The sequence below is a fragment of the Ammospiza caudacuta genome, chromosome 3 (genome assembly GCF_027887145.1).
Source record: "Ammospiza caudacuta isolate bAmmCau1 chromosome 3, bAmmCau1.pri, whole genome shotgun sequence".
In the NCBI taxonomy this organism is placed as follows: Eukaryota; Metazoa; Chordata; class Aves; order Passeriformes; family Passerellidae; genus Ammospiza; species Ammospiza caudacuta.
In genome coordinates this window covers 93,874,435-94,018,613 of record NC_080595.1, presented here as the reverse complement: position 1 = coordinate 94,018,613, position 144,179 = coordinate 93,874,435, and the positions used below count along the sequence as shown (strand labels likewise).

The 144,179-nt window shown below is 40.2% G+C and overlaps 2 protein-coding genes across 7 annotated transcripts; one reads left to right on the top strand and one right to left on the bottom strand.

The window, feature by feature from the left end:
* Positions 1-58,287: 58,287 nt before the first annotated feature.
* NT5E (5'-nucleotidase ecto) lies at positions 58,288-84,087 on the top strand. The gene is made up of 9 exons (XM_058801929.1): positions 58,288-58,611; positions 63,152-63,374; positions 68,814-69,002; positions 73,450-73,647; positions 75,070-75,221; positions 78,423-78,535; positions 79,333-79,478; positions 80,986-81,186; positions 82,757-84,087. Exons 1-9 carry the CDS (start codon positions 58,288-58,290, stop codon positions 82,912-82,914), a joined length of 1,704 nt encoding a protein of 567 aa, XP_058657912.1. The 3' UTR covers positions 82,915-84,087.
* A 1,232-nt stretch (positions 84,088-85,319) lies between these two features.
* On the bottom strand, positions 85,320-130,557 carry SNX14 (sorting nexin 14). 6 transcript variants are annotated; one of them, XM_058802647.1, is made up of 29 exons: positions 130,477-130,557; positions 130,275-130,395; positions 129,374-129,450; positions 129,183-129,261; positions 122,504-122,547; positions 117,788-117,875; positions 114,120-114,204; positions 111,732-111,888; positions 111,381-111,456; positions 110,494-110,538; positions 110,329-110,409; positions 110,070-110,184; positions 109,520-109,675; positions 109,109-109,233; positions 107,993-108,051; positions 104,446-104,472; positions 100,704-100,836; positions 99,840-100,041; positions 98,805-98,888; positions 98,568-98,668; positions 98,170-98,281; positions 96,389-96,429; positions 96,098-96,217; positions 91,776-91,899; positions 91,067-91,231; positions 89,908-90,003; positions 89,116-89,207; positions 88,905-88,961; positions 85,320-85,541 (listed from the first exon to the last, which is right to left on the bottom strand). In XM_058802647.1, the coding sequence occupies exons 2-29, from the start codon at positions 130,377-130,379 to the stop codon at positions 85,503-85,505; spliced, it is 2,685 nt and encodes an 894-aa protein (XP_058658630.1). In that variant the 5' UTR covers positions 130,380-130,395; positions 130,477-130,557; the 3' UTR covers positions 85,320-85,502. The 6 variants fall into 6 exon arrangements, with proteins under 6 accessions (XP_058658630.1, XP_058658633.1, XP_058658635.1 ...); XM_058802650.1 differs by having other exon boundaries at positions 85,320-85,544; positions 129,374-129,447; positions 130,477-130,496; XM_058802652.1 differs by having other exon boundaries at positions 129,374-129,447; positions 130,477-130,496.
* Between the last annotated feature and the right edge of the window lie 13,622 nt (positions 130,558-144,179).

The following is a 144,179-nucleotide window of genomic DNA, read 5'->3' as shown; positions in this document are numbered from 1 at the left end:
AATTATAACATCTGTATTGTCTCACCCTTCACATGAGACTGAAAATAGAATAAAAGATTTTTAAATGCCTTTCAGTTGCCCCATCTCTGGGTCAAAAAAGAGCTTAATCTGACATCAATCCACTACTCAACAATGCAGGAAAAGAGATTAAATCAAGAGCTGTCTCATTTGAGAAAATTTAATTCCAGTAGTAAACAAGTGCCTCTACAGCTGGGAACCAGGGTCTACAGCCAAAGGAGGGAACAAGTCAAAGGAGCTTTGCTGTCATGCTAGTACAGCCTAGAGTACACACTCACAGCTTCACCTGTGGGGGACAGACACCAAAATGCAAAATGCTTGTAAGAGTATCTAATACAGAAAGGAAAACCCATTTTCCAAAAAACAATTTGAACATAGGTGGAGAATTGTCGCTTCAGTATGCTTATTAAGATTACAGCTACCAACATTATACATTCAAATCATCTCTAAAAAGCAGAGACTGCTTTTTCAAATTGAAGTATTTTGTGTAATTCACAGTGCTCTTATTTTTAAGTTGTTTTTTTCTTACTTTCCAGGCCATCCCAGAAGGAATTAATCTAGAAGCTAAAAGCAGAAAAAGTGAGAGGAAAAGGAGGAAGAAAGATGTGACAGAGAAAACGAAAATTGACCATGGAAAATGTATTTCAAAATACCAGAAAAAGCTAAAAACAAAAGTGGAGAAGTCTCATCAGGATCCAATGAGGGGCTTTCAGGTTACTATCTCATCTCCTGGTGAAACTACTCATGGAATTCTACCAAAAACTTTGGCAGAGCAATTAGTAAATAAAGGAGCAAACGGGTGGAAATCCACAACTGAGAAAGAGAATCCATCCTGCCAAGCTGGCACCACAGCCATGACCTGCTGGCTCCAGCTCTCTGCAAGGTTTAATGCCCACATCCTTAAAAGCAGTTAGTGCATTTAATAGGGGTCAGTGGAAATGAAGCACCTACATAATGGTTAGTCACCTAAATATCTTTGCAGATCCAGGTCTTATTTCAGCAAAGGGCACAATAGGGCACTATTTGTCATGGAAATTGAGATTCACATTACCAGTCACAGAAATTTCTGAAGGTCCCAAGCTGAGCAGCTTTCTTTGGAAATGACCATGTGTACAGCAGCAGCTACTTTTCTGAGCAAATGTGCACATTTACACTTGGTTCCCAGGGAAACAGTTACAAGAGCACTGAAATATGGAAAGAGTTTTGCTGTATCAGGTGTTTTCATAATAGAAAGTTTGTAAACATAGACCTCCAAAAAGAAAAAACAAAAGGAAAAATAAAGGAAGTGTGACTCAAGGGAAAAAAGCATCCAGGGCAGAACAGAAAGTAAGCTGACAGGCCTGTGAACCCAAAACAGCCCCCAAAGAAGATGTGTCTGCCAGCAGAGCCAGCCGCGGCGTCAGCCAAAGAACTCAGCCACAAAGCCAGACACGGCTGCTGGAAAAACACATTCCAGGTCCTACGCACCGCTGCCAAGTCCACCCCATGATTATGGCCACGGATTTTGGAGAACCCAGAGGAAGAAGGTGAAAAGGAATAGGATCAACACTGCCTGCAGGGAGAAGAGGCAATTCCAAGGCAACACAAAAATTACTGGTTTGTCCAATTTTACTTTGTTCTTGCCCTACTTTAATGGAGAGTCTAGCTATGGTCTTTCAAAGTTTAAAGGAGACTTTGTCATTTTTGGCAACAAATCCAGCTTTCATAGCAAACATGATAATGGCCTTGCATTACATGGACTTATGGCCCAATGGATTCCAAAGTGTTTTACAAACTTCAGCTGATACATGGCCAATGTATACAGGGACCTCTTCATCCCCCACTGAAATGTGCTCAGCCTCTAAGACATCCTGTCACAAATGCTTAGCAAAGCACAGAGCTCTCCATAGTATTTAAGGCCAGGATATGGTGAATGCTTTGCGCTACTGAATCTGAATGGGAAGGAGGAATATAATTATGTGAGCAGATATTCAGTTGCCGTCACACTCCTTCTGCTCTACACCTGCTTTTAAACACTTACTACAGCGCCTTTCAGTTTGATGACCTTTCTTTTCCAAAGTCTCTTTGGGTAATGTCCTCAGTTACACATTGGATTCTCCTTGTATTTTGACTGTGCATATTCTGGGCTCATGCCAGTGGTTACCCCTCCACACATGTGTCCCAGTACAGTTCCCAGCCAGAGTCAACTTCTTCTGGGACAGAGATATATAAAGGCCAATAAAATTCTGGGTGAAGTCTTGTAGATGTCTTCCCCTTTGCTTATTTACTCCACAGTGGTAATTTGCCATATGTGATGCTTTATTTCATTTCATAAGCACTGATGTATTTTAACTCTCTCCTCCAAAAAAAGAAAAACAAACAAACAAAAATAAGCGAACAAAAAATCAACCCAAACCACCATTTCACAAGCAGGACAAAGTTTGTCAGGCCCAATGTCTACCTGTCAACATGAACATTAATCTTAGCCACAATTTGATTTCTTCCCCTAATTCTATAACAAAATTATCATTTTTACTCTAAGATCTCTATTAAGCACGTAAATCTTGTGGCTTTCCAAAGCCAAGAGAAGGTCAAATTATTTAATCCTGTTAAAAAAGCTTTGTATAGCCAAGCAGATTTGTACAACATCTAGAAAGTTTGATGGATTTTGAAATGTGACAAAATATGTAATGCAGATTTTCAGACACAACAACAGAATCACAAATACTCTAAACAAAATAAAATCCAGCACACTTTTAAACTTCACCTCCAAGACAGGGATATAAACACATGTTTCTCTTCAAGGGTTGTTAGGGAAAAAATATTTCTAATTCTATTTGTTTTCAACTTTCTTTTTCTTCTCTCATTAAGTATTTTCTCTGGTAACAGGAATTTTTACACCTGTCACTCACACTGCATCTGAATTTGGCCCATCCAGTGCCACCATGGACTCATGTCAGGATAATCATTGTAAGAATGTCAAACTCTGATTTTTTATTTTTTTTTTAGCTTTTGAAAACAGATGGTATTTTCCAAAGGTAAGATATTTCTGGTCATGTGTGAGAAAGAAATATTAACTGTCATTGACTGAAAATTTCATCCTAATACTGAGCAGATGGTCCCACCCCTTTCAGTTCAACTGAGTGTGTCACACAGTCCTACATTGTGCATCCAAGAACAGACTCGGGCCTTCTTCATATGGTATATGTACTATCACTTCACAAGGATCAGGTAGGAAATCTGTACCAGTCTAGAAGAGGTGATAAAAATATGACAAAATTGACTACATTTGCCCCAGGAAATGTCTACAAATCAGGTGCATGCTAGCCTTGGGAAACTGCTTTCAGAAGCTCATACACATCAGAAGAACCGAAATAAAACTATTATACCTCAAAACTATGCCATTACACATCTAATAAAATCAAGCACATGTAAAAGTCAAGCCTGTGAATCTCAAGCTGGGTTGTATCTCAATGTTCTTATTTTCTTATTTAAAAGCTTCTTATGCCCAAAAAGTGAGGATAATGTGCTAGACCTGGATCCCATGGCCTGACTTTACAGGTCTTTAACTCCCACCCAGTTACTCCTGTGCTGGGCTCAGCAGGTTGAGCTTGGCTGACTCCTGCAGCACACCCATCAGGCACCAGGGCTCTGGTTTGATTTGCAGATATCCAGAGATGGAGACACCAACATTCCCCACAGTGGTATTTTCCAAAGGTTAGTCTTTTCCCTGTTAAAACTTGTGTCTTATTTCCAATATGATTTTGTCTGGCTTCAGTTTCAGGTTATTGGTTTTCATTATTCTTTGGGCAAATAAACCTGTTCATAATCATACATGTAGATATACAGCTCCTATCCTGCTTTCTCTGCAGCTCCCAGAGATCTGAACAGATGGCAAAGGCAGATTAGCTCATGTGTTAAAAAGGGGAAAGCCCAGCTAGGGAAAATACTGCACTTAAGAAAGTCATTTTGTTGTTTGTTTGTTTTTTTTTTTTTTTAAGAAGACAACAGCACCCACAAAGACATGCAGCATTTTGAGACCACAGTCTTTTGTTGAACTTCTCACCACCAGCTCCTTGCTGGAGAGCTGTCTCCACAGAAGCCCTCCCCACAGCAGCTAGTGGTGAAAATACTTTTCCTGCTCCAGTTTTTCTTGATGGGGGATCCAAATTTATTCCTCAGTTTGCCACATTTCAAAGGGAATTGTACAATGCCAATCTCTTCCAGTGCTTCTTTGTTGGACTGCTACTCTTAGCTGAGGTGGCTGCAGAAAATCACACCAGCATTTTAATGAGGAATTCAGAGAAGTTAAAAGACCTTTCCATTGGTGTTTAAATCTCACACAAACACCAGGCTGCAGCTGTAGCCTTTGCTGCTTATGGATAAATGTATTATTTTAGAACATGGCCAAGACCTCCTTCTAGGAGGTCCTGCAGGAGTGGAGCCAACAAGTGATTATGAAAGGCAGCCTAAAGAACATTTGACACTGTTTTCTGCCTACGCTTAACAAGCACCTCGTAGTTCGGGCTGCAGTTTGCACGATTTTGGCTTTTAGAAAATATGAAACACCTTAGTAGATGGATTTTACGTCTAGGAGATTCCATCTGAGGCACTGAACCCACCCAGTTTTATTACTTTCAAAAGGTTGGGAAAAGCTTCAAAGTCGCATCTGACAACTTCATGAACTTATTCTAAAAAAATATCTGGAACTTTGGAATCCATGCACTTTTTTAAAAAATAAACACATACAATAAAAAGATCTACACTTCAAATAAATCTCACTAGACTTATTTTCTTAAGCTAAAATCAATTAATTTGTTCACTATTATCTATTTCATTTCCTTTGAATAAATAAGCCTTTGTTTACTACCTTTTGAAATACTACCCAGTATGTCACTCAGCCCTAGTCTGCCTTGTGATCCAGTGGCTGGGATGGGAGAACCAGCTGGCCACTGAGAACATTTGAGTGAAATAAAAGCAAAGAGCAGAAGCTTCAGAGCGGGCAGAGCTACAAAGGTGAAGAGAAGGGCATCATCCACTCCAGGAGAGAAGCCGGGAGCACTGTTAGGAGCAAACTTCTGAGGACTGCATATGGATTGCCTCCCTCTCCAAGTCTTTTCTAATTATTTTAATAAGACACACACGCCTTCGCCCACAAAGGCACTTAGATAAATGATGACAATCTTATGTAGCACACGGCCATTGGTGTCAATTCCTCAGCATTGAACAGCCACTGGTGCTCTCTACATTCTGCACAGGGCTATCAGGCAAGAAGACTGGATTGAGAATGAGGACCATACTGGAAAACCAACAGAAAATGCTGCAGAGAAGTAGCCTAGACATTTGGGATTTTAATTTCAGGTAAAATAGTGTAGAGCTTTGAAAAACTTGATTAGTGCTCAGTTCTGGTCTCCCCCAAGTAGCACTCACTTACTTGGACCCAAAGACACCTATCAAGTTATATGAAATTCACATTTATTTCTACAGAGCAGCCCAGCCACAAAAGGAAGATTGGAAATTGCCTCTTACAATGTTAATTTGGTCAATATCCTTCTTCTTCAGAGTTCTTCTGAGAGAAGAATTGACCTTGGTTTCCTACTCTTTATCAGAGTTATTTGTCCTGGGATATTTGTCCTGACCACACTAGTTTGCACTGGAGGTGTCCATTAGAGGAGCACCACCAAATCTGAGGATGGAGGTGGTGTACCCTGGTAAGAAAGGCAGCGAGGTTGCTAATTTTGACCATTGCAACTGTATGTACTCTGCTGATGTGCTGTCTTATGAACTGCTTTTAAATATATTGCAGTTGTATGCAAAGGTGTTTTCTGCAGCATTGCCTGCTTATCACAACCTTAGCCCAGAGGGACTAAATCGAAGGAATAGGAAGGAAACTAAAGTCTTTTGCAACATCTGACCTTGGCATGCCAGAAAAGCAGGTGTTCATCTACAGGATGAGATCAATAGAAGTATTGGGGGCAAGGGACAAAAGAGAAAGAGCAAGCAGAGGAAGGCAGTACAAAGTAATAAGTAAAGGGTAAAAGTGAACAAATGACAAAAGGATCATGGCAAATTTCCACACAAGCTTGAAGTCACAAATGAGAAAAGAAGAAATTAGAACCTCCAAATTAGAAAAAAAAGGAATCTGAAGCTCCCTTTGAGATCATTAAGGAAGACAGAGTTTGGACAAGCAATCTAATATACAAGAGGCAAGGCTAGACTTGGGCAGGCCTTCAGAATTTAATTAGGAATGGAGCAGGCTGACTCTACCCAAGAAGGAGCTCAGAGGCTAAAAAAGAGAATGGAGGACAACATATACCAAGGAATTGTGTAGGGTTACTAGCCCTCCATTCAGAGATTTGAGCCTGGCAGCTCAGACATCCAGTGACTGAAACACTTCACAGAGATGCACAAGAGAGCAAGACCACTGGAAGGACCATTACTAAGCAGAACTCCAGATTGAGAAAAGTCAGCAAGCCACACAATGATGTGAGGAAAGAGCTCAACCACACCCATGCAATAAAGAAAGCAGTAACATCACATTTTGTTGGGCCAGTCAGCTTTCCAGCATTCCAACACTTCTCATCCTCTGGAATCTGGTATCAGAAAATATGACTAATTCAAGAATTCAGGTAGAGAACAATTGCAGTTGGCACTGCTGCATTTCTAAAAATATGCTCTATTAAACCAAAAGTGCACAAAGTCTCCACAAAGTCACTATGCTACTCTTACCTTCAAAATGAATTGTTATTAATTGTTACCTGCAGGAACCAGATAGTGTTTCCCACCATCATACTCCAAAGTCTGCAGTTTTCTGGGACTAGCTTAGTTATTCCAGTTAGCCTTGGAACAGGTTAACTCTGGACTGTTTAAAATCCTAATTCATGAATTCAAATACAAGATTCAGCAATTTGCCATCGAGTTGCTTGAGCTTTCAACCCTTCTACTCTGCTACCCCTGGATGTGAAACTAAACATATAACAGCTGAAAATAAACTAAAATGATTGGTAGACTGTGGGAGTAAAATGATAAGTAACTGAGTATGTCTTGCAAGAAAAGGTGAATGATATATGAAGCAAGTTAGGACAAGTATGCTTGAAGATTCTCAGCTGAGGTGCTAAGACAGTTATTCATTTATTACACAGTTCACAACTGTGAATGGCTTACCTTGTTTTCTCTTCTTTATTTATTTTTTCCATTTGATGTGGAATATCAGGACAGGTACTCTTTTCAAGTTTGGAGAGGAGGATGAAAGTGTTGTTTCTTTAAAGTATTCTGTCCTTTTTGTTCATGTACATAATGCCTAAAGCAGGACTGTAATGGAAATTATGGTTAAAGTATTTTCTAGAGGAAAAGGTCAGCCTAAGCAAGAAAGAAGGATGATCTCATATTTCTGACAGCTCAGATACAAGCAAATCTTAGCACCAATAAGTTATGTCATCTGTTAAATTCACATAAGCAGAATGCTTATGTAGATTTTGCACTGTTATGACAAGGCTGTAGAGAACAGGGGTAAATATTCCATATGAAATAGCTATCTATACAGGGTTACTTATATCTATTATTATCTTTAAATAAATCAACTGAGAGTTAAGGCCAGCATGGTTTTCTGTTCTGTCTTCAGAGACCCAAGCTGTGCCACATTAAAAAACATAGAAAGCATAAATTTATGTTTGGCCAGAATAACAGAAAGCCATACCTTAGTATCTTACTCACTGAGATACTGTCCATTCTGACCTTGGCTGTAGCTCCATATTTTACACACTATTACTGTCATAGTAACAGACAGAGCCAACAATAATTTGCTTATACAATTTACAATACATTGTCTCCCAGCCACACTGAGGTCTCTTTAACCATCAGCAGATGTGTTGCTTGTATTAGCTGTATTTGAACAAAGCAGAATCTATTCAGCCCTAAAGTCCCTATGGCTGGTTGGCTGTGTTTTGAGCTTAGTGCATAGCTAATTTGGTGTTCATACCACTGTAAGTAATCACAGCACGGCTGAGGAGGTCTAGAAGTTTTCGCCCACAACCTGCTGACTTCATTTCATGTGTTTCTCCCCTTGCTGGCATCTGAGTTTTAGGATGCCATGATCAGAAAGGTTAATTGACAATTAATCCTGTAGATGTTCTGTGACATTCAGTTCTTAAAGTTCTTTCTATGTGAATAATGTCCAAAATTTCTTTCACCATAACCTTAAAATATAAATGTCACTCATTAAATTCTCAGTATTCATGCTTTGTAATTGAGCCACAAAATCTTGTACAAAAAAATCTATATATTCACCTTAATAATCCTGAAAAATAAAGTAGTGCAAAGAAGAAAAATACCACCACTGTTGTTTCACATAAAAGACAGAAGGGCTGTGGTTTTTTAATGTGTAGGTATGGACTACTTCTGTAAGCAAAGGCACTAAAGAAAGAAAAAAGCAGGCTCCCCCAAAGAAAAGGCAGGTCTTTTGTTCCAAATTTGGATTCCTGATACAGCAATACAAATGTATCTAGCACAGTGCAATAAAGAATGCAGCTATAATTAAATTTTTTCTGGGTATAAAGTCATTCTGACTGGTGAAAACAGGTTGATACTAATACTTGGTTAGCATCAGCAAATAACTTAAACTAGTTGTCCCTGAACTCAAATTCATTTGGGCAGAAAAGCTGTGTGGCTTCAAGGCTGTTTTTAACGGTAGAAGTAGACAAAGAATTGCCTTCCCAGAAGGTTCCCCAGACAACTTTTGCTTCCTATTAAAAGAATAAAAAGGAAAGAGAAACAGTTCAGAAAACTGCAGTATGTTTTACCTTTCTTTGCTAATTTTTGCTCTTTTACTTTTCAGAATTAGAAGACAAGGAACAAGGCAAGTCTGAAATAGATGGAGTTGACTCGAGCAGTCTGTGTATCCCTCTGCTTCCTTACCCCTCCTTCTATCAGTATTTCCTCACACATTTTACCCAGCATACAGCCTTTTCTTTTTAATATCTTTATCCCATCCCATTTATTTCCCTTCCTGGTATCCATAATACCCATCTTCGACATCTAGCTATTAAACCTACCATTATAGCACAATGGTAGGTATAAACTCCATGTAAAACATGGAGTTTGTAAAGCTTGTTGATTATTTTGATGGTGTGGCTCCACAGCCCAAAGATTTTGCTTTTAAGCCTGACATATCCAGTCTGCAAGGGATTCATACAGCTGTAGAGATGTTCTTATGCCTGCTAGAAAATGAGGTTCAGAATTTCCCCTTCTTCTTGCTGCCTCCACAGGAGATGGTATTTCTCTAAGCTGATCCCCAGCTGCTTTATTGGACCCTTGAGTCCATTGCCAGATAATACATAACCCCAAACAGCCTTAAGTTTGCTGGAAGTTCCTGAAGGGTCTGGATGCAGGAATACTGCAACTCAGAAAAAGGCAGCTTTATACTTCCTCCCCTGGGCGTCCTTTTTGCTCTTTGGACATAATAGAGCATCCGGACTTCATATTTCACTTCTTTCTCTCTGCTTCCCTTTCTGGAATGCCAGTGTACATCAGGCCTCGTGTCTAAAAATCTAGGTGAATTTGCTGTAAAGTTAGATGTTGGTCTAATTGCTGCAGCCTGGATGTTTAATCCTTCTGCTGCTTCTCTCTGAAAAATCACAATGCCTGAACTGTCAAGCACTGGCAATGTTTCTCTAGGATCTTTTGTTCTTATATAATAATATTCATCTTAGTGGAGATGATTATGAAATGAAGGACCTTATTACTTTTCCTAAGATGGTTTTGCTTAGTTCCAATACGTCTCCAAATTTTCTGAACTTCAGGGTAGTAATTGTCATCAAAATAGATAATTCTGTTCTTATACAGCTCTTCATTGTTCTTCCCAGCTGTCTGAAAAAAATTATAGCTGAGTTTGATAATTCTGGAAACAAAAAACAACGTATCTTGAGGGCTTTTGTGCTTCTGCCCTTTAAGATCTTTACATAAGACTATCAAAATGCAAGGATTGTATAAGTGACAGAGACAGCATTCCCACATTTTAGTTATTTTCTGTGTTTTTAGGAATGTCATAAATCCTGTCATTGCTTCTCCTTTGAGCTGTTTCCTAAATCACCACATTTTGCTCTTCGGAGCCTGTTCTGTTTTACCAGGAAAAATGAGATGTGTGTTCCCTGCACAAGGTTAATCAATAAAATCTTTACAGTCTCTTCTCATCTGGCCAGCCTCACTTTAATTTCAGTAACAGCGCTGTCAACTCACTCAGAGAGGCAGTTTAAGCTTTCTGAAGCCTTTGTACTTCTTTTCCCCATTCTTTTACTCTTTATTGCCAACTCTTTTGAATGTATTATCCAAGTTTCTGATAGCCAATTGTTTTCACAAAACCCAAGCTCTTCAAGTCATGTTACCTCGTGAAAATCTCAATTTTTGAGAGTATCTGTTAACCCTCAAAGGTGTGAAAGATTACTTGGAAAACATGTTGTAATGTATGGGAAATACTGAAAAAACAGGGTACAAATATCTTCAAATACTGTCTCTAAAAGTTCTTATTTTCTTCTTAATCTTGTGATTTTTGCGGCCTGGTTTGTGATTTTCAAATGCCTGAGACTGGCAGTGATATTTTATCTCAAAAGCAGAGCAAATTTTATTTTTGGCCAGCTGAGTACCTCAGGACAGTTCTGGACAAGAGTCACTCTATGTCTCACCACTTAAGCCATTTTCCCCAGCAGTTGCTTAATACCATACTTCACCTTCCTTTCCAATGGAAAAGACTCTTACCAATGTTCCAAGTCCTTTTACATCAATTTTTTCACCATCTAAGTGTTGGAATGGATACAGTGAGGCAGGCAACATTTATTTTAAAGACATATTTTCCAATACCAGTCACATTTACACAAGCATCTCTGCAGCTTATATACACAGAGACATGTCAGAAGACTGGGTGATCAGACACAAGAGCAGAAATGAATGCTCAAGGACTGTCAGGTTTGGTTTTGCCAGACTGTTTGGTGCTTGTGCCAAATACCACACCACAGCCTGAGATTTGATGGAACTGAATGTTTTGGAGAATATTGTGAACAGCTGTCAACATTACCCTTAAAATTAAAAAAAGTATGAAATATTGTATTTTATTTTATGACTCTGAGAAAAGTAAGCTATTTATTCAGGATAAGCTTTATGACTGAAATAGATTTTTTTAATTGGCAATTTCACTGTACCTTATTTTTTCAGATCCATCTGTCTGAAAAAATAAAGGGAACAGGACCTGAAATGGTGCACAAAACTTAAGCAAGGTACCAGGGCTGTTCCACATTTGTAATATTAATGCACTAAAAATATCTACTATGTACTAAATGTACTAAAAATACCTGCTCTTTTTCCAATTCTCTCATTGTAATATTTGAGAACCTGAGATTATATATTCATAGCATTCTAGTTTTTAATTAAGGAAATTAAATTATGGGCATTAAAAACAAGGAAACAAGAATAGTGAAAAACAGTTTAACATAATTCAAAGTGAATCTTCCTTCTATCATGGCCTAAAGATTACTGCATTGGCAACAAACTCAAGGTTTTCTAAATAAAAATTACCCTAGACAGACCTGACAGGAAAGCTGGGAGCTGAGTTGTTAAACACTGGAAGTAGTACAAACATGAAAGCACAAAAAGGCCTCTTGGGCAAGTCTGTAAAATATATTTGAAAATGCAACCTGAGGAGATCTGGGAATCACTGAAGAAATTTAAAAGCTAACTTAGGCTGGTTTATACTGTAAATTTGGGTGGGTCTACAGTTATGGATAATATGAAGAAGGGTTCAAATATACATGGCAGCTTCCACTGCAAAGAGCCACAAATGGCTACCAAAGGGCCATCAAGTGCAGGTAGTAAGTGCCACAATTGAAACAAGCAGCATGTGGCAGCAGCCTGCAAACTCATGCAGCTCCTCAACTAGGAGCAAAACAAATTTTACATTCTGCAGCCTCACGCACCTAAATTTTTATTAAAATTAATTGTTATTCCAATAGTAATAAATTCCATCTTTAAAAAGAGGTTTTTTCCAAAACATTCCTTTTAGAGATATTTTAAATTTAAAAAAAAAAAAAACCTCTCAAAGTGAAGATTCTTCTTTAAATAAATAACAAATTTTAAGGAGATTAGAACTACAACATGTTTTAAAACCTACCAGTTTGGTGTGTAAATTAAAAAACACGTAATACAAAAATAGATCTTTTTCTGTTCCCAATTGTCTAGAAGTAATGTCAAAAATCTTTCTAAACAGCAGGATTAAAATACTGCACATTACTTATTATGCTGCTAGCAGCTTTACTATCCTCTGCAAGCTTAGCTTTTTCAAATGATTAGAGGTACATATTACAAAATCATGGTTTGTTTACATTTCTATCTAATACCTTTAATTTGCTCTCTGAATGGAAGTGCTTTAGGTTCCAACTCAAATAACAGTAGGTTTTGAAGCTGTAGCCGCAAGGGCTTTAATCATGTGCTATATGGAACAAGTTCTAAATATTAAGGAGAATATGAGCTCCACCAGCTAAATAAAAGGCTGGGTTCCAGCAATACTTCTCTGCAAACACAAACTGAATCTCACTCTCTGTGTGACCTTGAGCAAGCTACTTGATCTTTTTGTGCCTTGACAAGACAATTATTAAAACTTGGACTTCTCTGACTAACAGATGTTTCTGTACATCAGCATAGAGAATACTAGAGTAAACACATTACTGAAAACATTCATGACAATAAAACGATGTGGAACCAAATTTCTTTCATTCCCTGTGATTTGCATCCTCATAATTCTTACTGCACTCACTGACAAAGCCACTTAAACCATGAGATCACTTGTTTTCCAACGAATTAAGTCCCAATACTTGCCAATCACTCTGCTTCAGAGGTCAAGGAAGATAAAGTCCTTCTCTTCCTTGCATAGATCCTTAAGACCATTAGAATTACATCTATTTGCAAGAAGGGCTCACAAAGCTAACAAGTTCCAAATGTTTCATTTTCTTAAATGCATGTTTGTTTCAAATCACATGTTTTTAATCTGCACGAACTGCCCATTTCTTGCTTATCTCTAGTATATGCTGTCCAAGAGATAGCATAACTAATACAAGTTAGAAAATACTTTTTCTTGCTATCACACAAACTGTTGAGCTAGACAAAAAACCACCATCTTCTCATGATCAAATTATGGAGTCTGTAGTACCACTTAGTAAAATACTAGTTGCAGAGAGTATCATTAGTAGAGCTGATTACTTAAAATAGGCCTAGCCATAATTAACACTAAATGCATCACAGTAAAAGGTTTCAATGTTTTGGAGTCACAACCACATTTATCTAATCAGTGTACGTTCATTACACGCTATCCCAAGGTGATCATTCAAAGGTTGTCCTTATTCAAAGGACTTAATCATCCTTAATCATCCTAAATTCTAGATGTATTTAAGAGAGGAAGGGAAATGCTTCTGAGGGTGGGACATCCCACCCGCGACCAGTTGATTAAAGTCACCTGTATCAGTGTAGAGACAGTCTAGACAAAATTCCTAGTTGAGTTATCAGGTTGAACACCTAAATTCAGGTGAGAAAAATGCCAGCCAAATGTGGGACTGTCTTTTTAATGATGGCAGGCAAAGAATGTAAAATTAACCAATGTCAATAAGTCTGTTAGATAGCAAGATACTTCTAGGTCTCTAATTCTTTTATGTGTAATGCTTGGTCATTCTTGTTTGGGAAGAAGACCTTTGAAGCATCTTAAAACTATTTGGTTTTTGGATTTTTTAAATTTATATTCAGATTAATATATATATATTTATGTAAACAGAGAAATAATATGCCTCAACATGTGTTCAATGGTTCTACTGTAAAAAGAGCAGTGTTGAAAGAGATAATGCATAAAACAGGGAAGGGAAAACATTAAAATTCAGACACAGAAGAAGCACCATTCCATAATTAATATGACCTCTGATAGGTTGAGATTATTGCTCTTCAGGCTAATGTAAAATAAAAACCCATTAGATGTTGCAGACTCAAGATGGTTCCATGAAACTTGCTCTTCCAGTGGATATCATTATAGATTTTGGGCATTATTTTATTTTCATAGCATTGATAAGATTTTATCACAGGGCAATTCAAATACAAGTGTTTAAACAGTGATTTGGAGAGTTTTGAGGGGATCTTTTTTTGCTTTGCTTAACATAAAAACATCCAATAGAAATTATTACTTCTACTTAGGGTTATTATATGTGAATCTATATTCTCCCAAGGATACAACCTTGTTAAACAACCTTTCTAAGGTTGTTTAACTGTTAGGGTTTGAAAAATGAATTCATGTATATATTATATACCTAGACATATATATATACATAATGTCTAGGTATATAATAATATAGGGATTAACCCCTCTCTGGTATCTCAGACTGATTCCAGAAGGTCATCCAATAACAGCAATGATTGCATATGTTATGTGTCATATACGCATCTTGTGATATCACAGCAAGAACCTATTTCATACCAAAAGGAATAATTTTGGCAAGGAAACTAAAGAGATTCTTAGGACATGTCAGCTGATGCTTACATGCTCTAGTGTTATCCATTCTTCCAACAAATTCATGGGGACTAGAACTAACTGCAGAGCTGGGAAGGAAAGATAAAAGGGTAATTTAAAAGAATTTGTGAGCAGCATTGATGGAATTATGCTTCTAATTTGAGTCTGGTATGAACTCTTATGAGGTTTCCTCCAGACAAGTGGAAATTTCTTTGCCACTTGTATCAAAATAGCTCCAGTAATTTGCACTTAACTCTAGCTGAAATGTAATGAGTTTTCTCTCCATTCTTATCTAATTCTTAGAGACATTGGAAATCTAACCATGCTAAGCGCTTGAAAGATGTCTTCACAAGACAGTTTCCAGCACATAACATTGTCCAGGCTCTCACCCATTTTCATGCAGTGAATGAAATACTGACATATAAAGATATTAATCCAAGAAGCATTTTTTCACTTCTAGGTTAAAAGAGCCTCACAACAAAACTCTGCTGTATGTCAATATCACACAGGCAGTTGTCATTACAACTGGCTCTGTCCAGCTTTCTTTACTGTGATCAGAGCTTGATATGAAACCTGAAGCCTTTTACCATACTTTTCGAGAAAAGAAAAAAGGCAAAACAGCCAAAAAACTGATTTATGTTTCCCAAAGCTGTAAATGCAAAGTGATTAGCAGGTTTCTAATGAGCTACATGAGTAATTAATCAGTTTCTTCTGGGAAAAAACAAATTTGTAAACATCAGTTACACTGTTGACCATGGGAAGAGTTAGGTTTTGAGGGATTTTTCTAAGACTGTAAGAGTAGAAAACCATATGGACTCTTCCTATGGATTGGCTTCACCTTCCTGTACATGGAAGTAAAACATACAGTTCTTTCCCGCGCAGAGAAGTCCCAACTTCAATGTAACATTATTTTCCTTTGAGAGCCCCACTGCAAGGCAACTTCATCAAGTCTCCTCCACTGTCACCTCCTGGCCCTGGCAAAGAGGGCACCCCAGGTCTGCAGGAGGAGGATAAATGACAGCAAGGCTCACAGCAAATTCGGGGTGATGTGCATCCCCTCTTTCACTCCCCTTTTTGAGTAGAACCTGGCACACCAGGAAGCTCCCACAATTTCCCTGGGGCACTCCCCCACCCCATCCCTTAGCAATCTCTTTTCCAACCTTTATGCCATGTCATTTCATCTTTCATCAGTCCTCTTCCTGGTTTAATTCCTCTGTTTCCTTCTTCTTGGCCCCTCCCAATTGGTGAAGACTTGGTTAGGACTGAACATTTGTCTTAAAAGGAAAACGACAAAATAACCACAATCTAGTGGTTACAGATGCCCTCCTACCTTTCAGTCTGAATGTATCCATATCATTTTGCAACCCTGTGCCTTTCTTCCAGAGTTAGGTAAGACTGAGTAGATCCCAACTTTTTTGTTTATTCTTATTGCCCTAACACACAAAATACATCTATGAACTATTTACATCCCTTATCAATCTTCATCAATCAGGTTAAATAAAAAATTTTTTTTTTTCTGCCTTCCTGAAGCAGGCTGCCTCCTCCACCCTTCACCGCACCTGTTTCAATTTGAATATTTTTTGTGTTTTTAAACACAAGAAGATAAAATTGTATGAGAATTCAGCTAAGGTCATATTGGCACCACACAAAAAAATTCCTCTTTTGTTTAATGCTTCTGCTAGCAGTATTCCACTTGAGATTTATATTTACTTTTTTCCCAGCTGTGCCACATCCTTGGCTCAGTCAGAAACTTTTGTCTTTCCCTGCTTTCAACTGCAGCTTCCTGCTTCACATAAAATTTAAGAGAAGCTATGGCAATGAATTGAAATGTGTTTAATAATGTCTTGCTTCACTTAATTTAGTCACAATGAAGATTAAATGTTATTTATAGTGCTATTTTACTTGTTTAGATTAGAAGAATTTCTTATTCTTGAAATTCTAATAACTCAAAAATTATACCAACAATTATAAACCAAAGGCAGGGTGAAGAGCAGGCATCTGTGCTGGTCTGGGACTGCAGTTCCAGAAGCTTCAGCTTTGCTACTGTCAGCTTCAAAGCCTGACTACAGTTTCAAAGATGTCATCGTCTTGCTGTAAAAATTAAGGCTATTTTAAGAGGTTCCTCCGCTGTTTATAGGGATTCAGCTCTCAGCACAGTCAACTCAAGAGGTGGGGGCACATATTTGAGGACATCTCTGGGCTTCTCAGACGTGCATTGGACTTTTCCCAGTGCATGTTCAGTATCCTGTAGAGCCTGAGACTTATCATGGAAATTAGCAATGAGTTGAGCAGCAAAAGCCACAATCATGCTAAACTAACTCTGGTTGAAACATGAGGTTCTTTGCTTTTTCATATTCCTTGAAAAGGTCATGGCAAAATGACAGATTTACAGATCACATAATCTTTCTCCAGCTGTTCCTGAAGCCGTGTCTCCTCCCATGCTGGATGTGGCCAGTCAAGCCAGCACTGTTGCTGTGAAGCATTAGTAGATCAACAAGCCCAGGAATCAAGGCCTTTCACAGATCATGATGCCAGATAGATTATCCTTTGTAACTGATAAAATTTCTCAATCTAAATATCTTGCAGCTGAAGTAGCTTTATCAGTGCTGTTAAAGTTTTCCAGAAAATGCATAATTTCCTGTATTATTTTACTGGCAAAGTATTATTTACTTTGCTGATTGCTGGAGTGTGTGCACATTAGGAAGCTGGCCTTCCAGGCCATGCTCTCAATTTTGTTTTTATTTTCTTTCAATGATTTGTCACTGGATAAAACAAAACAGCCCTGGGAGCATGACCTGAAATCCCAATTTTGTCCTTGGCCCAAGCAGAGTAGAGAACTAGTCAGGCTCCCTTCTACCTCCTGCTCTCCACCTCCTACTTCTCAGCTGAGTGTCTTTAGCACTACCCCATCATGCAAGAGGCAGATGGCAGCATGTCAGATGAGGAAAGTTGCTTCCCTGACCAGATACAGCACCAGAATGCCTAGAATTTGAATATTAGGATAGTTTTAAGTGGGAAATAAACTCCTCTCTTGAATGAGTGAGAAATAGATTCAAGACTAGACATGAGTGACTAAATAGAATTCTTCAGGCTGTCTGGGTTAGTGTCCAATAAATCTGCTTTCCTATGGGGCTGCCACATAAAAAAGTAGGTGGATTGGATGACCACTTGACCTGTTCCAGAATATTTCTGCCTTTTATCACTCCACTGCAAGGGTTAATATGATACGGGCTGTAATGAACTGGCCAGCTCCTGACATGAACAGAATCTGATTGATTATATGCATAGTACACTAATTCTCTGCAGATGATAATGGCCATTCATGTATCATGCATTCAGCAATCACCAACATCTTTAATACAGATGTAAACCTTTGTATTGATGCCAGTTATGCTACAATGAAGAGAGAAAGAATGTCAGAGAACATTCATTTTATTTCAAAGGGTCACTCCCAGCAGTGCAGCATGCCATTTTGTGCTGCCGTTGTTTCTCAGAAACATAATTCCCAGGAATGTACTGTTCCTAGTTTCAGAAGTAAGGACACAATTAAACAGAGAAATACTGCAAACAGATAAAATCCATTGCAGCACAGCTCTCATCCTTTATGCAACAGCATGACAATGCAATGGCGTTTGTGACAAGACGTCAAAGGGGAGAGGGTGACCACTGTTCCCTGCTGGACCATTTAGGATGAGCTGGACACTAAATAAATTCCAGTATGTTTTTCTTACCTTCAGTTCACAAGAGCATTTGCAAGTACCATGTCACGGCATTTTCAGAATAACCTCAGATCCTCCTGGAATCAATGAGAGACACAGGCAGATATCACAAAACAAATCTGCAGAATAACTCAAGGAGAAACTTGTGAAGGGAATGGAAATGAGGTGCAAGTGGAAAAGAGGATAATATGCAAAAGAAACAAGAAACATTTAAGAGCAAGAGAAAGGAAAGAATGGTGAGATATCTACATTTCCTAGTTTTCAGTATGGCAATATCACATAAAAACTTGCATGACAGACTAGACAGGCAAGGAACAGAGAGCAGGAAAACATGGGATGGGTCATAACAGAAACCTGAAATTACCAGGACAACTAACTTGAGCTGAAAAGAAAGGTGAGATAAATAATAATTTCAAAGGATATGTTTCTTTGCAATTTAAGCTGAGATCAGTCCTCCTAGGTGCAACTACTACATCACACTGCTAAATCCTAGCCTTGTGTTGAACACAGGTGGGGCTGGAGATGGTACCCCCAGACCCTGCCCTTGGGTTGCTGTCACCCTGTTTTGTTTTACTCTCAGCTCTTTTCTCTCCTGTGCAAGCACAAGCACTGAGGCAGCAATGCACCAAAAAGCTCACCTGGATGAGAAGTAAGAAGGAAAACACAGCCATTCCTCACCTGCATCAGTTTTCTGATCAAATTCAGTAGGAGCTGCTGCAAATGGTTCTGTCAGCACAACACAGGAGTCAGCAGACAGAGACTGGCATGAAGAACGAGTGTTCATGGAATGGGGCACGGACACATGCAATGAATTACACCCTTGACATTTGCTGCTTCTGCTTCATATCTGAAAGAGGGCTTGTATGCCTGAAATCTTGTCTGTGTTATTTTATCAGTTAGTCTAGTAAAAACAATAACAGAGAAGGGTCAGAATTAAGATTTAGAGCAAAATCAGCTCTAGTTTGTAACTACAATAGTTGCTCCCTTGAATAATTGGATTCACAAAGTTAGCTCTGCTTTGCCTGCATGGTTCAGTACACTGTAAGCCAAATTTTGCAGCAGTTGGAATTATATCACAGTAATGGGATTGGTCAGACAACAAATTATAAAATAGAGTAGCTTAAAGGTCAAAGTCCCAAAGAGTTAAGTATTCTTTGAGGAATATTTCCATTCCCTAATGTAGATGGGTGTAACTCTCAGGCTTGAAGTCATTGATAGGAGTGGCTGATTGCATCAGGTGCATGAATATGGCTCCTGAGAGGCCAAAATATCCCTCAACACCAAATTAGATAAATGGGAGATTTGTTTTCTCTTTCACTCTCCAAGTGGTACTTCTTGCTTACTTCTTCCTCTCTACCCTCCAGCAAATGTGTTAGTCACTTTTCATGCCAAAATGTCCAAAGGGTTACTTCTCCCTTCAAGACAAGCTTAACCTATCTGATGTGCCATACCAAAAACATGACAGATATTCAGCAAATCTACATTTGCCCACACTGCATTTAGGCAATATTTTGACAGAGGTCATTTAACACTGGGACAAATGAGATGGTGTTAGGTGTCTGTACTATATGAAGGAGGGGAAAATATTTACCACAATTATTTTTGTATGTATGTAATTCTGAGAGACCTCTGTATTCTGGTACTTAATAATCGTATGTCCGGAAGAAAAAAGTCACCAATTCAGTTTATTCAGCAGTTCTTGCTGTACTAAGACACTAAGGAAAAAAGAGAAGCAAAAAAATGTTCCATGTGCTGGAAAAGAACTGTCTAGGACACCAGAGAGACAAAGGAATGCAAGTCCACTTAATGTATAATCAATTCACCTCAGTTTATAATGGGAATTAATCTCACTTCCTCCCATGCAATGAAAAGAATGCAAACAGAGAAGTGTACCTGATGAAAGTATATAAGAAATGTCAAATATTCCACAGATTCAAGCCAGGAGCTCAATTTAATTGGCAAAGTAAAATCAAGAGAGAAAATAGATCTAAGAACTTACTGTACTTCTCTTTTTGTATAGTTAATTCCTGTGTATGTTAATGTCCTGCAAAAATTATTTGGCCTCAACACATCACAAAAAAATCCAAATTAACTATTTCATCCTGAAGGTGTAATTTTAGGATACTACGGTTCAGCATTTCCACCTCTCAGCAAAATCATTTAACATCAATTAATTTGTCTGAAATTTTCTGGGGGAGATTACTGAAACTAGGATCTGTCACTTTCTTTGTTTGTTTCATTTGTTCGTATCAACAATGGGGATTTCAGACCTCTGTGTTTCCTCCCCAGGAAAGTGTCCCATTTCTGGCATGGATTCAGTCACCTGTAGGTCTGCCCAGACTCTCAGCCCTTCCACTCAAGAAGAGACATAGAGAAACTTCCTACAGCACAAATTCACCCAGAAATAGCTGAACATGGCCACCAGGAACACAAATAGCTCCAATATATAACAGTGTTGGTGAATTTGTCTTTTTCTCCTCCAGAATGAGTCACACAGAAACTGATGGCAATACTGTCCCTGAAGATGATGATCAAATCATAGGATCATAGAATAATTTGGGTAAGAAGGGATGATAAAAATTCATCTAGTCCCTGCTTTGTGCAGGAACACCTTCCTCTAGACAGTTTGCTGAAATCCTCATCCAACCTGGCCTTGCACACTGTCAGGGATGGGGCATCCACAGCTTCTCTGTGCAATCTGTTCCAGTGCCTCACCGCTCTCATAGTTAAAGAATATCTAATCTAAACCTACCCTCTTTCAGCTTAAAGTCCCGTGTCACTACAAGCCCTTGTAGAAAGTCCCTCTCCAGCTTTCTCATCAGTCCTTTTATGTACTGGAAGGTGCTAGAAGGTCTCCCCTGAGCTTCTCTTCTCCATGCTCAACAACCTCAATTCTCTCAGCCTGTTTTTCACAGGAGAGATGCTCGAGCCCTCTGATCATCTTTGTGGTCCTCCCCTGGACTTGCTCCAGCAGGTCCACATCCTTCTGATGCTGGGGTCCCAGAGATGGATGCAGCCCTCTGGGTGGGGTCTCACAAGAGCAGAGCAGAGGGGCAGAATCACCTCCCTCAATCTGCTGGTCACACTCCCTTTGACTCAGCCCAGGAAATTGGCTGGCTGGCTGGGCTGTGAGGGCACATTGTGGATCATGTTGAGCATCTTATCACTAAGATAATCTATCACCCCCAAAGCCTTCTCCTCAGGGCTGCTCTCAATCCATTCTCCACCCAGTCTGTGTTTGTGCTTGGGATTGCCCTGACCCGGGGCCAGGACCTTGCACTTGGCTCTGTTGAACGTCATGATGTTCACTCAGACCTACCTCTCAAGCCTGTCCAGGTCCCTCTGGATAACATCCCTTCCCTCCAGTGTGCTGACTGCTCCTTGCAGCTTGGTGTCATCAGCAAACCTGCTGAGGGTGCGCTCAGTACCACTGTCCCTGTCACTAACAAAGATGTTAAACAGCCTCCATCCCAACACCAGTGCTTGAGAGATGTCCCACTCTTTGAGCATGACCAGCTAGCCAATTCTTTATCCACTGAGTGGTTCATCCATAACATCATGTTTCTGCAGTTTAGAAACACAGATCTTGTAGGATGAACAACTAAAATAGGGAAAGATTTGTGTATCCTTAGTTCTCTACTTGTCTTGATTTTGAGCAACTAGTTGAGATGCAGAAACCCAGAACAACTTCAAAATAAGATGTAAACACCTTCAGGGCTTAGGATTCCAGCCAGCAGCAGATTTCCTTGCAGGACACAGCTATTTTTTAGTGTCAATCCTGCTGTCCCCAAAACATTGAGTAGCCAAGGTCTCTAACATTATAGTGTTTGTTACAGAAGTTCTCCTGCTCTGTCATATCTCAGAAGGGGTATTGGAGAGGTCTCTTGCCTACTTCAGAATTTGTTGAGCCTCTCTTGTATATCATTTTCAGAGCTACGTGCCAAAACTGCAAGTCCAAATAGAGCCTATGAGCACCACTATTATATCCTACTATAACAGTCATCCTCATCACCACAACTTTCTTGGCTAAACAGAAGGAAGAAGTACCCACAAAGAAATGGGACACACAAGAAAATCTAGGACTAATCTCTGAAACTGCAGGATGTTCTTCTTCTTGATGTCCCCAAATTACATCTCCCCTGAAGCCCTTCAAAATTAATTTCTGGCAACTACTGGGAAACACCACAGGATGAACTACCTGACCAGCTCAACACCTACCTAACACCTGAACTTTCTTCAGATCCACAAACCAGGCAACATGGTAATCTCTCCTGAGACACTCAATCCAGCAAGTGCTTGAAGGAATATGCAAAAGGCAGTGGAGGCTGCCATAGTTTTCCAAAAGAGTTCAATTTAACCAACACTGGATTTGCTCACTCTGTTGCTGCCAGCTATGGAGACCTACCCTTCCCTTTCACCAGCTCTTGCATTAATTTGACCCCTTGGAAAGTGAATTTAGCTCACTAAACTGGCAGAAATCTAACCCAACAAAACAAAACAAATCAAGAAAAAGTGAATACTTTTCACCACTTTAGTGAGCTAATGGATCAGACACATCCCAGGGATGACAGAAGGGAGACAAATGGAGTGTGTGTCCAGGAACAGGCCTGGCCCTTTCACCAGCAGCAAATTCGTGGGCTGAATCAGCTGCCTCATGAAGCCTCACCCACAGGAGAGGATAAAGCCTGTTGGAGAGGCCAGATACTCTGAGGAGGACTGGGAGAGATAGAATGAGACCTTTCTAGTCCAGCTGCAGTGCTGGAGGGCCCAAGCTGCTAGAAAATCAGGGCCGGGTAAGTCTTCTCAGAGGAGAGTTGTGACACCCTCTGGCTTGAAGTTTGATCACCCACCAGCTCCAAATGGAAGGAGAGGCAGGAAGGAATGGAAGGAGAGGCAAGGGAGGCTGTCAAAGCCTGTCAGCCCCTGGAGCAGGGGTACTGCTGGACTGGTTGTGCCTTTGAAAGGGTAGTGCCACATTTGGCTGTGAGCACAAAAAATGATGTGTCCTCCAATAAGAAAATTAAGGACCAGTCACAACAAAGTTTACCACAGTGACTGAGGACATAAAGGCCTGAGCTGAAATAAAAGCCGATCTAACACAGCAAAACTGGACCACATGCAACATTTTCTGGTTAGTATATACAATTGAGAAACATCAGAGAGCAAGAAGTCTGGGTTGACAAAGCAAGTAAATAATTTGTCAAAGAGAAGAACCTGCCCCGTGTTATATCCATGTATGGATATAATTGACCACATTTCATCTTAGGAGAAAAGAAAAGTTGTGGCCAACTTCAAAGGGAACTGAACAAAAGTATTCTAATGATTAATGAATTAGCATCGTTGAAGTAAATGAGCTATTCTGAATGCCTGCCCAGAGGCAGTCATGGGAAAGTTTCCAGAACTATTGTCATTTTTCCTGGAACTCATTGACTTTAAGGACTCCACAGCTGCAAGAATTGTGTGAGCATTTCAAGACTGTCATTTTCACCACCGATTTTCTGAAAAATTCTTCCTGAACTGATTTTTATTGGTTTCAGCTGGGGAATCCATTGCACCCAGCCAGGAAATGCCACATGCCTCCTAAGCTACTGCTCTATTCTTCTTGCACTGATGCTATCAGAGACTCAAATTCACTGCAGGGAGAATGCTGGGGGCCAAATTTGCCCTCTGATGTATGCACACAGCTCCCATAGAGCTAATGCAGAATTTTTTCGCCTTTGATGCCTCTTATAAAGAAGCCTGGAAGTATTGCATTAGAACAGGGAGTTCACACTATTGGTGGTCCCCATTGTCATTAACACAGTTAGTGGCGTTCCAGTGAAAAACACAGAACAACTCTTTTGTTTGTTTGTTTTATAAGCAGATCTTCCAGGGTGGGATCTGGCTTGCTCAAATCCTGCCAAAGATGAAACTTCAGCCTCTAAACTCCACGTAAACCAAAAGTGATCCATTCTGCCTTCTTTGGAGAACTCTCTTACCTTTTAGGCACTCAAATAAATCAGGCACTCTCCTCCTCTACCTGAAAACTCCACGGGCAACTAATTCACAGCTCCATGATCAGCAAGGCCAACTGAGCACACTCCCAAAAGGAGTTAGGGAGGGTATCTCACTCCTGCTCCCACTCTTACTCCCAGCCACACCAAACCATCCCTTCTGTTGTGCTAACTGTGATGCTCATGGTACCCTTGCTGTAGCAGTCTAACTCACTGCACAGCAGAAAATCACCCACTTCTTTGCAGGGCTTGTTTTCTGCTACCACAGTGAGTTGGATCAGCCCCCAGAGGGTCTCAGTCCCACAGACAGCCCTATGTGGTTGCACATGCAGACAGGAAGTGTGAAAGATACCACTCTGACAGCATTTTTGGCTCATGAAACTGGCTGCTCAATTGTCAGTTCATGTTCAGAAGGTCCATTTCTGGGGAGAGAGGAGCTCTAAGTCATCTGCTGCAACTTGCAAGCAGGAAACTACCCCAGATGTAGCCCTACCCTCAGCAAAATCTGCATAACCAAGTAAGACTACAGCTACTGTGAATCACTGACTCTTGAAAAAACCTACATCAGGCAAATTCGTTCAGTTGACTTGGCTTTTTTTTGATACAGTTTGGACTTTTTCTATGAAGTTGAATAAAGACAGACAAATTAGAGCAAATCGTTAAAGTGAATTAAATACATATAAACATAATTTCACATTGAAGGAAACATAAGTGAAGACATGTAACTTGGAGCAGAACTGAACTCCACGCCCACCAGCTGCAGCCAGTTCACCTCCTCCTTCCCACATGAGCACACACCCCGGGTGTGCTGCTCTGTGGAACTGCTCTGGTCCTCTGTCCAGGCTCCCAGCTTCAGCAGAGCTTTGATCACAGCTCCTTCCTGAATGCATTCTTGTGTGCTGGAGCAGCCATGTGAGGGGCCTGGATGGGACTGAGTGCTGAGAGCCGCAACAGAAACTCATTTAGTTTGATGTGACAAAACTGCTCCTCAGACAAATGCTCCGTGGTGGTCCCATGGTAGGAACATGTGTAGAAGGCCTTGCTGAAGTAATAATACTGAAGTAATTTCATGCCTCCACCCACTTCCAGGCCTTGAAAATTTGTCATCCTCAACTGGTATAAATGGATGCAGCTTCTCTGAATGGTAAAGCCATGGTAATTTACTGAGGATTCAGATTTCCTGAGGGTCTGGTCTTCATGGTCTTACAGTAAACTACCATAATGAGCTTTATTCTGCGTCCTATTTATAAATAAAATCTTGTTCTTCGTGAGCTCAATCTTTCTCAAGTCACAAAAATGCTCAATTTTTTCTAGCTTCTGATTAGAGAATAGACTTACAGAAACATGTATTTATAAGTATCTAAATACTTAAACTCCTATTTCACAAAATTAAGGACCAAGTTTTGTAGGAGATATCCTACAGAAAGAATTCTTTCCCAGATCTACAATGACACTTCAGATGAATCTGATATCCTAAGATTATAAAGAAGAAATATTAACACCTAAAGCAAGTAAATCAATGTATGAACTTTTACAATACTTTCTGAAGCAGTTATTTGTATACCTGTATTCAGGTTCTTATGAGCTCATTTGTTAAGCAACTCCATTGCTTGCACAACTGCCATCAGTAACATACAGACACCTCATTTTGGCAGTCTAATTAATTACTGTCAGCATTTATCCAGCAATTTTTCAAGCACACAGAAGGTCTAGATTCCCAGGACCACCATTGGTACAAAAGAAAGAGGATACAACAAATTCCTCTGCCATGAAAAGAAAGCAGCCATTAATCCATCAGGAGTCTTGAGCAGGACTCAAAAACTAGTTGAGACTAGATTTTGGTGCAACAGAAAAAGTTCCAGAAAGCTAGATGTGACACAGGCTGAAACTGCAAGCTCAGCTTTGGTTCTCCACAAGGAGGGGCCAATGTAATCTCATATCTTGCTTGCAAACCTGGTGTTCGAACAACCATCTGAAATTCCAAAATCAATGCAGAATGTTAAAACTGTTAAGCTGTTTAAATCTGATGGGATGCATTCAGTGGGGCCAGTTCTCTAGTAAGTGGATATGAACTGAAATTCATTGAAACTATAGTCTCTTCCAGTCCAAGCCATTCTGTGATTCTCTGAAACACTGTTTAACAGCTATTTTATTTAATGAAGTACAATCACAACCAGGTTTTACATTTTCCTAAGGCCAACGGAAAAAGTTAGAGCATTAGATAATTTCATTGCCTGCTTAGAACACAACATTTCACACTGGAGCAGGATGGAAATCACACAGATCACTGTCAGGCATGCAGATATGTTCTTATAAGATCTCTGAGACTCAAACTAATTTTAGAATAAAGAAAAACTCTCCTTCAAACTACCCTGCAGTACAAAAGTTCCAGTGACAAGCTTTTACTCTCTTTTTTTATATTCCACATACCCTTTCAAGAACTTCTGTACTCCACTGTCAAGTTCTGTTAGCATCAGCACACTGTGAAACAGACTGGAAACTAACCACAAGAAAACCTGTCTTGCTAAAATAAACCTGATTTTTATTTTCATGTGAGATGACTAACTAGCATTTAAAACCTTAGTTTTACTTTAGTTTAGTGAAGAGTTTTGCCAGAACTGCAAAATTTTGGATAGAAACTTGGTTTTCAGTTTTGTTTTTCAAATTTCTGTTTATACTTTCAAAGTCAAATGGATTTAGGCTTGTGTTCTGACCTCTGCTGCAGGTTTTTCCTTGGTGACCCACCATTCCACTATCTTTCCTCAGAACCTAAGCTTCCTATTAACTAAGAACAATATATTTGCACACTGACTTGCTAACATAATGAGCAGCGTTTTAAACCAGAACTGCTGGACACTTGAAGTTCTCAGCGAATGGTTAAATGAGGGCAGCCACAGGAGGGGCTTAAAATAATTAAAGGTAAATTAGCACTACAGTTATAGAGGCTAAAGGACAATGGTGAGCAAGGAACCATCTCTTTTCCATGAAGCAAATAAGGGGAAAAGATAATTGAGCCCAAGGTCTTATTGCAATATTTCATTAGCAGTGGATGATCTATAGAACTGGCATATTTAGAGAAGGTTACAGTTTTTTCAGTGGAAAGGAAAAATCTGACATACTAATCATGCATACACTTTCTTTGAAGTCCAGACAGAGAGAGACTTGCTGCTTTAAGGTCTTTAGACAATATTAAAAGAGCTAGAAGACTATTGGGACTGTCTTGGATTAGAACACAGCATAATATCACATTGGGAAATTCACACGACAAGGCTTGTGGCAGTTGCAACAAAAATTACCTCAAGTGTATAATTTGGTGTTTTGAATTTCTCAAACTTTAGCTGAAAAAAAAAATATATTACAAGGCCTGTTCAAGTTGGCCAAATATTCAAACACTTTTATAGTCAGTGAACAGAGATAAAATTTGACATAAACTATTAATCCTAGTCAGATATTCTAAATGGAGTCAAACCATCTTGGGAGTGGTCCTATCTACTGCCTGAAGAAACAGCCTGGACATCTGGTCCAGAAATCTGATATCTAGATGTGTAGGATACATGAGCTGACTCCCTCCCAGCAATTTCTTGAAATGTATCTGTCCTGGAGCAAAAAGGACAGTACTTGCCTGGACTCCACTCTAAGGAGTAGGGAGGGATGGGGTGGAAAACGGAAGTGGGTTTGTGACTGTGGATTTTTAGAAGACAAAGTGGCAAAGAGCAAAACAGACAATGAAATTTAGAATGGAATTTAGGAAAACAGCTATCAAGAAATGCCATATTAACAGGTTAGAAAAAGAGTCCAGTTCAGGGCATTGTCAAAAAGCAGTAATTCTTCCAATTCTTCCAATGTCTCATTGTCAGATGGTGGCACATCACAAAAGATGCCAGCCTCTTGTGGGGAGTCTGAAGAAGAAGTCTAGAAATACAAGGAAAATTAGGAATTGCTGAAGGAACTCAGAATATTTAAGTCTAGGAAAAAAACCCAGACTGATTTACAAAATTGTGATAATATTCTAGAGTAGTGCAACATGAAGGAGATTAACCGGTTAGTGTGAACATGTCTGATTTTGAATTGGTCAAAAATGCTCTGAACTTACAGTAAAAGAGGTTTAGGCTGACATTAGAGATTTCTTTCTCTAGCAAGACTAGTGAGTTTGTGCAGTGGAAATTCAACAGTCCCAATCTATAAACAAAACTCCATTAGATTTTATGAACAACTTTCATCAGGGCCTGCAATAAATGTAGATAATTGCCTTGGAGTAAGTGGTGGAGTAGATGAGCTCAGCCATTTCCTAAAGCAGAGTCCAGTAAAGCTAATTTTAGCCTAGAGATGCTAATTCCTCTTGGCTCTCTCCACAGTTAGCCAAGAGCAGCTACTAAAGATGTAGATAGAGAACAGAACTCTCCTCACTGGCCTAACATGAATAGCTCCAATATTTCCCAAAAGCTAAGTACATCCATCCTGGTGCCCCTCCCTCCACTGCTGCCACAAATAGTTTTGGTGCTCCTTTCAATTCACTCACAGTCTTCTCTTCCTGATCTTTTCAAATACCAGACCTCAGCCTGTGAAACCCAAAAAGATTCCCATTCCTTCTCACTGTTATCCTTGTTCCTTATTTCTCTGTTTTGAAGAAGCATAATTTATCAAGAATTCTTACAAAACTGATCAGAGTGACAGGGCTGTGTATGAGAAATGCCTCAGTCTGAGTTACAGTCTGGTCTGTTTTTCAGGAAGTGCAATTAAAATATCACAAGTGTCCTTTATCTCAAATTTTTTTAAATCAACACTAACTAATTGGCAGATATTGGTGCTCTCTGACATATTCCCTCAGGTTTGAAAAGTAGTCACAAGTCAGCAATCATTCTTAAATACTTGCACGAGAAAAAAAGTGGCCTCTTTGCCTTCCAAGAAAACGTCATAGAGCCTTAGAAATTAACTATAGTTTAGTAGGGTGTTATGAACAAAAATTCAGTTGATTTTTTCTGTGAGAAAAAAAGTTACCACTACTGCTGGGCTGCTGCCTGTGTTATGGTAATTGCGGGTTGTTGTCGTTAATGGTTGTTTTTGTATTAGTAAAAGCCCTGGCTAGGGCGAGGTAATGGCCCTTCTCTGAGACAGTGAAGGGTGGGGACCTTCCCAAACAGCGAGGAGAAGAGACCTAGAGGGGAGGGGTTATGCAAAGTGACTCCAAGACCAGCATTCTTTGCGGGACCCCCGACTCCAAACCTATGGAGAAAACCCCAAAAACAACAAGCCAAATAAGAGTTGAGAGACTGGAGTGATGTCTGGACGTGAGGAGCTGAGTGCTGAGCCTGCAGAGATGCGAAACACCTTCGGAGCCTCTCGCCCTGACCAGGGAGTAGTCCCCGGAGATGAGGGCCTGCTAAGACAGCCACCAAAAGCAAGAAGATCTGATGGGGATCACCATGCCCTAAAGGCTCCCACGAGGACTGGCTCCCCCAGCTCTGCTCCTAGTGGACAGAGCTGTGCATATCCTCCTGCTCTGAGACACCCTGGGAGACAGGATGGGCACTGCAGCCCTGCCGAGCTGCCCAATCCTGAGCTGATCACTTTTAATAAAAGCATTAAAAAGGAGAAGAAGTCTCCTGGCCCTGTTTATTTCAGCTGGGACATCGTCCGGGATAGCCACGCCACAAGAGGACTCAAGACTGGCCATCTTGGACCTTCAGGACAGCTGGCTACCAGGACCAGAAGGATCGGCTCAGGAGCAGCGACGCAGAGGAGCACCGGAGCACTGGACTGGTGAGAAATCCGGTGGCGGGAGTGGGAGACGTGCGCATGTGTGTGTGAGTGAGACGAGGCCGGCAGCCCGACCCTCGACCTGAGAGTGGACCCCTTAGTACCCCGTTTCCGGACGTCTCCCAAGGGGGAATAAAGGGCCCCCCCCAGCCGGGCGTGCAGAGGGAATATTTGTATGAGTGGCACGCACCCAAAGTAAGTCCTGACAGAGGGAAGTCAGGCAGATTTGTAAGTCTTGAGAAGGATTCGAGTAAGATTTGTCAGTCTCGAGAAGGATTCGGGTAGCTCACAAGCCCTGCAGGCAAAGTAAGTCCTGACAAAGGAGTCAGGCACAAACCCCAGTGAAGGAGGCTGTGGTTTGCTTTTAAGTCCTGATACGGTGAAGCCTAAAAATTGGCGGGTTAGGCAAACTAAAAATCAGGCAGTTGTTTTTCCTGACTGAGGGAGTCAGGCACGATCCGGATTCTTAGGCCAAGGCTTTGTGTGTTCAAGTCCCAATAGATGTAAGACCTGACGTTGGGAAAGTTGGGCAATCAAGAGATCGGGCAGTTGTTTCAGTATAAAGTCCTGAGCATCAGGCAGAAATTTGAAGTTCAGTGGAGGAGGCTGAAGCTCCTCAAACACGTTTTTTTTGAAATTTCCGGTCAGTAGAGGCACCTTTGGGGCCTTTTTTATTGAGACCTGAAAAATGGGAGGTTGTAATAGTAAAAAGACCGGCAAGAAACTGAGGTATATACATCCCAATAGTCCCTTAGGAGAACTGTTAGTAAAATGGGATTCTATAGAGGCCACGGAGGGATTAGATAAAGTGAAAATTATCCATTATTGTATGGAAGTGTGGCCAGAATTAGAGTTGCAAGGAGGATGGCCTTGGTGTGGGACAAAGGATAAGTGGATGTGCCAACTATTAAATAATTATCTGACAGCTCGAAGAGATACTGATCCTGAGCAATTATTGTATGTGGCTTGCTGGGTAAAGAGCGCTGTTGAGGATGAAGGGGTGCGAATTTGTAAGGTACAGAGGAAGAAAGAGGGGAATGAAGGAGGGGATGATAGAACTAGTAAAAGATGGGACCCCCTGGATTATTTGCCTCCTTCTGCCCCTCCACCTTATAATCCTCTTCTTCAAGCGCCTCAAATGGCAGGTCCGGTTCCTCCCCCGGCTGCCATCTCATTACCACCTGGTCAAACTCATCCTTCTACCTCTTCAGCTTCCACTATGATAAACCCAGTATCTCCTCCAGTTCCTTCTGCATCACCACAAGTGCCTACTCCACCTGCTGCATTCTCCACCCCTTCTCCAGTTCCGCTTAATATCCGCTCAGGCTCTTCTCCCCCTCCTATTGCTGTCCATTTACCTTCTCCTAGTTGGGGCAGAAATGCCTCCTCGCCCGATAAACAGCTATCAGCAAATACACCTGCTGATGGGCAGAAAGTTCAGGGTAACCCAGATATCACTCAAAGTAGTTTGGCATCTGAAGATGGGCCATACTGTAGCACCAGATCCAAAACCTCCAAGGCAGAGAAACTCTTCCCCCTCAGAGAGGTTCCTATGCGAGGACTAGCGGGAGGTATTGGCTTTGTGAATGCTCCCCTAACTGCTTCTGAGGTGAGAGGATTCAAGAAAGAGTTGGGGCATTTAGTTGAGGACCCAGTAGGCAACAGACCAAGAGAGGTTTAACCAGAGAAGCGGGTAGAAGGGACTCTAAAGAGCTTGGAAGCTTCTCCTCAGTAAAATTCCCCAAGAGGCAAGGCCGGGTGGGCAGGCTATGCAAGAGGACCCATACCGGACTCTTGGGAAGGGTAGTACTGATGGCTCTGATTGCTGGTGGTGCTCGGGGGACCCCAGCTGAGCCGTGCAGTGAATGCTACCAACCCCTCTATGAGGAGGAAGTGAGCTCCTTGTCAAGAGTCCACATCAGTTCTAACCCTGATTGTGTTAACCTCTTCCAATTGGTCCTTTATCAGAAAAATAAGAGAGTGTATTGGATAGCATACAATACTGCCACTTTTAGGCAGCCACTCCTAGGAGAGTGCCCTATAGGGGAAGCCTGGTTGTGCTTTGAATGTGATGCTGCTGAAACAAGTTCAGCAGATCTAGTAAAAAGCAAAGAAATGGTGAAAATGGTAAGAAAGATTGTTTGTTACAAGTATTTATATGAGTGTACTGGAAAAGAGATAAACCCCTTTTGGAACACATTTAAGGGGAGCTCTAAACCCCTAGGTTTGATCTCGTCTAGCAGCTGCATTGCTAGAGTGATAAAACCAATTTTCTTATTACCCAAAGAAACTGGATCGAGTTTGGGAGTTTCTATATATAATGATTTGGGAGAAAGTAAACAGAACCGGGAAAGTGAAATAGAAATGGAGAAAATCCAAAATTGTAAAAGCCAAGTTCGGATCCCAATATCTATGTTAAACAAAGTAATCCGGCTCCAGGCAGTATTAAAAATAAAGAATTCAATTATTAGGAACATTTCAAACGAAATAAAAAGATTAGCATGTGTAAATAATGAAGATCAAACGCCTACACTTGATGCCAGTGGGTGGGAGAACCTGAAGATTTTCAAAAAGGATGTATGGGAAAAGGTAGTTTTTCTCGCTGTGTGTGTACTTGGAGGATTGCTCTTTTTACTATGCTTATTTGTCTGTTTTAGTAAAATAGTACTGGCCACGCAGACCAACCTGAAGAAACCAAGAAAAGTAACAAGGTTAAGTAACCATGATTACCAAAGTGCACAAGAGATTTAGAGTAGATTCAAAACAAAAAAATTGTAAATTGATGCGAGCTTAAAATTTAAGCTCAATCAAAGAAAAAGAGGGGGGACTGTTATGAACAAAAATTCAGTTGATTTTTTCTGTGAGAAAAAAAGTTACCACTACTGCTGGGCTGCTGCCTGTGTTATGGTAATTGCGGGTTGTTGTCGTTAATGGTTGTTTTTGTATTAGTAAAAGCCCTGGCTAGGGCGAGGTAATGGCCCTTCTCTGAGACAGTGAAGGGTGGGGACCTTCCCAAACAGCGAGGAGAAGAGACCTAGAGGGGAGGGGTTATGCAAAGTGACTCCAAGACCAGCATTCTTTGCAGGACCCCTGACTCCAAACCCATGGAGAAAACCCCAAAAACAACAAGCCAAATAAGAGTTGAGAGACTGGAGTGATGTCTGGACGTGAGGAGCTGAGTGCTGAGCCTGCAGAGATGCGAAACACCTTCGGAGCCTCTCGCCCTGACCAGGGAGTAGTCCCCGGAGATGAGGGCCTGCTAAGACAGCCACCAAAAGCAAGAAGATCTGATGGGGATCACCATGCCCTAAAGGCTCCCACGAGGACTGGCTCCTGCAGAAGTCTCCTGGCCCTGTTTATTTCATAGGGCATATTGCCCACTTGTGAAAACAAAAACATAATCCCTGACAGACAGAGATCAACAGCTACAACAGGCTCACAGTCACTCTCAGGTTTCTGCCAGGGATAGGGTTCAACTTCCACTGTGCAGGTTATGTGCAGGTTCAGGGCCCACAGAACAAGCCCTTGAGCCTCCCACTTTCCTCAGGATAAGCTGGCTGCAGAGTGCCCCACCCAGTGCTGTCCTGCGCAAGTGCTTCAGTCTGCATTGCATGGGCAGGACTGACCAGGGACACTGATCACTCAGGGTGAGACCACAGCCAATTCAATCTCAGAGGCACACACACAACCACTGTGCTGTGCTTACTCTAAGAGCAAGGCAAAAAAAACCCCTTTGTGGCCAAAAGCATTTTATTAATTGCTTTTGCTTGCCAAGAAACACTTGGGGACACCTAGTTCAAACCCTCAGTTCAGAAATAAAGATTCTATCTAAAGCCTCAGGAGATAAAGCATAGTACAGGGTAATCTAGACACATGCAGGTTTCAAAATTATTAGAAGAGTAAACACAAATCTCAAGTACTGCTCAGCCCTTAACACTATGGTCTGCAAACTCCAGTATTATTCAGCTGCAGATCCTATCACTTGCTTCTGTCCTATAAGCTACCATATTGGGAGTCCCTGGGTGAGCCACAGCAGATGATGTGACAGGACAAGGCCAGAGCCCAGTATGGCACAGGCAGCATAGCCTCAGCGCTGAACCCACCTCACTCACCCTTACATTCCCACTAGCCAGCTGCAGGATAAGAAGGGCTGTGGATAACTGCTGGGGGCTGTAACAACAGAACCACAGAATCATTAGACCTCCAAGATCATCAAGTCCAACCTTTGGCTGAACACCCCCTTGTCAACTAAACCACAGCACTAAATGCCACGTTCTTGAGCACTTCCAGGGATGGTGAAGCGCTTCCAGGTGAGGGCTGTTTCTCCACCACTTCCCTGGGCAGCCGATGCATTGGGTGTGACAGCACTTTCCACGAAGAAACTCATCCTGATGTCAAATCTAATGGTTTGGAAGGAAGCAAAGTTATGTTTACACTGTCAAAAAGGTCCATAGGTCATGGTTTCTTCCTTAGGAGATACTAAGCAGTATGAAGCCAAAGCAGACCACTGGGCTGAAGTGTTGTTGGCAGGAGAGACTTGAGGCTTGGCAGAGGAACCCAGCTATTCAAGAACTGTGGAGGGAGTAGAGTGAATGAGCAGCTACAAACTCATTCACACAAGAACATTGAATCTGAATTAGATACCATGAAAAGGTAAAACCACATTATCTGTTGAAAATCAGACAATCCTACTAGGTCATAAGGGGAAAAAAACTTGAAAATGGCAGAGAGAGCACATGCATTGCTCTCTGTGAAAACCAGAATGAGAGACACAAGAGACAGTTTGCTTAAAGTAACCAGACAATGGCCAGAGAGAAAGAACTGGCTAAGAGAGAAAAGCAGAGCATCACTTGGTGAAAAGGTACAGTCAGTGGCCATTTCTGTAAGCAAGTACCAGAACTAAGGCTCAAATAAGGAAGAGGTCAAGATGCAAGAGATTAAAAGGTCCCTTTAGCTGCACCCCCAGCTGGAAAAGGGAGAGTGTTCAGGAAAAAAGAGCAATCAGTAAATAGGTACAAAACTTACTAAGAAAAGTAAACAAACCAGGAAATATCATTCAACAGACACACTTGGTTTATTTTTCAGCTCATTGAATTGAACTCACTTAACCAAGTTTATGAACAAGTTTATGATAAATATTAAGACCCATGCTGCCTAAGAAAAGCAACAATGTATTAACATAAGCCATGCCAACTGAATACTGAATGCACCATAGGAATGCTATTGAATAAGAATGAATAAGAAATATTGAATGCCTGGAGATTATTATCTTGATGATGCCTCTATTATTCATGTCATAAACAGAGCTCAGCACTCCTACAGAGTAGCCCTGCATAGCTTCCAGCAAACCCCTGTTTCTTTTCTATTCCAAATGGTGAAGTTTTGTCCCAAGATTTTAAAAAGGTAAAGGACAGAAGACAGGTCTTGGTGAGGTACATGATCAGTCATTCACTCTTCTGACAAATATTCACCGTAATTATGATTTTAAAACAAAATTTCTTTGAAGCACTTTCAGGCGTTGCTTTACAGTTTTCCACACATAAATTTTGGATACAAATAGCAGCAGATTCAAACACTCTGCTGGCATTTCCAGTAGTCCACAGTCATCAAACTGGCAGCTGTACGGCACCAGCAACACCACCTATAATTTAAGATGCATACGTAAATAGTCAAGGGTGTAAAAATAGGCTGTCAGCTTTCCTGAATATGAATGCTAAAGAGCAAAGTGTTGCAGTCCCTTTTCTCAGGTGATTCAGATTTATAATGAACAAACTTCTTACGAATCCTCAGCAAGTATGCAGACAACTGAATGTTAGCCAAAGATCCAGCACAAAGGTAGGTTGAAACACAGGAAGAGAAGTGTAATAGTAGCAATGTATAATTTATTCCAGTATCCCAGTTACACTTGTATCTGCTTTCATCTCCACCCAGATATTTTCCTGCACCCTATAAAGAAATGTCAAGCACATTCCTAATCTGGTGTTGAGTGTAATCCGACATTTGGAAAAGTTTGGTAACTAGAAGGTGAGGTCACATACACCCCTGAGAGAATCTGGATACTTCAAAGGATGAAGTTACCAAGCAAGCAGAAATTATTTTTGCAACTTGTACCACAATACTAAGATTACATCTTTCTCCATTATTACTGGATGGAAAATAATCCTTATTCAAACACTATTCTTCAAAGACAGACAGAGGTTCTAGGCAGATAGCGGGGCCCTTTCACTTTAAAAAAAACCCATGAAAAATTATTTTTTAAATTCTGATTACATTTCTAAAAGAGGAGGAGGAAAGATGCTCCATTAAATACCCCAAATAATGAGCAACATAGGAGGGTGAGAATGGCTGTGTATGATGGCAGAGTAGCCCAGCTTTCAGTGGGATCATAAAAATTCCAGTAGATCTCTTGGTTCCCCCTGTCCCTGGCTGTGCCAGAGCAGCAATAGTGCTGTGGCCCTCCCTTCTGACCCACCAGGCTCCAGCTGTCCTTTCCCTGTATGCAGATTCCTGTAGCCCACTGACAGGGGGGCTTCTCATGACTCAGTTTTCAGTCTGCCCAGCACATTTCACATGCACCTCATGCTCTTCCTCACCAGTGCCTCACAGCACCATGGGCATTCCTCAGGCCCTTTCCCATCAGAAGCCAGCTCCACACAGACTCCCTCAGCCTTGCTTACCTCTCCCTGTCTACCAGCCTTTGTGGAAGATCCATATCCCACTTGATGAGAGTAAATCATTAAGTCATCACCATTTCTAGCCTGTCTTTTACTAGAGATCAGATCAACTCCCCCTGCTGTTCCACAGCTTCATTCTGCTTCATTCTGTCTTCCCTGCTCACAATTTCTTTTGTACAGCAGACAGCTTCAAACCTCATTTTTGCCATCTGGAAGACAAGTCAGCATGCTTTGAAGAGTTCCCCTCCACCATATTTAATCCAAATCCTTTAGCCTTGTGGGGATGAGTTGGTTTTGTCAGTAATTTGAGTAGTAAGAGCACAAACAAAATTGCTAACTGAGCCAAGCTGTTTCTGATCTTTCCTCAGTAAAATTCCTGTCCTAAATCACAGCTCCCTGTGTTTTAAGAAATAATTGCTCTCCCAACTCCATCTGCCTTACAATCAGAATGGAGTCAGGGTATTTTACCTGACTCCAAATAACAAGATAGATGGAGGAACCAGAAATTTAGCTAACAAGAGGGATTGAGAAGATCAGCAGTGCCAGCTTGCTATAGAAGTTCTAATAAATGAGAACAGTCCAATTAATAATGGCCTTTTTAATTTTTCTTTCAGTTCTATTTAGTAGATGAGAAATTCTTTTCAAGAAAGATATTTCTAGTTTGGTTTGGTATTGGACCCCCTAGCTAATATTTTTCTTTAAATTCTGTGGCCTATTTGCCTTCATTCCTGAAGACTTCTTTTTCTTTTTTTTCAAAGCCCATGAAAGCTCTTATTAAGCGTTCATCAGAACACACACATCAGTGCTTGTGTGTTGCCTTCTAGCAGAATGCTTTTAATTGAAAGGAAAACCCGGCCTCCTGCTAGGTTTGGGTGGGCTGCAATTAGTTCCATACTAGTTAGTTTTTCCAAAAAGTCATATAACTCTTCGACACAGGCATTCCCACTCTGGACCAGCTGCAAACAATATGCTGAGTCAGAAAAAAAGAAAAAAATAAAAGGCGGGGGGAAGAAAAAAAAGGCAGCAGAAGGAATTTTTCATTGAATTAAGAATTCATTCTGTCCTCAAATCTTATAAAATACGTGTTGTATTCCATCTGCCTTGGAAGATACCCACTCTGATCATGACATTTCCTGGCACTTGCATGGGACCTGTGTGCCTGCAGTGATACTGCAAATTCCCTCACTGCATGGAGGCTTTGGACTCCATCAGCCAGGGACAACACCTTGCAAAGCAATGGTGTGGACCTGTGTGGGAAGCAAGATACAAATGTCCCCTTTTGCCTGAACCATGCTGCTCAGTGAAAAAAAAAAAAAAAAAAAAAAAAAAAGACAAATTCAGATGCAAATGAAAGTTGGAAGAAACCTTTTTCAGGGTAGTTCTGGTTTATTTGAAGCCAACAAAGCATAAAATGGTCTTAGCAGTTTGTTATTTTTTGATGTAATGTGAGGATCCAGAATCTCTTGACAAGTGGAGTAGGAGCTCGAGTTTCAATTCGTTGATGGGTGGTTTTCTGGATTCGTCCAAGAAATGTATTCAAACAGCATGTGCAGCAGAAACTGTTGTAGTCATGAATGTCCAATAGCAAACATCTGAAAGTGGACATCAGTTAAATAAATAATCATTTTCATTTCCAAAGACAACTGTTAGAATTGGGATATGTTTTATCTTCTCACATGCACCAAGGAGCGTGCTAGGATTTTTCTATGTTCTAACAGAAAACCATGAGTTGCAGGCACATTCAGAGCCTTTACTAGACCTAAGAAACACTTACGTTGAGACCCATTAATTTTGTGGGGTTTCATATCCATGGCTTGGATCAGCACAGTTGGTCCTCCAACATAACTACTGCATAAAAATTCAAAATAGTCAGCCCATATTTAGCTTATTCTTTCACAAGCTTCTCTTGGTAGTAGTAAAAGACACCAGGTAAATTTTGCATTGTTAACTACAAGTAAAAGGAGTGTGTCACATTTTATTTCACATGGGAAGTGAAAAAAGGAATCTTTATTTGAACTTTTTCCTTTAAAGTTACAGTGATTTAGTATGAAAAACATGATTTAGTATGAAAAAAAACTTTTGGAGGTATTTGCTCTGGGAAATTGAAAGTTTCCAGTGGAAATGAAGTAACGCCATAAAAAATCCACAATAACAAAACAGTATTTTTGGTAAGAAAATCTTCTGCACAAAATACTGTGGCCAAGAGTAATTACAATTTATTCAAAAGCCTGAGAGAGTTACAATGGATTTTTGGAACCTTTTAAATATCCCACCTAGTGCAGTAATAATGTTGCACAGTGAGAGCGTGAAAAGATTATAGTGAAAGGTTCGTATCCCAGCAGCACCTGAATATAAACAACATGTTTGTTTAACTGACAACAGCTTTTTCCATACATGATTTTCAATTTGCAGAAAACTATAAATAGATAGCACTTTCACTGAAAGCATTAAATTAACCAACTGGGTACTCAACTTCGTAATGTGGAGCAATGTGGAGTGATAATGAACACCATGTGTGTGTGATAATGGGGGTTGTAGAAAATAGATCTGGCCAGCTGAGTGAAAAGGAAATGCTAAAAAGGAAAAAATCTGAAGTCCAAGCCAAAACAAGTGACCTAGTGGAGCAAGTAAAGGTTTGTATTTGGGGCAGGCTAGAGGCCTGAGAGAGATCAGCAATTCAGCAGGGTATTTTTAAGCACATGCTCAAGGCCCTCCTTATTCAGCAGGAAACTTAAGCATATGCTCAGAGGTTAAGCATCAGCTAAAGTCTCATTGATGTCAATGGGTCTTAAACACATGCCTAGAGATACATATGTGCTGAAGTGCTTCTACAAATAAGAATGGACTGGGGATCAGGGCCTCAGTCCCCTGGTATTCCATAGCAGGCTAACCCTGCAACCTCCTGGCTTTCCAAATTCTTCAGAGTAGATCTCATTTATTATACACACAGGACCAGACTTAAGCGTTAAGAACTTGCATTACTGTACATAACTACCATTGGCCCTTTGGTACCAAAATAAATAGGAAAGTACAGATACATTTATAAAACACCAGTAATTTCTACTGCAATGTGTCCAAAGAATTCTCTTCATGATAACAGTGAAAGCATAAAATAAGCAGAAAGACAACTTTTGAGCAGGTCATTTAGTCTTTCCAATACTGATGTAAGAAGATTTCCACAATAATGTATTTAAAGATAAAATTGAATTTTAACTGGAAACTGACTTTGAGTAATTTATTTTGAAAGAGCACATGGTGCTCTTAATTTTAATGCGGCCAATGGATCTGTATTTCCTTATGACCTTCTGTGCCTGATTAGTCCCAGATAAGTCCACTTATAAACCACAGAGCTGACTGGACATCACTGCAACAACAGAATAGTCACTTTGGCAATCCAACTTCATATAGGCAAACTGCAAAGCATTACCCTGCCATGATACAAATTTAGAAATCCACAACAATTACTCTCTGAATCTCAGATGGCAGGTTAACATTATGAAAAAAGTCTCCAAAAATTTTAGGTAAGTTATGTCAAACTCAAGTATGACTTGCCCTTCTTGAAAACTGAATGAAAATATACCATAAAGTGGCACAGGGAATTCTATGGTCAGGCTACTAATGATATTAAATATTTTTTCCATGAAGTTACTTCAGAATTTAAAATTATCAATGGAAATCCTTCCTGTGAATTTTAGTGAACCTGAACAATCACTTGGTCTTTGCATTTTGTAACTCTCCAAGGACAAATATGCGGCAGAGGAAACGGTAATAAAGATGCACTGCAGGGCCAGTTGAGAACTACTTTAGATGGATTCTGTAAATGATGGCCCATTTTAAAACACCCTTAATGCAACAGGAGCAAACTGGGGTGCATTTGAGTATCAGGACACTGCCAGAGTACTGCTGTGTGCAAGCATTCCATTGCTTTTCTCTAGTGATGCCACAGAAACAATTATAGCAAAAAGCTAACTTAAACAAACAAACAAACAAACAAAGATAACTTCAATAAAATTTAGCAAGAAAATCTATTATTTGCAGGTGTGTTTTCCTTCTGTCAGAGGACTCGTGTCTTTAACTGGAGAGCATTACAGTTTGGCATTTCCTGCAAATGCACTGAGGAAAAGCCACAACAGTATAGTACTCCTTCCATAGATGTTAACATTTAAAGACTCACAGAAGTGGCTAATGTTCAATTTCTGGTTAACATTTGATTACTTTCTTGCTTTGTTTTTCCAGATGAAGACAACCTGGTGAAAGCATTCCCACATTCCTCTTTGCACTTCTGCTATGACAAAACTTAGCTGAAGTAGGCAAATTCAAGTTCCAAAAGCATATATCTTAGTCCAATTTTGTTTCAAGTTTCTGCCTCTTTATTAACTAGGGAAGAGCACCTCTTCCTTCTTGCCCAAGAAAGCTGCTGGTTATCATTCCCATCCCTCCGGTCGGTCGAGTAACACATGATGCTAGCCTAGTATAAATAGGAAACAGGTTCCTATGGAATCTGAAATACTGTTTGTACATCCTACCACTGACCACAGCGGAACAATGGTGTGCCAATGACAGAGAAAAAAAATAACTCTATTTGCTTGCTCTTTCTGTGCCTCTGTCTGAAGTATACCTAACTCCAAAGCTATTATTTATAGTTATGAGGTGACAACTGAGAGCTAGCAGTCTGCTGAGTGAAAAAATGTTTGCATTTATCCTTTCTAGAGATATCTTATATATGCACACACATGCATGTGCAGCAGCTATTCATACATACTGGATAGGGAGAAACCTAATCAACTGCAGTGCTTATTCAGTGCTATGAAAGAAAAGAAAAGTTCTTTATTTGGTGTGAATTAAGTGGCAGAACTTCATTTTTTATGATTTTTCAAAATGAAAATAATTTTAATCAAAGCCTACAGCTACATTGGCATTGTTTAAAACACTGAGAAGGGTTGTAAGTTTTCTGTGAACACTTCTGGGTATCAATTTTATTAAAAAATCACCTCTTCAGAGTTGCAATATGTTGTAACTTGCAAATATGGGGTTTTTTAAGTCAATCTTGGGGAAAAAGGTTGGACTGGATAGACATTATGAGGAATATCCTCACAGAAAGGATTGTCAAGCATTGCAACAGGCTGCCCAGGGAGGTGGTGGAGTCCCCATCCCTGGAAGTTTCTAAGAAAAGACTGGACATGACACTTAGTTCCATGGTCTAATTGACATGGGGGTGTTTGGCCAAGTATTGAACTCACTGATCTCAGAGGTCTTTTCCAACCTAATCAGAAGTTTTTTCCAACCTAATTGATTGTGTAATGTTTTGGAAAAAAATTTACATTGTTCACACAATCACCAAAATGCTGATGTTGGAGGGGTCTTCTGGAAGTTATCTAGTTTAGCTGCCTGTCTGCAGGACTATCACCAGCACCAGACCAAGCCACCCATGGTTTTCCTTAGTCAAGTACTCAAAACCTTTAGGGATAGATATTCTGCCTCTTCTCTGGGTGCCCTGCTCCAATCATCCAAAGCAAAAACATTATTCCTAACCTCCATTCTAACACACAATTTGATGTAGTGACCCCTTTTTGGCCACTTGAAGCTATGAAGAAGGGTTTAGCTTCATCATCTCCATAGCTTGCCTTCAAGCAGCTCCGGATTGCCCATAGCACCTAAATCCCTCAGAGGTCATTTCCAGTGGACTTTACCTCTGAATTTCAAAAAATGTATTTATTCCTGGGTCATTTTTCTCCATGAATGGGTCATTTCAAGGAAAAATAAAAAACAGTTCTATGATCAGATGCAGCCTAAGTCTTATGACTGCTGCCCTTGATTTAAGAGGAGCAGAAATCCCCTACACAACTCTTTCCAGCAGAAAAGCATTTAATAAATCTTGTGAAAGTGTGAGATAAATATGGGGGAAAAGAGACACTGATAAGAGAAATACTTTCAAAATAGACAGTAACAACAGACAGTTTAAAGTAATTTTCTAGCCAAGTAATTACAAGAGTTCTCTGTCATAATTTCCCATGGAGGAAAAAATTAAAAAACAAATAGGTAGCAATTTGCTAGTCTGAACCACAGAAAATCTGTTGTACTGTCCTTCTAAGGGAAGGTTAGAACTTATGTCAAAATAGGAGGTCTCTGTTTTTCTAATCACAAGAACATGAAGTCTACATCAGTCCTTGGCCCCTGATTGCATGGATTATGGTGGATACTACCCCTCTCATGAGCAGTGCAACTGACTTTGGCCTCTTCTTCAGCAGTTCAGCTGCGTGTTTCCCTCCTTAAGGTGGGAGAAACAACTACTGAACAGAAGAGCTACATTCTAATATCTGTGATTCCACCCAAATCTCATTTTTCAGCATGTCAGGACATTGTGTCCATGTTTCCTACAGAGCAAAGCTAATTCCACTTTCCTTTAGGTATCTCCCTGCTCTGTGCCTTGTTTATGCTCTCTGGGCTGCTTTCCAGAAGCCATCAAAGCTGCCTGGCTCTCCCCACAGGCTAGGAAGAGGGGATGAGGTGGGATTTAGGTTATCTGACCATGGCCTGAAGCAGAGAGTCCAAGTATCCCACCAGCAGGTGACAATTGCTTGGCTCTCCTCACCTCAGCTATCACGCATGCCTGACCCAGGCCAAATCCCACCCAGCCCAGGGGCTACCCATTCCTACATGCTTCCAGTCAATCTTTGGGAGCTCAGTGTATGCACACACACACTCCTCAGCAGATCCCTGTGAGTGTGCCAGGCCATTAAAAATGTTTCTTGTTCCCAGCTTGGAAATATTTGACCAGATATACTTTTGGCATATACTTCCAACCCACACTTTGTTTTCATATTCTTTGCTATCAGTAAAGACATTTTAATATGCCACAAAAAAAGCTCTGGATGAATTTGCTCAGTTAAAAGTATTTCTGAATCTACACCATAAACAGAAACAGAGCTGACTCAACAGCAACACTTCCTAAAAGCCCAAAACTCAACAGCAAGTTACATACAGGAAACAAGATAGTTTTAGTCACAAAAAGCAAACTCTAATCTCATATTGCGTATTTCTGTCATCTATATGAGACACAGTAATAAGTAATCAGACCTTTGTCATGTTATTTTCTCAATGCCTTAGGATGCAAATTAGTTCTAGAGAAATAATGAGCCTATTAGGAAAATATAAGGAGACATCTTTCCTTTTTGCACACCAGGAAACTTGAATACCACCTCTGAAGATGCCTACATACACTTGCTCTCCAGCCATCAGCTGACACTGAACAGCAGTGGCAAAGGCCAGCAAATTCCCTCCAGAACTCTCCTGGAGACACACTGATGGGATGGGATTTAGGATTTTGAGTCAAGCTAGATGTCAGCTCAATTTGTGCCATCACAGCTTCATGGAGCAATTACAGCACTGAAACCAGTGGATCAGCCATGTGAGCAATTCCTGCTCTGTCAGATCCCTCTATGTACTCTGAACATGAGTACAAAGGAGACCATGTATAGCCAATTGCATGAAGCTGCATATTCTCAAGGAATAAACCTTCTAATGCCCTGGGAGACTGAGGCTGGAGGTAAAACCCAAGGTTTGACAGGTTCCTCCTCCCCTTTTATGCCTGTTTTAGGATTAGAGGTATCATTGGGTAACCCCTTCTCAAGGGAAAGGGAAAAAGAAAAGTTCTGGTAGTTGATCTGTTAGTTTTGTGAACATTTTGTTCTAAACTCCTGAAATTGTTTTCAAGAAACAGAAACAGTTTTCAAGTTTTTGCTTTGCAAGGACAAGTGTTCCCCTTCAAAGAGAGGATAGAAGTGCATTAAAAAAAAAAAAAAAAGAAAAAAAAGAAAAAAAAAAAAAAGAAAGGCATACTTTAGGAATGTTTCTCACAGGAAAAAAAAAAAAGGACACTCATACAAAAGGACATATAAGGCAAAATTCACAGGGGTATAAGATCATAATAAAGGAAACATTAAAGCTTACCAAACTTTTCAGGTAATCACAGAGCTAACCTGTCTGACTCCTCTCACACACGACCAGACAAGCTGCTCCCAGGTGAATGTCAGTAAGAACAGACCCCACTACAGCAGGCTCAGCATCTTGACCCAGACTAACACTCTTACATGGACACTAAGGACATTGCTAAAGAAACACAGGCCCTATTGTTAATCATTGCTTTTAGCAAACTTCCCTCACAGCCTGAGCTAAGCACCATATTAAATTGTGAAGAAATCACTAGAACTACTATTCTGCAAGTGACTTTTAAATCAAGTGCATCAGTTATACGATATTTAGCGCTGTGCTGTAAAGGGTGGTAAATGGAGGTGTCATAAATATCTGACTTTATCATCTGTTGACTCATAATCCAGATGCCAATGGGATATAAATCATGTAAAGCATGTTTCCAGATTAGGAAAGTCTGGCTGTTCACTATTGTTCTAGCAAACCACATTATTTCTTTGTAGGATCAGGAGTGCCCTCTGATGGATAGCAGCTATTACTGGGAAGTAAGAGTTGACTGGAAAGTGACACATCCTAAATTGTGTATGCAATACAAGATATTCTCACTTCCTGCATTTACAGTCTTCTGTATGCTTAACTACTATAATAACCAACTTTTTTTTCTTGGAAAGAACTTTTTGCATATTTCTCTTTCCATTTCCATCATTTGTATTAATATTAGGAATGCAATCTGGGCACTGCATATGCATACATCAAGTTGTAAAATAAATAAACTGAAAGAAATTTAAGACATAAACTACAAAATTTGTGTAACAAACTTTGAGAAAGGTCTTGAAAGGCTCTGACAAATTCAGACACCTGAAAATTCAAATATTCAGCTGAATATAAAAAAATATGTAACTGGGGAAACAGGTAAACTCTCTTAAGTGCTTATATGCATGTAAGAGCCCAAGAGCTAGTATGTATGTATTTTTCTAGCTCTATAAGGTCTATAATCTAATAAAACATGTTACCTCTCTCTGCAAACTCTGCCTCATATCCTTAGACAATCACAAAAGAGCTATGAGAAAACAGGAAATATTTTTTTTTCCTCTCTCATCTGTTACTTTACCTGTGTGTCAGCAGCACCTTCAGGCTGCTTAAAATTTTAAATTTTATCACCTCTGATATCAACTGCCCTCTCCAAACTGATTTAGAAGCTGGAGAAGAGTCACAGACATGGAGTTTTTTGTGAAGATGACTGTGCCCAGTACCTGGTAATGTCTCTCCCTTCCACTAGAGTAGCAGGACTGGAGCTAACTCCTTTGATGAAACAAAATCCCCTCAAACTGGTCTCAAACACACACTTTCCCTATTTTACACCAAAAAAAAAATACAAATAGAAGTTTGAAATATCCAAGCCCTTACGATACTCATGAACAGAACCTTAAGGTTAACTGCAATTAATACTAATACTGACCACTCAAAGACCCTTTAAAAAGGCAAAATATAAGAACTGCACATTGTTTAGTAAGTTACAAATGCAGACACCCACAAGTTTCAGATCAAAACCCATCTCCTTAGACAAGCAAAGGAGGATGGGTGGCATCAAGGAATGTGGCTGAGGAACAGGGAGCTGTGTGCATTTCCCCACGTCTCCATCACTGCTGCTGATGCACAAAGGCATTTGTGCAGCCATCTCACCCCAGGTCTCTTGTATGCTGTTGGCAGAGACCCACACAAGCTCTGCTCTCTGATTGTTACTTTATTTTATTGTTATTGTTAAGATCTAAACCAAATGTCACTTTTAGATTTTGCCTCTGATGAGCAAAGCAGGAGGAGATAACAGCTTCGAATGAAAGACACCAGCAGAAAGTTTTTCTGTGACAGATTTTACTCGAGTTTTACATATACCATAGAACCATAAATATTCTGAAATAGCCAACACTTGGATACTATGACTGTAGCGTCCCTTTTCCACATGGAATTGCAGCCAGCCGAGACTCAGACTGGGATTATCCAGACACTGCCCTGGGTGGGGTATGAGGCATGTCCTCAGCACATCCGTCTGGGAGAGCTCCCGTGTGGAGCCCAGCAGCCCGGCCGGCCCGGGGAGCGGGCCCGCTGCCGGCAGCGCCTCCGGGCCCCTGAGGGCTCTCCCTCGCCGGCAAAGGACGTTCCTGCCGCTCGGTCTGAGGAAGGACTGCCCAAGCCCTTGTCCCTGAGGGTCTGTACACCTCGGCGGAGATGCTCTGCAGCGAGCGGGAGGAGGCAGGCGCCCTGCTCGGGCCGTGCGGGACCCGAGGCGGGCCAGGGGCTCTGCCCGGCCCCTCCTGAAGACACCGGCCCCTCACGGAGGGCGCTGCAATTCTCCGCTAGCGATGAGGAAGGGGAAACCTCCTGCAGTGTCCCCTCAGCTGCCCGCGGCCCCCAGTTAGCCACATGCCGTCTTGTAGACCTTCACGCAATCGCTCCCGACGGGCTGAGCCGGTCCCAAGGCTCCAGCCTCCGCCGCGATCACCCCAGGCTGCGAGAAGGAGGCAGCGGGGCGCAGACCGGGCCCTGCAGCTGGGAGCCGGCAGAGCCACGGCCTTTTCCAGCCGGAGGGTCTCCCCCCGGCGCTGCCAGCAGTCCCAGGGCGATGGGTGCGCAGGGCGGCGCAGGAAGGGCCCGATCCCCGGCACCGCCGCGCCTCCACAGCGTGTGCCGCGGGAGCGCAGGGCCGCGGGTGCCCGGGGTGTCCTGGAGCGCTCGGAGCCGCCTTAGAAAAGGCCTGGAAAATCGCTTGGAATTTTAGCTAATTTGCGCTGATTTGGTAGAAGAGTGTTAAGATCGAAATGAAACATCTTTTCCACTTTTCAGTGGGGCCCTTTAATGTTATATTCAGATTCGTGAAAATATCGAAAGCGGTGCCTTTTGGCTGGTTTTAGAGCAGGATTTTCATTTTTCATGCTATGACCTTTCCCGCACATTACCACTGCCACCCCCACTGCCCTCTTGAAGTCGCTGAGGTGCCGTGCCGAGCCTCGGGGTCATGCCGTCCTTGGCGCCTCACAGAGCTTGATCCCAGCCCATCTGAGTCCAGACCCAGCCTTCATGCCTAAATACCCCTCCACATTAATTTTGTATTTTCTTGCATTTTCCCATGTGGGGTTGGGGAAGGTTGGGGAGCCCAAGTCTTATGAGGAGTGGCTGAGGAAGCTGGGGATGTTTAACCAGGAGAAGAGGAAGCCCAGAAGTGACCTTATCACTCTCTCTACAGCTCCCTAAAAGAAGGGTATAGCCAGATGGGGGTCAGCCTCTTCTCCCAGGCAGCCAGCTGCAGGACAAGAGGACATAGCCTAAAACTGCACCAGGGGAGGTTTATGTTGGACATTAGGAGGAATTCTCCACAGAAAAGGTGATTAGGCATTGGTATGGGATGCCCAGTGAGGTGGTGGAGTCACAATCCCTGGAGGTAGTAAAGGAGAGACCAGATGTGCTGCTTAGTGCCACAGTGTAGTTGACAAGGTGGTGTTCAGTCATGGGTTGGACTTGATGATCTCAAAGATCTTTTCCAATGTAATTGATTCTGGGATTCTGTTGCTGTCACCCACAGGCCTGCTGTGATCTGTGAGCTTGGTGGATAACTTGCATATACACACCCCAGGCAAGTGGCATTATAGCTCTGCAGGAAAGATTTGTAGCAGAAAACTGAGTCTTGTTCTAAAACTAGCCAAAGGGCACCACTTCAGATATTTTCATGAACAAATAATCTGAATAGAAAATAAAATAGATCTGCTAAAAAATGGAAAAGTAGTTTTATTTTGGCCTTAACACTTTTCCACCAACTTAATAATAAATTAGCTAAAATTCAAAATTATGTGCCCTTCTAAATTAAAAAAAAAGTTTCCATTTAAAAGGTGAAATGGGTTATGCTCTTAGCATTTCTTCAAAACACTTTTCCATTCAGATTAATCGGAACTAACCCTTTAAGCTTGACATTTTTTTCCAAATGTAAACATTGTCCAGTGAGATAATAATCATCATAATAATCATCATTACAATATCACCAACGCTACTCAGCATCCCAAATACCATGAGATCCCAGTTCTCTTCTGAAATCTCAATGTCTCCACTGTCTAGATGTAGCAGTGTGCAATACCTGCTGTTACTGTTTAGCTATGGCAGTAGCATCCACAAAATATAATCTGTTTTCAAAATGTGAAATGAGTGGTAAAAAAATTTTGGGTGAATTTTTTTACCCAAAAATTTTACAAGGGAAAATACTTGTAGTTTTCTAAGAGAAACTAAGCTGTATGGGAGTAGCTCAGAAACAGTAGCTGGCTTATGAGTATGCAAAATAATATGATAAAAGAAGATGCCTACTGGGTCCTTCCTGTGTTCAGGGCCCTTGGTGAAGTGCTTATGTTATGAACAGTGTCAGAAGAAAAGTACCTGAGCTGGAGCAGGGAAAAAGTGTTACAGGTTTTTGAGGTTGTCCTTCAGTGAAAACGATATAGTTTGAAATTGTCCTGAGTTTCTTTAGAATAAAATACTGCCTTTTGTTTTTGCATAGCACTGGAGAAGCAAAATTACTGCATTTGTACTCTTAAGTGATCAGGGTATTATCAGTTAAGTAGTATGACACCATTCCTATGTGAACACATGGTTTAAATTTATTCTCCAAAGTTTGACTGGACTTACTCTTTATAGGTGAGGCCTTTCAGATCCTGCATACCTGTCTCTGCCATAAATAAGGAGTCAGAAGTGCAGTGTTGTACTTTTCATTTTACTTGTCATTCCTCTGATCTGAAATCTTCTTTTGATTTGCTGACAATTCAGGGCAATTGTGATTTAAACCCAATAGATATGAGAAAGGCAAAATTAAAAGCAGTCCAGAAACAGAATTCTATGGACAAAAGGCAGTGAATTCCCTAGTCACTGGGATGGATGGACTTTAATTTGTCAATAATTCATCAGTGTTATGGAGAAGTATCAATAATAAAATGATATGAAAATACCAGTCTTGTTGCTTTATGGACAAATCGACCTAGCCAGTCCAACACCTTGAATGAGGGGAGACTGACATGTAAACTATGGTCTATACATCTTTACCCTTCAGGCATGCTGAGGTGATGGCAAGATCAAAGAGGCTTTTGAAATGCCAAGTTCTGAGAAAGGAAATTGGGAAATATAACTCCAGAGTTAGCTGGAGGGGGCAGGGATGAGGGTCATGTTAGAAGGTGTTAACCACTGTAGAGAGAAGAGAGACTCTTATCCCAGATGGTGCAGACATTTCATTGTTGAAATACAACTGTGACCAGCGCTTGTTATAAGGTAATGAAATCTGTCACAACTAGAACATCAAAAGTGGTCACAGGCTATAAAGGAACGGTGTTTGTGGGAGCAGTAGGGGCAAGCAGTGCCGGACACTGGAGGCTGTGTCTCTGAGACGCTGCAGTCAAGAGGATCAGAAAGGAGAGGAAGGAAGAGATTGTCTTGCTGACAGCTGCCCGAGGATAGGAGTGGAGGACAAGTAAGATATTGCTTCCTTTGTAATGAATCCAAGATGTACCTCCGTAGCCTGACATTTACTGAGTAAACTGAGTTAGTTGCTCACTCAGACAAGTCCTTTCAGTCCACTCTGGTTTTCCTATACATTCTTGGTACATTCTGTTTTAATTAGACCAGTTGAGTCCTTGATTGTTTGCAAATTTCATGCAGACCTTTCCTTAGCGGTCCTTCTAAAGAAGAGGAACTGCAGAAAGATGCCTGGAGCCTATCATAGTTGGGATGTTTGGTCAAGGGGGCTTGGACTATGGAGAATTCTCACAGGAGATGGCACTTGCAGAATTGGGGACTGGCAAACACAAAGGAAACACCTGGATGGTCAGATGTCTTTTTATCTTCCTCTGATTTTCTTATGACTTCGAATTTGAGAATAATGGAAGTCAATTCAGAAAGAGGGCTGTCAGTCAGCTTTCATGAAAATGGATGCTGCAAAGTAGAAATGTATTGAAAAGTGCAAACTGACTGCAGGAAAATAGGGGAGAGCAGACTAAAAAATGCAAGTAGCAGAACTGGACGCTTCCAGCAGAGTGCAGCATCACCCTGGATGAGCTGTGCATGAGCATGAAGGCTGAGAACCACTTGCCTACTGATAAAAGATAAAATAGTAGGTGTCTGTTGCAAATAAATCTCTCCGACAACTGATTACACCTTTCAGTTTTTGACTTTTGAGTGATACTTAGATGCTCTTAAATTATTGACTGTATATGATAAATGTGTTGGGGATGAAAAGTAGGAGGAAGAATCTGGGACTGGAATTGGAAGTGGGAGCCAGGAAGATCCAGGCCAGACACATGGGTAGGAGTGGAGGGTCAGCCAAAGAAATAATGGGTTGACTGGTAGCCTGGTGATAGGGCAGGACATTGGAAAGAAATGAACTCATGGAACTGACTGAGCAGAGAATGAAATGAGAGGAAGTACAGGCAAAGAGAAGGGATGAGTATGTGGAGCCAGAGACAGGAAATAGACAAGCATACTGGAAGAGATGAGACAGGTGGGATCAAAGAGAGAAGGAACAAGCAGAAAGGATATTCTGTTAACCAGTAAAGCCCATCTCTCTGCAGAGGCCTTGGGATGCATATGTGGAATTATTCTGCTTCCTGCGAGTCTCTGTGAAACCCCATGTCTGTCATAATATAATATTGTCCTATCAAGGATGAGAACATATTGTTGCTGTCTCTCCTTTTGAAAAAAGTCCCCAGGATTTAGAGGTCTCAAACCAACTGTGGTATCATGGAGATAGTAGAATGCTGCCACGTGATAGAACTTATGATTTTTTGTTCTCATTTTATTTTTTAAAAAAACTAGGACATTGCAGACAAAATTATTTTTTATAACCTTCTTAAGTTTGCAGAGTCAAATCTGAAAAAGTCAGGCAACGAGACAGTAAGAGGATTTTATCCAATCCTCTGTGAAAAAGCATTGTGATGGGTTCTTGAAGCACATGGCCACCTGGGTCTTTTTCCACTGGAATTCTGTTTCATTTTTTCTATGGAGAAAGCTTGTTTTGGGGGTGATCAGATTTGTACGGTGAAGGAGGGTGACTTCCCTCCCTTTATACCTCTTTTGTTGCAGAAATACAAAGGACATAAGACATGTGGAGAGAAGTTTATAGAGAAGGACAACGATATGGTAAGAGTCACTGGACAAACCCTGAATTTTACTTCAGTGCCTTAGCACCTTCCTAGCTTTGTGATATCTGGGAATTCAGTTAGTGAAGCTTTGCTAGTTGTTTTTGTTTTCTTCTGCTTTTTTCAGCTCACTTTTGTTTTCTACGTGGTGATCATATCATAGGGTGCTTGGCTTGAAGATCTGTGATGTGCAGTGTGTAGCACTACCAAAGGCTACAACTGCAACAGTGTCATGCTTGAGACAAGGACTACACCCACCTGAGTACTCTGGAAAGACAGGTATCAGGAGACTGAAGCTGGGGAAAGTGACAATTCTAATCTTAATTTCTGTGCACCATAAATTCCTGATTTATAAAATTGTCATGATGGTGTCACTGCATTACCCCAGAGAAGCAATTCTAGAAATTAAATAACATTTAATTTCTAGATCGGTACAGTAGTGAGGGATTCCATAGTCCATCTTGCACATGAATCAGAGGTGCAATTGAAAAGCATGTTTTATGATCTTCTCATTAAAACCTGATCATAACACACACAGAGTGAAGTGAAATTAATACTGTGTGGCCAACATGGGATTCATCTGACCTAGTTTTAGTCATCTAGACTTGGTCCAGTCAGTAGGGATTTTATTCCAAAGCAGTGTCTGTGACAGGCAGGGCACTTATCTCTCTATGTCTACTTGCTAGGTGCTTTCTCAGAGAAAATTTATTTAAGAACTAGGTATTTTGCTTCATGGCTTAAAAATTACTGTGCTATTTCACATTGTTTGTGAAAACCAATGTGTTTTATTAATAGCAAGTGCAAAATACACAACAACACCCAGTCAGTCAAGAAGAGACACAGCTATCTGGTGAATTTGATTTCCAAACTTTATTTTCTGACCAAACAAAAAAGGTGTAAGTAAAATCCAACTTTGATCTCAAAACTTGTTTTATTTTAGATTCCTACATTATCTTTTCCAGACCCTTTTTTTTTTCTACTTGATACTTTTCCCTAGACAGTTCTTTGTTTAGCAGCCTGTTCCATGTACTCTTAATCTGGACTGTAAACTCTGGGCTAGGGTCTCTTTTTTATGTGCTGTCTGTGTAACACCTAACATCTGAGACACCTCTTGGGTTTGAAACTAAGCATTTCCATAGAACAGGTAATAAATACTCATAAACCAGTATCATAATGATTTCAGTCAGGTAGAAGTGAAGCAGCATAGGTCAGATCCATAGCTGAATCTTGCACTGCATCCAGGAGATCTAAAGAGTACTGTTGAAATTTCTACAGTGAACCATTACATGCAGGTGCCATAGGAATGGAAACAGAGGCTGAGGAAGTTAAATCTGCTTTCAGTAGCAGCACAGGGTTCAACCAACCACACATGGTTGCTGTTCCATTCTCAGGGAAGAAGTAGTGACTGTCCCATAGCAGCTGGAAGGGATGCTATGAGTCACTGGTACCTTCCCACTCAGATCTACTCTAGTGTGGAAAGGAAGGGGCATTTTTCTGGAGGTTTTTTTGCACATTTCTGACTAGCTAAACTGCCTTAGAAATTTCATTATAGAACCACCCCAAAAAACTAGGTGTGACAGATGCTCTCCTTTCCCTATCTCCCCAGTCATATGCACAGAGCAGTGAATTATCCTCAAGGAAAGCAAAGTGTCTTCTCATTTTACTAAATTAAAATCACTATACTGGACATAAAGCAGTAGATATTACATCAGTTAATGCCACAATGCTAACAGCAATTAGTGCTATCAGCAGAAACTGATGCACAGAAAATTTCACATGAATATGAGAAAGAATTTCTTTACCATGCAGGTGACTGAGCACTGGAACAGATTGCCCAGAATGGCTGTAGAATCCCTCTGACTGGTATTTGAGAACCATCTGGATGCAATCCTGTGCTTGAGGAGGGAAGTTGGACCAAATGAATCACTGTGGTTCCTTCTAACATGCCCCATTCTGTCATATAGAGAAAAGTAAAAAATACAGCTGCATTAAAACGGACTGAGTCTGTTTGGACTAAACATTGCAATGAAAATTCATACTTCTAAGACACAGAAGGGAGAGACAGTAGGTGAGGGTCCCCACTTCACCAGGAATGGAAATGAGAATGATGTCCAAAGGATTTACTGAGGGAAAGAACAGTGTGGAGGATTGTTTTGTTTTTTAGACATGCCTACAAGCCCATTACCAGAGGCGTGAGAGTGTGCCCAAGGAGAGCATGCTCTTGTTCAGCTCTGGAAAAGCAGTGACAGCATCTCTCAGAGATTATGTAAACCAGGGCAAAATGAAGCCATTCTTGGAGGTGATGAGCTGTATGAGAAGCCAAGGACATTTTTTATGTCCCTGATAGCCTTCTGAAGTTGCTGAGACAGTTCATTGCTCAGTTCAGACTCCCTCTGTCACACAGCTAGAAGGGTAGCCTATGTGAAGGCTGAAGGCTGAAGTCTGGTTATTCCTGTAATACCTCCAAGGAAAGAAATGCTGTGAATCACCATTCCTTGCAGTTTAGTAGATGAGCCACACCACCCTGGAATCTTTGCAGTAAAGCATGAGAAATTCCACATATATGGGACATTTACCCAACTGGCTGACAGGCTCTGTGACAGCTCTTGCTTGTCTCAGAGCCAGTCCCTGAAGAGAGGACTCTTCTGGCCTCACTGCTCTGAGTTCCTCAACCAGTACAGCTGAGTGGCCCTGTCTTGGCCCATTCCAGAACATTTGGAAACCAAGTATTTTGTAATATCTAATGTGAGCTGCTAGGAATTGCAACAGAGATGTCAGGAAGGAATACAGTGACTAAACAAGGTTTTTACTCAGAAACCCTTTGTGGACATTCTAGAAATTTCTTCTTAGCAACATTTGAACCCCAAAGTCAAAATATATAAATTAGCCTTTGTTCCATGCTGGCATCCAGAGTAAGACCAAGAGTTTATTGAGTTACCTAGAAGGACAATACAGAGCAACCTACTCCATAGAGGGAAACAGCAAAGGAGAGGTAATACCCATGGTCTCTCAAGATACTGCTGGCGGGCCATGGAGGTCACCAACCAAGGTTTGCAACACTTGCCCATGTCAGAACTAGTCCTCTGTGAGAGGCTTGGAGGTGGTTAAAGGAACTTCACAAGAGCATTTATGAGATATATGCCTGTTCTGAACATGAAGACTGATCTCCACCGTCCTGGGACATGCCACTGACATTCTGGAACAAGTCTTAATCACTTCTTTCTGAGGAGCAGAAGGGAAGGAAGGGAAGGAAGGGAAGGAAGGGAAGGAAGGGAAGGAAGGGAAGGAAGGGAAGGAAGGGAAGGAAGGGAAGGAAGGGAAGGAAGGGAAGGAAGGGAAGGAAGGGAAGGAAGGGAAGGAAGGGAAGGAAGGGAAGGAAGGGAAGGAAGGGAAGGAAGGGAAGGAAGGGAAGGAAGGGAAGGAAGGGAAGGAAGGGAAGGAAGGGAAGGAAGGGAAGGAAGGGAAGGAAGGGAAGGAAGGAAGGAAGGAAGGAAGGAAGGAAGGAAGGAAGGAAGGAAGGAAGGAAGGAAGGAAGGAAGGAAGGAAGGAAGGAAGGAAGGAAGGAAGGAAGGAAGGAAGGAAGGAAGGAAGGAAGGAAGGAAGGAAGGAAGGAAGGAAGGAAGGGAGTCAACTGCATTACACATTAAGCCCTTTCCTCTCTCCCTTTAGTTCTCTCTCTTTCTCATAGACTTTCTAGACAGACCCTCTCTGATGCTCTCTTGTCTTCTCTCACTTCAATTTCAGCAGTGTCAGGTTTATTTCTGTATATTTTCGTGATGATACTCTTTTCCTTAAAGCATCGATGATAGGCTGAAGAGGCAGTGATAGGAGCAGATGGATTAGGTATCCAGAGACATCTTGTTTTACTAGCACATCCCTTGGCTCAGATACCCTTGTTTGGGGCATCCCTGCATGATTCTGGAGTAGACCATTTTAGCAATAAGCTAGTCCCACACATTTTCCTCTTATTGCCTGAATTAAATCCAAGAAGCTATTTTCCAGCATAAAAATTGCATCAAAGAGCCCTTCCGACAGCAAAAGGATGCCTATTTATGCATCAATCACATTGTAAATGGATGTCACCTGAGATGGGACCTTCACAGCAGCAGAAGGAGCAGCTTCCTAAGAGAGTCATCATGAACAGCCAAGGCCAGCAGACACAAGTGGCAGGGTGACCCCCCATGAGTGCTTCACTGTCCACCCTGTTCCATGAGGTGCAGGGTCAATTCAGGACAGCCCAGGCTGTTTCTGCTTCACTCTGCCCAACCAGACTAAAGCACGAGCGTTCCAGGCATGGAGAGCTCTGTGGAATTTGAGGTAGGGCTGTGCTGTACAGGCCAAAAACAATATAGTGTATACAAGTCCTCTTTGCTTCCTTTGGGGTTTTGCTGTCTCTCTGTTTGCACACAGCTGTGGTGGGCAGAACCAGCATCTGTTTAGAAATGGTGTGGCTGTGAATGGGGATTGATGAGAAGAGGAAACAAGGCCAGACAGATGCCAACGAGATAAATGGCGTTGGTGCACACAAACATCCAGAAACAGAGTGACTGGCCAGAGTTATCTTTGTTTCTCACACAGCTGACTTCCTAGCAGATTTGAGACACTTAGTAATGATGGTGTTGCCATTTGTCGAGCAGATTAGAGCTGGGCCACTGGATGAGGATGAAGTGGATGTGACTAAACTCACGGTCAGTGTTTACTTTCAACATATTGTGAGCCATCCAAACTCACCAGGTCCGCAGAGACCTAGTCTAGGGAGTGCACCCCAAAGAGCAATCCATGCCTGCCATGGCGTGAGACACTCGCTTGTCCAAAAACAGCCAGCCAGACACCCAGGCCTCTGCCATATGAGGCTGGTAGGTAGGGCACAAGATCCTCCTTACTGAGGGAAACCTGGAGAGCACCAAGCAAAACCAGCACCTTTGTTTGAGTGATGAATCCCACCCAGCTGGTGTGTCTACTTTAGTGTGACCAGATCCCTCTCTGACTGCCCATGACTGTCCCAACCAGATTTCCTCTGGCCACAGTGAAAGTTTAAGCGAACTAGAGCACATGTAGTCACCTCCTTGTGGACACCTGAATGTGTCCTGGCTTTGAACTGAATCCCGGCCAGGCTGCCAGCAGGGGCCAGCTGAGGAAGAAAGCATAGCCAAAGAGGATGTGAAAAGGAGGGCAGGAAGCACAGCTCCAGATTTTGCTAGCATGCAACTCATGCCATTAAGAATTACCCTGTGGTGAGGTGGGCAGTGCACAGTGCAGTCACCAGGGCAATAACAAGATACGACACAGCTGTTTTAATTCAAGTCTCGTCTGGGAACACAGGGACAGCAGAGCATAGCCATCATGGAAGAAAACTCAGATTCATTCACTTTCCAGCCATCTGAGGAAACAAACAAACCAAATGAGTCCAGATTCCATTCTGTGGACTTCGGGTACTCAGGAAACTGGGGCATGACATCATCCAGCAGAAAGGAGACAGCAGCTCGTTCAACTTCTGTAGTGCTGTAAGAAACCACCACTTCTCTGCACAGTGGGGGAGCTCGTGTTTTTAAGGGAAAAAGTGACCTGTCAGTCACCACTTACAATGTATGATTGTCTAGAAGTTCCAAGGAAGTGTACAGAGGTGGCAGCGCTTCGACCTTGAAAAATTTCTTTCTCCAGATAATTTTGTTGTTTAATAGTGGAAGAAGATGTGGACTGTCACTGTGAGTGCATGACTCAAAGAAGCAGGTGGAATCCCCAGTCAGTCTGATTTTCCCAAGAGATGGTCACCCCATGCTGTACCCCTAACAAGCTGTTTATTTAAGGCATTGGCAGATTTTCCCCTCACCGTGTATTTGCCAAACCACAACTAAGAGCTTTCCATTTAGCCACGGAAGGAAAATCTTGAAAGCAATTCATGAGTCTACACTAAAACCACTAGAGCTATAATTAAATCAACTCTTAGTGTAACTCTTTTTATGGCTGAAATAGCAGTCTTTATTTTAAGCATCTTTGGAGAAAGAGGAGGAGAGAGGCAAACATTTCCATGTGAAGGGTTGGAAACTCCTTTCAGCTTACTAAACATTCACCAAGGCTTCCTGTGAGCACTGGAGTTTGTCCTTTCCCTGCTGGGTGGATTTTCATTCCGTTTGACCTCCAGCAGCCGGCTGAAAGCCCTTCTCCAACCCGACAGCAGCTACCTTCGGGTCAAGGACACCGGTGGGACAGCGGGGACTGGGACGGGCGCAGGACACTGCCCGGAGCTCGGAGAGGACGGGCGGACAGCGGGAGAGCAGGAGGGGCACAGCGGGCAGCCCGGGCGGCCGCGCCGAGCGCTCCCCGCTCACGCCCCGCGGGCGCGGCGCACCTGCGGCGGGCGGGCAGCCCGTGCCTGGCGGCGGGGCGGTCACGCCGGAGCTGCCCGGGGCGGCGCGCAGCCTGCGCGGTGTCTCGGCACGCTCGCCCGCTCCCCGCCCCAAAGCCGCGCCGCTGCCCAGCCCCGCTCCCGGCGCGGCCAGCCCGAGCGCGGAGCGGCGGAGCCCCCGCGGGATGGCGGGGCTGTGTCTCTGGCTGTGCCTGTGCCTGTGCACGGCGGCGGCGGCGGCGGAGCTGCGGCTGACCCTGCTGCACACCAACGACGTGCACGGGCGGGTGGAGGCGCAGGGCGAGGGCCCGCGGCGCTGCGCGGCCGGAGCGCCGGGATGCTTCGGCGGCGTGGCGCGGAGAGCGGCGCGGGTGGCGGCGGAGCGGGCCGCGCACCGCAACGTGCTGCTGCTGGACGCCGGGGACCAGTACCAGGGCACCGTGTGGTTCTCCCGCTTCAAGGGTCGGGAGGCGGTCCACTTCATGAACCTCCTGCGCTACGATGCCATGGTAAAGCGGGCCGGGGGACGGCGAGAGGCGCGGTGGGGTCTTCCCCTCCTTCTCTCCCCTTGGCTGCTGGGTCTATTCCTGCCTTTCCTCGCCCGATGCCGGTTTTTCGCATTGCCGCCTCCTCTAGTGCGTAAAGTTGAATCAGAAAAGGCTGTAGGTAATGCTAAAATCGTGGCCAAAGGCAGGTAGGAGGCAGGCGAGGAGAAGGGAAGTGATCTGGTAATGGGTAATGGGCTCCCGGCCGAATTAAGTCGAGAGCTGGCAGCCCCGCGGGCAGCCAGGAACCGGGAGATGGTGGCAAGGCTACCCAGAGTGATGCAATGGAACTCTCCTTGGCAGATGTGGGCAAGGGGCTGGACAGGCTCTGTTGGAGAGGGGTTGGCAAGCCATGGAATGACCCCAGCAAAAGCCAGGCAAAGTCTGGTCTGAGACAAGGGAGTTAACTCTACCTGAGGCTCGAGCCTGTCCTGCTTCGATCCTGCGGGAGGGCACAGGTGGCATAGGTTGGCAGTGCTATTTCAAAGGGTGGAGGTTTTTAATTTTCATCAATCCCGCCCTGCTTGTGTCCAGTGCCCTCAGAGCTGTGGTATATAAGGGGTATATAAGGGGCTGTGTACAAACAGCCCAGGGATCACAACAGTGCCTTAGTGAGGAAGGTCTCTGAGGCTGTGCTAACCACGCACCTTTACTCTGCCTCTTTTGGTCATGCAAGTGCTGAGAGGAAGGCAGAATTCGTGGCTGAGGTTGGGGGATGTCACTCCATGTCCTTAAGTCTTTTGTCGCAGGGCAGTGGCTTATTTTGCTTGTGTACAATCCCGGAAAGGAGAGAGATTAAAGTCATGTTTGAGCATGACTGCTGTTGTGAGAGTGACTGGAACTTTATTTTATCCCATCTGTCAGCTTGAGGGGAAAATCTTCTGGGCATATCACATTCTCTGTCTTCATCTTTTTTGCTTTGTCTGGAAAGGACGGTGCTTTCATTTGCAGGTGAAAATGGCTTCACCTGTGTATTCCCTCTGCCTCAGGACAGCTGTGGAAGGGAAAGTCATGCCCCAGTGCACTTTCTTAGGCTAAGCACCAGACAGACAGGTCTGTGAGTGATACTGCTCCCTGTTCACGTGCCCTAGTGAACGGTTTTTTAATTGTGAAACATTAACAGGATCTTTCCTCCCAATGGTGATGGAGAGTGTGTACATTCAGCACTTATCCTCACTGAGAGCTGGAGAGCATCTTGGGATTCTGCAGTGCAAGAAATAGCTTGAGGTGTTTTTTCCTACTTTCTTCATAAAGCTTTCTGCTGTCTGTCATTTTTCAGTCTTGTGCTTGCTGGTATAACTGGTTCATGGGCAGCCTGCGAGCCTGTACAGTTCCTGATTTTATCACAAGAAGAAATTTTTTCAGGCAGTGTTGAAGTACTGTTCAGTTTTTAAAAAGTTATGTAGGAACAATCTGGATTTGGAGATACCATGAGTTTTTTCATCAGAATAAGCTTTAAAAAATAAACCCACCCCATACCAGATATCCAGATGTGAATGCCTTAGGCGAAGTAGCCAACCACTTGTTCTCTGTGGAGGACCAGTATTCTATTACAATTTAAATAGAAGGTGACAGGATAGGTGCTAAACGTTGTGTAGCTTTTCAGTCCTTCTCTGCTGCCAAAGACCCTGAGGAATAGATGCCCAGTGTCGGGCAGTGCTGCAGCATCTGTTTCTATTCTTCTCTCTGTGGACTGTGGGGTCCGTGCAGTGGGGATGGTGGCTGGGTGGGGGCACAGGGAGCAGGGCAAGAGCCGCACTGAGAAGGGTGAGATAGTGCTTCTTCTTCAAACAGAATTTGGGAAACCACATCCCTGACAGTAGGGGTGGGGATTACTGAAAGTTTAGAAGTGGGTTACAGGACTAGGATTACAAACAGGGTGAAGGAGGGAGCATGAGTCATTAAAGTTGTTACAGGATGCGGGCAGGAGCCATAGGAGGATTTAGGACAGCCTGGAAGCATTAGAGGTTTTCTCCACAAATAGGAGAAATTTCCTTTTTTGAGTTTCTTTTTCTTATTTATACCTGTTATCACCTCCAAACTGTTTTCTCCTGTTTAATTTCCTCCCAAAAAATTTCATAAAACCAGCTTTTTTTTTCTGGTGTAATTAAGATCCAATATAAATTCCTCAAAGGCAGTAATTGGAAAGGTGATACAAGTCTACTAGCTTTACTTTTAAGTTTCATCCTTCTGTTAATTTGTATCCTGATTTTTGAAATATTTTTAGACTTGCTGCTTGTGAAAAACAGGATTATATAATCACATGTTGTGTGCCTGAATATTTCTGTTTATTCCCCCTTGTGACTTGCGCTTATGCTGGCCAAAAGATTCAGATTTGGTTAAGGGATATTGCACAGGTGCAGAGTCCCAGGAGCTCTGAGTGTAAGGGCAGTTAGTTAGAATATAGCAATCCAAAATGGTCCACATCTTCCTCCTCAGAGAAGGAGTAGCATCAAAAGTAAAACCATATTTTAGCCATCAGTGATTTCTCATCAACAACTTAGTAACCACCTGCACCACAGGAAAAGTTTTGATTAAAGCTAGTGTCCTAATGGATGTGAAATAATCCAAATGCAAGACAACAAAGCCAAGAGAAACAATCTTTCCTAACTGGTTGGTTGGGTTAGAATTCTGGGATTTTTTCCTCCAACAAGCTGGTGGCAGTTATAGCCCATTCAATTTCTTAATTCATTTGCAACCTTTTTTTTTTTGTTGGGGTTTAATTGCATATTTATGAGAAACAAAGGGCATGTGCACTAGCCAAAAGGAAAGAGCTTTTTACCATTCCAATAGACTCTACCAGTCCATAGATAGCTTTTCAGAACATCCAGACAACATCAAGATTAATGGGTTTTTTTCTCTCTCTATTAGTATTTTTTTATGGCAAATTAGATTGCAATTAGAATACAGTTAGAAATGGAACATAGTTGGAGTGCACTGTGTTTTCCCAAGTGAGGATTTTTTTAAAGATAGTTCTTGGTTCTTTTGGAAAAGTGCTGCAGCAGCACACAAACAATTTGGCTCCTTCCCAGGGGTGTGAGCAGTGTTCTCACCAGTGTCAGCAGGAACAGCTGATTTCCAATGCAAGTTACTGCTGATATCCTGAAATTTCCACCGAGCCGTTGACTAACTGCCTGTGAGGATAAAAGGAGCCGGGAATCTTTATTTGCCCAAGAGAAAAACACTGCCAACCAATTGACTGAAATATTGAGCTCCCAGACCTGTGGTGGTTTAAGGTGCTCCTTGGTTTGGAACATGATCAGGGTTCATACAGCCAATTCCAGAATAAAAACTGGGGCAAGCACAGCTGGGTGTGTGGGCTGTTTAAGTAGAACAGAATGGTACATAAGCCACCTGAGATGATGAATGCAGCTTTACCCATTTAATTTCAGAATGAAATTTTAGAACACTTTTGCCTGGAAGAGTTGGCCCATTGGCTTTGGTACCTCTTATGTGCTTTCGTCCAGCTGCAACCTGAAACCTCATATAGATTTATTATTTACCAGGTTATACAATTGTAGTGTTTCTGTGGCTACATATTTTCCTTGCCTAACACCTAAACATGCTACAAAGTCCTGGCATGTATTGTGCTTCTGCAAAATGCCATCTATGGAGGTTTTGCTGGCTTATCACTAAACTTGCAGGCATGAGCATGTGGCAAATTAGGCTGAGTATGAAAAAGGGGTAGGTAGGGGAAATTTTCCTTGAGGTAAGTCCCTTTCCAAAACAAACAGTCTCATCTGGATGGTATTGCCTTGCTAATAAATAAACAGGACTGCTCGTTTTGTGTGGCAGTCTCAACATTTCACGTGTTAAGTGCACACTCACGTGTGTGTACACACATCCACTGTGAGTTGGCTCTGGGGACTCTTCCTGACTGATAAACATTACATCTTCCATAGGCAAGTAATGATATTGATGGAGGATAGGAAATGATATTTTCTTGTTGCATGGTAAAGCACAAAAGAACCTTTACTAAGTGCGACGTAAGTATGTTTTAAAAATTGTAGTCCAAGCAAAAAGCTCTTAAAATGCAATTTTTATTTAAAGAACATGCTATATATCAATGACAATATTTGTTTTCTTCAGTATTTAAACAATGTATTTTCCATACACAAAATATGTTTTCCTTTGTGGTTATTGTTAATCCTCATTTTTAGAGCTACAGGATGTAAAATGAATGGGTTTTGATCTGATACACTGTCACAAACAGATAGGTTTTGGATTTTGAAATCTGTATCATGTATCTGTATCACATCATCTGTATTTCACATCTGAATCCATGTAAGAGAGTCTGAAAAACAAAAACCTACATCTAAAAAGAAAAACAACCCAACCACTTCTGTGTTCACGAGAAACAGGAATGTGTTGGTTTAGAAAAGTTAGGATTTTCTTTCATAGAACATAGACTTTATTTTCTCAAACATACCATGTAAATAATTATGAGACAATTTACACCAAATATTTGAGGTAGGGTCTCATATTTTCTTCTTGCTTTTTGCAGGCTTTGGGTAACCATGAGTTTGATGAAGGTGTGAGTGGATTACTGGATCCTCTTCTTAAAAATGCAAATTTTACAGTCCTGAGTGCTAATATTAAAGGGAAAACTCCATTAGCAAACGAAATGATGAAATATGTTCATCCTTTTAAAATAGTTCATTTTGACTCAGAGTCAGTTGGAATTGTTGGCTACACTACAAAGGAAACTTCTTTTCTTTCCCAGCCAGGTATGTTTTCTTTAGTATGTAAGTTTTTGTCCTTTGTTACTATTTTGCTCTTTGCCTACTTTTTTAAATCCAAAGATGAATGTTTGCAGCAGAAAAGTAGGAAGCCTGTTGTTTTATCAGAATTTACTTGTATTACTCAGCTTTGCCTGATTTTTAACCATAAAAAGTCTTGCTAACATTAAAACCCTCTTTTATACAGACCTGGACCGTATCTGTGAATATCAGAAAGTCACTGAGATTGCAGGAGAGCTCAGGGGTTGTTGGGATTCTTATTCTTGCTTGGGTTTTTAAAGTTATATTCCATGATATTTTACAGTTATTAATCCATTTAAATGAAAGTTAAAGGCATGAATACAGCTTGTCTCTAGCATGAAGTGTGACATTTCTCTGTGTGTTGAAATTTTGTCCTTGGATGCCTCCATGCCCAAAACCAAGAAGAGGTTCCTACTTGTTTATGAAGCAAAAGTTGCCCAAGATGTTTTTAGCCTCTCAAAATATTTGCAGAAATTTGACTACAGAAGAAACACCCATCCAGCTTTTACCACAATTGCTTCATTCATGAGGAAGAAGACTTCTCAATTTCTGACTATTTTTTCCAGCTTTTTAGGGGGTTTGGTTTGATGAGGGTTTTGTTTGGGTTTGGTTTTTTTGCTAAAATAAAATGGTCTACTGGAATTAGAAACACATTTAAATCAGCTGTTGGAGATATGAGTCACTGCCCGCTCAGAGTTCAGCCTACATGTAACAAAAACCAGAGTTTCTTCCCTGGGTTTTGCAGTTAGGGATACTCTTAGCACTGCTTTGAAGCACTTTCGCATTGAAAAGGGACTTCATACTATTATTTCATGTTATTATTTCTCTTTCTATTGCTTAGTAATACAGAAATAGTGCATTGTTTTCCTGGAAAAAAGGAATATTATATTCTAATATATTCTAATACTTTGAGGAAGTATTAGAATATAAAACTCTTCCTTCTGTGGTTTTTAATTCCAATGCTGTATGTTTAACCTGTCAAGAAATGGACATCTGAGGTCTGAACAGACTTATTGATCTCACTTCTATTTTTTTAATGATGTGGTTTTGGGTTCCTGTCTTTTTGTCTCCCCACAAAAAAAGAAAATGAATCTGTTTTTTGTGAAGGCAATAGAATTTCACCTGTGCCTGAGGGCATGAGGGTGGATATCATCAGATGTCATGCTAGGTTTGAATAATGACAGCCAATATTGTCTTCTGTTAGGGAGTAATAAAATCTGCTGCTGCTTTTCTTCCAAACACCCGTGTCAGGGCAGTGAGATCATCAAAGTAACCATCTTGCAAATAAATACACTAGGTGAAAATCCAGATAGTGCTGGAATTATTCTATGAAGGATTTGAATATAATTCCAATAACATTCAGACATCATAACCAATGCCTCAGTATGCTGAGATACTGTAAGAGACCACAGCTAGATGAAAAAGCAGTGGTAAAAAGGAAATCCTGTTAGCTCCATTGAAGGAGCTGAAGCATCCTTACGGAAGTATATCCCACAGTGTAACTGAGCAGAGGAAGGCAGAGGAAAATTTAACAGCAACATTTATAGTGATCAGAGTTTTTCTAGTTTTCTTCTTTGCCTTTTTGGTGTGTGGAGGAATATTTAGAAGCTTTGAAAATGTGAACTCAGGACACATTAATACACTCCAGTGACTATATCTTGCCCGTGACCTAGCAATCCTTTAGACTGGTGAAATCGTGGCAGACATCAGGCTAAATAATTATCAATCTAATTCCTTATATTCAACTGATAAGGGACCTTGCTAATTTTAAATTCAGCACCTTGCTTATCTCTACACATTTCTTCCAGATGATTCCGTTTTCTCTGCCTCTGTGTGCTTTGGCATACTCTACACTCTTAGGGCATTCTCAAGGCAAACAGGAAGCTTGAGAATGCTGAAACATGAATTCCTACATTACTGCCTTCTGTGGAAGTATTTTGTGAGTGTGATTTCTTCTATTGTTAAATCTCCATAACTTCCACCCAGCTATGAAATTATAACTTAGTCTGCTTAAAAAAAGGTTATCAAAATACTTGAACAGAATATAAAGTCCTTAAATCTCAGTGTTTGCACTGAAAGGGACCAACTAATCTCTGCTGAAGGTACTGTTAATGCCACTGTTTGGAAACCATAGGGATTGGAAACACATTTATAGATTATAGCCACCTGGCAGTTTTTCTGGAGTTCTCTGTTTTGCCATGTACAGCTATCTCAGCTGAGTGCCCAGCAGGTTTTTCCATGTCCTGAAAGAGTAGCTCATAACTTGGCACACAGACACAGTTACCTGTGTATTTACTTTCTAGTATTTGATGGTTCCAGCCTACTTGCTTTAGTTCTGTAATGTTGTTTGGTCCACTGTATTTTTGTATAAGGTGTAAATGCAAACCTACTTACTCTGTAGTAACCTTACAGGCAGCAAAATATTTACTTAAACTATCAACTTGGAAGAGTTTTCAAAAATGGAATTTTAAATTGCATTTATTCCACTTTATTTTGACTGTCATGCATAATATTTTTAACAGGCAGACGGTTCTTCTCCCTTGTTCAGTTGTAACAGTTTAGCTGTTTTTTCTGAAACTCTACCTCACCTAAAAAGAGGATGCCAAATCAGCTTAAAACTTTGAAAGAGAAGTGGAATATTGACATGAGCAATAAGTTAGTAATTTTGATTCTGATTGTTTTGAAAAATGCCCAGATGAGTGCTAAGCAGTATGCTGCTTTTTGCCTGGTTTCTTGGAGAATTGAACATTGTGTAATTGCTCTTACAGTCCCCCACTGTAAAACTTTCAAACCTGCTGGCCCATTTCATCTCAACTACTCCGGTGACCAGGATGCAGAGCTGTGTGCAGTGCCATGGCTAGGCCATGGAGAAGGGGTGAAAGAAGCCCCTGCAGCCCCAGGCAGAATTCCCTTTCTGAGGGCAAGGCAGACAACAAGGACATCGGTGGGTGGGTGCGTTGGCAGTGGGATGCCCCACCCGAGCTCTGGTGTCTGTCTGTCCTGACAGGACAGTCCTGGGAGAGGGATGGGCTTACCTGCATGGGATGGGCCTTGTTCTTCCCCTCATGATGCGACTGGGTCAGTTTGTTTTGATACCTTTCCTCTACAACTGCCTGAAAGAAGGGTGTAGCAAGGTGGGGAACAGTGTCCTTCTCCTAAGTAACAAGTGACAGAGGAAATGCCCTCAAAGCTTTTCCAGGGGAGATTTACGTTGGATTTTTGGAAAAAATTCTTCTTGGAAAGGGTTTTCAAACACTGGAACAGACTACCCAGGGAAGTGCTGGAGTCACCATCCCTGGAGGTGTGGATGTGGCACTCAGGAACACAGTTTAGTGGTGGAATTGGCAGTGCTGGATTAATGGTTGGACTCTATGATCTTAGAGGCATTTTCCAGCCTAAAGAATTCTATGATTCTGTGGGTTGAAGACTAATAATAGCATGTCTTCAATGCAGAAGACTCATTTGTAGGCTGCAATGGCGTAGAGGCATAACAGAGCCGGTGCTGTTGGGGACAGTTTTTTGTCAGGGACCACCTGGCTACTGGCCATGGCACAAGTTAGCCCACAGGCACCTGCATGCTGGCACAGCTTGTCAGTGGCCTGTTCCTGCTCTCTGTTTGAAGAGCTCAGGTCTCTTTGCAGAACTGGTCCCCACACCAGTGGGGTGCAGCTGGTCCATGGTGGAGGGAGGAGTACGTGAGGAGCCTGAGCTCAGGGATCAGTTCTTGCACTTCCCTTTCTGCCAGCTGCTCTGCATCAGGCCCAGCTGCTGTCGATGCAAGGATGTGCAAAGAGGGGCCAGTGGCTTCCTTCATCCTGGAGAAGAAGGCTAAGAGGGAACCAAACACAGTCTTCCACTGGTGTAAGGGGATTTTTTAGAGAAGACAGGGACAGAGATTTCCCAGAAGGGAAGAGAAAGGACAAGAAACAATGGGCTCAAGCAGTAACAGAGGGAATTATGGTGGGACTTAAGGAAAAAATTTGTCATGGTAAGCATGGTTAAGCCATTAAACATGTTGCTTAGAGAGACTGGAATTTCAGCCAGCTCAGACTAGACCCTGAGCATCCTCATTTGGCTTTCAGTTCCTGCTTTGATGGGTTTTGGACTACATGGCTCCTGGAGGTCTCTTCCAACCTCAATTAACTTCTGACTCTTTGATTCTGAGAAGAGGTCCACAGGAAGAAAATGTGGGGATGCACTGCACAATTCACTCTGCAATGTGCAGTACAAAGATTCCCTCGGGCACTAACAGAACTATTGAATGGGTGTGGTGCTGAACCAACTTATGTAAGCCTCTTTTATCTCTTCCATTGTAGCAGCTTCCTCCTCATTTCCTGAAACATTTTGCAGTGGATTGTGGATTTGTTTCCCTCCTCCCTTTGTTATGAAATAATGTAAATCTTCCTACTTTAAAGGCATTTTTCAAAATTATTTGATCAAAAAATTCTGCAGGAAGGAGAGGAATTAGGTAGAAGAGGAATTGGTAGAAAAGCCACTTGGTTGTCTTCACCAGAAAGTCGAAGTTGAACCTGTCCTTAAGCTTTACTCTTAAAGCTTTGTCAGGGAAATTATCCTCTTACATAGGAAGTCCTTTAGTGCAACCCAAACCACTGTGCCCAGGATAAAAACGCCTGTCATTCTAGTGTTCATGTAACTGCTTGTCGCATTAGAGTAATTTCAACAGGCACAGAAAACTTGCAGAAGGACTGTTGGTTTCCCAACATCCTTGTCCGGAAAAGGTCTCCCCTTTTCAGACTTTCCGTTCCTTATGCTGTTGTTTCAGGATGGTAGCTCAGACGTGTGCTGTGCTGTACTGGTATTACTGAGTCTGGTTCACATTAGGTGAGAGTATTTGTATCAAAAGGCAATTCAGAGCTTAATGGAGGACTTTGAAGAAGCTGCTTTTTAAAGCCTTGAGGAGGGGGGATAAAGGAAAGAACAAGATGAGCATGCAGTAAAAAGGGAGATTTAATTTGGGAAAAGATAGATGATCTCCAAGAAATACCGTTGGGGAAGAATAAAAACTTTGTGATAGAATACAAGTGTTTATATGCAAACATTTCAGTTTCCTTTCCCTAGTATAAATAATAAAAGTCATTCAATTTTTGATCCTACCATTGATGCCACTGAATTTTTTTACAGAGTTATAACTTTTTTTAATCTAGGCAAGTACATACAGCTTGTTGCAGAAATGTTGTATTAGTCTAAGCACACAGGTGCTCCTGAGAGGCTGAAAAACATTGGGTCAGATCAAGAGCTTGAACCAGCTAAGGATATTTGAATGACACTGCCATTCAAAATTCTTTTAATTATACAAACTAATATCTGATGTCAACTACTTTATTTCAAAGTAGCAATTAAGGTACTTTGTAAGTAAATTCTTTCCATTTATTTTCTTTTTTTAAGGGGATGATGTAACCTTTGAAGATGAAATTGAAGCATTGCAACTGCAAGTGAATAAACTCACTGCTATGGGAGTGAACAAAATAATTGCACTAGGACATTCTGGTTTTACTGTGGACAAAAATATTGCTCAAAAAGTAAAAGGAGTGGATGTTGTGATTGGAGGACATACAAACACATTTCTCTATACAGGTATTTTACTTCTTACTAAAATGTTGCTTCTGAAGCTGAGCTGAAACTTTTTTTAAACTTGGAGAACTTTCACTAATGTAGTTTACTGCTGGCTGCACTCAGCCAGGTTCATAGCTGGTACATGTCCATAACTTCCATGGAAGAAACCAGTTCAAAACAGCCTGTGCACACCAAGTACCACAACTCACTGAGAGCTTCCATAATGCTGTGGATGGTCAAGGTGACCTATGCAAAGTGGGGAAGAGGAACAAAGGTAGTAATACCTGTAAATTACTGCTAAACATACCATAATTTAAGCTCACATCTATAAAAGAATAAATTGGTTGTCTACTTTTAAACATGCATGTGACTTAGTCAGAAAAATCAATCATAGAAGACTTCAAAACTGCTATGGTGTTGATTTTCTCTATAATCTGATTCTATATTCATAGGTCTTCATTTGGTCTGACATTAAAATACCTTCCCCAAGTTTCATCTGTTTTTTTCAATACCTCTTTTATTCTTCTTTATTCTTCTTTTCTCTAAAGGCAGATGTCATTCTAGAGATAAACATTGCTAATCTATTTTCTCCTGCAGTAGTGCTACTTTAGGCAACATCTACCATCAGCAACTTCCCCAATGCTGTTACCTTCCCCAGAGTGTAAGGACACAAGTCAAAGAGAGGCTGTTTTGTTGTTCTGTTTGATTGAAGTTTTAAAATCCTTTAAATTTAACAGAAGCTTTAATAACTGGTTGAGACTATAATGGGAATTTTCTGTAATTTTTAGAAAAGTTTCCTATGTGCCCTAGTCACAGGGATAACATTATGTACGCTACCCTAGGAACCTGACCACTTAAAAGGTTTGCACTATCATCCTCTCCTCTCCCTATTCATCTCCTCTCTTTCTCATGCCCTTTTTTTCTTATCTGCACTCTCACCTTTTGTTATCTCACTTGTTAAAAAGAAACAACTGCATGCCACAGTTGCACACTGAGCAGATCAGAACATCTCTTGAATTTGGCCTCAGGGAATAACTTTGATGACTAATCTGGAGGCACAAAGCATTTACACACCTACCTACAAGTCAGAGCTCACAAACACTTTGCATGGCGGTGCAGCAGAGAAGTAGCCAAAGTGGAACAAAAAGCAGAATGGAACATCCCAATACCATGTGTCTAAGAGTGACCAAGGGGGATGGTTGAGGGTACTGGATGAGCCTGTGGAGACACTTCACTCAGATCTGCCCATGTTTCCCACCAGTCTGCAGCTCAGGGACTCCCCAAGATAGAAATTATATTTTGATATTTGCTGGCTCCATCTCCTCCTGACCACCTTCAAGTTCCACAGCTGCCTGTAGCAGGGCCTTCCAACACTGACCTGCCCAAGCCACAGAGATCTTGGTCTTGTCTTGGGATGCAGCATGCAATTTTACTGAATTATTTTTGAGATGGGAAAAATAAGGATGGATTCCGTATCCAGAGTGTGCATTCCTTGTGGATTTACACAGTAGAATCCATATTCTTTTGCACTGTGTTGTGCAAAATGTCTGTAGAGTGTGCTGTGTTGGCCAATGCCTGTAGAGATTTTGTGCCTCATCGTGGTAGCCACAGTAGTCAAAATACCTTTGTGGGTGTGATCCAAAGAGGTGCCACATGTCACAATTTGGAACCATGATGTGAAGCGCTGCAGGAGCTGAGATATCTGAGCTCATATCTTGTCTAGATCTGCAGGAGTTTGCAAGCACACCTCTAGTCATCCCAGGGAGTAGCCTGCTCTGATCAGACTGGATTATGTCAAGCTGTTCCAGCCCTCCCCCTTTGTGGCTGTCCAAGATTCACAGTGCCAGAGAGAGCACACTGCAGGAGACTCTGCGGCCTTCAGGTTAAAAATCTCAGCTAGGAATGAGTTCTGGTCCCTTTTCCAAGGGCTCAACTCTTTTGATGAAACAAAACTCTCTTAATACTTTTATTAATACTGGCAAGGTGAGAAAAATAATATCTGGGGGAGATACACCAAAAGTATCTATTTAGTCTAAACATGATTTTTGACAGAATGTGGTCTGAGCATATAATTTTTATCCCAAGTGCTGTGAAACACATGCTCACCCGTTCAGGAGCATCCTGAGTGCATTTGTGAACCATGCCCTGCTGAGTCAAAGCCACCAGTCAGCATTCCCAGAGAAACAGCCACATCTGTGGAGGTGATTGCACTGCAGAGTAAAACATCTGATTCGAAACATCTTTCTGCATGTCTCAAGCTGCTTATATTAAGCTTATAAGCTCTCATTTAAATCAAGAGGTGTAATCAATAAGTGTCAGCAGAATCTGGGTGAATGTTCCAGCTCAGTCTAAGTGGGGATGTATGAGCTGTTCATCCTGTTCTGTCATGGAAGTTTAGAGACATACTGCCCATGGAGGCATTTCCACAGAGAAATCTTAATGTAAGGGTTTCATCTTGGACTAGTCCAACCTGTCTCTAAGATATTTGCCAATCTCCAGTTTATCCACAAGTTATAAGGCAAATATTGTCCTGACTTGTTCAGGCGTTTGGTTTGTAGAACTGATTCAACCAGCAGTGGTAGTTTTGGGTTAGAGCAGTTGAATTTCTGGTTTTCATCAGAACAGATGTTATGAAAATGTAGTGTGTTGGCTAAAACAGGGTTAGAAATAGATAAGTGTTACATGTTCTTCAGTCACCCAGTATGAATTTGTGCATTTGTAATGAAGCAGCGTCTCATGCCTTGACTGAGCATGAATTCTAGTGCTGCTGGGGTAAGATGCACTGAATAGTCTTTGCATTTCAGAAGGAACATATCTATCTTACAAAGGAAAGATGTCATAGTGCTAATTAATCCTGAAAAGAAGCATCAGAATCAGAAAGTATTTTGTTAGAAAACAAGAAATGAGTAAGACTCTGGACAAGCCGTTAACTACACACAGATGATATAAACTATAATAATGCCTAGAAAGAATATCTTTCTAATGCTGTGTTCATTTGAGGACTAAAGAAGGACAAGAAATCAAAACTTATTCCTTTTTCAGTTCAGAAAACCCCAAAGCCACTTTTGTGTGCATAAATCCTGGAGAGTCCTCATTAGTTACAGGATTTCTTAATTTTTTCCCTAAATAAACAAATAGTTCAGTGGCACTCCAAGGAACCAACTCCGTTGGCCTGGCTGAAAGTAGAAAATCTAGTTCTGTGGTAAGTTTGGTTCAGTTTGTTGCAGCTCCCCTCCCTGGAGAAATAGGAGGGATTAGAGAGGAATATGAATTGTACTGGAGTTCTAGCAGGAATATTTATCATGCTGCTTATCCTAGGATTTGATATTAAGTAAACAAAGGTAAATGGAAGGAAACAAGTTGTTCTGTGAGCAGTGGAAGTGAAGAGGCTGCATTCGTCTGGATCCACCTCCTCTGCACCTGCTCCCCCTGCCCCTGCCTTGCCAGCAGCCCTGAGCTCACCAACACACGGGTGGGAAATGCCACCACCTTTGGGACAAGAGTCAGCAGCAGGCTCTGAGGGAGCTCTGTCACACAGCACGTGATGGCTCTTGGAGCTACCCAGCCTTGGTCTGACAGTGGGGCAGAAATAATGACAGGAATAACAGCAGGGAGAGATACTACTCAGATAATGTTGTCAATACTCAGATAATGTCAAGGAGACACGGAGAAGCCTGGTACCCTTGAGGCAAGAGCTGTGCTGTGCAGTTCCGGTTTTCTTTGCCACTTTCTGCCCTGTGTGGCTTCTAAATCCTGTGGCAAATTGAGCTCTCTCTTTTTCTCTGCCAGTGCCTTCCCTTAATCTGTTTCCAAGTCCTATCCCTAGTCATCTTTCAGAATTTGCAGGTTGATAGGAATTTTGAATCCATGACCACACAACTTTAATGCTAATGAAGGTTGATTTTGCAGACGGTTTACAGGCTGTCTGAAATTTTGGAGGCTGTTTGGTATAGTGAAAAAAACTCAGCTGGCTCTATGTACAAATTCACAGAACTGTTTATAGGTATTTTGTCTGCTTATTAGCAGTAAAATGCATTAGACTTTTTCAGACCAAGAAGTCTGATGTATGATTTACTCTGATTCTTACTTTCTGCCTGATGCAGAATAATGTGATGTGAAGGCTCAATAGTAAACTTTTTGTCCAGTGGCTGGTATGTTTGCATTACTGAGGGGTTCAGATTGCAATAATTGGAATGAAAAGTTGCTTTGTTGCTGTTGTGATGTGATGTCATGGCGGAGTGTGCAGTCATAACTTCAAAAAACACCGTGGTAATTATTTGAGTACATGTCCTGAAAGCAACACTGTCTCTTATGAGATAACTGAACGATCAAATGTCTGCTTGACAGCCATGGCTGTTTCTATCCTGGCTGGGTTTGTTAAGGCTGAGAAACATTTGAAATGTCACTGTAGTAACTCCTTGAAGGTCACATGAGCTGAAGAGCCGCTTTTCATGCTTGTTCTGTGCAGGCACCCCACCCTCCACTGAACTGCCAGCTGGCCCCTATCCATTCATGGTTGACTCAGATGATGGGAGGAAGGTGCCAGTTGTACAAGCTTATGCTTATGGAAAATATCTTGGTTACTTGAATGTTACATTTGACAAGAAAGGAAATGTAGTTGAAGCAGTTGGAAACCCCATTCTGCTGGACAGCAGCTTTCCTGAAGGTATGTGGACTAGGCATTTGAGTTTGCCTACAGCACTCCGCTACAATTCGAGTCTTGTCATGTTAAATACAATGTCTGAATAAGAATTCAGCTTTCTTTCTGAGCTTGCCCATTCTCTTCTGTGAAGGGTTCAGCCTGTGTAACAGTTGAATATGCATGCATTCAGAGTGTGTTTTTATCTATTTAAAATCCCTGAAAGTCCTTTTGTAAGAGTTCAGGTGATACAATACCCTACCACTTTGTAGGACCTGTTTTAGCTAGTCCTGTAATTGTGATTTAAAAGATTATGAGGACTAATTTACAGTTTTGCCACAGGCTGGGTTCTTCAGAGCAGAGTTTAGAGCAATATGGAAAGTGGAAATGTTCCAGGAAAAACTTGAACTATCCTGCCAAGTGCTCTGCCAAAGTGCAAATACAATACAAAACTGCATACAAACCCATGAGTTCTTGTATGCAGTTTTAACTCTGAAACATTTAAAGAAGTGGGATGAGGAGAATCTCTCTGTCGCTTTTTGTTTGTAACTCCATCTGAGCTCTGTTAAGTGTTTTTTTTTGTCAGCTCTGCAATTACCCAGGGCTGGTTTTCTAATCTGTTTCTTCTCCTGTGTTTTTTGTATGAAGTTCTGAGCTTTTATCAGACTTTCTGGGTTCTACCTGAGTATTTGTAAAACAAATAGTTTAAAAATTATTTGTTCATAGATATTGACTGTATTTTTCTCACTACCTAATAATGTAGTGAGATGATGTAATGAAACTGTACATTCTCCCCCTGAAGTCAGTAAAACTTAAAATTCAGATACACTGATGGCAAAATTTCATAGATGTTGTTCTTGCTGACAGGTGTGAGCAAATGGATTAAAAACTAGTAGCTGATATAAAATAGTTGTAACATCTGTCTGCATATATAAGTATCTTTGGTTTCTTTCTGAAAGAATTAAATTTTCACCTAAGAGACAGATGTGCATAAAGAATTAATTTCTTCAAAATGTTTATTCCCTGATATTGATATTTGAGCCATTTTTCCTTTTAGTACAACATTAAAGGGAGGAAATTACAAACAGCAAAAAAAAATTTGCATCAAAGACCAATCTCACTTGTATTTTTAAAATTCTCTCACCTGTCAAGATAGGTACTAGAAACCCCATCAGTCAGAGGTTAGAACAGGACTGGGAAAAAGTACAGAGGAGGTAACCTTGCTGTGGCACAGGACTGGATTATTCCCTTGATTGTCCTGTCCTGCCTTCTCCCCTTACAGGCTTTTTTTGAAGTGAATGTAGTTGCCATGTTGCTTGAGAAGTTTTTGGGGAAAGTGCAACCTTTTAGAATCTTGAACCTTTTCTTTTCCTAAGTTTGTATTCACTGAAGTGTCATTAATATGGGATATGTATGATGCATATTTTACACTTTTATATTACTTTACAGATGAGCACATTAAGGAAGAAGTGGAAAAATGGAGAGAAAACCTGGGGAATTATTCTGAAGAGATTGGAAAAACTAGTGTTTACCTGAATGGTACAAGCCAAGCGTGCCGTTTCCAAGAATGTAACATGGGCAATTTGCTTTGTGATGCTGTGGTAAGATGTTTTCACCACTACTGGTGGCAATTACATCTAAGGGTTACTCCAGAGCTATCCAGATCCAAACTATCAGCACATGGGCTCTGTGCCTGCTTTCCTACAGTGCAATATCCAGAGTGTCCCTAGAAAGACCTGGCAGAAGCGAGGCTGGAAGGAATGCTGCTGCAGAGAGTCAGCAGCAGTTTATTCTTTGTGCACAGCCTCACAGAGAGAACAGCTTTTTCACAGATGCCTTTGAGGGATGCACTTTCAAGGGACGTGGCAGTCTGATCTAAGGGCCCAGCAAGGAGGAGAGCTCAGCTCCCCTGCCCCTCTCCTGCTGCTGGCCCCTGCTCACAGCACTCACCCTCTGTCCTCTCATTACTCACTGGGCTTTGCTGTCACTTCATGGCACTGGCACAGAAAACAAATCTGGGTAATCTTCTGTCAAGCTGCTGACAAGAATTGTCCCCCTGAAGAGCCCCAAAGGTGCCAGCTGAAGCAAGGAGGGGGTGGGAGAGGCCATGAACCCAGCTGGGCACAGAACACCCCAGCCCAGAAGGAGCCACCAGCCCCTGCTGTGTTCTGACAGGCTCTGCTGGGCTTTAACAGTCACATAATTCCAGAAAAGTCTTTTTACAAGAGGTCACTTCCAGTTTTTAAACTTCCTGAGTTTGACTGTTTTACTGCCCTGCAGCAACATCATTTCATTTAAGTGTTTCAGGGAAAAACATTCACTAATGTAACTGTTTCCAGAAAATTAACTTTCCCATAAAGGGAAAGTTAAGGGACAGTTAATAATCATGACTTAGGTATATGTTCCCAAAGCTATTTATCTAGTCCATGGTATTGCTCTTATTATAGTCCTCAAAATAATTCTCTGGTTCAAGAGCTGGTTTTCAAATCAGACTAACATTTGGGAATTCTGCATACAGTTCTAGAATTGGAGCATCTTGCTTTTTTAATTCTGCTAGATTTTTTAATATCTTTATTTGCAAAAATGTGAACAAATGCTTTGGCACTTTTCAAACTTAAAGAAAGTAACCCTGCAATCTTTCAGAAGTTTGTAGATTTTCTTGCAATACATTTTTTCTTAGGAGATCAAATTCTATTTTAGTTCAATCAATGTCCCTAGACAATCACCTGCAGTCATCAGCAGATAGATAGATTTCTCTTCATGTTGCCTTGCCAGTTCTGTACTTGCTTTCCTGTCTGCTGACAAGTGGTCAGAGGTATAAAGGAAAAAAATAGATCTGCCTGTTCCATAAGCTTTAATATTTAGAGCTGTCCTGAGAAATGGAGAGATTGAGAATTGCAGAAGATTGAAGGTTTGTGCTGGGTCAAAACAGAGATCCATTTAGTTCAGTGATGCATCTCAACCAGTAACCCAAAATCTCAGAATAGAAAGGTTGACAGGCCTAGATGGCATTTTACAAAGGACTTTAAAGGGACCCAGAGGTGAAAAGACTGTGAAATTGGTAACAGCACTGTGTGAGCTCCTCTTTTAAGCTGCCTCAGCTCAGGGCTGGGAAGTTGCAATCCTTTGATTAAGAGTTACAAACCTAAGCATGACTCTGGCCTCAGGGCATGACTTTGATGACTAAGCTGGAGGCACAAAGCATTTACACAGCTGCAAGTCAGAGGTCACAAACACTTCACAAGGGGTGCAGCAGAGAAGTGACCCACCTGGAACACATGACAGGACCATTCATCCCTAAGTTTTGTCTCCAAAAATGACAGAGTGAGGATGATAGGGGAAGAGCATACTCCTGGACAAGCCTGTGGAGCTGCTGTGCTCAGATCTGCCTGTGTCCCCCACCAGCTTGCAGCTCAGGCATTCCCAAGGCAGAAGAGGTCTCTTGACATTTCCTGGCTCAACTGGAACGTGTGAGGAGAGCAAGAAACAGCAACAGGGAGAGAGGGAGGGAAAAGGGGAGGGAGACAGTGGGGATTAGCTCCCGCAAAGTGGCTCCACTGGTCTTTGCCTGCCTCCAGCCTTCCCAGCAGCTGGTGGCAGGGTGTTCCACTATGGACCTGCACATCCTGCAGAGACCTTGCTCTTGTCAGTGCCTAGCTTGCTGCTGCCCACTGCCTGCATAACTGCTGGGGGTCAAGAGGTCCTTGCTCTGGAACTAGCTTCCTATCCACCATCACATCAGTCAAGAAGATTTTATAGCCTTCTTGAATACTTCCTTCCATGATCTCTACCTGGTCAGATAATCCAAGTCTACATCATCTGCATCATCATTCTACATTCAGAAGTTTTGCGTGTCTTTGGCCATCCTCGTCACCCCTCTCTGAATCTTTTAGATTTTTTATCATTCTTGAAATGAGAAAAGACACAAATTCCTACCCAGCCTCCACATGCCCTTCTTCATTTCATAGGCTTCTGTCATGTGCTTCCTGTATTTCTCTCTGTAAAACCAAAGAGTTATGGCCATAGTCACTCCTGTATGGAAAGCAGTCCATCCTGTTATCCTAGGTCATTTCAGCCTTTCCCCATTCTACTCAGTTATTTCTGAGGATTAACAGTGGAGACTTATCATCCTGATGCAACTGGGCAAATATCTGCCTTCATTTTCTTTACTATTAAGGATGCCACATGCAAATATTATCCCGTCCTTGCGTTTTGTCAGGGCCTCGCCACTGAGCTGCTGGGGACCCATTGCTGTGCAGAGTAGACTTTCTAATCTAGTATTCCTGTTCTTCCACTGTTCTACTACACCTTTCTAGTTACCCAAGACCATTCCAAATACTAAAAACCAACCACAGAGGAGCTGAAAAAATTTAATTTCTGGCAAAATGATTAATTAATGCTTTCCCTAAGAGATTTTAATGAACAACAGTATTTAAGGTCCTCTTCACTTCTCAGTTCCCCAAATATGCTTGAATCATTTGTCTTTATCACAGTCAATAAAATAAAAAAATTACTTTTCCTTTGTTCATCTGGCCTGCCTTGACCATGCCATAGACACACAGACTAGGGCAGAGCCTGAGAGTTCATTACAGTAAAGGGCAAATATTTTTCATGTTAAGAATTTTAAAAAGCAAAATAGTTACTTGGGTTTTTTAGCAACTAAGTATTTTACAACAGGGCTGAAGATAATGAGAAAAAAGTCAAAACCTTTGTTTTTTTCAATCTCAGATTGTACTTGGTGTAAATTTCCAGAGGCTATAGTAAGTGAAGATAAAATCTGTTTAAACATTTTCCTTTGGTAGCTTTATGAGAATGTCAGGCGTCCGGATCAGAAGACCTGGAACCACGTTTCAATGTGCATCCTGAACGGAGGTGGGATTCGGTCACCCATTGATGAGCAGAGCACTAACGGTAGGTTAAATTACCAGCTGAATGGCAACTTCATCAGAGGAGGAAGGAATCAAGTTATGTCAGCCTGAACACAGTAATAGGTATGGGCTTGTTCTGATGGGCTTTGCACAGTGTTAGGTGTGATTTCTCAAATGGTTGTCCATCATTTGAGCACAACTGCACTCAGGCTGACATTGACAGAAGTCTCTAGCATTGTTTGTGCACAATGCTTTTTACAATTTCCCTCTCTCCTTGCTGCCTTGGAACAAAGGAAGGTCTCCTGCTGTACAGGGTCATCTGGTATGGTCGCTGTAGTCTGCTGTAGAGTAAGTAAATTCTGGGGGTTCTGAATGCTAAGGTTTAGTTTTTATTTTCCTGATACCACATAAACAAAATGTGAAAATAAACAGCTTTCTCAGTTCAGCTAAATCTTTCTGTAGGACTATGTGAATAAATCTTAACTGGAAAAAGTGCCTGATGTAGTATAAATAGCTGTATTTCATCCTAGATTGGTGCTTTGTCATGTATTTTAGTAGCTCTGTTTAATAGCAATACATGCAGTTACACCAAACTCTGATTTATTGGTCTTGATACTTGCTGGACAATAAAAGATACAGGTTCTTTGGGATCCTGCAAAAAATATGTGAGTCTCACTCCTACAAGCCCTCATTTTCTTAAACTGTATTTGCCATGTTCCTTGTCAAAAACAATCCTAAAATAATTCTGTAAACAGGAAAAAGAAACACACACACACCCCAACAATAACAAAAAAAAAAAAAAAAACAAAGAAAGAAGTGAACAAAGTGTCTTTCCCCCAGGTAGCATTACTGTGGAAGATTTGCTGTCTGTTCTGCCATTTGGAGGTCGTTTTGATATGGTGACATTAAAAGGCTCCACAGTGAAAGAAGCTTTTGAGCACAGTGTGAGGAGATATGGAAAAGGAAGTGGAGAGCTGCTGCAGGTTGGAGGTATATTTTCTTCTTTCCTCTTCTCAGTTTTCCAAAACAGCCATCCCTCCTGTTGGCCTTTTTACATCTGGAAGACTTTTTATAAGAATGGAATGTCAAGCTGGCCATACATCCTCACCCTGTGCCTCCCACATGCCAGCCAGCAGCCACTCTTTATCCCATGTGTGTTTAATTGAGCCACTGCAGCACACAGCCCATCGCTGCTCCCTTCAGCAGAGACAGTGCTCCTGAGCTTCCAAACCCATAATGGCATCAGTTTAACACTGCAATTAACCAGGGGAAAATAGAATTTAGTGTAGCTGTAGCACAGAAATAGCTACAACTCCAGTTTTTAGTTCCTAACTGGCAGCCTACCTGAAATGCCAAACTGGATAGCTGTGCTGAATTTCAGTTTATCAAAATCACTTTGTGCAATTTTCTAATGACTGATGACAGTTTTAGAGTTTGTCCAACTGGGCTATGGAATTGCTCCAGTGAATTTCTAAACATTTTATGGATGAACAGTTAATATAAAAAAGCTACTCAAATCTTCAATTGCAGCTATCTATATGTTTATCCAGATGTGTATTAGCCTACAGTCATGTTTATTCCTGGTCTCTCTGTGATTTAGTGCAGATTTTATTGTTTAGTTAGCAGAAGAGCTGAACTTTAGGGCAGGGGTTGATGCATTGGTTCCCTCCCTCCAAGCCTGTCATCCCATACACCCTGACAATGTGATCCCTCACACGCCACAGACAGTGTCTCACACTTTCATCAGTTCTTAGGTACCTCTAAGGTGAAACAGGAACAAGCTCTGCTTGCTGCCTCTCCACAGAAAAAGAAGAAAACCAGTAGCTCTGGAAAGGGTTCAGGAGGAAGATGCAGAGCAGGAAGAGTGCTGGGATTGGAAGAGCCTCAGTGCTTTGAAGGACCTTTAGTGGCTTCCTCATCTGCAGGTTCTTGGCAGGGCTGTTCTGGGGGCCTGGCTCTCCCCTGGCCCTGATCAAGGCAGGCTCACAGTGAGAAATGTTGCCTCTCCTGCAGTGAGGAGACACTGCCTCGTGTACAGCCCTGGTCTAGCTTTCCTTTTTCAGGACACTGCCTATTATCCAGAATAGCTACCAAGTTAGGCTGGCTGGCCTTGAAAAAAGTAATTTCAGCCAACAGGCCAGGGAAACGAGAAAGCATGTGACTACAGAAATAAGGGAAGGTATTTTTATCTTGCAGTACTCCAATCCCATGACCAGTAATTTCCTTTTGTGGAGTAGAGATGAGAACAGACATCAGATAAGTAAATGAGGTGGGACAGTGCTCCAGCAATTCTTATTTCTCTGGAATGTTCTTGCATAGAAGTTGAGTAAGTGTGCAAAGGACACAGGGCATTAAGTGGTGCAATTCAGAACAATACAACTCTCGGTCACAGAAAGTAATGCAAAGATCCAGCTGAAGATGAGGGAGAATGCTGCTTCTGGCCCTGTGTGTTCAACATGCCCTGCACTAAGTGGCATTCCAATGTGTATTTTTGTAGGCATCCACGTGGTCTATGATCTCTCCAGAGCCCCAGGAAGCAGAGTTGTTAGCTTGGAAGTGCTTTGCACAGCGTGCCGAGTCCCAGCCTATGTCCCGCTCCAGATGGATGAAATATACAACGTGACTCTGCCATCCTATATGTTATTTGGAGGAGATGGCTACAGCATGCTGAAAGACAAAAATCTGGGATACAGTAAAGGTAAGGGGGATACAGTCCAGGTAAGTATGGGCTCTAACAGGGTAGCAGGCAAACAACTCACAAAAATGAAAAGATCTTTCTACAGTATAAACCTCAGACTTTTTGCCTATACTCCATGATTAAACTTGCTTCTACCCTGACAGCTCTGGCTTGCTAGATTTGGTTGCAGGCAGCAACTCTATTCTTTTTTGGTTAAAACCACAAAAGTTTCAAAGAGAAACATTATCAATTCAGCAGTGCTCAGAAAGCAGTCCTGAGGTTGTGGTAAACCAGAAAAGCAGCAAAGAACAAGTAGAGTACATCTTACACTGCCTTGCACTTGTACTCATTACTGAAAGATGCTATTTTCTACAGACCTTAAATTTCCACTGTATAGAATTATTTAGAAAGACAGAATCATCACCTACACTGATAAACAACATGCAGCTCAGGTGAACAACATAGGGTGGGGGGAAAGATGCCAACCTGCTCGAAGGGAATTTTGGCCCAGCCAAAACCAGGGAGCCCTGGGAGCTCTGCAGGCAGCAGAAGGCAGGGTGCCACAGACACCACACCACAGAGGTGGAACAGAGGTGTTTTATAACACCAGCTTAAGGTCCTCTCAAGCTGCATGCAAAGTGTTAGAATGTCTCTGTTTGTAAAATTGGTATCGTCCATCCTTTAAGATGAAGGGAAACTTGAAAAAAATTGAGATTAAAATCCATTATTTCTGAAAACACAAAAGAGGTGTAGTGCTGTATTTTTAAAAAAATGTCTCATAGGAGCCCATCTACATTTTTGCAGAACTTATATTTTTTATATTCTGCTTGTGCATGGTGAAAGCATGCTTTTACCTCAAAAATTTTCCTTCTGGATCTTTGTCACAGGCTAATTTTTTTTTTTCTACAGGTGTTTAAAGTTGATTCTCATAGGTACAATTGGTGTTTTAAATTGAGTTCAACAAAATTTGATTTAAAACATCAGCCCTACTCATGAGACTAAGATCATTAGGAATAATGAAAGGCAACAACCTGTAAGGTTCTGGTAAAGTCTTTCACTACAACAGAAGGGTAAAACTGTAATTATTCTTAAGTTGGAAGGTTAAGAGCTTGGATCAGAAGGGGCTCATTGCATGGTTGGCATCAGTGACTGAAAGGGTCTCGCACTGTAAAAACCCATGTAATACTTTGTGCTTGTGTGCACACAAGCAGTGCCAAGACTAAAAACTTCTCCTAAAAAAAGTAAATTTGAAGAAGTATAACCAATAGCTTTGCCAGGTCTACAGCCCTATACCCCAAACAGGTGGGAGACTATCTCAATCTACCTGAACTGGAAAATACCATTGTAACAAATTCAAAACAAAACAAGCCAAACAAAACAAAAATAATTTGTGTGTTTGTTTGTTTGTAAAATACAAGTTGCTACCACAAATTCTGCCTACAAACCACCACAGGTGATGTGTGCTGATTCAAAATGGCAAAGCATAGAAAACAATTTGATTCTTGAGCTAAAACTGGAATGTAGGCAAGTTCTTACATTTTGGTTAAGAGCTTGGCAGATGCAGAGAACAGTTTTTTGTTTGTTTCTTTAGGTGAACCTGACGTTGAGGTTGTTTCGCGCTACCTCCAGAGAATGAAGAGAGTTTACCCAGCAGTTGAAGGTCGAATAAAATTTTCTTCTGGAAGTCTTATTGAAGCTAGTCTGACCCTGATCTCTGTACTGTTGACTGTAACATTCTTGCACACTTGAGTTTTTGTCTGGAGGAATACAGGAGGAGAGATGATGCTGAGGAAGCTGTAAGAGACCTGTTCTCTTCTGTTACACCTTACAATGAATGAGCAGTGAGGTTGCTGCATGTCAGCACTGGGCAGCCCCCTGCCTTGTCTTTAACCTGGTGGCGCCACTGGAGCACTGTGTGCAGGGTAAGGGGGCACAATCCACAACTTCGCTTGGTCAGAATCAGCAGGTACCTGAAACTGAGGTCTCAAAAGCAAAGTTCCAGTGAATACTTACTGCTCAATCATAAAACAGTGACAAACTGAAATGGTGTATTATAAATTGTCAAATTCTTTTAGCTGCTTTAGACAGTGAGTTAAGAACCTGAACCCAGACATAAACAAGATTATAGAAATGGATTTTTTATAGATATATATTCCTTTCTTTGGTCTCCACTCAGGGTTAAGGTATTCAATCTAATATCTCTATTTTGCTTCCAGTCATATTTATCATACCTACATGAATACCTGAAAGAGCTGGATTAAACTTGGTGCCATTAAAATCATGAAGTCTATTTAATATGCAGTTTTAACAAGTTTTTCTTTTACTACTGAAAAAGAATTATCCCACTTTTATTTTCCATTAATAAAGGATGTAATGAAAGCTTGACTTGATTTTGACCAATTTTAACAAATTGAGTATTCTTCACTCTTAAGTATGACCTGTTTGGGGACTGTATCGAGAGTGAGAACACAATCTGTGACTGTACTTCATATAATATGCTCACTTTTAAACCTCTTCCAAAGAACAAACCACAGGACTGCTGCCTGTTACTCTGTATTAGCAACATTCCAAGAAAATGTCAGATACAGGCATTGACTCCTGCAGCACTTTTGGCATCCTTAGGAAATAGTCAGGTAATGGGGCTTTTTACAGCATAACCTGACTTTATGATAACTGTGATTATATCTCTTCTATGGGAAGGCTGTGTTTAAAAAAATAGTTGTAAGAGACAGGCTAGTAAGTATGAAATCATATTAAATGCTAAATGTACATTGCTGATGCTTTATCAAGAAATGATTGCTTATAAACAAGGGTGAAAATATCATTATTTTTCTAAGATTACTGGGCATTTTGACATCAACATGTTTGGGTTGTTTAATGCTGTTTTAAACGGATTGTTTTGAATAAACCTGCTATGTTTTCCTGAAAAGCTCAACAGGCTTTTTTTCAACACTGAAGCTACTTGCCTCTTCCATCCATTGCAGCTGTAGATTTCAAGAAGGTGCATTAAGATAAACATTCAGGATGCTGGTATTTAAAGACCCCATTCACTTCCACATCCATTCAAGGGCTGTGCCTGAAAGGCTCTGGTCCCCAGAGCTGTATTAGGTGTCTAAGGGGTGTACAACAGGGAGACAAATGACAACTGACCTTGTCACACTGCCAGTTGTGCCCTGGCATTGATGATTGTCACTTTGACTCCCTAGGTTGTTAATTCACAGAATGGCCTTCCCTCATCAACATCAAATTAGTAACAGAGAGGGCACTGACAGACAGAGCTGTACCTGCACACTGATTTTGAGAGTGGCAACAACTGCTCTGGCACAGCCAGAAAGGAGAAAAATAACACTCTCACCTTCCTTTGACAAACAGAAGGAAAAGGTCTGCAACAGTAGTACAGATGAGTTATACTGACAAAGAACACCAATGCTGCATTAAATTGGTGAGTTTGTAGAAAAGGAGAAAATATGTGTTTGAAAAGAAAAATTAAGGAATGCCAATTAAAGCATCTCTGTATTGTTCTGCGAGTAAAACTTGTTATAAAGCCAAACATAAAAGTCCTTTTTAAAATGTCTTTTATAAAGGCTGGGCCAACAAATTAAGACTTACAGAGAAAAATCTTCCACACATTTTTGTATGAATGAACTTTTATAAAATGCTGTGAACAGACTCACATCCTCTTTTCTAAGCCCGTAAAGAGGATGTCAGAAAAAACCCACAAAGCCAGACAAGAAACTGCAAAAAAATTTCTTTTCACATCCGTTATTATTTTAAGAGGGCTTTAGATTTGAAGGTCAGGTGTTGAAAAGACTCAGTTACAAATGTGATTTTCCATGCTCACAGAAAGATGAAGGCTAAAGACAGTTCTGAGATTAGTTGATTATATCTAACAGATTCAATCATATACCTTTGTTTGAAAAAAAAAAAAAGGATTTGATAAGACACTTTAAAATAACTTAATGGGAGCATTCTACAACTTCTTCCAACCAATTTTTCTACATATACTTTCAGGAAGACATCTAGTAATTGCTCTTTCAGCAAAGCATAAGTTGGCTGATTGCCCAGCTGTCTCTTTTGATGTCATCCTGTAATTTCATTCACTGACAGATTTTGGTGAAATTAATTAGACTTTTACTAGTAATAGCTAAAACAAATTTTAAATTAAAAGTACAAATATTTTATTTACTTGCAATTGGTATTAAATTTTAATATCTTTATTGCACAAAGGTATTTTTTGAACTTAAATTTTATGTTATTTACAACAAAATATACAAGGCAATGTTAAAATGTCACATGTCCATTACAACAGTGCACAGCAGATCCTACTGGGTGTCCACTCACATCCAGCTTGACACAGAGCTTGCTTCCTTTGGACCCTGCTAAACAGGAAAGGGGGGAAATTTACTTATTAAGTTTGAAAATGTGTATTTACATAGAAATGACTGAACTCAGCAGCAACGATTAATGGTATCTGAAAACATCCACCTGAAACCAGAGTTAAGAGAATGGAAGGCTACTGAGTTTTTAATATGATTTCTTAAAATAAATGTTTTCTTCTTTCTCTAGCAGTTCCCACTTCTCCCATTACTAACTGCTAAATACAGTTTTCTTAACACAGCGATTTTCTGCTCTGGAAATTGTACTGGAGAGATATTTTTTCAATTGGATTTCTTTCCTTACTCTGCCCAGAATGCTTTTTCCCTTTCAGCTGTCCCTTTTCCTTGTATCCTGTCTGACAGACCCCCAAGGGACTGGCTGTACACTATCTCAGCAGTGTTTCAGCTCCTGGGGCTGGCTGACTTACAGGTGCTGCCATCAGGCACAGCACACACCGAGCGATGCAGGAACATCCGCACGGGTACGTGCGGCAGGAAACGCCTTCAAGATACCAATCTCAAGAGTGGAAGCAGACTGACATCCCCACTAAGGAAAATCTTCCTATTCCTCCCATCACTGTTTTCCCTGCCAAAGGAGCGGTGCTCAAAACAAAACTCCTGGATGCTCAGTTTCCCCTTTACAAGCTGACTGGTCAGAAACATTTTTCCATTCTTCAGTGTAACTACAAAAACATTTTAGTGTGAAGCATCTCAAAAAGGACCAGTCAATGCTGAAAAGAGAGAATAGGCATTGGATTGATTCCCCCCGATACATACATGCATGGGTAGCTGAGAACCAGTCATTACTTTTAAAGTTCCCCCCTGCAGTTGTTAGGAAGAAACAATTCTCTTTCCAAGTGGCTTCACAGTGACAAGTGTTTGCAGTGATTTTGGGGAAATGTTTTTAGGGCTCTGGATGAAAACCACCGCCATCCCTCCACCCTCTCCACCTTGCATTTCCCCTCTCAGTCCTGATACACTGACAACCAGGTCCCACTGCCAAACATCACAGATGCAGATGTTCTGTATTGCTCTCAGTAAATAGCTCCAGTTCCCAGCTGAAGTATTTTTCTTCCTTTCCCCTACTGAAATCAGGGCCAGAGATTCCCTTGCTATGTCCCCATCAGCTTCAGTCACAGGGGACGGGGAGCCCATCCCTCAACAACCCCTGCCATTTCACCAGGAGCAAAGGTGGCACTAGAGGTCCCTCCTCAGCAGGTGGTTATGGAACACTGCAGAGCAGCTGGGCAGTGTCATGGTTAAGCAGGAAAAAAGGATACAAAGAAGCAGAAAACATGATCTTGATTTACCTTGAATAATCTTTCTCTTGGTTTGTTTTTGAAGAAAAAGGTATTTTTTCCCCATTAAATATCCAACACATCTATGAAACCACAGCATGGCTGGTGTTCGAAGGTGCCTCTGGAGGTCACCTGGTCTAGACCTCAAGCAGGGCCTCCTAGAGATGCTCAGGACCATGTCAAGCCAGTTTTTAAGTATCTCCAAGGATGACTATCCCACAGCATCCCTGGGCAACCTGTGAGAGTGCTTGGTCACCCTCACAGTGAAGAAGTGTTTCTTGATGTTCAGAGGGAACCTCTGGTGTTTCAGTTTGCGCCTGGTGCCACTGGTCCTGTTGGTGGCCACCACTGGTTCTGTCTTTGTACCATCCCTTCAGTATTTATAGACACCAGTAAGACCCTCTGAGCTTTCTCTTCTCTAGGCTGAACAGTCCCTGCTCTCTAGCCTCTTCTCACAGGAAATATGCTCTAGTTCCTTCATCATCCTCATGGCTCTCCACCAGATTCATTCCAGTATGTCCATGTCTATCTTGTACTGGGAAGCCCAGAACTCCAGGTGTGGCCTCACCATTGCTGAGCAGAGGAGCACCATCACCTCCCCTGACCTGCTGGCAACACTGCTCCTACTGCAGCCCAGGACACCACCAGCCCTTTGTTCCACTTTATGTCTTTCCAGCTGGCTGGCCCCATCCCAGCACCTGGGGCTGTTCTTGCCCAGAACAGGACTCTGCACTTCCCTTTCTTGAAGTTCATGAGGCTCCTGCCAGTCGATTTCTCCAGCCTGTTTAGGTCCCTTTGGAAGGTAGCACGGCCCCCTGGTGCACCAGCCACTCCTCCCAGTTCTGTGTCATCATCAGGCTTTGCTCTGTCCCATCATCCAGATCATTAATGAAGCTGTTTAACAGGACTGGAGCCACAACTGACCCCTTGGATATCTCCATGTTACTGGCCTGCCTCCAACCAGACTTCATTCCGTTGATCACCACCCTCTGGGCCTGACTGGTGCTTTAAAGACTATTTAAATGCCACTCATTTTTTCCACAACCAACTGAAGAAAGACCAGTGTTCCAATAAATATATATAATTAGCTGCTGAGATACAAAACCAGTTCAGCTGAGTAAAATAGCAGGGCTAAGTCAGGTCCTTTTCCTGCACTCAAGTTCCCAGGCTACTTCCTTGTTCCCTTGGTCAGCTGTCTGAGCACTGGCTGGAGGAGGGCAGCTACAGAGCTGACACAAAGTAGGTCAGACTTGCTGAGCCAGCCTCATTTCACTGAAAACAATGCAAGTGTCCTGGCTTGTTCCAAGACCTTGTATTTGTTTCTGTTTGTCATGCAAAACAAATCACTGCTGGCACTCTGCAGTTGTCAGGCACAGGGTTCATGCAACGAACATTTATTGTTAGTGAGGGAGCTTTTAAAATTTGTTTGGGGTTTTGTTTTTTACTAGCTAACTAGCAGGTACTTCCTGCTTGCCATGAAGACCAAACTCTAAAATTGCTATGTAAAAATCTGTCAAGGTTTGATACACACAAGAACAAATACCAGACAGATCCCAAACCTAATGATATGCATTTATACAGCCATTTCTCTTGTGCAAATTCTTTCTCCTTTATCTGGATAGCTGAAGTTAACATTGCAGTGACCAAATTAGAGGTAAGAAATCCTCCTGCCAGATATTCTTGAGAAAAATGCTGCAGCTTGACATGAACTTTGCATGCAGAATTCCCTTCCTAAATTGAAAAATGCATAAAATAGAGTGGAGACAAATCAATCAAAGAGAAAGGCACAGAGATCCCAACTGCTTGTTGATCTGTCCAACTCTCCTGAAAGGCAACTCAGACTTGCTGCATGCTGAACAATTTGGGCTCGAGGTGATTTAGAAAGAGCTAATTAGCCAAAATGTAAGTAATCTGGATTTCAATTATTTCAACACACTGGAAAACACATAATTTCCCCCAAAATTAAGAATTAATATTAGTAATAACAACTGCAAAAATGCACCAGTGATCAGACTCAGTAGCAGCTTGAAGAATTCTGCAGTTCTTGAATGGAGTTAGCACATACCTTACACAGCTCTGGAAAGAGCTCTTGAATCCCAATGTCCAGCAGAACATAGGTTAACTAAAAGAAAATACAGAAAATTAAGGACACTCCAGGGCAAAACTACTGCTTTTTATTCTTGGTTCTGAGTAAGAGCCCACTCCTCTGCTGTATCAAACATTCACTTTAGAAAATCCTGTGCCAGAAGGCAAGTTTGTCACACGTTATGAGTTACCTGTTTGTTGAGCACTGGTTGCTGCAGTCCATCAAACAGAAGCCTGATGCCTTCATATTTAGCCTCTTCCCCAATGCACTTGCCTATTAAATCTAGACCAAATTCCAAAAACAAATATACAAATCATGAGGAAGTACTGCAAAGCAGTTTTATGATGCAGTTATAGAACTTGATTAATTAATAAGAAAAAAAACTGTTTAAATTAGAGCTCAATTTCTTTTCTGTCTCAAATGGTAAATGGAAAAAAACCCCACACTTCTGGGTTCATACTTTTCTCCTCCCTTTCCTTCAGGGCTCCACACCTAAATAATTACTACACTTTCTGTAGTATTTGTAATATTGTTTTGTTCTAATGCACTGTTTAACAAACCACAAGTGGATTTTTAAACATTACTTTCAATTAAATGGGCCCCTCTTTCCTAGTTTATACAGTGCAAGCTGTACCTTCCAGCTTAATGATGTGCCCTTTTTTTAACACAGTTTTCATCTGTATAAAATACAAACCATAGGAACATTCTAAAGATGAAAAATTACAGTACTAAGTACATATGTAAAGCTCTTGATTTCCATCAGCATGTCTTTATTAAATAATCACTATGCTACAGCCTTAGTCAGCAATAGTTAAATGACAAAACTCAACTGCTGGGTTTTTACACCTGGTATTCCAGTAAACTTAAATCTCAGCAGCCCAAGTATTATTTGATTTGGAAAGACAGTATATGACTGGATTTGGGTTAAATATCTGCTTGAACAATTAACCACACTCATACAGGCAGTCATGGAATACAGAACCTGGAATGTATTTCATCATCTCTTCAAAAGTCTGCTTTGCTCGTTTCTGTTTGTCCTGGAGAGAGCGAGGCTCAGTGTTCTCACAGAACACAGCATCTGCAGAGAAGACACATGGAAAAAAAAATGTATCTTGAGGCAGCTACACATCACTGACACAGAAATGTGTTCTGGATTGTGGCTTCAAAACTGAACTTCTCTGTATTGTGTTGATTAGAAGGGAATTCTAGTCTTGTCAGATCATACTTTTTGCTTACATTAGCCCGATCAAACCCAGAATGAAGGACATCATCTGAAGGACAATCCCATCTGAAGGACAATCACCTTTTCACAGTTTGTTTCCATTCTTTTCAAAGTTTAAGGAATTCTCTTTAAAGTTTGGATCAATTCCATTTTAGGTTAGTTATGATCTCCTTAATCACAATTTCCCCTATGCTTTCAAAACTATAAGCAGTATTTACAGCTTGTGCTAAAACACTGTCTGGAACTGTCAAAAACTTCAAATTTAGCTATGAATTAGGAAGCAAGTATTGCTATTAACATGAAGTAACAGGTGCTCAGTTTTGGTTTTAGGCTTTGGAAGTCTTACTGCACTCCTTTTTTGCCTTTCACAAGCTTCATTTTTGGTTTGGTAAGGACAGAGCTGTCCTGAATCCAGAGTTTTGGCCAGATGCATTGTTTGGATTAGAATGCAGTCACGTAATACTCTACAGTTGTGAGGCAATTTAAAATTTTTTTTAGTCAATCTCCTCTTCCCTTATTTGAAGGTCACGAACACTCAAGCCCTCTCAAGAGCTGACCACAACAAAGGGAACCAAAAAATTAACAATAAAAGACTGATTTAGTACACAAGTGAAATAACTTGACAACTTCATGAAACATTTGCATTGATGCACTAAACTACTTTATTCTGTTTTTCTTGTTCTTTGCACACCCAAGCAAATTACTATTCATAATACTTTCTGTAACCATCACTGACAACATAGGTGGCTCAACATCTTTCCACAACAAGCTCTGAAGTTAGTCCAGCCCCACTTGATTTTCAATACTCCACCGGTGTTAGTCAGCATTGCAAAGTTTAGGATTTGGAAACTTCACTGAAGGGATTTCAAACACCAGACTAAAGCAATATTTTGCCATCAAAGATGTAACTATTACTGACCTCTGAGTAGTGTTATCAGAGAAACCAACCGGTGCTCCTCAAATAGCTGTTCTAACTTGTTATGCAAGTAATAGTCTGTGTAGAGTTCCAACGTGTTTTTGAAGAGAATTCTTCCTCCCATCAAGAGATGATGCAGCCAGTCAGGAATGCGGAAAACTACCCTACCTGCAAAGTCACAGCAACATCTATGAGTAGTAACACATGAGGGTCTCCTGCTATACATGCTAAAAGAATCATTTATTCAAAAGAAAAGGAAAAAAAACACTGCAAGCATGAAAAAAAAATTCAGTTTTGTTAGTGCAGCACTGAAAATATCAGCATTCTCCACAGTGCTTATCAAATACTTCCTTTAGCTATTTCTATTAATTTAACAATTCCAATTCCCAGAGTCTACCAGCAGCCTAGGTAGGCCTGAGAAAAGGGATGAGACCTACTCTCATAAACTCATACTCCTGAGATGCAGAAAGATGGAGACATAACAAAGCAACTAAGCAATGATGAATGATAAATGACATTTTAGCACCACAGTAAATAAATTAAGTCTTCTAATAAAGTCTTCTAAGGAATGACCATGTCACTAAGTTGTATATTAGCTTGAAAGTGTTGAGTTATATATGACTGCTACAATAGGATTTCATTTCTTACCAGAGACTGTGAACTTTGTATTTGTCATGAAGGATATGAATAATTAAGAGAAATCACTTCTTACCAACATACATTAAGTAGTCATAGACTCCTTCTACAGTCATCATTTCCAGGAAATAGTTCTGATTTTGTCGCCTTTCTGTATTCTCAGACCGGTTTGCATTGTTCTTGAACAGATCATTAAAAAGCTAAAAACAGAAACATAAGACTGAAACTGCATCCAAAGGCAAAAGGATAGCCACAGTTCTTTGGACTGGTTTATTTTTATAGAAGCAGCTTCTTTCCAGAGCTTTCAAAGAACTGATCAGGGGTGTTGATTTGTTTCATTGTTTCTGGTTTTGTTTTTTAAAATGCTTCGCTTTCCAATAAAGAGCACATCACATGCTGCCAAGATATACAACAACCAAAATACCTGGGTTCACAACAAATCAGCACAGGAACATGAATTCATGAGCTTTTCTGCTCCCACTACCTTCTTCCAACCTAAACAATTGTATGATTGTATGCATCTAGATTTTTGTCATAGGCTCTGATTTCCTTGATGCACCCTGCTCTGAAAATGAGGGGCTAAGACAATACAGAGTTTGTCTGCCTTAAATCACAAGGGAAGCCTACAACAACAAAGTACTCCTAAAAGTTCCTGTTGGCTTCCACTTGAAATAAATACAATGGTTTCTAGACCAAATATACAAATTTTTACACAGAGAAATACCTTTTTGCCCTGCCAGTTTAATTATTTATAGTAAAATCTTCACGAACTAACATTTAGGTTTCTTTCCATTTATCTAATTTCTCAATTATATTCTTTTAGCCTTCTATTCTCCTATGTTATCACCTTCCTCCCTGATCCCTTTATTTCCTTGCCTTTGGTTCTTTCTGAAAATATACTGTAATTCTTGCAAAACTCCAAGAGGCTCTTCCCTGCACAGCAAAAGGGGTCCCAAATCACCTAGGCAGCAATCCTTGCCTTCCCTGCCCCCAAGTCTGGGAATCTTAAGAGAAGGAAAGGAAAAATCAGGATCTAAATCCTAATGCTTTCCATGTTTAATATCTAGCAATCCCTACCAGCAGTTTATTTTAAATTAACTTACCCCCAAAATAGTTAATCTAGATATAAAATAGGATTTACACAAGGTACTCTGTATTATGAAAAGAAAGTTCAAAAGTTTATGCCAGGGTTCTAAAAAAAATCCTGGAACTAGAAGCAAATGCTACATAATCACAGAATTGCCTAAGCTGAGGTGATTGCCACTCAGACAGGTTTTTTTTACCACTCCCAAAATAGCATTAGTTCCAAGGAACAGGAAGTAATTTGTTTATATATGGTTCACTTTCTGTACTGCAATTCTCCCCAAAATAAACAAAGCCAAAAATGTGCAAATCACAACATCACACAAGTCTCTAAACAGAATGCTTTGCACTCTTAGGAAAAATTACATCAGGACATCTGGGAAGAGTCAGGTTTTTGACCTGTACTCCTTCAGGCCCTCTCTTTAGTTAAATGCTGAGCTGCTGGTATTACCTTCACAAGGTTCAGTCAAACTAAACAACACCAACTTCTTACATAAATTACACAGAAGGGCAAATATGGCTCATGCACTGGTGGATGACTGGTATCCAGGAATGTAACAAACCTAAGCATAACACATAATTATTCACACCTACTTTATGGAAGGATCCCTGGTAGGTTGCTTAAAAAACTCCATATAAACTGAAGTCTACATCCTCCATAATACTGACACCAGAACAGCAGAAAAACCTTAGCTGTAGTATTGTAACTTAACAAGAGCCTCCTTTATTTTTTAGACACACCTCACGACCTGACAAAGGTGATACATACTGAGCCAACTCAAAGCAGCCCATTGAGCAATGCAGACACAGGTTCAGTGTCTGGAGGCCAAACTAAATCATTCACAGCAATCTGGTAGGTAACCTATTAAAAAATCAAACATGAAGGCCAGCTTAGGGCAAAGCTTCTTGATTTCAAGTGCTATTTCCTCTTTCACCCCAAACCAGAAGCAGCATCTTCTGAATGCTGACTGTACCTCCATACATGGATGATCTGTACTGCACCTTAAACAGCAATGGTTCCTTGAGCAGAGGCACACTCTGAAAGCATTTCAGAATGCAATCTATAGTGCACTGCAGCAGCCATAATACCAAGAGGCATTAGACCTCTACTTCCATGTTTTACACTTTCCAGTATCTTGGCAGAGAAGAAATTCAAGTGAAAAACACGCAACAGATTATCTAGCACAGAAGTTGAGATTATACTCACAGCTCAGATAAGCACAGGATTTTGCTTTACATGTTGCTGTGCATGTTAATATTTGAAACTGACACCACAAACCTCAATGCTGTCGTTATTTGTATCTTTAAGATTAAACAGTAATTATGATTATAACCATGAAATATTCTTAAAAGGTTTACAATGAGCAAATTCCATGAATTTGTATTGATTAATAATGGTAGTTGAGCTCTTGAAGTCAGTGAAAAACAAAAGACCAAAGTAATCCCTTGTACAATAGGCTACCATGCCTTACTGGGAAAAGCAAGCAAAGGAAGCATGAATGCTCATAGAAAGTGCCTCACAGAAAAAGTTACTCAATGGTGAGTGCATATGCAAACATACACCCATACATTCCAGCACAGGTGTGAACTGTACAAAAACAATACCATGACTATGAACAATATCTACAGCCAGAGGCATAAACCTCTCTTCTGTTCTTCCTGCTCATTTAAAAAGTACAGCAGATACCAAAAGAATAAGAAGAAAGATTTTATGTAGTCTCTGAATCATATCAGTCAAAGTGTCCACGTCTTCCTTCAAGTAGCTACTCAAAAACATTTATTATACTGCTGGTGTTCCAAAACCAGCTTTTATTGCTGTTGGCACGCCATCACAAGCCAGCAGAACAACGCCTTTATTGGCATCTTTGCAAAGTCTGCATCAGCTGAGAAGTCCTGACCTATTATAGCAAGTCTGACAAAAGTATGCTCAGAAGATGATCAGGCTGCTTACAGACCTTCAGAACCAAAACATGACCAGAAATCCTGCTAGTGCCCCTAGGAGGGGGAAGCAGAGTTTTTTGTTCCTTTTTTTTTTTTTTAACTAGGCAAGTTGGTAACTCTTATTTCTAGTGGATCTGATACAGGATGAAATCCAATTGCTCCTGGTTATATTGGGATTGATTACCCTCTTTCATTGTACATTTTTAAATAGAAATCTTTCCACCAATATTTAGACTACACAAACATACACACACCCCAGGAACACTCAAAAGGAAGGAGCATGCAGAAGATCTGTCAGAGCATTAGGCACATTTCTGACTGGGCCTGCCTAGACAGACCTTCAGGCATTTCCTATTCAGCCTGCTGAGGCAGAGGGAGCCTGCAGGTACCCACTCATGGCAGCACTGGGGAAGGTGCATTGTAACCCCAGCACAGTCCAACGTGCTGAAACTGAAATAAACAGACCCATGTCAGAAAAGACACATGAGAGCACTGTGGCAATACAAGCATAAGCTGAAAATCAACCACCATTTACCAAAAACCTGAGAAACTCTCTTGCTCTGAGATAACATGCTCTTCTCCCAAATGGGCACCTCGGGAAGCGCTAACCTTTCATCTGTCTGGCTGCCTGCCACATCCCCACACAAACTCCATGCAGGAGCTCCCACTGTCCTGGAACAGACATTTGGCATTTGCCTCCTTCACCAGGAGTGAGGTGCCTTGCTGCTTCACAGCAGTTACTGCACAGAATCACAGAATGGACTGCCTTGGAAAGGACCTCAGAGATCACCTAGTCCCAACCCTCTGCCATGGGCAGGGACACCTTCCACTAGACCAGGCTGCCCAGAGTTCCATCCAGTCTGGCACTAAATACTTCCAGGAATGAGGAATCCACAACCTCTATGAGCAATCTGCTCCAGCACCTCACCACCCTCACAGTTACATATTTTTCACATTTTTTCCTAATATCTAATCTAAACCTACTCTCAATTCCATTTCCCCTTGTCCTAAATGCTCTGAAAGTCTCACTCCCTCTGTCTTGTAGGCTTCCCTCAGGAACTGGTAGGCTACACATCTGCACAAAGATGTCACATCTCACAACAGAAGTGAAAGTGCAGAACTGGACAGCTCAAGTCTATGCCACACATATCTGGGGAGTAGGAAAGTGTGTCACTGCTGAGTCTCCTTTTGGTCTGGCCTTTGGATGGACTGAACACCCTCAGTGTCTGCATTCCTAGACAGCATTCTCCAGTTTGGCTTCATCTGAAATAATTTTAGTTAATGAGCTCTAAGACAGCTCCCTAGTATGAGAGAAAATGTATGGTCAGTTTTCCCCACTTCTGTAAAATGGGAAAGGAACATGACTTACTGTACCTTCTTGTTATTTTCAGAAGTGGGACTCAGAATGGTGAGTTCAGGCCTGCTTGGTTTAGGCTTGGGAGATTCACAGGAGTTGATAAAATTCATGATGAAAGGCTCCAAATGCTGACCTTTCTGAAAAAAAGATATGAGTGACTTGTCACATGCATAATTATAGGAAAGTGAAAACAAAAATAACAAAAACCCAAGAATTTTTAAACAAAGTTTTGATTAGCCTGTAATTCAGTAATCTCATAAAATTAGCTAATGAAGTTAAGATATTGGCAACCTGAAAGACTCACTCACCTCTTTCATCAGCTTTCCTGGAACAGATTTTATGATTTTACCTACAATTAGAAAGAAAGAAAGAAACAATATTTTCTGTTATCACTGTCTGATTTGAAAGACGTTTTGCTCTGCTAGATGTTATGTATTCATTCTCTATCAGTCATTTAAAAATACAATAATTTTAAAACGTGCTTTTTTTGATTTGGCACAAAACCCTATGAAAACAGTCTTGCACATAACCAGCTTGTAACCTAGTGATTATTACTCTTCAAGAAAATATACTTAGAAATATACAGATTATTAATCTGAATACTTTTTAAAAACCCCACAATAAAGTACTGCACCTCCATCTCTTCCAGAGTTTAATCATAAATAGCTCTAACACTGTAACAATAGTATTGCTTCAACACCAGTACAAGCAAAATTCCTTGTATTTAAGTTACTCCTAGAATCATAAACACTTATCACAGAGAAATCAAGATAACTCAGATTCTCCTCTTCCTGTAGAAAAATCAGCAAATATGGAGAGATTCTGTGGTGAACCAGCCTCAAAAACTCTGGTGAGTAGAATTTTCTAAACTGGACAGGTTACAGCCATGGCCTGAAAGATCAGCTCTTAGGTCCTGATAAGGCTATCAGGACATGGCACAGGAACTTTGAATGCTGAAAAATGAAAGTGTCTAGGACTAGATTTATTTTAAGCACTACAGTTACAGCAGTATTTTTCTTATCTACATGTCATTAAATTTGGAATTTACACTGAAAAGTATATACAATGATCAAATGATAACAATAAAAACTCTCATCCTCACAAAAAGCCCTACCAAAATGCCAAGACTTGTTATAATGTTCTTTATGGAAGTGAAGCATGGTCTCAGACAGGAAATGCATTACAGTAACACCATAATTATAAGCTTTTTAAGGGTGCACAGTTGGATCTAGAAGGGAGACCTGAAACAAAACCCAAACCTTTTGACTGAAGGCTGAGAACAGCAATCTCACTCCACAACTCATGAAGCAGACCAAGAGAAGGGCTGCCCCAGCAGGAGCACACCGTGACCAGGAGCTGCAGAAATGCAGCAGTGCAGCTCAGACACGGCTCTCTGGGACCACAGCCACAAGTGGCACAAGTCATGGAGACAGAATGGCCATGAGGTTGACCTGACCAGCTCAGGCCCACTATTCTGAGACAGCTACACTGCAGCCAAGTCACACTACAGTCAACCTTTGTGATTTATTATGAACTACTGTCAATAGGCATTAGAACTTCTCAATTTCCACTTGACCTGCCTGTATCACACACGGAGATTCTATTAACTAGCTCATGTTAGAAAATATCTTAACACCAGCTAATACCAGAAATATCAAATATTGGAGTTTTAAGGATAAAAAAATAAGAGGAGTTTGATCAATTAAAATCCAAAGGTAGTTTTGTAAGTGTTCATGCCATCTCATCTGCAAACAATGACAGACACATGCAGATTTGAGCTGTGACAACACTGTAAATTTTCTTGAACTATGCAATTTATTAAGAGAAACCTTATCTTGCTTGCTGACACAAAAATTCAAAAGCCACTTATGCAATTTTTGCCATAACTTCAAAAAATTTTTTTTTCTTCAAGGAAGAAATTATCAGCCTATCTTCCTTGCTGAGCTATAATTTTAGGGGCTGTGAAGGAGTAGAGTTCTTATTTCATACATCCACAAGAGTTATTCATTACTACAGTCAATCACAGAATTCAATCACAGCATCCACAGCATTCCTATTTGTCAGCATAAACAAATAGCATATTACATACCAAGATTCACATCAGGCAACATTTTATCAAGAAACTGAGTCTCTCCTCCATTAGGGGATAGGAAGTCAGCTAAAAGCTGGCTGTTACTTAGTTCTGGATGTTGCAGAAGTTTCTTTGAAACAAAAGGAACAAAGAAGGTATAAGTACTTTAAAACTAACCTTAAAAACCCATTTCTGAATAGCAAAAAGATATTCAAAGAGTATTATACTGTCACAGATATTGTCATTTGCGAGAGATTTCTACTTTCAGTCATGTGAAACTTTAACATTGCTCACTTGAATCCTTTCTGTAACTATAAAGTTACTTGGAGAGAAACGAACCCTCCCCCATATATTCTTTTATTAGTTTTATACCATTAGTTTTAGAATATTCTTTGCTCCAAATATTTGTTTGATACCTGCAGATATTCCTGAAACTCCTCTCTCTTGGATTTTAAGAACTCATAGTTCTTGGGGCCAATGATTCTCTTTGAGGGAAGCTGAGCATCAGGAAATGTACCTAGTAAACACAGCAAGGAGTTTAAATTATTCTTGTAGTGCAGTAAAAACTGATTTTATTATTTTAAATTTAATATAAGTAATGAATGATAATCACAGCAGGGAGAAAATGACTTTCCAAATGACAGAGAACGTACCATGAAATTCTGTAAGTTTTGATTCAAGCACGTAGAATTCAAGATACCTTCTGTAGACAGACCAGTGTTCAGGTTCATGTCCAACTGGTAAAAAAAAAAAAAAAAAGTTAAAAATAAACCAGGTTTTATGGCATCTGGGAGACAAATTAGGAACAGCAAACATATGCTGATTATCATAAGAAAAACCTCAATGACATTAGCCCTCTGTTGTAGTAACATAAACCTCAAGGTACTTTTAATGTTACAGTAAAATGCATAACTGGTAGACAGATATGGTACTTGCAAGGAAATTATCATTTATGGGATCACTACAATCTAAACAATGAAGTCCTGCATAACTTCAACATTAATGATGCTGACTACATCAGATCTATTTTCCAATGTAGAACCAAATGATTTAGAGAAATAGTACTTGCTGAATACAGTCCTCTGCATCACCAACTTGAATGCTGATGATTCTTAATTCTACCACTAAAGATACCACTAAATGCCTCTTAAATACTTTCTACTTATTGTGGAAGTATTAGTCTCGCTAAGATAAATCCCAGTAGCCTTAGGATGATGCTGTTTCCACCCTCTCCATATGGATGCATTGCTATCCAGATACTGGTAAACTAATTGCACGCCACAATGGTTCCTAATAAGCACAATTTTCATTTCCTAAGAACTAACTTTAAGGTTATATAAAAAATTATTTGTTGTTCATTATTCCAAAGTTCAGAATGGGTGAAAAAAATATGACAAGTGTTTATTAATATGAATTTTAAGATAAGTATTTTTGGAAAGAGAACATTTCAAACTTTGGCGTGAAGTCTAAATAGAACTGATTCATGCTGAGGAGTCAGTTCTCAATTTGCAAATGCTAAATGCAATCATTTATCTCCCAAACTCATTTCCTGAGAACTTTCAAGCCATTATTTTGAAATCAGAAGAACATATAAAAAACACACTTGCAAGAGTCAACAGAACACAGCACACTAGAATATTCTGAGTTCACTTTCAAATGACACTTTATTGATCTGCAGCATTGCATACCTGCCCTTCTGTCATTTCTCTCTACATCAATGCAGAATACAGGAATTCTCTCCTTTCTGTCTTTTCTTTCCAAGGAGGGATCATCAAAAAAATCAACGTATGGTATGCTGATTTTCCAAGCAGCGAGGTTGCGGGGTGTATTTGGGGTAGTAACAGCCTCCTCAGGAGAATCATCTTCCATCACCATAACACCTTCTTCAATCTGTAAGGATTCAAACAGAGATCTCCAGTTTATTTTAATTGGTACCAGTCTACCTCTGCTTCAAACCAACTCCCTCCTCTTCCCTTTTTCAAATTTTCCATTTGTCCTCCAACTGTGGTTCAGGTAACAATATCCCGTGCAGTAAATTCTACCATTGGCTCTATTCATGACTGTTTAGCATGGAAGAAAAACATTAACTCAGGGAGATATCCGAGACAAAGGAGAAAGGACTACTGGCTCCTGATCTATAGAGAGAATGCTGCATCACAGACCAACATGACAGTGATTTCTACACCATGTTATTTATGGTTTTAAGGTCTTGTGGCATGCTGCAGACAAAGAGCCATGCACACAGTCTTGTGCATGCCTTGCTACCCAGAACTGGAGAAAAAGTCATCGCTCACAAAAATATCTGACACTGCTACTTTTGGTATTTCTCTTTTGGTATTACAAAAACAATAAGCTCAGAAGCACAGAAACTGGGCATGTGACCTTGGCTTGTGAATGAATACAGGGAAGATAAGGCAACCTCATCAGAAACCAGGACATGAAAACTGTGTAGTGAAGAAAGCAGAAATTCAACATTTTCAAATGAGCAAAGGAAGGAAAAAAAAACCAAAGGCCAGCAAAGACTTCAAGTAAAATTTATTGACTCTACTCACAAAATCATCTTCTCCTTCATTTAAGTTATAGTTAGGCAACATAGCTCCTTCCATTGCAGAACTCTTGAATACACCTTTTATTTTGTTCCCTATTTTGCTGATTCCAAATGATTCTCCTCTCTTTTGTGTGGTCCTAGGATTACAGAAGCCACAGTTCACAACACAAGGTATATTATTACAGCTGCTCATTAGGCCATTGCACACCATTTGCAGATAAGAGAAACAACTCTATAAACAGGTATCAAATATATTTACAGTTCCACTTCTTTTAAATTCATTTATGGTATATCTGTTCTCTGATCAACCAGCAGATTTTCTTGATTACACTTTTTAAGAGACAGAGGATTCCCATACGCTTAACCGTGAGTAAACTCTTTTAAGAGTATCCTAGTAATTGATGACACAGAATAAACAATTAGCTAGGTAAAGCAACTTTGTTTTGACAGCAGAAACTGGGGTATTGCTACAGGCATGCACATCAAGTAGGTCATTAACTTTGTCCTTTTCCTTGTACTTGTATTTAAATATTTATCTTTCTACCGAGTGTAGATGCATTTTTTTAAATAGAATTTTACAAGCACATATCATTCAAGATAGACCTCAGTTTTTAAGCAGTAGAGACAGATAAAAGGAACATGCAAGGAGCAAGACTAAGCATGAGAGAAAACAGATGCAACTGAGGAATCCTGCCTTGAAGAGCCAGTCTGACTGAAAGATGAAGAGTTTTTAAAATCTCGCCACTTATGACAAAGCGTCCAAAAGCCAACAAACCAGGTATGGGACTAAAAAATATACAAATACTTGGGCAGCGAGCACACTCCTCACTGACAGATTTTTTTATCATTCTTATGCCCTTACACAAGTCCTGACACTGAAGATTACTTCTTGCATAGAAACGCTAGCAATTTTGGAAAGAAAAATGTTTCTGTTGAATATAGAATCAGCCTGAGGTTCCTTGTGGTGATTCAATACATACAGATGAGAGACAAGTTAAAAATCAATACAGGAACTTCAGAATCAAACATTCAAAACAAATTTATAGATTGCTATTAGATGCACAACTAGTACTTTGGAGGACAAACAATCCTGTTTCTTTTTCCTTTAAAACAAGAAACTGTGGACTTCTGGAAGGGATTACAAAGAGAACCGCAGCTATCAGCAGGTAAAGCATATTCATCATTCATAAAACCATGCAGACAACACCAGCTGCTGACTCCAAGCATGCACATGCATGTTCCTAACTACCTTCCTGTTTACAATCTTACACAGACTGTGTACATGACTGAAAATGCATAAATAACCCACTGTTTTCCCAATTTTTTTGCTTTTTCTATCTCATCTAATCATCAGCTCCAAAGCATACTGGTACCATCTATCTTAATTATCTTGTCTATGCAATGACAAGGTTGCTTGGCTGCTTGCAATCTAAATCCATATTTGAAAAATCTTACTCCATTCTTGAACAACTCCTATTACATGTTACTGTGCTGAACCGAGCTGTTTCACATAAGGGACCCTGCCTGAATCTTGTTCAAGTGCTTCAACACTGGGCTAGAAAACACAAACCTCCATCAGACAAAACTAGCTTTTCTGGAAGGCTGGTATTTCAGACCTTTGGCTTAACCTTGAAGGGAATTTTCATAATTCCTCTGAAAACTAGTGCAGTTCTCAAGAGTTTGAGCAAAAAACATCGATTGCACAAGGTCAGTGATTTGACAGGAGAACTCCAGTCTCAAATCAGTTCTTCCCCACACTGAGCATGCTGCAGGTGAAAGCAGCATTCCCCTGTGAGCTGTATGCAGCCAGAACTCAACCTGGCAGCCAGGAACCAACCCTTCCAGCCCCAACACAGAGCCCACAGACTACACCATGTAAATAAAAAGCAATCACTGAACTGGACAAGTATCAAGTAACAAACTAGGATGGGAATCTCTTCACAGGAAGTGACAAATCCAGAACAAACACCAGTGAATGAGAGGGTACACAGACACTCTCCATTATATATGGACAGAACACAGGACTGGTTTGGCAAAAATCATTGATCACAAATCACATTAGATGACCATGGAAATGTGTGGATGTTACCAAAGATGGATGGACTAACAACAGGATGACTTGACACTCCAACGAAATGGAACTATAAAAAAATATATACAAAAGGTATCATGATGAAAATCTAACAGATTCACTGGCCAAGCAGAAATAGAAAAATACCTTGAGACTAGGTAGAAGGAAAGATGGGACTAGGATAGGGGCAGGTTCAAGACAAGAAGGACCAAAGATGACAGGAGGTAGCCAGTTTAGAACAGAGACAAGACTTTTTTTAAGACCTGTCAACAAATGTATATACATCCAAAACTTGATGGAAAAATAATTCACTCCCTCTAGTGCTAATCCATATTATAGCATTATTAGACCATCACTCTATAGTTGATTTCTCAGGAGGGCCCTCTGTGCAGAGTCTACAGGCTCCAACATTCCTGAAGAATGATGTGACAGCAAGAGCTTGGAACACTCATTTTTTTCAGACATTCCAAAAGTAACACATACCTAACATTTAAAAAATGACAATTATCATTTACTCTGTAACAGGGAATTGCAGACTGAAGAAGTCCACTGTGCACTGTGACATTCTTCAATCCTGGATGGCTGCAAAATCATTTTCCCACAGGATGCCTGCCTCATTCAGTGCACTGAAGAGACCCTGGCAGGTGATGAGCCAGGGCTGTGCAGCTGAAGAATGACGCTGTGAGCCTCTCTGGGTCAAGAAGGACCAGACCAGTTGTATATATCAGACCAGGCAGATATCAACATGCATGTGAAGTCATATTACAATTTCCTTTGGCTGACTAAACTCCCTACACAGAGTCAGGAGAAATGCTGCATTTGAAAATCAATGAGCTGCATTTATAACTCAATAAATCCTTATTGCTCAACAATCAAGCAAGTTATAGCTCAACATGCTGAACTGGCACATAAAACATAAAACCATCTAATTACCTTGATTCTCAGCTTGAAAAATTGAAAAATTTCTCCTCAAGACTAACATGAGCAAACTATGTCATACTTATCCCTCTGTTAAATTCTAAGGAAAAGATTGTTTTCTGAGTTTGGATACCATGTATTTAAAGAGGCATGAATAATGAGAAAACAAACCACTGGACAGCTACTAAGGCATTAATGAGTGGTCATATACTACCTATGGCAAATTATAAAAACTAGCATATGCTGTCATCAAAACTGTAACAGTCACAACTGTTGGGTTTGAGTGCTTAAAAATCATAAACTGGTTATATTTGCAAGTGATGTTAGACAATGATCACTCCAGATCACACAGCTTGCAAGATAAAACAAGCACCTAAGTGGATAACAATATGACATGGAGTAAAGGAAATTTTGGAGCAGCTACCAGTCACCAAAAAAAAAAGTTTCAAGCTCTGGAAATATATTTCAAAACAAATGGCAACAGACTGTTAAAAGCGAAGTGTTAATGTACAACAAACAATATTAATGTAATGCAAACATGTGAAATTAGCGATTAAGCAATTTCTAAACACTTGTGAAAAGGACATGGGGAGTAAAGCTTTTTGTGAGGAGCACTGCACCTCAGACCAGAGAAGACATTCATGTCTTTTACAAATAAAATGAACAGTTAATTACTGTTACAAAGGTTGTATGATGAAGTCATGAGAGATGCAGCATAGCTAACACAAAACATTTATTGAGTGTTAGATAGACTTACCGTAAGTCATCCAAACTCAGGCTACTTCTGCAACAACAGGCAAATAAATTACCTCAGAGCCCAGCAGGAAATCAAAATAAAACAAAACCAAAACAACAAAAGAACCCAAACCAAACCAAATCTGACTGACCTATCCCAATAAAATTGAAAAGGCTTTGACCATCACCACAGGTTAAGAAAAGAGGTAGTACAATTAGGAGTTCCTGACCTAGAATCCCAAGGAAGTGAAATGTGAACAGTGTCATCTCATCTCATCATCACAAGCCTGGCCTTTGGATTTGAACCATCAGATATTGAAACTTTCAGGAGATTCAGCACAAGCAACCACAAATTAATGGAGAACAACTTTCATTCTTAGAGTTAGCTGTAGTGCCAAATAGCCAGCTAACTTTTCCTCCTACCTATATTCAGAAGTCATGTAGGAATCAAGTAATTTGGCCAATACAATGAAAAGGCTGTGTACACCTTGTGTAATAACATATGCTCTCTTCCTCTCTGTATTAGTACAGTATATAAATACATAATACAGTATAATATATGTATTAGGTATAGTAAGAGCCACTATTAAAAGTTAAAATTTTTAATATTTGTAGTTCACAGGTTTTAAGAGCTGTCAGGCATTTTTGACATTCTGCATAACCTGGTACATAGAATCAATGCCTCAGACATCAAACCAATCAAGATGTTTAAATGAATTAACTATAAACACTGTCATCACACACAGGATTTTAATTTATTGGAGCTAGTGAATTGTGGACAAACTAGCATGAGATAAAAACATTAAAATTTTAGATTTTGTTTTACAGAAGGATCTGACTGGAAGACATACTACCTTTGGCTGTGTAAACTGTGAAACTGGAAATATAACCTAGCAGATTAGAAATGATGACGACTATTACATTGCATAGAACTTTTCACAGACTTAATTCCATGGGTTTTTCTCCTAACCACTCCCTGAAATTGTTAGTATCTTTTATGCATGGTCCTTTAAAAAATTATTTCATTTCACTGCTATTTAATATGAGAGACCAGGGTGTGTCTATTTCTATTAGTGGTTTTTGTATGTAGAAAATCAAGACAGATATGCACAAATCCAGAAATCTGTGAATTCACACTACATAACAGCTCCTCTTTCTTTGTAAGCCTTTCAACGCAGACTACATTTAAGTAATGTAGTAACGTGTTATAAATACATAAATGTGAGAGAAGGAGAGGGAATTCTTCTTGTCTCTTCCATGCTACCCAAATTAAGTTGGCAGAACTAGAACTTGAAACATCAGTTATCACAGGCCACACATATAAAATATTAGGTAAAAAACATCAGTTACATAGTTAAAACTCATGACAACCACAGTTAGTTATCAAGTTGTCAGAACAACCTCAATGTGACTTCTTTACACTCCAGAAACCCTTGGCACTGCCCACCTATTGCCTTGGCAGTTTTCATAGCACATTATTTGTCCTGTCTGCAAAAAGCTATGATTGTTCTGTACAGTTCAAAGAAGTGATTCAAACCAAAAATTACACAGATGTCACTTCTTCCTACTTTTCCACCTATATTTTCTAGAAACTCTAATTTTCTTGTCTTGCAATAAGGGAAATGTTTCAACACACTACCCTCATGCACATTCCACTGGGGTTTCATACTTACTTGATCTGGTTTTTTAACCAGCAGTATCTAAGCAATACACACACAGTACCCATAGCAAAGCACATCAAAAATATGGGAAACAAAACACATCTCTTTGCATGTAATTACTTTCAAGTGGAACTAATGATAGAATAAGAAAGATAAGGCAGGACAAAATAAATGGAATAACATCTGGAAAAATTCTGTGAGAAACCTTGATTTTTCCCCACCCTCTGGGAAGTGACTGTACACAATTCTGCAGAGGGAAAGTCCAAAGGCAAACCACTTGCAAGATAGTTTAATGGAAATAATCACCGAGGCACCACTTCTGGAACACACAGTATCTTGTACTGTAAATCAGCATATAAACTGAGAGCATTCAAATGGTTCTAAAATGTAAACCAGATACATTTTCAGTAAAGCTATGGATGCTGTTTGAGAATATGCTGCAACAGCTGCCAAAACTTGTTTATTTTGTAGCCAGAGATGCATTTCAAAAACTCCAGGCAGCAATGGCCTGTAACTTCCCCCTTTCTGTTTTTAAAAGCCAAGCACCAGAGGTTACCTACATGTTTTCATATTTTAACTAGATTTAAGAAAAGTATGACAGAATAGTTCTAATCTCTGACATGAATAATTTGGGGGAAGAAAGCAGAAGGCAGATTTAAAGGTCTAGGTGAAACGCCAGAGCCATCCTCAACGGAAGCCGAAGTGTCTTTAAGGTCACCCTACAAGGAGTACTGTGTAGGGAAGGATGCAGTTTGGGCGAGCTGCCTTCATCCCATGCCTCTTTGTTAAGACACAGAAGTTTGCCAGCACCACTATGAGACAGCACTACACCAAGCTCCAGTCCTGGACCTACAAAAACTATAAAGACTACATAAAAGATGTCACCCATGGAGACATAATAAAGACAACAATCATCCCATTTTTGAAGAACAGAAGCAAGGAAGAAAGGTATGTGCCAATAATACAAATCTCACAGTGGGCTGTGAAACAGGAGTTTACTGTCAGGTGTAACTCTAATGAAAGCAGAAAATGTTAAGTGAATGAGTGTTACTCCCCTAGAAGAGGACAAGAATTGGCATTTTCCAGAGTACCATGGATCTTACTTCATATCAAGAAAGAAAGCCTATCCAAATTGAAGATTGTCTCACTGATGTTTTCCCTTCCTTTGGCCAGGCTGTAAGAGAAATTCAGTCAGGCTAGTCCACGACTGCCAGAGCCATCCAAGGTAAAGTGAAACACAAGAAATTCTGAGACCTCAAGGTTTATCAACCTAGCCCAAGCTACAGTGGAAGATCACCCATCCCCACCACAGGAGAGGCTCTTCTCCTCCACAGGCTGTAAGGAGCCTGAAGGGGGTCTGGACCTTAAGTAAGGAGGCCCAAGCCCAGAAACAAGGCTTCTGATGTTGCATTTCTGTCATGGAGTGGGGGAACAGAAAACACATTCAATCTAGAAGTGGCAAACCCTCCTTGTCACAGTAAGAGGAGATTCCCATCAAATAACCAGGCTGGTTTGGCATGGGTACACTGTACCTATCTCTATAACATGTGAAGAAGATACATCTTGGCACCACTAAAATGCTACTATATACACACAGCCAATTAAATTACCACTTGATTTTCACATAATCTCATTCTCGCTGCTTTTTTTTTTCCCCTTCCCTCTTCTCAAATGTTGAGGTCTAAATCACCTTCTAAATTCCTGAATGTAAAATACTTCAAGAGAAGAGATGTCTTGTATAATATGCTTGCATCTTTAGTACGTAATTTGTACATTTAAAAACAAAAAAGTAGAGCTAAAAATTTAGTCAAATTAATATCAGGCAATAACAAAATTCTTACAGTTTAATATTTCGATGTTTTAAACTAAAAATCAAAGAAAACCGCTTAAAATTTCTACCATACCTACCTGTTAAACTTTGAATTGCGGGTTGGGGACTCTGCTCCTCTCAAAAGGTGTCTGAAGTACTGTAGCAGACAGATAAGGTACCAAAGGAAACACTGGATTAATTGAGGTAAAGGCTACTGTGCAACAATATTGCAAAATTCAGGAAATGAGAACTGAAGGAAAATCCAAACTGACCATAATCTAGCAATTAGAATTTTAATCTGGAAAAGGACAGACCATACAATAATCAATACATGAGACTACGACTACTTACTTAACCTAACATAATCATGAGATTAAAACCACAAAGCAGAAATAAAAATTAAATTAAGCACCAAAATCCATGTCTCCTCCTTGTTAAAAAATCAAGTCTTTGAAGCATTACATCTATGATGTGAGAGATGACCATCAAAACCATTTTTGAGAAATGTTCTTTTTATTAATGCCAAGTAAGGCAAGTACCCTGGACAAATCAATATATTCTGCCTCAAATAAATGCAAGAAGCTTAACACACCACCTGACTTACACACAAACTTCTGAAAGGAACATGAATTCAGACTCACCCCTATGATTGAAGTGTGTCCTACTGGAAGGCCTTAGGCAGATAAAGTCAACACAGTGCAGGGAATTCTTAAGGTGGCATTTAGAACCCAATCTGACAACAATCTTAAATACCTTGTAAATAGCATTGAGTGATCTTCTTGAAAACAAACACCAGACTTTTAGCTGCAGGAATGCATAATGCTGAAAAAACCTAAATACACCTTTTGTATCTTTAAATCTCGCTATATTCTTAAAAGTAAATAAAGAGATTGTGTTCTACATGTGTCAGGCAGATTATTTTTGCACCAAATTTGCAATCATAAAGACAGGGTGGAGAGGATTTTGGAATAGCTGTGATAGACACAAAATGTTACATCAAAAACATGAAGATTTCCTTTTATTCTGTGATTATGGGTTGGACTAGAATGAATTTTATTTTCCTACTGAGAATGGTCCAGCTCTAGAATGTAAACTGAAGGGGAAAATGAAGCCATATTTTTCAGTTCCATATACACGTGACTGCTGTAAATAGCGTATCCTAAAAAACTACAATCTTCACTTTTAAGATTACTCTTCCAATCTCTCATGTTTACCTCATCACTGTGACAGAACATGGGAGTAAAAACATTCTCGAGCAGAGACAGGACATGCTCATAAGCTTCAAACAGACACCGCATAGTCTGAAGTTTCACAACATCCTTATATGGACCTTCAGCAACTATCAAAAAAAATATAAGTATGAATAGAGAGAGATATACATAAGGCATATAAAGTTTATGTTTTCTCCTGGTCAGAGTTTGTGGTTATTTTGCAAGCTACTCCAAGTTTTATAAATAAAAATATAAATAAATTGACAAAACAAGGATTAAGCACAATATAGCATAGCAATAATTTTTAAAACTGGCAAAAAAAGTTTGATGATATTCAGCAAAATTTCTTTTCACTTTATTACAGCATGTTGTTTAAATTTCAATGTACATTATTCCTTTCGAATTCCAACTTACTTCTTTGAATCTCTTCCACAATGAAAGGGTCAAATCTGATCTTGTCGATGCTTTCATCCAAACAGTAGGTTTTATAAATTTTCTGTACTTCGTCATGAAGAGACATCTTTTCAGTATCTGATAGTTCTGGTCTCAAAATTCGGTCATTGAATTCCTCTGAGGAATAAAGGAAAGAAAAACCATTTCTTGATCAACTTGGCAAACAAATAACATCCTGAAGCACCCTATAACATCAACTAATTTTCCAGTAGGTAAGTAATTTGCAAAACTTCAAAATTAAAAGAAACATAAGACATCTCAAAATCTGAGGTAATAAGGCAGTTGCCTTCTTATTAACTATAATTCAGATCTGTTCATAAAGTTATTATTAAAATATATTGCAATTAGAAGAAATTATTCCTTATCACAGAAAGGATAAATTCATGAGGTTGTTCCTGGCATATGAATGATTTTTTCTCCCTAAATTACCCAGATTCAAATTGCAGTGTTCCATTAGAATGATTGAATGATTTCCATATCATCAAGTAACATCAGCACACTGTAATCTTACCCACAGCCAGGCAGAACTGCAGCACATGGACAGCCCCTTCCTGTTTCAGGAAGTTCATAAACCGAAATAAAAGGTCCTGCTGATCTCTGATCTCCTTTAGCTCCAGTTTCAGTACCTGAGTAGGTTAAAAATGCAGTCAGCCAACTTTCAAACTTGCAGTCAGCACATAAATAACACAAAGAGCTGTAGAACAAAATCAGCAGGTAAAGTAAAACACTTGTTCAAAACAGGAAAGGAAATAAATGCTGCCTTTGCTTACAGATGGTTTTTTATTTCTTGGCTCGGCAAATTTCTGAAGGAATGGAACCAATGAGGAAGTAGGCTCAGTTGCTATCTCAGGCTGCAGAAAAAAATGACAACTGGGTAAGAAAGCTTCTTTCATGGGTGATCAAAATGCCACTGTTTTAACTTTGTCAGTACTCACTGGACTATCATCAATGAAGATCAGCAGTAAATGGTTGACAGTATCCTGCAAGAAACACAGCACAATAAATAAGAATATGGTTAAAGAAACTCAACAAAATAGATTAAAATAATTTCAATGCTATGTTTTACCCAAGTTTAAATGTGAGTATATTAATACTTTTAAAAAAGCAAAGCCTGGCAATACACGTTTGAGAACTGACCTTCAATGGTCTCAAGTTTTTACAAGTCAGAGAATTTCTGAAAAGACCTGCACAGAAATATTCTTTACCCAGTGGAAGAAAGGCCTCCAAAGTGTTTTTACTCTAAGTGCAGATCTAACAAACTAGAAATACTTCCACCCTACAGTACTTTCTGTTTGCAGCCAGGTGATGCCTGCATAAGCACTGTCATTCTGCCTATTAAAATACATGTATATATCAATACAAGGATGGCAGTGTTGCAGCTTCATAAATAAATGCCCTCTGATTTGCAGAATTGAGGGAAAAAAATTGATTTCAATACAGTTGCAAAAAATGCTGGTTACTAAGACTGCTATAAAGATCCACAGAGCTAAAGTCCAAGTAATCAAGCCCTTTTTAAATGTAGCAATAGCAACTTGTAGATGTTTACATTTAGCACAGCATCCTCCCATTTGACAGCAGCTGTAATCCTTTACTGAAAAATGCATTCTTAAGAGACCACACCAATACTGTTATTTCAGTCAGTTCAGTGAGTTAATTCATATGAACAAACAAAAAAATTGGCCACAATATTTCTTTTTCTTTTATCTAGTCAAAATGCACAGCAAGTAAGTCATTGCACATAATTTGCTTTACCACAACATACTTAGCAGGTAAACAGTAATTTTGAATAAATTAAGATTATTCTTGTGCTCCAAAGTCTTACAGGGTCAGCTAAGAAATCCAGTGAGGGAAGGAAAACTGAACCAGGGAGAATCTCTCTAATCAGAAGGGCCAGGGATCTGAAAAGAAAATAGAAGAAAGAAAATAAAAATCCAAAGCAATATTAGATTACCTAAATTTCTAAGTGAAGTTTCCAATTCTGTCAAAAACTACTGGGAAATATTTTAGGATTTCATAATACCATAAGCAAGCTATTTTAAGACAAATCCAAAAAAAAATCATAAAAAAGGGGTAAGAAGGAAGATGACTGTGAAGTTCATTCTTTCATTTTCCAAAATGATTGTACTACATAATATGGAAACACTTTAAACACAATTCTAAGTAATTTATATACCTGCACTCTGTTGACTTTGGGGGCAAAATATAAGGAAAAAGAAGTTCAGTAAGTTTTCTCAAGTAGTGAAGTTCATCTCTTCGGCTTCTCAAAGCAACATGCAGTTCTGGTCCATATTCTTCTAAAGCAGCTTGCTGCAAAAATTCCGCACTTTTTACTGAAAGAAAAAACAGCATCACAGAGTTGCTTCAGCTTTTTCTTACTGGTAAACAAAAGATAATTGGTTGTTTGAGCTAAAAAGTTAGTATTTGTAGTACACACACAACTGCCAAATGGATAAAATGCTGAAATTTTATGAAAGAACCTTGGCTTAGACTTTGAAGCCATGCTATGTAAAAATAAAACCTCACACTGAAATAAGAATTCCTTCACCAAACAATTGCAATTTCCATAGTATCCAGAATGCTTTCTCATTTATCATTATATATAAATATATATAAAATAATATAAACTTTTATTTATACATTCAGTTTATATACACATATAAACTAAATATAAAAACTCAGCATCTGGATTCTCAAAAAAAAGGCATTGTGCAAAGTCTGCCTCTAATTGCCTTTTTCCTGACCTTCTTCATGATCTCCATTTTTTTGGCCTAAGACAATTTGAAATCAACGTAAACTTTTACTCAATCCTGTAGTATCTGTTTCCTCCTTAGAACATTTAAAAACAAATGTGAAGGAGCATACATTTTAAACACAGGGTGAAACAAGCCAAAACCTTCAGGAGGATATGCTAGAGTACTGCCTCCTAAATTATGGTGGAATTGAAAGAATACATCTTTATCAGATTAAAAACTATAGATATTAATTAGAAGCAACAATGTTACATTTCTTCAGATCACTTCAAAGGCAAGAACTGAGCTGCTATAAATCACACCTAGCTGAACTAGCAATGTGGCACAGCCTCATGCCAACACCACCACCAGACATAGTGAGGTATGTAATATATTCCTCAGCTAAAAGTTAAAGCTTATTCCCAGCATATGAGAGAAGCCTGCTGGCTTGGCTTTCACAGCCAAAACCCAAGAGTGATATCAGCTGACAGAGGGGATGCAGGAATATACATGACCTGGTAAATCTGCCTAGCTGGTGTCACTAAAAGCAGAGAGAAGGAATGCAGCCTCTAGCGAGGGCAGGCAATGAATTGTGGAGGTGTCTGTGAAAATAGGAATTATTAAGAGAGGTAAGGGTAGCAAGAGCAGGAGAAAAGGAAATACCTCCTAAAAGCAATCCACTTGAAAAGGATTTAGAAAATAAGGAGAAAAGGCTAGGCTCAACTAGCAAAGCAGGGTCTGAAAGCTGCCTCTGAACCACGTACTGTGATGGCTGCTTTAGCAATGTTTACTAGAAAGTGCTACTAAAAGTAATTTTCAGTTGCTGCTTCACATATCTACCCTTAGGAAACAAGTCTTTTTTTTTTTTTTTTAAATACTGAGAAAAAATGGCTATATTTACAATGTTGTACATATAAAATACAGTTCTTTACTGCTAAAGAAAGTGTTTCCAACTCCTTGGTAGAAATCAAAGGAAACATGAAATTTGGCATAAACAGCACTTCAAGATTATCTATCTTGAAATTGCGGTTGTGCCATGAAAGACATCCAACATGATTAAACTATGTCTCATTACTCATCTTAATCATTAACACTACTCACAGGACCAATGACATGTATTTATGGATATCAAGCAGACATTTGGAGGGAAAGAAGAAAAGTTCATGACTCCAGTTAAAGTAAACATCAACACTTAAAAACTGAATGAAACCACATTTAGTAGATACAGCACTGTGGAACAAAGCCAGTGGAAAAATAATAGCAACAGCAAGTGCTTCCAACTATTTCTTCTATGTGCAGTTTAAATACAATTTTTACATTAGGCTTGTGAAGATACTCTTATCTTGGATAACAAATATGCTTTTATGAGACTTTTTGCTCAAAGTCTCTCCATGGCTTTTCAACATATTACAACTTCACTAATGCAGATTTCAAATCATTCTATCTATAAGAGCTATGAGGTACAGTGCACAGATGTACAAATCCCTTCATCTACAACTGCTCGTCTGGAACATAAAGGAAAAACTTCAAGAAGCATTCCTAAATGATCTTGATTGCTCTAAATAGACAAAAACCATATTCCTGTTCACCCCTGTACAGAGAGAGAAATTTTGTACTTTTATAGAGGCAATAAAAATCAAAACAGAGAATACAATTATGTATTTTTTCCCTATTTGCCTTCGCACCCACCAGAAGAAAAATGCAAAAGGACCTCATTTTTAAAAAAAGAGGCCATAAGGATAAACAGACAAAGTAATATAATCTCAAACATGCATAAAAGAATATTCATACCTGGCCTTTGAAACTGGCAACATATTAAGTCTTGACATTACCTTTTTGCCTGGCCTTGGCTATTACTTCAATGTGTTTCATTGCTGCCTTGAGCATCTTCTTCGTTACAACCGTTGGAATGTCCACCTAAAGAATAATTTCAAAATCAAACCAAAACTGTTCTATCCCCTCCCCCCCCCAAAAATGTATTACAGACAACCATCAAACAGTAATTTGCTTATATGCTGTGGTTTGAACCATAAAATAAACCATTAAGAAATAATCAAAAATTCTCTAGGTGAGCTGACAATGTCCAAGGTATATAAAAACACACAGAACTAAATGCCATAAACAACACAGTTAACACATTTATTGCCAACTCATTCCCATTATGAATTTTTCATTGCAATAAATAAAACAAGGCAGTGTGACTTTTGAGTCACAGTAGATGAAACCCAACTCCATGGGACAATTTGACCACCAACAAAAGGAATCAAGTTAACTATGCTCTGCTTCTAACACTTGCATGCCTTAACACTCTACAGTTGTGTCCACAAGGACTAAAACCAAAGAGAAACCTTCCTACGTACAGGCGGAAAAAATGTCACCCCTCATGTGATGGCAGAACCAAAAGAGAATTTGAGTTACACAGTCAAAAGACCATTAGTGCCAAAACCAAAACCATGTGATCATAAGCCAAACAACAAACATGTATGATTTAATAAAGGATTGTATTAGGGTCCTGTATTTCTATTTTCTTTGGTGGCTACAAAAATGGAAGGAGAACAATCCAGGCACAAATGACTTTGGGCTGCCTTAGCCCTGCTCCAAACAGGCTCTGATCATGGTGCTCATGGCTGTATCCAAGCTGGTGCTGAAAACCTCCCGAGTTGAACACAGTCACCTCCTCCAGCCCCAGTCATCTGGGTGGCCCTCTCGTTGAACCTGCTCCACTTTCTTGTAAAGTGTCCAAAACTGGATTAGTATCCTACACGCCATCCAAAGAGCATCCAGTGAAGGCAGATAATCACTTCCTTGATTTTATCTGCTCCTGTCACTACAGCCCAAGATGCTGTTGGCGTTTTAAGCTGCCACTGATGGCTCATATTCAGCTCACAGCCTACTATGGGCCCAGGTCCTTTGCAGCAAGCACAGCTTCTCCCTGAACCCAGTCAGTCTCCAGCCTGTACAGTTTCAAGGAACTCTTTATCACCTGCAAGTTTTCACAGAAACTCATCTAGAAGGTGATTTACACTTCACAGATTCTTTATTTTAAACAAGAGACACCTTAGAGATGCAAAAACATGCACCTCTAAGTGCTCAAAATATAACAATTCTAACCAAGTTTCTTTCCTAATGGAGGAATCCCTCCTTGATACAGCATCTTGCCAGACAAGAGACAATGCAATTGCAAAGGCCACCAGAGCCAAGAGAAAAACTGGTGTTTTTTATTCAATTGTACAAGGAGAATATTGCATATTCCTGCACACTCTCCTATAATATTTGAGGTGCACAGCTATGCCCTGACCTGGCCAGCCCCGACAAGCCAGTACAATTGACTGGAGCTGCCTAAAAGTAAGGTCAGCTCCTGTTTACAAGCACAAAAGGACAAGCTTCTGCTTATCAATGGAAAATCCTGTCTTTTGTGCCTCACATTCCAACAGTAATTTCTAGAAATTAAGAGTTTCCTATGGTATATAAGGATAGGGCAGTGTTTCTTCCTGCAGAGGTAACTCAAAGAGCACAGTCAAGGAAATTGTTATCAACTCTGCAGCAGACACTGAGAACTTCTGTCAAAAACTTCCATCAGATGCAGGGTTATCTATACTATACCATACAAAGGTGTGGTATAACACTTCCTTTTCCCTTCAAAATCCATAACCAATCCAGCAATGGCCACAGCAAGAAAATCCAGATTTGAAGTATTTCAGCATATTAGAGTTGACTGGCCTGAAGTGCTTCTAATTTAATTCAACAACCATGCTTTGACCTAGGTAGCTTTATACAGAAAATAAAAGCATTCCTTCCATCAAAGCAATTTGTAATTTTAAGTCTCAATTCAAAAGTAGAATATTCTTTGGCAAAAAAAATATAAAGATATAATGTAAAAACTGAAAAAAAGCCTGTGTTTTCTCACACAATTCTTCCTTAATTTAAACATTTTATCTCTATTAGTTAGAACTACTGCTTTCAAGCATTTAATAATAAATCCAAAACAGAGTACAGCTGTTTGGCAAGATATACAACTATTTTATTTTTCAACTGATGATGACTAATTTCTCCTCAACATATGCATTTCTGTGATTAACTCTATTTTGTAGGTCCCCTGACAGTGCTTAATACTGGCTTGATTGTTTGTTGCACACACTGCCTACCCAGAGAACTGAAGACACCACATTTAAATGCTCACTGTCAAAGGCAGAGATGGTAAATTAGCACTCTGCTTCAAGGTGCTGTAACTCACTTGAGATATCCCAATCAATGGCTCATTGCATGATCAATACAGGAGACATGGTCACTTTCTGAGTCAACAATGGATCCATGCACAATGCAACTAACACCAGCAAGTATTACAACTCCAAATTAAATTTTAAGACCTTGGTCTAGATTTTCACTTCGAAGCTTTACTCCACTTTCACACCTCCATACAATATCTGTGCTACACAGACATTTCCTAATCTTCTCCCATGTCCATTTTAAAAAGTAACATGCCTGACTTAGAGTAAACAAGAAAGTCGTCTGGATTTGATATGTAAGAAGGAGAGAATCACACTGTTAATAAGTCATGACAGGGTACATGCACAACTTGTAGCTCAGAAAAAAATGCTGTTAGTAAGGAGGGGGAAAAAGACACATATTTATGGTCGTGGCTCCAACAGAGAGGCCAGCACTGACTAATTCTTAGTTAGGAAATTCTTAGGAAATTGAGTTAGCAACCCTTTCTGCTTAGAACAGCCAAATAGTTAGCAGCAATTCCTGTGAAACAGGCTTGGAGCACTTTACCAGGAAATAGCTGTGCTGTTAAAAAGAGAGCACACAGAAAAAAAAGTATATGCTAATAGATTAAACACATCAAATAAAAACTTGTAATCTTTAGCACTCAAAATGCTCCTGAAGAACTGCATTAATATAAGAACCACATCTGTTTTAATTCTTACAGTAACCTGGTCACCTAATGACAGTCTTCTTTATAGACAATGTAAGGGCCTTGTTTGCATTTTAAGAAGACAAGCAAGCAGAAGCTATAACATAGCTCACCATTTCCCAGTAGGTTTTTTTCAGTAATTCTCAAAATGGTTTCCACTTGGATTAAGTCACCAAAAGACAGCTAAAAGATCACAAGCTTTTAATAATGCCTTGCACTGGTGTAATAAATATATCCATTTGCAAGAACTGGGGAAACGTTTGAGTCACAAGGGACCTTCACAGACCACTTATTCCAATCCCCTGCCATGGCAGGGACATCTTTCACTAGAACAGGTTGCTCATATTCAACACAATGCTGAACACTTCAAATGATGAATCTTCAGAGATGGTTTACAACTAGGAAGGGGATAAGTTCCAGAAAGATGGGGCAGAGACCACAAAGAAGTAACCTGGATGGTTAGAAACAACCTACAACATAGGGCTGACATTGGAATCACAATTAAAAAAAATAAAGAACTCACAAGAGAGGGATATCAATTAATTCTGATGGAAAACCAAGACTAATACATTTAAGTCACCTTACCTTGTGAATTCTTCGAACTAAGACAGATGCAAAAAACCGCAGTGTCCCTCTCAGTTCATCCACTGAGGACTCATCATCAGTAATGTTTCTGCAGTGTTTCAAAGCATGGCATATGAGAAAACAGAATAAAATAAATTTCTATTAATCCAACCACAATACATTTGGCACTATTAAAAGCATAATAACAAGAACATTCAACAGTGATACTTCAGCTGGAATGAACTGAAATGAAAGCTACCAGAGAGTCAGCAGTCTTCTGTCTGAGGAAAATACACAGCATTCCCACAATGTCTGTGCACACAACAGCTTAAGAAAAACATCAGGAAATTGCAATGATATACCAATTCCTGCTACCATATAGTATCTGCACAATTTTGACTGAGTAAAATCTAACCTAGTTTCTACACAGAGAAACATATCCAAACTCAATGGTATAAAGGAAATTGAAATTATTTAAAGTGGCTTCTGCTTGGAAGCAAAGAAGAATTTAAATAGATTTCCAAATCGCTGTCAAAATATCATCCAAACTTTTAATCTGGCTTGCCAGTTTCCATCCACTGCAATAAAATATGTTCAGTGAAAACTCACGGTAAAAATAATCAAATGTGATTCAGGAAGAAAAATACCTAAATCCATGACTTTTTTTGAAAATTGAATGAAAACAGGAAATACGCTAAGTCTTAGATGAAGAAACTGCATCTAAACTGAGTGGAAAAAGATCACGATGCCAGCATTCCACAAAATGCAAGGGAAAACCAAAAACGTATCTGTTATTAATATGAACTTCAGAGCATGACTAATATATTGGTAAAACTGAACTATAACAGCTGAATAATGACAAAACAAAGGAAGTTGCATCCAGTTTTAACTAATGATCATATGCAAGAACCATCACACTTCTGGTGATAAATTAGTGTAGTAAGTAGAAATATTACTTGTGTTATAAAAGAACACTACAAGCAAGAACAGGACATTTAAAAATAACTTTTAAAATTATGCATAGAACATTTTATATTATTCAGTATCCAACTTTTAAAGCACTTTTAGCCTGGGTTACAGAACATTCAAAGGCATGTTGATGATGAGCAACCAGGTAAATATACTAGAGATACCAGTGACCTGAGAGTCAAAGTATGTAACTAATTGCATGAGAAAACACCTCAAAGAAAGCAGCCTGGCACAAGAAACACAATTATCCTGCAACTGCTAATCACATGCAGATAAGAACACTGTAGGAGAAAGTTTGGTTTAAGATCAGCAGCTGATATTTGATATGCAATATGGTTAGAAAATACCCACACTGTCAAAGGGATTAGCATTGCCAAGGGGTTGGCAAACCGACTGTATTACTAGCATTTGACAGACAGGAAGATACATGAAGTAATTTGGACCAAGAAGTTGTTATTTTATTGACAGTTAGATAACCAGAATCTTGGCTAGCTCAGCTTGGACACAACTTCATGCCACATATTCTCACAACAGATTTGCAAAGACATTGTTTTAATCACCAGCAGACTGAAGACTGGCAAAAAAAACATCATGAACCTGTAAAATGTCAAATCTCCAGTGACTCAGGGGAAAGTCCAAATAACCCTCTTGGAAACATTTTAAAAGCTGGCTGTGTTTTCCCAGAACTTTAGAAATATTAATTGTAAACAGTTACAGAGTCTAATGTCTCAAGAGAGATACACCCAACTGCTATTGCATGCAAAGCCTTATGGGATCCACTGATAAATGAAAATCATATACAAATAACAAAGTGATATTTTTCCTCTGTGTGTCAATTATTCTTAAAAAACTTGGCTAACTCCTTTCAAAAAGATGTAGAAAATAAGTCACAAGCTAATAAAAATGTACAGCTATGGTTTGTAACTCAACAAAAATTCTAAATTTTTCTTGCATTACTTGCATTTAAAAAGAACTTTCATTTAAAATAGAAGCAGCTCCACATGTGAAAACACTGTGTTTAGTCACCATCAAAGAGAAATGTTTTCATAGTAATGTATCACAAAAATGTGGTAATTACTGAATTCTGTCCTAATCTGAGAGAACTGGAGTTGCAGTACCATCAATGACCAAAAATATTTAGTAAGCAAGAGTGACCCATTCAAACTTTAAACTCTATTTAAAATAAGGTCAGTATAAGTAAGATATTATATAGTCTTGCTGTACAGCATAAGCAATAGACTTAGACCCGTGTTTTGTAGCTCTGCAAACTTGGCATTACTTACAGCTATGTTTGATTCTTCTCATACAGTTGAAAAAAAATCTTAATATAACCAGTATAAATACTTTGAAAAATAAAAAACAAAAATGCACATAGGTATAATGACCTATTACAGTAGAATTCAATGGATTTTAAGCACTAACCCTCATTCCCCTAAAGTGGTCCAAATTTAGGACCCGCTTAAATTTTAACCTGTTAATAAAAAATTAGAAATTCTTACACCATTTATTAATGAAACAAAGATAAACCAGTTTTTATACGCTTACAGCACTTTTATTCCTAAGCAAAAAAATCCATTATTTTATCTTGCAACCCACCCTGGAAACATAACACTTCCCAGGCTTCTGAGATACATCCTGGTAACACTAATGTCCAAGACAGCATCAGTTGGCACAGCACATAAAGCAAAAACCAAGGTCGTTGAAAAAATAAATAAATAAAAATTAAAGAAAAAGGTAGCTTCTATGCAAAATCCATTCACATGAAAGGCAGAGCAGCTATCCCAAGGAATTATGCCCAAACTTTTCTATGCAAAGGAACACAGCCAAGTGTTTTAGCAGCCTATCTGTCAAGCATGAATTGCCTGCTAGTGCTCACCCAGCCACGCTGCTAAATAAGGAGAGCGTGGAGCAAAGGCTCTGGGAAGAATTAACCTGAGTTAGGTTTATTTGCTCAGAAAACAAACATGCCCTGGATGCATGAATTCTATTTCTCAAGTGATGTGAGCTCTGCCAACAGTGCAGGCACAACTAGAGTAGGAAAAATCAGAGCTGACATGCTCTACAAGCCAGCTCTCAAACTATGGCACACAGACACAGTTCAGGTCTCCCTGCACAAACCCTGCTGGAAACACCTGAATGTCCAGATTAAACAGGGTCACATCTGACATTACTACTGTTAAACTGAAACCAGTAAGCCTTGCAGGACCAAGATGCTTCCTGTAGAATTGCTTGGACATCACAGCACTCACTGTAGATCACTAAGTCCTGGTATTTCAGGTTCACGTGAACCTGAAATTTAACAACCTTCAGGCTGTTAGATTTCATCAGCACAGTGTGAATTTATGGAACTAGCTCAAAATCCAGAGGTACAGCCATGCAGAATTTAAGACAGGGCAGGAACACCTACACTGCTCAGCAGAGGGCAAGATGGAGCACAATGTAGGCTGGTTGGCTTCAGACAAGGTGTACTTTACACTGCATTTCTAACTGTACATTACAGATATAGTGAATTATTATCCCCACCAGATGATGTATTCCAGACTTCCACTGCCTTGGGTGTCAGAGAGGTAAGTAATTGGTGGAAGCCAAGTTTTCTTGTCACTCCATAACAAAGACATTAAAGACACTTTCCACCAGCCAAGAAAAAACTGTTTTCCAGTCATGAAATACAGGAGATGGTTGCTTTACATTTGTTACTTTAACAACAACCCAATAGAACATGCTCTAGTTTTCTGTATTTGAAAATTTAAAACCTCGAGGTTTCCAATTTGCATTCACAAGACATGGTGCTAAAGCTCCCTCTGCTGTTTGCATCAGCAGTGAAGTTTTACACTTCAGCATATTCAACACACCAAGTTAGAGGTGACATGGGCAGGTATTGGCCATAATCAAAACCCAAGAGGCAAAGAAGTCTGAACAGTAAATTTTGGGTCCCAGAGACAGAAAAAAATCCAAACGACACAGAGTAAAAATAAAAGGAAGCATACTTTTTTTAGGACAAATTGAACTTTCCATTCAATGAAAAAGTCAAATTCAGAATTAAGGCAAGATGTTGTTTTAACACATTAATGTCAGCATTATCAGTTATAATATTTTAATATCTTCTTACAAAGCATTGCAAAGCACTATAATATATATATAAAGTACAAGGAAGAAAACCCGAAAGAAAAAAAAACAACACAGAAAAAATAATCAGCCACAGTCCTTTTTTTTATTCACTATTTTATAGTTATTTACACAGAACTAGTGTATTCAGCACAACATAGTCACCAACAGTCTTAAAAGTTGGAAATTTATGAGATGATGTCCAAGAAGTTGGCATAGGTAGTTTAAATATCTTTTCTTTAAAACCCTGCAAAGTTTGTTTTTTGGTTGCTTTTCCTTTTTAGCAATGTGATAGATCAGTATGCTTCTAATCTGGAAGTAAACTTCAAAGGTAATGACAGGTTGAATTTCCACACAGATTTTCATCAATCTGTATTTAGTTCCAAGTAAGAGTTATCTCAAAATGAACATAAAAAAATAGACAATCTAAAAGTGGTTTTAGGATGAAATCCGAATTTCAGAACCACCTCTATTATAACTAAACTATCAAAAGATCTATTCTACTCAGCTAGGAGACAATAAAACAATGATTCCTAGCACTCAAAAGGATCCTTTATCTTTCACTAAGGAAAGAGAAATGTATATTTTCAGGTATCAACTTCTCAAACAGGTTGATAAATATTTATGATATTAAAAATAGTAACTTTTAGGTAAAGCTCATACCTGTACCATGGATAAATAAAGTTTTCCAGCACCAACTCAAGCACCTGTGCAGAACAAAGACAACCATGTTACAAAATAAACAGTTTACTACAAATCTTTGTTAGAAGAGTTAACATCACAAACACCTTCCAAAACTCATAGGACATAATTTATACATGGTAAAACATAAAAATGTGTAAGTTGTGATCCTGTTGCTAGATCAACCATTTAGCATTGTGATCAGTACTTTGGGCAACTAACATCAAAGTGATGCTTTCATCAGCTATCAACACGAAACATCTGCCATAAGTACTATCAGTAACATGAAGCACAGTGTCATGGCCACTATCAGGCAAATGCTACAAAAACTGTAATCTTACCTTAAACAGCCCATCCCTAAATTTTCAGATCAGTCCCTGTTCTTTTCTGGCACAGCATGGAGTGTCCCACAGGCACAGTTACATACTACCCTTACACACACCTCCATCCTTTCTCACCCAACCTCCACCTTCAAGACGGGTCATTCCTGCATGCTCACCACTCTCAAAGAAAGCAAAAGAATAGTCATAAATAGCAATTCCTATGAAAGCCATCTATAACAAGGAAAGAGACAGAAGGATGCAGTATTCTTAAGATTCCTCTTCCTTCAGTATAGCCCCAAGATATCACCTACACTACCTTCTCCCACTGCAACTTATCCCTCAATTTGAATCAGGGTTTTAGAGATCAGTTCATCCCCAACAACACCAATGCTGATGAGGGGAGTAAGAGAGAATACATGTTGCTATGTGAGGCTCCTCAGCCATGTTCTGCTGAAGGAAAGGTTTTTCAAAGCCACTGTGTACAAAGAAAAATGTGAAGTCTGTTTGAAAGGAAAGCTGAATGTACCAGCTGATATACAAGTGTCATTCATGAGAATAAGTGCTACTCTTCTTACAAGATGTGCTGCTGCACTCATTCACACTGCAAGAATTCAAGACTTACTAAATTTATACTATCTTTAGGGTACTACATACCTCTGCTCCTCTCATGATTATAAAAGCATACTCAATAAAAAACACACATGGCCTTTTTAATTCTTCTCAACTCTTCAGACCTGAGCAGCTCAAGAACACTCTTTTTCTGTCTTCACTAGTAAGAATACCACCTACTCAGATTGGATAAGATACTTTCTCTTTTCCAGCTGTTCCATTTCAGTGATTTTCTTCCCCTCTCTCTGAAGAGACGTCTTGCAGCTTGGGATAACATTAGATGTCTGTGTTATGGACCACACAAAGTCATCAGTGTCTTTTCTCCTACCCTTATGTGCTACAGCAGTAACAGATCTCAAAACTGTAATACCATCATGTGTTAACGATGGATGGGTAAACTAAATGTTTTATCATGTTGTCGTGCGAATCCCCATCCCCCATCTTGTATTTCCATTTAAAAGCAGGTGGAAGGGTAAGGGAAATGACAACAGATGCTTCAATTCCCAGTCTAGAAGAAATTAAGAAATCCCAGGGAACCTTCTATGGAAGTCAATCTTCAGACAATAGAAAGGAGACCTCATCCAGCTCCAGTCAGCAATCACAGGCCATTAGCCATAAAAGCAGTATATTAAACTACTTAAACCAATTTCCCTGATGCCTTCCATAGCACTGCCACTACATGAGCCACAATTTGCTCCACAGAAATCTCTGTCTCACAGGTATGGTGACACTATTTTTCCTCATGCGGAGTTTCTAACAAAATAAACCTCTTTCAAGGCTCAAAGTGCACTCTTCAAAAGAAATGCCTTACAGAAAGCTTGCAAAAAAAATCTGTCTATTAAAGGAGCCCTTTTCCTTCTTCCTCCACTTTTCCTCTGTGCTTCCCCATCAGAAGCAACAGCAGCAGAGCAACTTCTGTTTGGAGTGGAAAGTGCACTTGCAGAGCCTTCAAGCACAGAACAGTACATTCAAAGGTATACAATGAACTCCTCTTGAAACAGCTTTCTTCATTTATGACTACTATTTTTGAACTGAGAGCTTGTCTATCAAGTTTTCCATGAATGTGCCACTACAAATTGAGTTCATTTGATGCTGACATAACTTATTGGCCCTCCCTTTCTCTATAGTCCTATAGAGGCCTCTGAAGGCACTTGAAGAATTGTTTCCAACAGAGAGAGATCTGATCCTTATTGCTGTCTGAGAAAAACACAGTTCTGAGATTCATCTTCCCATGGTTACTAAATAAGCAAGGAAAGTAAAAAAAGGTGCAAAACCTGATGATCCTTCCCACTCAAAAGTGGAAGACAAAGTCTCCTTCAGATTCATCCCATGTTGTAGTAAGTGAGCCCCAGCTGAACCATTTTACAGACTTACCAGTGTTTCTCTTCCACAGCCACACTGTAAGTGCAAGCTTTATGGTACTGCTTCCACAGAACACTGCAGACAATCCCACCAGACAAAGACACAGAGACAGCACGCACACAGACAGACAGCTAACTCAAAATGCACTTTTCACTGGAGTCCACTTATTGCTGATATGATATCAGAAGGCAAGACACATTCTACTAGGACTCAGGTTACCTATATGGCCCTAATAAAACGTGTGGGCACAGAAAGCAGGCCCTACTTGCAAATTAATTAAACACATGGCAGAGGCAGTTAAGTATGATGCTCCATTCCACCAAGGTGTTGAACAGAAGTTAAAGCAGAGCTACTGTGTGAAATCATCCCTACAGCAAAAATGGAAGTGCTGAAGAAGTAATAAGCCATTATTACTGCCACTAACTTTTTCAAGGCATGTAGTCCATACCGGTTTTCCTTCAACCCTATCAGCATTCCAGACTGTATAAGTGCAATTGTGCTTGACAGAAAAATTGGCCACATCATCCACTGCACTTTCATGAAGCACTGGGGAAGCAGGACATGTGCACCCACTTCCATTCTATCAACAACAAAAATATTATTCAGGCTCAATTGCTCACATTGCACACACACCAATGAAGTAGATGGGACACCTCAAAAAATGACAGCTAATGAGAAGCCATTTCCTTGTCTGTAAAGTATTATCCTCCAGTTTTAAATACAAATGATGAGTCATTCCATTTAAAGCCTACCTATTTTTCAAGCATTTTGCAAAATGACTGGTTCTACTATGTGTGGGCAGCTTTGAATTGGAAAAAGATTACAAGTGTAAAACCAAATACAGCAGGTAGCAATATAAGGAGCAGCTGAATTAAAAAAAAAAAAAAAGAGAAATTATTTTCTAGCATGCACTGCAACATTGCAAGCTAGTCAGTCTTTGCTGCTGAGACAAGCTTTTTGGGGACTGCCACACAACTGACCCCAATTGTCAGGAGGAGGAACTGTGCAGATGAATGATGCTGAATCAGTGGCAGGTCAGAACTACCAGGACCGATCACACCAGAAAGGAGCAAGGATTTGATACATAAACCACAATAACAGTTCTAAAGCCTTAAAAGACAGCACAACCTGACAGCTGAGGCCACTTTCTGGGAGTAGAACAAGCCACTCCAATAAGAAAGCATACAGTCCATTGTGCTAGTGCAAGAGTTCAGGACTTGCAAAGAGCACATTCAAGCAACAACTGATTTCTTGTCAGGCATTTGTCTATTTCTTGCCTTTAGAAAACAAAAACAAAAAAAATAAAAAAAACTCAGTCCCATAATGGAGTCAAAAACCTGAGAAGAATTAAATGAGATCAAAAGACAGCAGCATCTTGATCCAGTGAGACTTTTTTTCACCATGCTGATAAAGAGTAGCTGAGCAGCTTTCCACAGATTTGACTTGCAACCGTCTCTCACATAGCAAAAATGAGATTGTATAAAAGAGAATTGAATCCTGTTGTTCTGGTAATAAATTAATCTTTTTCTCTACAATCTGTAGCACCTGGATTATACACAATGTAAAACTAACCAACTGATATCATGTCCTAATTCAAAAAGAAAGAAAACATTGAAGAAACAAGCATAATGCAAAATGGATTAGAAACTGGAAAGAAAATTAAAATTAGGTGACTGCATTATTTTTGTGCAAGATACAGCCCAAATTATAAAATACTGATGGATGCATGGTTGAGACAGTTTAGCATTCAACTGTAAAAACAAACATAAACGTGGAGGGAGGAATGTTCAGGCACAGGTTCTGTTATTCTTGTAAACCACGCACAGCAGCTGAATAGACTAAAACAAGGCTGCAAACGATTAAGAATTTGCAAAGTGAGACAAACTATCATCACAATCCAACACAGAAAAATCCATACTTGTGAGGAAAACTTGGATTTCTTCTGATTTGAGTGTGTATTAAATTATTCTGAAAGCACTTGAAAAACACAAGCTTGAAGGCTCTGCACCTGGCTCAAATTAGAAACATTTGGAAATGAGGATATTGCCAAAATTCTTCAAGCTGCAAAAAAATAACTAGAAAAATTAAAACATAATAAAGAAATTCCTAAATTATTCCAAGTATTTGAAGAAACTGCTTTTTAGAAACAGACTGCACTCTGCACTCCTTTAGAATCTAATTAACCTTAATTCAATTCACACTGTATCGGCTTCTCTCTAATGTATGACTAACCCATAAAAGAAAATAAGAGCAGTCTCTCCTTCCAACCTGAAGCAGGCTATCCAATTCCAGGCCAGCATTACATGCTGCATCCTCAGAGCAGGTGGTGAAGAGGAATATGGTGTGGCCAGAGCCCCTTGCTACCCTTTTAACCAGTAGAGAAGAGCGGCAGTGAGGAACCATGCAATGAGATTTCTCACCCCAAACAGTATCTGTCCAACACAGGTGAAAAAGGTGACTCACACTACTTGTTTGGGCTAACTGAGGAGGGTGACCATGGCTCAATGCCCTGGAATGGTCCAGAACCCAGGCCTGGCTCTTCCCTCCGGGTAAGCACACAAAGGAGGTAAAGGAATGAGAAGCATGGCCATGGATACACATGACCCACACCTGCAGTGCTAAATAAAGCAGGGCCTGGGACATGCCACTGAAGTGAAAAGTAACCGCAAAGAAAAGGTCACTATTTTGGTAAAAGCAGAACTACAGCAATCACATGGAAAATGCCAAGAAGGTAACTATGGTATCTACTCATATCACTTGCAAAGAGATACTACAAAGAACCTTCTCAGCATCAAATTCCCATTTAAGCCAAACAAGAAAATTTCCAGTTCTTCAGCATCTACAACATCCTTCATTAGACTGCCCCAGCCATTTGGTACCACAAATCCTAAAAATATTAAATGCATGGAAGCATTTATTTTACATTCTATTATTAAAGCAAGAGTCTATTGAAATTCTATTCAGCGATATTGCCATCTTAATACAGTTAAACTTATTTTAAAAATAAATTAAGTAGCTGTAAAAGAATAAATGTTTATTTCTGAAATCACAGAAGAAGTCACTTCATTCAACTAGTGGAAGTCAACAAGTTGTTACCTGTTCTTTTTAAAAAAACATATTTCAACTGTCCATGCCTTCCTCAAGGTTTTCATTCTCCTCCCACTCCTTCAGTGGGCCATGCTTGGGACAATGTCTCTCAGAGCTGAACAGAAGGGTCAGCTTATACCACAGACACACATGGCTCTGACTTCACACACCGTGCTGCTAACTGCAAAAACTGACACACAAAAACGGACTCACTTCTGCCATGCCAGTTGTTCACCCTCCTCCCACAGAACTCCAAAGTTGGAATTCTAAATAAAAGGATATTAATCTACATATGTGCTTGTGTACCTTCCTAGCTTCAAAAAACACAAAGCTTATCTGTTTAGCTCCCAATACATTGCATCAATTACTAATCAAGGAAATAAAAAACCAAGCACAACAAAAAACTGTTCTTCAAACAGCTCTCTTTTTAAAGAGATTAGAACGAAATAAAATTTCTGATTTACAGTCTTGCTACAAAAAATACATATGCTGTTCTTCTTTGAGTAAATTCGGCAATTTTATTTTAAAGAAAGGTTTTGTTACAGCTTTATCTTATGACTTTAAATAGATTCATGGAATGGTTTGGGTTGTAAGGGACCTGAAAGATCCTCCAGTTCCCAGACCCTGCCACGGGCAGGGAGACCTTCCACTTGGCCAGGTTGCTCCATCCCACCTGGCCTCAAACACTTCCAGGGACAGGGCAACCAAAAGTTCTCTAGGAAACCTGTTCCAGCACCTCACCATGCTCACAGTAAAGAATTTCTTCTTAATATCTAATCTAATATCTAATATCTAATATCTAATATCTAATCTAAACCTACTCTGTCAGTTTGAATCCATTCCCCTATGCTCTTGTAATTTTTTCCATCTTTCTTGTAGAGTCCCTACCATCAAATTCTCATCTTCATTACAGAACTTTTGTAATTGGATCAAATCATCTTTTACCCTCAACTCCAAGAAACTAAGCAGGCTGAAATCCTTCATTTCTACAACACAGACATGCTCAATTTTAACTGATCTTTCCATTATTCTTCCCAATTTACAGACATTTTTTCTGTGTTTTAGGTGCACTGCTACACAAGCAGTCCATGTTTAAAAGCAGGCCATCTTGGCTCCCTGCTCCCAGCAAACACTCCTTTGACTTGACTTGTATTTGAACAAGTTAAAACACCTGCAAGGTACATCTGAACCATCTAGTGAACCAGAAGCAAAAGGTTTCAAAGACACATAATAAAAACCCACAGAATTTTAATGTACTGAAGAAACAATGCACCAATTACCTCTGAAAGTGATGCATCAACCTTGGAAGGCACTTTCAGATCCAGCCATGGCTGATAGTTTTCCAGAAGCAAAGTAGGTCTGTAGGAGAGCATGGAGAAGTTTATGTAACAATGTGCAACTGACAGGTTCCTACTGTGATGTGTCAAAGGGCAGCAGTGCCAAGCTTAGGAGTGCCACACATGTAATTTACCTGTGCCTCTTGCATTTGACCTTGCCACACACAGCACAACTGTGACCATGGGGAAACAGCTCCGGCAATTCCAACTGCTAAGAGATTTGGACAAGCTTACATTCTCCAAAATGATGACTCTAGTAACATAGCCAAACATTTGTAAATTTCCTTTCAGAGCATACTATTACAGAGAACTGAATAAAGACAAACTTATTCTTCCAGCAGGAAAACAAGATAACAAAGCATAGCATGAAAAACAACAGAATCTTAAAAGAAAAATGGCTTTCACTGAAACAAAGTGGGAACACAGATATCCTTTCACATCTCCACTCACCTCCCTGTACATTATTCAGTCTAGTAACAGACCAGATGGTTTCTCTGCCTTACTCATAGCCTTGAACTATTGCAACTATACCCTTTTAGTCCTATGAAATTCTACATTGAATTAAGTTAGAAAAGAGCAATTTGCTTTGGGAATATTTTTCTTTTTGCAGTGCAGTACTGCTTAGAGAATTTTGATTACAGTGAGCAAAGACTCACCACTGGCCTATGAAAAGGAGGGCATCTTTAGAAAAGAAAAAGCCCCCTTAAAGGAGCAAACAACAACATAGTTTCTCCACTGCCTGCTACTGAAATGCTCAAAATGTGCAATGAGAGAAGGAGGAAATAACATCCTTGGACAGCCCAACAACCGGCCTTGCAGCCGTACATGGATTTGACGGGACTACGCAGAAATACGCAAAGAATTCAAAGTCTTAACCATCATCTGCTTGCCACAAAACACCTGTCAGCAGGACTGTGTGAGCTGTACTGATGCACAATATTTCTGAAAGCAGCTAGGCTTAGACAATAATTGCTACTCCATATAGATTCTCATCGTATTTTTAAAAAGCACAAGACTCTTTACAGGCATATTTACCTTGGGTTTATATTTTATTGTGAACAGAAAATTAGGCAGGAGGGAGTCCGGTCCCAAGGAACAGTAGAAGGTGACGACCCCAGCCACGAAGGACCAGAAGACCATCAGAACATGAAGATACCTTACAGACACACAGGAAGGAAAAGCCGCTGGTGAGAAGGCGCAGCGCCGCCCGCGCCCGGCTCCCCACCCGCCCGGTTACCGGTTCAGGAGGACGGTGGCGGCGCCCAGCCCCAGGAGGAGGCAGCAGGAGAGCGGGTACTGCCGGCAGGTCTCCCGCAGCCCCTCGGCGCCCCGCAGCCGCCGCAGCAGCCGCCGCCCGGCCGCCCGCACCCCCCCCATGGCGGCCGCTGCCGCGCCGGCCGGGCCGGAGGCGGGGCCGCTTCCGCTGCCGGCGCCCGCTGATGGCGGCGAGGCCGCGACGGGCCCGCCTCAGGGGCCGCCGGGGCGGGGACGGCGGCGGGGGAGGAGCGGTGCCCGCGGAGCCGGGAACGGCGTCCGTGCACCACCGCCGTGGCATTTGCAGCTGCGCCGTGTCACGTAGCGTGCTAAGCACTGCAAATAGAAGGGCTCTGATGACAGCAAGCTTACCTCGTTATAAATACTCGGGTTCTGGACAACGAGGGGTTCCCATCGCCAAGCGGCCAAAAAGTGCTACGTCTGATTAAATGCTCTATATTTGGATGATGACTGAACTAAATCATTGAGTGACTGGAACACTAAAATCCTATAAACACCACTCAAAGCTTCGTATATTGGCTGTAAAGAAAAGGAACAGGGCAGGAAATGTAATAAGATCCCACCTTAACATCAGTAAGTATTTAAGAGTAAGAAATTGAAAAGAGAGGAATGCTAAAATGTAGTTTATTGACAGCGAGAAGAATTTAAAGCCAACTTCACACGAATAACACCTTCAGTTACAGTGTAAGCCGCAAGCTTTCAAACCACTGGAGTGCTTTCAGCAGCTCTGTAGTTACACAGCCTTACGAAACTCAAGGCTCTGCTAACGAGACACGGCTGCTTGTGGGTGTATCAGTTCAATGGGCAAAATGAAACAACTTCTGGAAGCTCGTATCCATAGAGGGGATTCTAAGTGCAAGTATGAAAGAAGCCTGCTCAGAAAGAGATGCCCGCTTTTAGTTGTTTTGAGAAGTTGCTGCTGCCTTGTGTGTCCATTTGCATGAGCCCTGCGCAGGCACATTGGGCACACTGAAAAAGTGAGGGCACATGAAATACTGAAATACATCTGTTCAGATGAGCCATGTTTACAAATCTTCACTGAGATCCCCTGCAACTACGCTGTTAAGAAAATACTGGTATTTGGAGGGTGAGTCAGCATCTAGAAATCGAAATCCAAAAACAGCTCTCAGAATCTTTGCTCGGATGCTTTGTCAGTTTATGCAACACTTCCCTTGACCTCTCGAGTAGGTGAAATGCTGCAGCTCAACTTCAGTATGTTGACCTTTCTCAGAGTGCTTGGCAAAAGCCCAGGGTCAGCTTGAATTTCTTTAAGAGTCTCTGCACAGTATTATTTCATGTCAGTCCACATTTTCTAGAAGAAAAAACCAAGGTGCATTCACACAGCAAATCTCCGTACAGCCTATTCAGAGGAAATCAATTTTCCTAAGATGCATTTTTTTGTTATCAGCTTACTTTATCCTCAGCTTTACTGCTGGTGATTTTTAGTCACTTATCTTAAAATGCTTTTAATAAGGAGTAACTTCTAAAAATCTAATTCTTACAATATTTCATGAGGATGCCACAGCATAGCATATCTATGACACAGGAAGTGACTTGCACAGCAAACCAACTTAAGTCAAACTTCTGCTTCCATTTGCATTCTCTCCTTCAGGTAAAGTTTCTTCAGTTTATAGCTTCATTGTTCAGAATTGTGTTTATTTACTGTAAAGTTGCCACATTCACATCTGGCACTAATTGTACTTCATTATCTTAGAAACTGTGCAATTTCCTTCACAGACTTTACATCTGCTGGGCAGACACAACAAACTGCTTTACCCCATCCTGCTCTGCTGGAGACAGCAGTGTTGGCAATGCCATCACCCTCTGTCACTACAGACAGACCCCTAGCTTGTTCTGGTACACTGAAAGACTAAGCAGATGTTTGTTTGTTTTTCAACAAAATAAAACTATAGAAGAACAAAAGGGAACTGCTGACAACATCAAGGTTTTCAAAATTCTTTGAGAAATAAGAACTTCATCCATTCCCTGGAAAAAGAAAGATTTGAATATCAAGGCTCTGAAGTAATGTGGCCAGGATTGGGTTATTCTGGATAGATTTTATTTTAGTATTTAAAATGTAAAAGGATTTTTCACTGATCCTACAAGTCATCTTGTGGAGTCAGTTCTCCCTGGTTTGGGGTTTAGGGTGTGTTTTCTTTGATGGCAGGAGAAGCTTGCCTATTCTAGCATTTAAGAAGTATATTAGAGCAGATTTTCAACAACCTGAAATATAAAACTTCAATTCTTGGCTAAGTAACATCAGTTATTAGGCTGAGATTGTATTTACCAAAGTGCTTCTTTTTTACCTTAAAAATGCTTTTTTAAAATAAGCCAGACAGCGAACTGTAATAAACAGATTCTCACCAGTTAATTGCATTTAATTTATTCTGCAAGTCTGCTTTTGCTCTTTTCAAGGCCTTACATAGTTCTCTCTTTCAAGGATACAGTTGTCAAGGCTAATTTACAATATCTAATCCTTCATATTTACTCAAAAGTAATGATTGTTATAATTATTCCTCACAAATCCCTGTTCATTTTGTGGGCCCTTTCCAAGAAGCTTAAAAAGAAGGCTTCATATTAACCTTTAACTACAAACATTTAGCAGAAAACTCTAGAGAACACTTATTTTTAATATTCAGCAAATAGCTAAGCTTAAGCAAAGAAGTGAAACTGAAGTTGGCCTGTCAGATTCCAAGAAAGGCAAGCAGTAGTAGGCTCTTCGTACTTGACTTTCTCAGATTCAAAACTTAAAGAACATCCACCAACAGTTACTGGTTTCCACCTGAGATGATCCAGGAGTATGCAACAAATGTAAGGTGAAAACTGCCCTTTAGCACTACTTTCTGGGCTTTAAAAGAACACTGAAACTCCAGGGAAGTGACGGCTGACCATTTGCTGCACATTTCTGGTTTTGGTAGAATAATTACCAGCACTTTGAAAAGCAAAATTAGCTTTATTGTTATAAATACAGTTATATTCATTTGTCTGTTAACGAGTTAACAAACTGTTCATAGTCTAGATTTATGGCATTTGGAAGTCATATCCAATATTCACACCGACCCAGGCTTGCCAGCTGCATGGAAATGTGTGCTGCCTGTAGTTGTAGGGTCTTGTATTTGCTTCCTGGATCACATGCTGACCCTCAGTATGACCAGATTAAAGCAAACTGGATGAGAAAGTGATAACCTGGGCCCAGAAGCACCTGCTCAATACAGCAACAGGGACTTTGGGTTCCTGGATAAAATCCCTCACAAGTTTTCTTCTAGACAAATGGGAGAATTCACCTGCTGCAGTAAGGAGCAAAATGGCAGGTGGGAGGGAGAAATGGTTTAAGAAAAGATGTGTGAAACATTTTGTAAAAGATCACTGGTCTCCATATTTGCAGGGAATGACAGAGACAAGTTGTGTTGTTTGTCTAGAAGCAAATTTAGAAAGCAAATGAAATTAAGGGGAAAAGCTAAGAAGTTTCAATTATAACATACCATTAAAAATTAATCTTTTTTTTTAAAGAGAATGTAAAATACAGTTCTGTTAGAAAACCTGAAATTACTTACTAAGCTGTGTTTAGGACTAAAAATACCAGGCAGAATAAAGACTTGCAGTGAAAAAAAAAGAAAGACAAGGAGACTGGAACAATGCTCTGCAGACCAGGGGGGTGCTGAGGAGCACTGAGTGTGTTAGAATTTCACTGGGACAAGGTCCACTGGGAAGAAGAAAGAAAGCCAAAACAAAAAAACAGGTAATGTACTAGAGTCAGTTTTGCCTTGAAGAACTTTTAACTCTAAAGGAGAAAGTAATGATTCAGAGACAGACTGGTGTATAGAGTTGTTTTCTTCAACTTGTTAACATAGAAAGGAATTTTATGAAGAAATTCTTTCACAGACAAGATACTGGAGAGAATTTAGATATTAGAGATGAAAATAATTTGTTTGGTGGTAAACTACTATTTATGGGACATTAAAAAAAAGAAAATAGAGCAGTAAGTTGCAAGGTGTAGAAATTGACTACAACACAGTAAGAAATAGAGGCCTGTAGGAATATGTACAAAAAAGAGGAGAACTAAATGTATACAGGTGACACTGGAAATTGTTAAAATAAATTATAATTATGATTTATGGTGACATTTGGCAAAGTTGTACTCCATAGAAATTTTATCTTCATTCACCTGAGAAAAAAACCAGGTTTTTGAATATGCGCCTTAAGTATTTAGTGAAGTTGGTAAATTGGCTGTATGTGCAAAGGAAATATCTGGAAAACCTAAATTCTTTGAAAAATGTAAGCTGATCAGAGAGGAATGAGGGAATGTCAAGATGGATGTTAAGATTTTGTAAGAAAATGCTTGTGAAAGAACTAAGGAGCTGTACTCATGCAAACCATTAAAACAATGCCTGAGCACATTTCTAAGAGCTCAATCAAAATGGAAATTAATCTGTTGACTTACTGTGGGGATAAAGAAAACCTTGCCCTGGACACAAACTGTGAAAATAACTATGTCAGGTCCTGAAGGGAATTCCTGCTTACCAGCCATGGTCAGTGGGGAAAATTTTCAAGACGGGAGTTCAAGGATGAACTTGAGCCAGAATCCCTTGTTTTCAGCTGAATTAAAAAGCATCAAGATAATCCTGTTAGATGATGTGTTTCTGTTAAATAATTACAAACTGTTGCAGCACCTACACCTCAGAACTATGGTGAGACTTGAAGAATTTAAAGCTAGTTAGGTTTTTTGTCATAGATACACACTGGACTCATGGAACTACTGTGTTGGATCAGCAAAAGTTCAACTGGGTGAACATCCTGTTGATGACGGCTATTAGGGATACATACCTAGGAAAAAGCTATAAAAGCATGGCAAGAATATAATAATAAGTTCCTGGAACTCTGATTCATAGTCTTGGGGATATCCTGAGAGAGAATTTATTTCCTAAGTTTCAACTTGCTTTTGAAGAATGAGAAACTTTAACATCCATAAAAATCATGCAAGGAGTTCCAGCCCTTGCACTTGTGTGAGTGAAGATACAGCTCTCCAAAGATTAATGTGTTTATTAGAGATGGTGAAAAATCATTCCCTATTCAGCACAATTGCTGCTTATCATTTTACCAAAATGCTCTGGTCACCTGAGAAAACAATCTTTTCTAAAATTAAGATTCCTGCTCCAATGACTTGTCCGTCACATAAGAGCATTTTTGTACCTTTTATCATCTTTGTTCTCCTTTTCCTTTTGCAATTTTATTATCTCCTCTGTTGTGTAGCAGTGAGTAGGGACAGGCTGCAACATAAGGAACAAAACTGTTAAGAAAATAGCATTCAAAATTATTTTTATTAGACCTAGTGCCTTCTTAAATAGTTTAATTTTTTTGCCCTGCTTCTAGAGTATTTTAACATTTTTGTCAGTGAAGATTTATGATCCTTTTTCCTCATTTGGATACAACTCTCATTTCTGATGGATTTTTTTTCCACCTTAAAAGAAAAACGGTGAAAAAAATCCCAACCTAAAGCCTTCACATATTCAGGAAATTCTAATCAAAAGGCAGAAGTCATTAAAAGTGGAAAAAAGACTAACTGTAACTACAGGTTGCTGCTGTAAGGCAGCTAGTATCCAAGAAAGCTTTCTGTGCATACTTAACATGAGCATGTAAACCCAGACCCAGTGATGAGATCTGCAAGATCAGGCTTCTTGTGGTGACTGGTGAGCTGGTATCCTGGAGCCCTCTGCTTTTAGCTTCAGTGGACACAGCAACAAATTCCTAGAGTGTTTTTGTCAGGTCAGAATTCCACAGAGATATTTTTAGTTCAAGCAACCAGTTTCTCTGACAACATGAAGTATGTAAAAACAGCATAGGTTAAAAGTTAAGCAACATGAATTGTCACTTTGCAAAGGTTATTTTGCTTACGTGCTTACGTCTTTCATCAGACACTTCATAGGAACTGTTACAGAGCCAGTTGTATAACCAGGATATTGTTTTGTTTACCATTTGTTGGCTGAGGACACATGGAATCAATCTGGTATTTTCTTCCTTTTAAATGACATATGGGAAAAACTGAAATATTTACAGAATGGTTCAAGAGAACTTCACATAAATGTTACATTTCCCTAGCAAGAATATTGAATATATGACAAAAAGCAAAAAAAAATCTGATTCTGTGCAAACAGGCAGAATGCACAAGGTGATACTACAAGAGCCCCTGGACAGAGGGCTGTTCCTCCTCATATGTATGGATGAGTCCTAAGGCTTTTTGAAAACAGCTTTTTGGAGCACATGGGCAGCTTGCCCATGTCTTACCTATTGTGTAGTATACCCGGAGCATACAGCTCTGTGGTAGAGCTCCACTGCAAGAGGAATATGATTGTTTTAATAAGAGTTTGAGAAGTGGATCTCAGTGCCATGCCTTCTGCAAGGCCAGGCTTCCTTACACTCATAATTGATCAATCCTTACAGCTGATCAATGCTGTCTATCAAAGAGGTACCCAAGTTCCTGGAGGTATCCCAAGCTTTTTTGCCATCCAAATTGCTGGTATATCTGATAGAAAGGCATCTATTATTACACAACACTTCCCCTCTAGCACTGGCATTAATAATGCTTCTGCAGAAGCAGATGGTCCCTCTGTGGGTCTACCAGCAGACAAGGAAAAGGCACAAACTGAAATCAAGAAGCAAGGACTATTTGAAAAACTTTGGTGAGTACTGCAAAACTCCACTGAAGTTTTGCTTTGCTTTTTATTTTCTGTTTTATTTAAGTAAACTAGCATTCTAGCTAGGAAAGGATTGGAGTTAATAAGGTCTGATACCATGTAGGGAACTATTATTACCACTCAGTATTTTTTCTGAAACTCAATAAATTGATTTGTGACTGAATTACTTGCTACTATATAAGCTACCTAGCTTACCTTTGTACAAAAGAATCACAAAACAAACTGGCTAAAACACCAGGCAGTAAGTTTTTCTTCTTTCATAGAAACATATTTTAAAGTATATATTAATATAAGGAACATTTTAATATGAAAATCAGTTTACTGTCCTTTCTATCAAACTTAAGAATAACACTTTCTTCCCCTTAAGACACTGTGAATCTTCCAGTCCAGTCTCAAGTTTGGATGTTCTCTGTAGGTAGTTTGTAGTATTTTCACCACCACCACCTCAGAAACTGCAAGTGAAGACTGAGGTCTTTGAGATTTCAAGATATGCTTAAACGTAGCTCCTAATGCAACACAAAGAACTTTGATGCTGCAGGTAGACCTCAAGTTAGGGTCACTGCAGTTCAGATGGAGGGAAGGTTTTTTTCCTGAAGAAAGTAGATTTTGCTTCAGAAGATAATCAAAACAGAAAGGATTATCTAATATCATCCAGGTTCCTAGCAGACCATATAATGAGGATGAGTAGAAAATTCTCCACTTACCACCATTCAGCTTAGATGCAGTAAATTGTACATTAAGTACTAAGCTGTAACTGTAGAGTGGTGTTTTGTCTACATCCAGTGTGTTTCTGGGATAGATTATGATCAAGAAACTTGGGAGTACCATCCAGTCTCAAATTCTGGAAAGCCCATGTATCTGATGTGTTCCTGGACCACTGCCCAGCTGTGTGCTCCCCTCTCCATTTTCCCCTTAGCTGTTAGGGCTGCAGAAGTAAAGCTACCCATGCAGTAATGACTAACTCTCCTTCCCCAAAGCCCAAGGGCAAAAAGAACAGAGAAAGGACCAAACTGAAATCAGGTATTATCTGGAGGGGCAGCCTTGACAGTGAGAAGACATTCGTTTAGTACAGTTAGTCCAAGGTGTCTTCAAAGCTGCTCAACTGAGTTTCACCAAGAACTCAGACCAGGCACCTATTTCTGCAAGTTCCAAATTTCACATTACTTCTACCTTCAGGCACATGCCCTTTTCCCAGTCTTCAGAGATGCTGCTCACCATGCTCACACCTACAGACAAAGTGACTTTTCCTGACTAAAAGCTCTCTATGAAAACAATCCTGTGTATTCTCAGTACTAATGAACAACATACATTTATCCTCTTTTAACATTGATCCTCTTTTAACTCAGGAAGTAGAGACCATGCTGGCAAACAACTTCCAAGTGTATTCTCCCCTACCACATTTCTTCTTCAGCCTCTTCCTACCTTCTGATGTGACATAGGCCTTAGCTTTAGAAAAAAAAAAATTCCTTTTGTTCATTAAGGAAGTATAATTCCTTGAACTCAGACATGTAGCCTAGACTCAAGGAAACAGAACATCTTCAAACAAAGTTCAGCAACCTCATACTGCTTCTTAAGTCTTCGTCTCTTGGGATCCCAGAGATATGCTTCCAAGCACATACTGTTAATTTTAAGCACTTTCATTTCTGAGCAGCAACCACTTTCAGGGTAGAATACACCTATATTTGGGTCCCTTGCACTACCAAGTCTTTACTGAATTAATTATCAGCCACTTCTCCCTTGCAGGATGCTGAGCTTGTATTGCACTTTTCAAGAACAAATGTGACTCTGTACAAGGCACTGGTATACTTGGGAGCTCTTTGGGCCCATCCTAAACTTGAACACTGCAGAGGCTGCTGAATTGGCATTGATTCACCCCAGCTTTACAAGTGAAACACCTATTCTCACTTTGTGCCTTGCATTGAGACATTCAAATCAAGACTTCAGAAGCAAACTTTGCTAGGAACTTGCCATTTCCTCAAGCATCACTCAATTATGAGGCATCATCAGACCTTATTAAAAGTATTTCTCAACTACCCTACTTTTACCCACCCTCTAAGGGATTATTAAGAGCAGTGAATGGTAAATGTGTTATATCACTGAAAGGAGATGGAAGAACTCCTTACCTACATGGGGAAAGGTCTGTCTTTGGAATATGTGTATCAAATATTCAAGGCTGGCTCTTACTTCCCTCTAGACAAGGCCATTAGTTCATCACTTCCAAGCTGCAATTTTACAAACACCAGCTCTGGGACATCACTCACTTCTCTGAACAGGACATTTGAAATAGCAGCTTTAGGCATAGTAACAGAGTGATTTTTTTTCTACAGAATTTCTATTTTGCTGTGTTTATAACCTCCTCTCTTACAGATACGATTTTCTTTTGAAATATGTGTCAAGATAAAGTGGTCCTGATGATTATAACAGCCAGGACTGGATATTCTTACCTTCTGACATATAGTCCAAGGGCCCTGTCTGCTTTTGACCTGGTGTTTCCATCTGGCCAAAATCCATCACCTGATATTCCCCTCTCATCACGCTGTGGCTGCGACATGGTGCCTGGCTAAAGAGTGTACCTACCTTCCAGGTTAGAGGCAGGGAAGATTCTACAAAGCTGTAACATAGCTAAATGAACTTGTTGTATGTTGTGGTTTGCCAGGTTACTTGCCTATTTTTATTTTAATCCCAGATTAGAAACTTGCCAGTAGTGTAGTTCAGGCAGATTTGATGGCTGTGTTTTGCCCACAGGGGGAGGACTTCTTCCAACTGTTTCATTTCTTTCCCTTTTCTCAGGGAGCAAATAATATGCTTTGTTAAGAGCTTTCCAAAATGGGGAATCAGTGATGATTGTGATGATGCGATCAGATGATGTGATCAGGCCAACCTGTTATATACAAGGCAAACCCCTTGGTATTCTTCTGAGGAGGAACTCCCCAGATGTCAACATTGCTTGAGAAAGAACAGAGGTATTTACACAAGACCCTGCAAGGTTTTCTTTTCAGAGACACTTTTTGCCCTTCCAGATGTCTAAGTCATATCATGTCTGCTCTTTCTTAACGTGAACATTAACCACAATTTTCGTTCATTTGTGAAACCTGAGATCTCTCTACATTACTTTTACCATGTGGCAGGAATGCAGAAATTCCAAGATTATCACATTAATCTTGCCTGCCCCTTATCTAAGGATTCCAGCACCTCTTCCTAAACATCTTTCAGGGTCAGAGGATACAGGTATGGGGGGGGGGGTTGTGTTTTGGTTTCTGTGGGTTGGTTGTGACTCCCCCCACTCGCCCCCCAGCAGTATATGCATTTTTGCTAACTACAGGTATTTTAAGATTGGCCCTCCTGTTAAACAGGTTCAGTTTTTCTCAACAGTCAAAAAATTATCTTGATTCTAAAATGCATGCCTTAAGTATGGGCTCTAACTACAGCCAGCCATCTGAACTTAAAACCAGAATTGCTAAGTTATTCTATCTTGAACTGCATTAAGAATTTGAATCACATGTTTTAATCTTCATGTATTAAAAAAGAATGCTTCACAAGGGTTTAGAATCTTGTAATACACACTATGCATGTGTCCTGTTCTTCCAGAGACTACAAAAATTGGAGTTGACCATCATCTACTTGCAGCTGTACTGATTATTGTAGCTATTCTTTACTAGCTCCACAGTAAAACTCCAGGAGCATTTTAGCACTCTTCAATACCACATAATCTGCTTTAGCACAGGCCACCACTGAAAGCAGTTTGTGCACACTTTGTTGAGATGTGACCACTACCTGTTATATCTCAATGCCACCTGTACCTGCATGGAAGGTACACCTTCATGCACCTCAAACTCCATTACACACTGGCAGGCTTCACTTGCCAAAAAGCTTAGTTAGCAATGTTTTTTTACTATGCATCTGTATACTCCACTTCACTCATCACTCAATGAAAGCAGTATTATTTAGAAATATTACACTTGAGGCAATAAACTGTGAATGTTTATATACTGCCATTAAGAAAACAAAATTCTTTACTTGCTAGTAGAAACCTGTACTGATTTTAACAGTTAACCTAAGAAAACACCAATGAGCTCAAATTAACTTCTAGGGTCTAAGACTTACTGATCAGCTCAGGACATATGAGTATTAAGATTTTCCATTTTCTTGGATAGAAACATGGCCACCTGAACAAACCAAACTTCAGGGTAGTGTAATATTAAGCATAAATGCAAACTGCCATTTATTACACCGTTCCCACTGTAAGGTCACCTCCATGCAAACCCAAGCTGAAAACACCATACTAAATCCCATGGATTTAAGACCTTACAGATCCCTTCTTAAATAGAAGATCAATCTCACTGGAGTTATCCCCATAATGAATTGGGTTTTTTTCCTGAGAGGTTGTGTTAATATTACAAGAAAATAGTGGAGCAAGGCACTGCTAATGCTTGAAGCCACCTAAGCCTTGTTATACCATCAGGTCTTCCAATGAGAGAAGTTATGACCTGTCCCTTTGGGCCTAGTCTTCTGTTAGCATGAAACCCACATTTCTTCATTTGCAAATTCTGACAGATTTTAACAATATATATGCCAGCTTTCTTCAAAGCAGCTTTTAGGCATCTCACTAATTCAAAAGTAAGTGTAAATGTACAGTTCCTTTTGTAACTGTAGATAAGAAATACAGGACAGTTTCACTAGACTAGTTTAAGGCAGTTACACACTGATCACTTCCTGATGAAAGACATCAGTGACTGTCACTGAATGTTTGTCTTCTACTAGAAGTATCAACTTAAGCACACACACAAAACTCAGAATTCTGTTGAAAACTGTGGATTGGAAACAGGTTGGCTTATCAAAACAACTATTGGTACTAGAAGAAAAAACATTTAATTGCAACATCCAAAGGAAGTCTTTGACCACAATCTGAAACAGGAACAATCCTTTAATAGCCACTTCAGCTTTCCAGATGCAGGGACTATGTATTTTTATCTGTCATCTCAAATACTGTAATGTTAAATCATCCTTGAATTGTAACACACATCTGCATAATGAAAAGATTACCTATAATTTATTTTATGCTAGCTCTTAACAGTGTTTTGTAATACAGCTTCATTTTAAAGTATGCTGACATTGCTTCTTAAGCCCTGATTTACTGATGGGGCATCTATAAATTTATCTTTGTCAAATTCCCAAGGAGGAAGCTTTTAATTCATTACACTTGGTAATAGTATGTAGTAGTTATTTTTAAATAACCATTATGAGTGACAGAATTAGGTACATTCCTCATCCCACTGAAGAGAAAAAAATCTGAAAACTGTTACTTTAGATGGTAGAACAATACCAAAAGCCTGACACTTGGAACCAGAAACTCAGGATCTGATACATTCCATTCTTGGCTCTCAATAGATGACTTGTGTTCGTGTAAAAACCTTTAAACTACTATGATTACTAACCCATTAATGTAAAAATAGATACTGAATTATCTATGAAGCATTTAAGACATTTTTAGATCTGAAATATTTAACACTAAACAGTGTCAGATTACACTTAACAGTCACTTGGCATTGGACACTCTAAAATTAAGAATTAAGATGCACAACCTGGGTTAATCACTGCAGCTAAGGAATGAATTAAACAAGTGTACTGAAGTTGGATTTTAGATACTGCAAGTAATTTAAGTACTAGGAAGTCTATTTTTACTTACCATTATCTTCTGTGCAGTCAAATGACATAGACTATTCTACTGGCTGTGCAGCAGAACTAAGAGTGCATTTCCTAACTTCCTTAGTGCAAAGAAAACAAGGAGTAAGATTCCATGTCTTTCCTACATGTTAGTGACCAAAGCAAGTACAATAACCGTGCACAGGGAACTGTCACCAGTAATCAGCCCAATGAATCACTCTCAGACTATGGGGAATTAGATTTTTTGACACTCCAAGTTTTACCTAAATGACTGTTTGAATACAAGTGTCAGCTTTAGAGTGGACACCAAACTTCATGAACAATTACCTGAACTGAAACGTATTTTGTGATTCAAACATTAAATATTCAATCTGCATTATAGTACCTGTTACCTACACGTTAGAACTGCATTTTCAGGACTTCACAGATGCTTTTATCTTTCTACTTTTTTAAAAAAAATATAAATCTTCTACCAGATACCTGGAAGTCTGACCATCTAAAGAAGCTTTTGTGAAGATAGCTTTAAATAAATCATATAACCCAGTTTAGCCAGATGAGCTCAGCTGTGCAGCATCTGCTCAGGAGCTGGCCATTTAAAAATATGCATTTTGTGGAAAAACTAGTAACCAGTTATATATTGGCAAGAAAAAGTATAATTACATGAGACAGTCACCCCTCTTCAGACTGCCAGTAAACTAACAATGTAGTCCTAGTGGCACTTTTCAACTCTCTTGTAACAATCTAGACAAAGAGGCATCTAAGCAGTGACTCTTTCCTCCCATGGATTTTTTAACATCAGGAAATTACACTTGCAAATTGTGACCAGATAACTGAAAATCAGGCTCCTGGAAAGATTTTAACATCAGAGCTTCTAGGAAGCATTGTTAATTTGTACTAGATGGCTGTAAAGTGACAGTAATTTATTCCTTCTCCCCCACTACCTGTATTAAGGATCAAGGAATCTTCAGCTGAACTTCTTCTGTTGCCACATCCCATTTTCCTCTGACAGAGCAAATGGCAAAGTACAACCTGGTGTTTCCTATACCCAACTAATTCAACTATTAGCCTCAGACAAGAGATGTCATATGCTGGTGCTGCAGTTAATTCAGCAAGACACTCCATAAAGACAGACTTTTATGTCCATTAAGTCCAAACAGTCATAAAGTCAGGAATCATAAGATTCAGGGCATGAACACAGACTCAAGATTGCACTTGACCCACTTCAATTGTCCAAAAACTGTCGTGTCACATTCACCACCTCGTTGCCCACTTCAAAACTTGCTACTCCATTTTAAGCAATTAGTATTTT

Excerpts from the sequence above, each read along its gene's own strand:
- NT5E (XM_058801929.1), top strand. The coding sequence starts at position 58,288 with ATGGCGGGGCTGTGTCTCTGGCTGTGCCTGTGCCTGTGCACGGCGGCG. Across the intron at positions 73,648-75,069 it reads GGACAGCAGCTTTCCTGAAG|ATGAGCACATTAAGGAAGAA; the intron begins GTATGTGGACTA and ends ATTACTTTACAG. Across the intron at positions 78,536-79,332 it reads GAGCAGAGCACTAACGGTAG|CATTACTGTGGAAGATTTGC; the intron begins GTTAAATTACCA and ends TCCCCCAGGTAG.
- SNX14 (XM_058802649.1), bottom strand. The coding sequence starts at position 130,379 with ATGGTCTTCTGGTCCTTCGTGGCTGGGGTCGTCACCTTCTACTGTTCC. Across the intron at positions 110,539-111,380 it reads TGGATTTCTTAGCTGACCCT|GATACTGTCAACCATTTACT; the intron begins GTAAGACTTTGG and ends TGTTTCTTGCAG. Across the intron at positions 98,282-98,567 it reads AGTTTCAGGAATATCTGCAG|AAACTTCTGCAACATCCAGA; the intron begins GTATCAAACAAA and ends TTTGTTTCAAAG.